The sequence below is a fragment of the Mixophyes fleayi genome, chromosome 2, assembly GCF_038048845.1.
Source record: "Mixophyes fleayi isolate aMixFle1 chromosome 2, aMixFle1.hap1, whole genome shotgun sequence".
Taxonomy (NCBI): Eukaryota; Metazoa; Chordata; class Amphibia; order Anura; family Limnodynastidae; genus Mixophyes; species Mixophyes fleayi.
Genome location: NC_134403.1, coordinates 177,101,772 through 177,227,919, shown reverse-complemented (window position 1 = coordinate 177,227,919; position 126,148 = coordinate 177,101,772). Strand labels below are relative to the sequence as shown.

Below are 126,148 nucleotides of genomic sequence, written 5' to 3'. Positions count from 1 at the left end.
ACAAGGGGGTCTGCTGCTGCATCCCTTAATTCAGCATGGAGGCCTTCCCCCCACACCATACATCTCAGGGGCAGCTGCTACTTAGAAAGGGAACCCACCACATCCCTTAATTCACTGCAGAGCCCCCCCCTCTAATACATATGTTTGGGCCTAGGGCTGGCAGATCCCCATATTGCTGGACTCCCTGTACCCAGGGCCATCTTAACAACATAATGGTCCCCTGGGCAAAGCAGTGCACTGGGGCAAATACCTACACAACCACTCACAGGAATAAAAATGTAAATTATCAATAAAATTAAGTTTATATTTATTGGTACCTGAAACAAAAATCAGTGTTTAAACATTAAAAAAACATGCTGTACAGCTGTACCTTGAAACATGGGTGAATAGATTTTTTTTCTATTGGGCCCTGCCTATGGGGCCCCTGTGCTCGTGGGGCCCCCGGGCAACTGCCCAGTGTGCCCAGGGGGAAAGACCCCCATGAAAGCAGCCCTAGCAGTGCTCAACTTCATTCTGATACTACCTGCATTCCTGAGCCAATTGAAGAGCGGTCCGTCCTATATCCTCAGGCTGTGTACACAAGAGCCGTTCTCTACTACTGCACATGTTTAGGAGACAGGCAGCGTGCATAATTCATTGTTACATTGAAACAAATTCTCCCGTTTAAACTAAAAATGTTAAGGTCGGGATTTAATTGGTTATTTTACACTTTGGGCCTCTGCTGACATTGAGGTGGGTGGTGAGTAAAGGGGACATTACATTGGAACGTTGGAGAGAGGACATCAAGCGATTGCTTGCAGCCTGGGGACATAGGAAAACCATTTTCCATGTATCATGAAATCACTGGCTATTTCTGTTATGCATTAATACATGCATTTAATATATACATAACAGAGTGCATAAATGAATGTATATGACCGGATATAGGAGAAACCACCAAGGTGCAGCGCTCAAAAGTATTGCACACAGGAAAACAGAGGCATCCAGAAGCATTAATTTCTTTATAAATAGAAAAAGAGCACAATTTATTCCAAAGTAACTTGGTTTTGTAAGATAGTAAATGTGACTTGTCTTTAAAACCCACAACCAATTTTACAAACTAAAGAGCCAAACTATCATGATGACAACCTATCATGATGACGCACGTGTTATAAAACATGTGTGACTAAAGTTCTTGTCATGTGTTACTTAGCTTACATATAGCATACCATACACTTCCTAGATATAAAGCAATATATGCCTCAATAAACATCAGACAACAATTAACATGGTGATCTGAAGGGCCCACCATAGTACTACATGTGCAGGACTTCTTGCAGAGCTAAAACAAATGATTGTACACACACACACACACACACACACACACACTAATTTAAATATGATAGAGTTAATATAACTGTTATCTGGTATTGAGAGATAAAAATGAGAAAATTAGACATTAGCTTTCTGAAAGATCATTAAGATGCAAGCACATCATTTTAGATATTTCATGTGTTGCATTAGCTTATTGAATACTATCACATTGCAAGAAAATATCATGTTTGTGTAACCTTAAGTTATAAGAACATTCAGTAATGAACATGGCCTACCATGGAAAGAAACTGTTAGGCGTGTGCTAGCAGAGCCGTAACTTAGAATTCTAGCGCCTGGGGTGAGAAAGACAAATGCCGCCCCCCTAGCCCTCAATTTTAACCAAATTAACCTAAAATATTGCTAAATTGCGCCCCCCTTCAGCTTTGCGCCCTGGGCGATCGCCCCTGTCACACAGCCCTAGTTACGGCCCTGTGTTCTAGTAAAATTGGTAAAACTCTGGGAAGGCTCCAGAAGGAAGCAGACATAATTGTGATGGTGGTGTATCTACAGAACAGTGCTATAACCAATTTTATATGAGGAGTAAGAAAATATATGCAATGTTTCAGAGGTCTAAGCACATATGACTTGAAAGAGTTGTTTTTTTTAGGCTCTGCACTCCTTTCAGCAATGTGATGTTTAGAACGCCAATCTTTACATGTGCTGTAGTCATTATTATTTATTGTATAAATCTGTGGCCCTCTGAGCTTTGATGAACTAGCTCAAGTGATGACAATGTGTGCTAGGAGCTTCTATACCTGATGAAAACATGTGTTTATCGTATGTATTCAATGAAAAAGTATATATGGATCTGCATACAGCTACAGCTGTTCAACAAAAAGGAAAAAAAGCAGGATAAAGCAAAGAAAATGTATATAACATCACAACCACCTGAAAGTGGCACATGCTACTACAACACTGTCCACTTGACCCAAGCATGTGTGACAACAAATAAGTGTAATGCCCAATAATAGCCTAATGGCATTGGTAAACTATTGGGCATGTCTGCAAAAGCAGATCTTATAAGTCACACACAGGCCCCATTGTGTTTCAGAAGTTATTCAGGTTTGCGATTTGCCAAAATGGATATTGGATCTCTTATGGCCAAAACGACACATTATATAAAAAGTGGAATTCTCAATTATAGGGACAAAGAGTGAATGAAGCTGCAATCAATAAATGGACCCAGGTCAATTTAAGAATAAAAGTGGTCACAATTTGACCCATCACGGAACACTTTCAAAATGAGCCATGTGACACAAGTGGCATCACTACTCTTCGAATGGAGAGATATATTTTAAATTATATTTTACATGTATTCATGTCATTTGTACATTAGAAATTAGATAGAGACATATAAAAAGGAAGAAAAAAACTAAATGAATATAGCTTTCCCTATAACCCCCCCCCCCCCAATAATATATTAGGGAGCAATTTATGCACTTTCTCTGTCCAATTCTATTGTGCCTTGTTAATCTGTAAGTATAACAACAAGAAAGATAAAACACAGTTAATGTACGGATAATATGGCATATGTAATGGGCATCCACATTACTATCAATTTTCTAGAAATATGTATATAAGTAGCAATAGTTTTTTAATTCTAACAAAATAACAATACAAAACTAATACATCAAAACACATCTCAATGGAAAACTAACACATCAAAACACATCTCAATGGTGGTACAATGGTATCAGCCCTTCCATCTGAGTCGTCCCCCCCCCCCCCCCCCCCACACACACACATCAGCCCTATCTCCACTTCTCTTCCACCTGCTGTACATCTCCCCCTCCCCCAATCCCCTTCTGCTCTAGAGTCCCCTCCTAGTTCTGTTTCTCGTCCCAATCCTACGCTCTCTCCCTGTTACACTCTTCATTAAAAATCCTGCTCACCCATGCAACCTAGCAACCTCATTCACACCTCTTCTCTATCCTCTCTCCCTCTAGCCTGTGGTCTCTGGAATGCCAGGTCAGTATGTAACAAACTGGCCTCCACCCATGATCTCCTTATATCTGGCTCCTTCAGCCTGCTTGCCATCACTGAAGCCTGGCTTTCTCCTGATGACACCACCTCTTCTGCTGCTCTATCTTTGGGGGCTTGTCCTTCTCCTACACACCAGGGTTAGATTAAGGCTTCGGAGCACTTTAGACAGTGGGAACCTATAGTATCCTATAGTATACAATTAACCCGTGGTCATCGGCGGTAGTCAGTTTCACAATACTGACTACCCAGACAGAGGACAGAACGACATGAGGAGTGAGATTACCTAGTACACTGACCTTCCAAAAAAACTACTGATCGCAATCCAGATGACTTCCTATTCAGATTGGCTGTGTTGTAGACTGCTGAAAATGACGTGATTAGAAACACCGACTTCCCTTAAAGCGGCGTTGGACGGACCCGCCTGTTATTTATTTCCTGTAAGTATTATACTTCCGCTTTAAGGGAAGTAGGTGGGTTACACATATTGAAGTCAGATAATTGGTTGAAGTAATTTCAAATAAATAAATACTACTGTTATAGTTTCCTGCACGATTGCGTAACAGCGTACTGTGGTTAATAACGCAATCGCATTGAAAAACAAAGTAAATACACTTACATTCACAGCTACATTTGTAAATAGTTCACTTTTAATAAAGTTTCCAACTCACATTCTTTTATTATTAATATAGAAGAACTTAAAGATTTATTACACAAAGGTAAACCTACATTAAAGATATTTAGGGTTTCCGGTTATACGAAATATATTGTGTTTGGTATTATATTAATCCACATTTCACCAGCAGGAATCCGGTAACAACAACTAAGCGATCGCACATTGCGATCGCTAGTTATGATTAGTAAAAGATTAGTACTCAACATGTTCAATAGGTTAGTTTAAACTGGATTTTGTCCGTTTTCTGAGGCAAGGCCAGGGCTGGACTGGGACTAAAAATCAGCCCTGGCATTTAAAGTACACAGGCCCACCTCAGGTCCAGAAGGAAAAAAATCGTGAGCCGTCGCGCAGCGGCGGCGCCAAAAAGGGCGTGACCAACATGGGGCATTGATACATACATTATAATAAAACATTACATTTATCATGCCCTCCCAGCCACATCACGCCATCCCCCCAGGCACATTATGACACCCCCAGCCCACTGTACTTATCTATGCTGCTGACATCCATCAGGGTGGGAACTTCCTGTAGAGTGAACAGGGAAGCTCTTTGTCTCACGAGATTACCAAATCTTGTGAGACCTAGAGCTCCTCGGCTTGCTCTGCAGGCTGTGTCCTGTCCAGGGACTGGGAGCAACTATCAGATTCCTCCTGCTAACCAGAGCTGGATTAACGCTCGGGGGGCCTGGGTTATTTAAGACAGGGGGCCCCTAATATGTAACATGGTTATCATATTAGACACAATGTTAGACAAATACACAAGCAATACTGTGTGCAATACTGTTAGGTGCCCGCAGCTTTGCCTTCACAAGCAGTACAGTGTGAAGTGGGACTTACCTCCCAACTGTCCTTGTAGTCTGATCAAATCTCACTAAACGAGACAGTCATCAAAATTCGGGACTTCCCCACCAGTGTTCTTGTCACTTACACCACCTGTGGCTGCTGGTGTCTTTAGTTGCTGCTTGTCTGGATCCTCGAATGCTGGAGGCCCTATTTGGAAAAAAAAAATGGGTACATGTAATTTAGAAACCTCCAACCAGCCCTGGTGTTTAATCAATGCAACCCATGTTTTATAATTAGGCCTCCCTCCAGCCTCAGCATTAAAATTGTAGTATTCACGTTTAATAAATAAACCTATATACCTCCCTCCAAACAACCCCAGCAATAAATTAAATCGCATTTACGTTTAAGAAATATACCTATTTTCCCCAACCATCAATGCCATTAAATAATTCCTATTCACATTTAATAAATAAATAGACGTTATTTTTTCCCCAAATGGCCCCACTTTTAATTAATAGCCCCCAAATCATATTATGCCACAATAGTGCCCCAGTTCGTACAATAGTGCCCCCAAATTATTTTATACCACAATACTGCCCCCGATTAATATTATACCTCAATAGTACCCCCAAATCATATTATGCCATACAGTAGTGCCCCCAAATCATATTATGCCATACAGTAGTGCCCCAAATCATATTATGCCACAAAGTAAACATATTAACAACACTAAATCACATTTGCATAAAATGTGAGGTTATATAAATATCCAGTAGGAATATACAGCCCCCCCCCCCCCCTCGTGTGGCATCCTCACTTTTCTCCCCCCCCCCCTGCTTTCTGTGTGCCATTCTCTTCCCCCTTTTCCAGCTTTCTGTGTGCCATTCTCTTCCCCCTTTTCATGCTTTCTGTGTGCCATTCTCTTCCCTCTTTTCCTGCTTTCTGTGCCATTATCTTCCCCCTTTTCCTGCTTTCTGTGTGCCATTCTCTCCCCCCTTTTCCTGCTTTCTGTGTGCCATTCTCTTCCCCCTTTTCCTGCTTTCTGTGTGCCATTCTCTTCCCCATTTTCCTGCTTTCTGTGTGCCATTCTCTTCCCCATTTTCCTGCTTTCTGTGTGCCATTCTCTTCCCCCTTTTCCTGCTTTCTGTGTGCCATTCTCTTCCCCCTTTTCCTGCTTTCTGTGTGCCATTCTCTTCCCCATTTTCCTGCTTTCTGTGTGCCATTCTCTTCCCCATTTTCCTGCTTTCTGTGTGCCATTCTCTTTCCCCTTTCCCTGCTTTCTGTGTGCCATTCTCTTCCCCCTTTTCCTGCTTTCTGTGTGCCATTCTCTTCCCCATTTTCCTGCTTTCTGTGTGCCATTCTCTTCCCCATTTTCCTGCTTTCTGTGTGCCATTCTCTTCCCCCTTTTCCTGCTTTCTGTGTGCCATTCTCTTCCCCCTTTTCCTGCTTTCTGTGCCATTATCTTCCCCCTTTTCCTGCTTTCTGTGTGCCATTCTCTTCCCCATTTTCCTGCTTTCTGTGTGCCATTCTCTTCCCCCTTTTCCTGCTTTCTGTGTGCCATTCTCTTCCCCCTTTTCCTGCTTTCTGTGTGCCATTCTCTTCCCCCTTTTCCTGCTTTCTGTGTGCCATTCTCTTCCCCATTTTCCTGCTTTCTGTGTGCCATTCTCTTCCCCCTTTTCCTGCTTTCTGTGTGCCATTCTCTTCCCCCTTTTCCTGCTTTCTGTGTGCCATTCTCTTCCTGCTTTCTGTGCCATTATCTTCCCCCTTTTCCTGCTTTCTGTGTGCCATTCTCTTCCCCATTTTCCTGCTTTCTGTGTGCCATTCTCTTCCCCCTTTTCCTGCTTTCTGTGTGCCATTCTCTTCCCCCTTTTCCTGCTTTCTGTGTGCCATTCTCTTCCCCCTTTTCCTGCTTTCTGTGTGCCATTCTCTTCCCCATTTTCCTGCTTTCTGTGTGCCATTCTCTTCCCCCTTTTCCTGCTTTCTGTGTGGCATCCGTCACCCGCTATCTCCCCCCCGTTTTACTGTACTTACCTTTTCATCTTCTTTTCTCCTCCTGTTTCTGTCTTCTTTCTTCTTCTGTTCCACGCTCCTCAGACCCGGCCGACTCGACAGTGCATCGCGCAGCGCTGCCCATGTGATCTGGTGGCTGGGGAGGAGCCAGCCACCAGGCTGTCAATGCACGCTGTGTGAGTGCACGGTGTACGCTGTCAGTACACCGTGCACCGACTGCCAGGGACCGGATCGGCCCATCTGCCCATCGGCCCTTCTGGCATTTGCCAGAAGTGCCAGATGGCCAGTCCGGCCCTGGGCAAGGCACATACGCAGCTGTTGGAGTGAGTTGGCCTCACCTTTGGAGACGTATCGTTTGAACTGACCTATGACCTGTATTGTACTGGACTGTCCTGAACCCTAATCCAATGAAGAATGATCTTACTGTTATCTTTGTGTACATTGTGACATAATCAGTTTTCTTTTACCCCAAACTGTATAAAAACAGGGCAATGGGCACAGTAACATTTTCTATGCCTACACAGACTTCAGGATTGATGAGCTGCTACAGGATCCAGTGCACACATGTATGTATCGGTTATACTTTATTATATCTTGCCATTCATTTTGTGCTGGAACCACATTGATCGTATCAGACAATCTTTATTGGTAACAATAGTTACCAATAAAGATAGTTGCCAATAATGTTACGGACATTACACACAATCAGACAATTGGTCAGGAACCTCAGTGAGAGATGCAGGTGTGTGACAACTTTTGAATTGTAGGGAGGGGGGGGGGGGGCTGAGGTCTAATATGGGACTCCTGGCGGCCAATTGTCGGGCAGGCCTGCAGAATTTTAAACTCCTTACCCTCACCTACAAAGCTCTCAGTCAATAATGCCCCCCCTGTACATCTCCAAACACATATCTACCTACACTCCTTGCCACCCCCCTCGGCTCTGGCAATGACCAAAGCCTCACTACTAACTACCACACTGATTGCTATTTACCCGGGCTGCTGTAAAATGATCTCCAATGCAGTATCACATTAACATTTACTCTCCAAGGCTTTGAGCCTCACTTCTTTATCCAAGCATATTAGCCCTCCTCCTAACTTCTTTGCCTCAGCTATCACCTTCACTCCCCTACTCGGTACTATCCTATTTGTGTCTTTCCCTTTCCATTAAGATGTAAGCTCTCACAAGCAGAACTTTCTTTCCTCATGTTCTCCTTCTACTATGCCATTACCCTCTATACCTCTAGGTCTGCTTCCATTGCCCTGTCTTCTTGAGCCCAGGCCTACTTCACATTGAACATTACCAATACTCTCACTCACTGTCCTGTAAATAACGTATCTGTGTAGAGCTTGTTTTATCGGTATGTTTTCAAGTAATGTTGTATGTATGTAATGTTTTATGGATCATATTGTATACTACTGTAAATGTCTTGTAAAGCGCTGTGGACCTTTTGTGGCGCCAAATAAATAAAATATAATAATATTAATCAATGTGAAATAATAAAATAAAACTGATTGAAAAGTTTGTTGGCAGTGTAATAGTATTGGCCCTTAAATATGCTTTAGTTAGCTAGAATATGGGCACACTATACTTACCAACCCTTTCAAAGACTTCACTTGGTAGTGGTTATAACTTTGCAGCTCACTTTTCAACTGTAATGAATCCTCTGATCATTCCCTCAGTGGTAGTCAGTTTTCCGGCCGTGAAAAACCAGACAGTAATTACCCCGGCAGGAGGAAACCGAAGAGCTGCTCGCCGACTCACTGAAATGGCTGACAGCTTCCAAGGTAGACTTTTGTCAATTGCGGCCCCTGAAGAAGCCAGCAGCGGTAGCTGACGTCACATTGAAAAGACAGGTAATAATTTAAGGAGGCAACACCTGTACAATGTTCATTACAATACCATGTACCTTGTACAGGCGTTGCCTCCTTAAATTATTTACTTGAACAAGTCGGATCACATTGAGTCTTCCAATGTTACCCAACCCCATTCCCTAGGGCTCTATTGCTCCCAGCTAAAATGCTGCAATAGCTTCAGTCTCATTGTCTGGCTAGACAGTTAAAGTTCAGTCTGTTTCTGATATGTGCCATGGGTGTACAAAGTTATAGTTATATACAATTGTGTTTCATTTTTGTAACTAGTTCTAAAAATAGCTAAGTCTGCTTTGGGGCACCCCCTGGTTCAATGAGTCCCTTTGGCACAGTCCTGTCCAAGGTGCACTAAGTACTGCTACTCCTAAGATCCGGGGCTATACATTAAGGTAAGCTGTCAGGTCCTACAGGAATATACGCAGTAAGCAGCAAAACGATTGTAAAGGGTTAAATCAAGGAGGGGGCCAATATACCCCCATCACAGACTGTTATACAACTGTTGTTTCCCCTCAGTCCCAATCTATTGTATGTGTCTCTTATCGGTTGATGTAGTAGAGTAACCACCAACTTGGGTCCAGGAATGAAATGGGGAGAGAACCAGGCCCTAACTGAGATCCTTGAGATTAAAGCCACCAATCAGGTGACTGGGGATGCTGGCCCAGCCTTGTAAACAGAGCGCATCTGCATGGGAGTATGAATCAAAGACCCTGGACGGGGATCAAGTGATCTGAAGGCAGGACAGACTGTTGTTCCTGGACTGTTGAGAAACACAGAATCTGAGAAATACAGAACTTGTTCCAGGCTCTATAGTATGGAAGGCCTCTCAGACTCTGTGCTGGGGTGATGCCTGGGCTGGAAAACTACATTGCCAGCAGTAAACAGATGACAAGCTACAAACTTCTAAAACTGTTCCTAATCTTTGTACTCCAAAGTTGGCTGTCATAGTTATATAATGCATCTCCCCTTCTTTGTTACAATTTCATTTTAAGATCAGATAATTAAAGAGCTATATGGTAGTATTATGGAGGAGTCATTCTCTGTAGCCTCTGTGAACCCTCTCAGTTCGTCTGCACAGATAAATAGATGACCCCAATCCCTCTCTCCTTGCCCCTCAAAAAAACAACCTGCATTGTTGTTACACTAGTTCCTGCAGTAGGGACAACAGTCTTAACTGTGGGGATGGCTGGACATTCCTCTCAAATTGGGACTGTCCTTTCTAAATCTGGAGAGTTTGGAGCTGTGCTACAGCCTGATATCCATATTTCACCAATTAGCTATGGGCATCTGTGCTTTATTTAGAAATAATTAGTTTAATCTCTTTAATGAATCATGAATCAGCATTTACAAGCACAGACAGTGGTTTCTATTTAATCAATTTTGCTAATTACGAAGGACAAATCAACTGCTGAGCTGCTCATTAGCCAAGCTGTTCTTGTGATATAGAAAGAGGCTACATTAACACGGTATTAAATCAAATGAACAGAGCACTTTAAAAATGAATGCACTTAAACTGCTACACAGATTAGGATTTGAGTGGGCTGCAAACAACCCTAATGTTTGCAGTTTGAATGTGGATATAATTTTGCACATCTGTGAATTGAAGGAAAGTTACTAATCAATTAGTAGTTCAAAGAATCTACCTGAGATGAGGGAATTTGGATAACTAGGGTGCAAAGCTAAAGCTGTAACTGAAGCTTTATCCAGCACGTTAGAAAGGGAATCTTAACAGGGAGTACACTTAGTATGAACGTCTTCCTCTATAACTAAATAGGTTTAAATTCTCTTCTTAAATACCTTCTTTAGGTGAGCAAAACTTAGCGTGCTATTTTGTTATATATGGGAGATATACATTTAACTTGATTTATGCAAGCCTGTGTAATTAAGATGTATGCCTTGTGGCTAATTATAAAGCGACGATCAACAGAAAGTGTGTATATTTTATTAGGAATACACTTTAAATTTAATATACAGTTCACTTCTTGGGAGACTTTTATAGTACTTGTACTTAATAGTAAAAAGCTAAGCTTTATTACCACTTTGATTACTCCTGGGTTCATACAGAGCTAACTGATTTGTTGTGAGGGCCCCACGTCTTTGTGTACTTGGAATTATAAAGTGTGCTATTTCCAAAGGCATGACATGTTAATGCTGTTTGAGCCAGTCCCTGTCTTTGCGTATAGTAACCCCTATAAACCATTCAAAACATTTATTTTTGCTATGTTAATGATCTGACTTTTGTTTGGTCAGTTGATATTTATATTTTTTTCTTTTTCTGAGCTTGTGGTTTATTTAAATTGTAAAGACTTTAATTTACATTATGTCTATAAATAAGATTTGACTAGAGCAAACCTGGCAATCTGTGGCTCTCCAGGCGTTGTGAAACTACAATCCCCAGCATGCTTTGGCTGTAGATAGCCAGCTGATATCTGTCAGAGCATGCAGCGATTTGTAGTTTCACAATACCTGGAAAGCGACAGTTTGACCTGGCCTGGACTACAATTTGTAGGTCTTTCCTTAAGGACATTTGCATCTCCATGTGAAGTTAATTGCAGCTTCACATGAAAAGCTTCTTTATGGTATAAAAGTTTTAAGTAAGTAAGTCCTCTGTAACATGTGGATATTTAATACTAAGCAGATTATTATTTCTTCCAAAAATGATGTTATATATTTCACCACTTGTCTGTGTTTTCATATCCAGTATGTGGGAAGAACAGTTTGTCCACTGCGAAAACCTTTGACATATAAAACACAATACATTTTGTCCTATCATTTCATAAAATATCATGCAGATTTATCTTTATACTCGTTTCAGTGTCTGTAGGATACAACATACCATTACAGGGACGGTGATAAAGCACACAGGTTAGGTAAGGCAGTGGCATACTCATGCCATATATTATGTACTAGGAAGCCACAAAGGTTGAGGCTGCTGGTGGCTGAAGTATCATACATTATGTAGGATTTACTACTCCTCCCTTGTATTTTGCTGTTTTGTTCTATGACTAATACACACATACATTTGTATATTACTTTATATGTTGCTTGCAAGTTGTAATTATGACAAATTCTTATTTTAATCAGCATCTGTGTATTTTTACATCACATTGTGGGCATTCTCCATGTTAGGAGGGTGGTTATGCTTTGCACATCATGGTGATTCACCTGACCCATCAGACTGGCTGGGATTCTTGCATCTACAGGTCAGTTTACCATTTAGATTATAATTCTGTTTTGATAATATATCTAAAACATGTGATCAGTGTGTGGTGGGGACTAGGAGTGGGCGGTATGGTATGAACTGTTCTGCAATTGGCAGCTTAACCATGTATCTGAAATGATGGATTGTTAAGGTTTACTTGTAAATTTATAAAACTTTGTTAAAATTACCTAATAAATAAATAAATAAATAAATAATAATAGCCTCATTTCTCACAGTAACAGTCACCCAACAGAAAATACGTAATATCAGGAACGTGTTATGTAGAAGACTGTATATAATTGTTTCTCCACCAGTAATTCTTGTCATGTATTTTTCAAACATAGCTGCCACTGCTGTTATATGGCTTTGGACACATATTAATAAAATAATTCACTCACAGTCAACTTGATGTGATAAGCAGATGAATGCAAATCGTAATACATTAACTGACCAAACTTAGAACAACCACCAATTCATTCAATAACTTCAAGATGTGAGTGTCCCTATACAGATTCAGTTCATATTGATTCCCTATCAAGGTGCACAGCTGTAAATAGAGGTTTGGGATTGTTATATAGTAAACTATTAAAAAACTTGTTACTTGATGTGAGAAGATTGCCTTCCTTTTGGACACAAAGTATGTTCCCTTGCAGGAGACGTGAATTACAATTGCACCATTTCACTAGAGCCAGCAGCTATCTTTTTACAAGAGTTATTTAACAATTTGCCAATTAGGCTGTTCTTCACAGGTCCTCTTTTCCATGTCCTGCTGGCCGGGAAAAGTCTTTGGCACAACGAAAGCTCAGGTTATCTGAAGCCGAGTCTGGTGTGTTGCCCATCCTGATAAATAATATAAAAAGGAGAAATAGGAAAATTTATTTATTGCAATGTAATTTACTTACAATTACGCTAAAAATACCATTAACTTTATGACTATCATCAATAATAAAAACACCAATTAAGACAATGAAAGCAAGTAAATTTGCATTTAAGACTGATTAGCCAGAATTTGCTGCCTCGCAAATCTTGCTTCAGTTTCCTCATCACAAAAAAGGCCTTGGGTGAAGGGTATACAAACATCCAAATTACAGACAGATACTTACCTGGTGGTCACTCGAGCTTTATGATTGGCTGATCCATCCTGGGTATCAATCCAAGAAGCTCCACGCAGAACATACATCTTCTGCCTACGCTGCATGGCCTCTCCAGGTGAACTGTATTCTGTAGATGTCCATTCCCATGTGTTTCCCAGTATATCATACAAGCCTGACATACAATATAAAATAGTTTGTTTACTACTGTTGCATTTTGAAGCAAAATCTGTACTAAACCATTGCAACCAATCAAAACCTGCTTTCATTGTCTAACTTGCACTGGACAGGTAAAAGCAGCCTCTAATATACTCTTTCCCTTATTTTTAGATAGAGCAGGCGGTTTTGTGTCGATTAACAATTTCACACCCACATATTACAGATGCTCAAATGGTTCAGATATTTGTAGACATGATTATTAAAACATAATTACAAGAACAACAAGGAAATAATGTATGCGTATGTAACCGAAGGAAGGTTGCGTAGAGGATCACTTACCATAGGCATTCTGTGCAGGATATGCAGCTACTGGAGATACGCCATGATAACCATCCTCAGCAGAGTCCATTGTAGGGAACTTCCCCTGCAGTGTCCAAGCATTTTGTCAAAATAATGAACTCCTCAGACAACACAAGTGTGCATGTTACAATAAATAATTAGGGTGCAGATATACACAGAAATACATGTGCGGTTACAATATGTAAGCACCTAAGCCAGGGAAGCCTTCAACATGAAAATTAAAAGCAAAAGCATTGTTTTTTTGGCTACTATGACTGCCTGAGTAACATTCAGCCGTCCACACAGACATAATCACAAGACTCTGCCTCCCACAAGATCAGCACACAAATATCCTGAAATACTAAGTGCTGCCTTACAATAGATGATTGGCTACAGGTTTTTCTTCATTCCCCCGCGCACTTCAAAACTGGGGACATCCTGGTTGAGCGGGAGATGAACATTGATAACAATAAGGTAATCAACACCTGGTAAAATTCACCTTAAAATGATTAAATTATAATAAGTATGTCTGCAAAGTGAAAACGACCTTGAGGTGAATGTAAGTTTAAGGTGCTGGCATCTTAGTTGTTAATGTGTCTTGAGCAGCTATTAAGAAAACTGTGTGTCTCATCGGTGCTTAGCTTGAGTTGAGTGTTTCAAATTTATTTCTCATTATTTGGATTGGCCACTGGAACAGAAACTGATAGATATATATATATATATATATATATATATCTCCACACACACACACATAGTATCTATTTATTATTTTATATCCTGTCTTTCCTGATTTAGAAAATAAATTATATCCACAAACTTCAACATATTTGTCTATTACTTTTTTAAATAGGGCAGGAGTTGACATTTGAGACTGAATAAGGGACAAATAGTGATAAATATCACTTTTCTGAATGAGACTGGTAACTGAGTAAATGGATTACTGTAAATGTAACGTATTACCTGCCAAAGATTGCATCTATTTTCCTGAAATGTGTTTCCCCATGGGTAGGTGTTCCCTGTGGGTATAGCATAATGTTGTTATGTTTCATTTTTATTTTACAGATATGGAAATTATGTTTCATTATGTTCCAGAAGTTATTATAAAATACAGATGAGCTTAATATGGTTTCTTATGTTTACAAATTAATATCACAAGAAAACATAGAAATGACAGATCCAATATAGATTACTTGCAGCAAAATGCATTTGAAAACATATCTCTGACATACCTTTCAGCCCCCCTCTGGCAGCAAATTCCCATTCCTCCTCTGTAGGCAGTCTTTTCCCCAGCCACTTACAGAAGGCCTGTGCATCATTCCAGCTAACCTGCAGCACTGGGAGATCCAACTTCTCCTTGACACCTGAACCTGGCCCAGATGGCTGGAAATACCAGTAAAGACATTAAGGATCCCATATGCCTCCTTTATAGTTATATATAGTTTTTACCGCAACCAATTTGTTGCAAATATATTACATAATTACATAATGGAATCATCTAAAGATGCTTTCAAGATCAAGTAGAATAAAAAAAAAAAGTCTTTTCAACTCCCCACAAAAATTCACTATGATATATGATAGACTAAGCAATTCAAAAATATAACCACTGTAATTGACACAGTCCAAAAATATTAAATCTAAGGTGAAAAATCAGTGCAGACCCCCCCCCCCCACCTTTCAAAAGGGTTACTCAATAAATAAACTATCCTAGGATGCACATTTATGTCAGTAAACAAGAAATGGTTCCTAGTTTTACATTTGTGAACAGATGCCTCATACATAGGAGCTTAAAGAAAAGTTGTAAATTTTGTCTAACTCAGCATTGAGTATCACATATGAAAACTTAAAGTGTATATATATATATATATATATATATTTATATTTATTTTCCTAAACTTCGCAATATGCCGTGTTGCATACATTTTTTAGGATTGGTGGTCTAAAGGAAATAATTGTTAATTTCCCTAAAGAATAGACAGGTTAAAGGTGTTCCACTCCCATTTTCATATTGAGCATACACAATATTAATATGACTAACAGGCATTGAAGTGAGAGGGCACCTTGCAGAGAAACAAAGCACATGATAAACTGTCACAAATTGTTACCTGACGCCAAAAGGCTCTTTCTATAGGAAGCCACCATGGTGCTGACTGTGCAAAAACAAAAAAAAACCAGAATAATGTAAATATCATTTGATCATAAATGTAGTTTATTAATTGTTTTGTAGTTGATAAAACAATAGTTGTTTGCAGTTAACAAACAGTAACTAATATCACTAAGTATTAATAGTATTAATAACAATTTTAAAATCAAAATCGTATTCTGCTGTCATTGGTCCTTCAAGACCAGGCACAGAGCACAGATTGTCCCCAATAAAACAGTTCTGATAATGATAAATAGATTGTAAGCTAGCCAGCAGGGCCTTCTCAACTCTTTGTTCGTTTTACCCAGTTTGTTTATTAGTTTACTATGTTTGTCCCCAATTGTAAAGCGCTATGGAATATGTTGGCGCTATATAAATAAATGATGATGATGATGGGTGACCAGGCAGTGCTGCCCCCCGCCCCTGCACTTTTCGCATATCCCGTAAAGCCACTGGCAAGCACCATTAGGGCCAACCCTAATATTGGTGTGACAGTAAAGACAAGCCCCCTGGCTACTTTTCCAAACCTTTCCAAAGTTCTTTAGACTTTTAGGAATCCATCAAGTCTGAGAGTGAACACTGACAAGTCCTAATTTCTTTACTGTAATGTGCTTTTCCAAACACATATGATGATTGCTCCTTTGGAACTGTCCATAGAACCCAGTATCTCACATTTTTAGATTTTTTTCAATTGCACCTTACATAACAACATTTTACAATCATAATTGCTTTACTTCCAGACATGACCAAATGGGTCTCACCGACAATATACTACTTCAACTTTGTGATTATATATAATCATCAAGTAAGAAAAAAAATTTGATAGTGAATGTAGGTGATAGCTGGCAGCTATAGTAAAAATGATGTGTGACATCACTCGCGGCTTCCAATTGGCTGAACAGTAATCAAACATTTTATTCCCGTAATGGTAATAAAATAATCTGCAACATATATAAATATTATATTACATACATACATATATATATATATATATTAATCACAAACACACACACACACACTGGTCAAAGTGGACTGGTATACGTTGGTATTCCATAACGCCACTTCTCTTTCTGCCTTCACTGTATCAACCTCACAACTATCAACCTCCATTCACTTACATTCCCTTACGATTTTCATTCCGCCTCCTATAAATTTCCACTTTGTGTATGTATATATACACACACACGTATATATGTATATATATAAATCCTAGGATAACTTCCCCTAATCTGTCCAGCTTCAAATGGGCCTTAAAAACCCACCTCTTCCTTAAAGCCCTTCCGTCCCCCACCCATTGACCTCCTCCCATTCTCCCCCTACCCCCCTCCCTCTCCTGTCCCCCTCCTACTTCCCTCCTTTTCATTCTCCTCTCCCCCCCCTCTCCGTCTCTGCCTCCGTTCTCCCCATTCCCTCCTCCTACCATTGTGTCTCTGTCTGTCCTACCCTCCCCTTAGATTGCACGCTCCTCCGAGCAGGGCCTCCTCTCCTTCTGTTCTCCACCACCTTAACTCTGCTCTCCAGCTCCTTGTCTCCTCCGTGAGGTCCTCCGGCCCCTGTCTCTACCCCGCTGGGGGCGCTCACCTCTAATCTAGCTGTTCATTGAGCTTCAGAGTTACTGTGATTTCTGTTAACTGTACTGTGCTGTCTCACCCTGTATCGTGTTTCTGTCTGTCCCTGTACGGCGCTACAGATACCTAGTGGCGCCCTATAAATAAAAATTAATAATAATAATAATAATAATATATATATATATATATTTATATTTGAAGTGGGCAAAGTAAAAATGTATATATAAGTGGTGGTATGACAAATGTACTGGTGGTATACACACACGCATACTATATATATATATATATATATATATATATATATATATATATATATATATATATATATATATATATATATATGTGTATGAATTTACTTTTGTATTTTGTTGAAATAATGCAGTTAGCATAACACTTGTATACTTATATGCTGCTTTTCAATCACAGACCAGTCAAATTTATGTAGATTATTTTTAATTGAAGTGACCATGTGCAGCATAAACTTGTTTTCCTCATATGATGATTTGCCAAATATGACTACTCGAGTAACACTTACCTCCAGCTTCTGTGATACTTTCTTTTTCAGTTCCTCTGATACAAAATCTTCAAACACAAAACTCCATCCAAACGTCTCCGCTTCTGACTTATATTTCTTTGCCCGTACAAATTCTCTGGATTTTTAAATGTGAAACTAATACATAATTATTGGATATCTGTCTTCCTAATAAAAATACATTGTTAGAAACAGGTAATAGAAAAGAGGTAGGTTTTCTAGCTCTATATAAGCTTGCGAGCAGGGGCATTTTACCTCTCTGTCTGCATGTATTACCCAACATTGTTTTATTACTGTGTTTGTTCCTAACTGTAAAGTGCTACGGAATTTGTTGGCACTATATAAATATTAATGAAAATGATGAATAAGATTAATTAATTAGTAATTATATATATATATATATATATATATATATATATATATATATATATATATATATATATATATTATGCACACTCACATAGGGTGGTCCATAAGTGTGGAAACACCCTGTTCAAATGGAAATGAGTAAGGAAATAGTAATCCAGTGACTACACATATGATCTGGGTATAATGGAAAACATTTTAGGGTGTGGCCAGTACGGCGGCCATCTTGAAGTAGGCCATATTGGATGCAACTCTAAAAAGTTTACAACCACACCTAGATCATATGTATAGACTTATGAACCACCCTGTATATATATATATATATATATATATATATATATATATTGATTTCGTACAAGTTATCCAGCAAATTCTATGGATTTCTAAAGATTCTATTCTACATTTTTACCCCAAAAATATTTTACAATTGCATAATGCATGCTCAAGCTGCTGTGCATTATAAAGTCAATTCTAAACAATTCTGTAGTCCACTAGTGACTTGAATATAAGAAAGTATTGGCTAGAGATAAGCAATTATTTATTTTTGTAGGTAATCACTGTCTGTCTACATGCTTCCAAATTGGTGTACAAGTCCACTTGTCTTATGGCTTTATATAACGTGAACGTCTGCAACAAGTGAAAGTTTCACCGGAAGTGGATCATATTTGGTGAAAGACATATGATGCCATATGTGACGAAATGTAGTACAGTATATCTAATGACTGATTGTTATTTTCTGTTAAATTTATGTATAACACTGTGAATATTTAATATAACCTTTCAAAGTGCATTTTGCTAACTGACCTTAGTCAGGCAAGTGTCAATGGTCTTGTGAAAGTAGGCAGGGCCAAAGACAGAAAATTTTCTGAGGAGTTTGTGTATGCAGAGGAGTTAGACTTAGCCAAGCCGAACGAAGGAGCAGAGGTGAGACTTCAAGGTCCTGTGGACATACCGATCTCGGCTCACTTCGAAAGCCCTGTGACATTTGGGAGATCAATCTGTCTTTACTGACAGCTAAATTCCGAAGGTGGGGGGTGAAGAGCTAACAAGAAATTATTTAAGATCTTCTGCCTTAGACATCAGCTTGTGCATTTCTTGAGGGGTCTATCGTGACTGAAATGTCCTATACTTTTCAATTGTGTTCCCTCACACACAGCCAGTCTACCTCATAAGTAGTACTCTGATTTTATTTCCTATTTTATTTTCTGAAACTCTTTTGTGCAACATATTGTATGTCTTTTTTTATTAATATTTGTAAATAAGCTTTGGAAATATTTTTCAGATTAAACATATTTAATCTAGAGTATTCTCTGTGATTCTTTGTGAAGTTATGAAGCCCAGGGAGGCTCATGCTACATGTGTATGTGATTTAAGTGTGGAACATTAGTAAGTGGTTCTGGTGAACGTAAGGACACCATAATAAATCCTTCGTGGTGGCAGAAAAGGTGTATTCATAGCTAAGTGACGCCAGTCACGGCCAGCTGCTCAGATTGCTGTATCTGGGACAGACACCAAACAATAAAGGTGATGGATTTCACAAGCTGGGTGCAGTCCGTGCAGTTGTCACATCAAATTGTGTTTACTTGAGTAGTCATCTTTTATGTCTGGATATATAGGATACAGTTTTATAGAGTAAAATATTACATTTAGATTTTTAAATTTGTAAACTGCTCATTCACACATAGACCAACTGAGTTCTGCATCCTTTACCCAGCACAAATGGAGGAGATATGACACTTGCAGCATAAATCCCTATGAAGAACGGATAACATATCATGGACTTAGTAATGCTTAATTACATCTATAGCTCATTATTCAAGTGTCTATATGTATACAAGACCTTACAGTGTGAGGAGTTAATTTTACTCTTCTTTCTTCTGTAAAATATAACATGTATGAAAACAACAAGCACTGTTTATAGCCTAACCTGAAATCCTTGTTGGTGACTGGATATTTGTCAATAACAAATGGCTTCACTGTCACCTGCTTGGCTGGACCTTCTCCATCTTTACCGTCAGGAGCATTTGTTCCGATGATGAACTTTCCCCCATCAAGTTGCACCATCAAATCATTTTGTTCATGTCCTGTAATAATATCGATAAAGCTCAGATCCTTCCAGACTCATACTTATGGCATCATAGAGAACACATTAGTCCTATGTCATCCACCACAATCTCCTCACATAACAAGTGTATAAATCAGTGGATAGGGCCATTGCCAGTGATAAGGAGGTTATTATTATCCTTTATTTATAGGGTGCCACAAGATTTCCGCAGAGGCGTACAGAATACAGGCAGTGGACCATACAGGAAAAACAGTACAGAACAATAAATAATACCAGGACTCCAAACAAAGCTAGTAAAGTGAAGTTGGAGCAGAAGAATAGGTAGAGAGACAGGTGGGAAGATGGTCCTGCTCGTAACAGCTTACATCCTAAAGAGAGGGCAAACAAAGGATGAGATGAAGTGCAAGAGGAGCGAGTACCGGGACAGGAGAAGAGTGAGGTGACGAAATCAAGCATAGGGAGAAGGTTAGGTACAGGGTCAGACTGGCCCGCCGCGGGACCGGGCTGTTCCCTATTAGGCCTCAACCCTGATCGCCCCCCTCTTCACTGGTGGGGGCAGCAGGAAACTTTAAAAAAAAAAAAAAAGGAATACTCTTGTGACTGCGGCGCTCACCGACTCCTCTCTGCTCCGTTCACACTGAATGCCAGGCGTGAGGTCATCAGTGAGGAGTGCCGCAGAGAGGAGTCGGGAAGAAAACAGAAGACAAGATGAGTAGAAAGAAGCCGATAGAAAGGTAAGTGAAGGAATGGAAGCAAGGGAGGAGTACGGCAGAGTGAAAGGGGAGCACGGCAGAGTGAAATGGGGGAGCATGGCAGAGTGAGAAAAGGGGGAGCAGAGACAGCATGGCAGAGTGTGAAAAGGGGGAGCAGAAACAGCATGGCAGAGTGTGAAAAAGGGGGGCCAAAGCAGCATGGCAGAGTGTGAAAGGGGGGCCAAAGCAGCATGGCAGAGTGTGAAAGGGGGGCCAAAGCAGCATGGCACAGGGTGAAGGGGGGCCAAAGCAGCATGGCACAGAGTGATGAAGGGGGGCCAGGAGAAGGGGTAGATAAAGCAGCATGGCATATGGTGATGAAGGAGGGCCAGGGCCAGGAGAAGGGGGGCAAAAGCAGCATGGAGGGCGCAGTGTGATCATAAGGAGGCACAGCACGGTGATGAAGGGGCATAGTAATGTGTGTGTGATGGCACAGCGGGCTTGTGTCAATGTAATGTGTGTGTGGTAGGTGGTGGCTAAATAATGGGTGCTATTTTATTTGTAGGATGAAGGTGGGGCAATTTAATTTTATAGTGGGGACTATTAATTTAAGATGGGGTGGTTTGGGGGCTATTAATTGAATGTAGGGCTGAGTTTGAGGAGCATGAGGTCTATTTATTAAATGTGAATATGAATTATTTAATGGCAGTGACGGTTGCAGGAAAGAAGTATATTTATTATACGTAAATACGATTAATTTATTGCAGGGGCTGTCTGGAGGGAGGGAAATAGGTTTATTAAATGAGAATACTATTACTTTAATATTGGGGCTGGAGGAAGGCCTAAGTATTAATTGTGGGTCCTATTGATTTATCGCCGGGGCTGGTTGGAATTTTTTAAATTTACCCATTATTTTTTCCAAATAGGGCCCCCAACATTCCAGGAGCCAGACAAGCCGCAACTACAGAAACCAGCAGCCACAGGTAGTAAAAGTGACAAGAACAGGTAGGACAGTCTGTCAAATGTTCTAAATCTAGTGCAGGCTTGGCTAACCTGTAGTGCTCCAGGTGTTGTGAAACTACAAGTCCCAGCACACCATTCCAGCAATAAGCTGCTATATATTGGCAAAGCATTTTCTCCAGAGACGTTTAGCAGCATGAGAGCATTTCTGAAGGAAGCAGGTAAATTTGGGCTGCCAAGGTCAGGGTATCGAGTGGGGAAGGGGGAAAGAAGAGGCAGAAGTAACAGCATCAAGGGCAGTGGTTGTAGAGAGATGTAGCCTGGTTATGTTGGAAGGATGTTCACATTTAACACGTTTTACTTTAGTCTCTTTTGACGTTAGGCAGATTATTGAGCAAAGGTGTTTAAATAGTTATTACTCCACCATCTTCTTTGTTATCCATCTTGGTATTCATATAACACTGCGATTGTATGGACTATATAGGGTAACAGCATATTTATAAGGTAGTATTAAAATTGTTTAAATGCAGCAGGCACATCTATCTTTCATCAAAGCACACCCAAAAAGTCACAATCTTCCATATGATTGTAAGTGTCATTTTCACTGTTATTTTTCTTTTAATTAACAGTATTCCAAGGTTCAACTGATTTTAACACAAAAAAATAAGTAACTAAAAACACAAAATAGTGAAGCAAACAGATCACAGATGAATTCTAATGGTCAAAACACTGTTTCACTCTGCACCTAAGAAATAACAGTCTAACTAGGTAATGGGAAACAAATATTAGAAACAGTGTAGCTTGTACCCTTTTGTTGTTACAATTTACAGAAAGCCGCTCTTTTGCCCAGGAGTTCAGTATACAATCACACAATAAACGATAGTGTGCTCTACTGAGGCTCTGCAATCATACATATGAACATTGCACGTCTTCTCTATGACACGTCAACAAGGGTCTCTCGGTGCAGATCTATACTTCACCACTCACCCTGTGAGACCCGCAGCCCCAGTACACACAGCAGCACCAGGACCGTGCTACTCATTCTCCAGATCACCTCTGCTCCTACATACACCAGCCCATACATACACCCGCCCTCTACACCCGGAAGCTGGACTCGGGCAGTCATGTAAGGAGGGTTGTACTGCCAGCGCCATCTTGTAGGAGCTGCAGGAGAAGTATCTTACTGGCTGCAGTCAGAGGACGGGTATAACATTCTATTACACTTCAGTAGGCAAAGGGTTTGCTTCAACAAACTAAATGGCATCGTTCTATTCACTGACCATGTTTGACTCCAATGGCTCCCTTCCAAATACCAAATCAGTAACTAAGACGAGGCTGAAGTTTAGTTTCTTATTCAGACAAACTATTTTTAAAGGATGAATCACTGCTTTTACATTATAGGAACTCTAAAGGGGCTACATTACACAAATTGCTATAGTATTTACCCTGACCAAACACTTTTGTCATTTTGAATGTTTTGCAAGGGTTGTTGGCCACAAATTTGATAGTGGGAATCATCACAGGGTGGGCAGATACATACAAACCCAACAGCGTTGTGCCAGGCAAAATGATAAGTTACACCCTGTATAGCATATGATGCATTGTAGAGAATCTGCATAAAGATGCTATCCTATGCACCGCTTTTGGAAAATTATATTCTTGTTGATATGGAGCTAATTTATAAATTTCTGTTTTGTTAATTAATAATTACATAATTAAAAAATATGAAAAAAAATATATATTATTTTCGATATTTCGGTACTCTTTTTCATACCATAGTAGTTATTAATATGCCCTCCCTACCCTTTGTTTTCATGTCTGCATTTATTTAGTCTAACTTGTATGTCCTGTTTTCCTGTCCATCGCTGTGGAGCATTGTGGTGCCTTACAAATCAAAGACGATCATAATGGTAATAATATTAGTTACCCAGTCCTTGTGCTACTACTGAAAGTGGCACATTTAGCACTGCGCTGCATCTGCACTGTGACATGTCACTCCAGTTTCCTTTAAAGGTTTAATGAATTTGAGGCATCTGGAGTACTAATAACCCGATCACTAATAGCTCCTGCCACAAAACACATTAAACATACATGTATCACACCTAGCAAAAATTGGGATGTCCCCTTGGCGCTCACAAAGTGGGATTGTCGTGATTCTATGTATGTTAAACCTTTTATTAGGTATCAAGAATCATAAACATATAAAACAGGTTGCAACCTTAAAATGGGTAAACAGGTAGATCTCTTATGCACACATATAGATGTAGATATAAACTGGGTGTACAAATGGGTGACTACCTTGGACAACTGTACATATACCCAACAAGCATAGAATTGCATATAAATGACTTGTACAAAAATGCAAATGTATAAATACAGGTGTATAGAGACTCTGACAAGTAGCCTCTTGATTGGAAGTAGCTGAATACACAGAGTCCAAACTAACGATGTAGTAATCCTGTAATACAGGGGTCAGTCTCTGAGCAGTTCAATAAAATTGTCCCAAACAATAATTGCACTGCTTTAAAGGTTCCCAAAGGGATCCAAGTCCTGCACAAGTGAACAAGAAAGCTCCGATGTGAGCCGTATCCAGCCGCACCAAGGCTAATATTGCCAAGGGAGAACAGAAGTCCAGAAATATAATAAGGACGGAGTCTTGCTTAATACGGGCAGACTCTACCCTAGACGGGCTAACCAGCATTGCTCCATTGTCCAGCTTGATGCCTCCTTATATAGATTGTGCCTAGGTCACGACAATCCCACTTTGTGAGCGCCAAGGGGACATCCCACTTTTTGCTACATCTATTTAAGGGTTGGAACTTTCCTTATTATCCACAGTCCCCCTAGGCAGCCTACTCCATCTTTCAAAGAGGGAGCTCTTACCACACCTCTACCCCTTTTGATGTATCACACCTAACTTGACACCAGCCACTTGTCCTATGAGTGATAGAAGCTCAGCCTTCTTATCCATCTCCATTGTATGCTCCTATGTTTCTTACCCTACTTCCCCACTTCTCTCATGTCAGCCTATTATTTTCTCCCCTGCCCCCTTTCCATATATATATATATATATATGACACTCCTTGAGATATATTTACTAAACTGTGCAACCAATCAGATTTTAGTTATTTGTTTAGTACATTCTACAAAATAACAGATGGAAAATGATTGGTTGCTTTAGGCAACATCTCCACTTTTTCAAACCCGCAGTTTAGTAAATATACGCCATTGTCTCATTATGTACATCTGTCTGCTCACCCCTTCCCATGCCCCTTCTTATCTCCCCTGCCTCATATCTGAGCTGTTTGTCTCCACTGCGTCTCCTCTGCCCAATTACCTCAACTTTGCTCGCCTCAGCCCTCCCCAATTGTTGCTTCACGTTTACCTCGTCTCTACCATGTCTTATCCACTGCTCTTCTTTTTGTCTGTGTTGCTACATTTGTTTCCTCAGTCCCTTGATTTTTGTTTGGCTCATTACTGCCTTCCTTACCTCCTCAATGTCCTCTGCTCACTGTCAACTTGCTTGGTCCTCAATAAAAAAAAAGTAAATATACAGCCCTTTGTCTTGTCACGCAATATATAGCCCCATCTGTCAGTACCTTGCTTTCACACCCGCTACTGGTGCAGCATTTGGAGGGGAATGTAGATATTGAAGGGGCAGGGGCTAGTGCTTTACAGCACTAGGCAGCCCTCTGGGGGAGAGGCCATGGCCCCACGTCTCATGACCATGTCTCCATTGTGATGTGGCCATGCCACCTGGGCAGTCAAAAATACATCAGTGTTCATGACAGATCTATTCTTAGGGCAGTGGTAAATTATAATAAGGATTCTCCACTCTCAACACTGTTTCTCCCAGTTTGGCGACCATTTCAGTAATGGGGAACTTAGGGGACAATTGCTACCTGCCTAACTTTCTAGCCCACTCCTGGTCACTTATTATCACTATCAGCGTCACTTATTGTGTATCTGTATGCTTTACAATTGCTAGAAGCAGTTAGACATTAATGAGGGTTTATACATACAGTGGATATAAAATGCCTACACACTATTATTGAAATTGCAGATGTTGGGGATATAAAACCTGAAATAAAGATAAATAGTGTAACCTTGCAGCCAAAAAAATTAAAGTGAAAAATAAAGACAATTTTCAGAAAAAATAAGTGAAAATAAAATAAAAACGACAGTACCCTGGTTGCACACCACTAAAAGAATACTTAGTGAAATCACCTTTTGCTTTTATAATAGCAGGGAGTATTTTTTTAAGTCTCTATCAACTTTGCACACCTGGACTTTGCAATTCTATCTCACACTTCCCTGCAGAAAAAAGTTCAAGGTCCATGAAATGTGCACAGCCAGCTATAAGTCATTCCACAGGTTTTCAATGGTATTGAGGTCTGGGCTCTAACTGGGACATTCCAAGACTTTGCATTTTCTTTTCCGAAGCCAATCCTTGGTTGACTTGGATGTGTGCTTCAGATGTTTATCGTGATGTAAGATAGAATTTTTCTTCACCTTCAGCTTTCTGACAGAGGAAAGCAGGTTTTGTGCCAAAATAGCTTCATATTTGTAGCTATTCATTGTGCCTTCTATCCTAACTAAAGCCCGGTTCTTAGCTGAAGATAAGCATGATGCTGCCACCACTATATACTTCACAGTAGGTATGAGTGATGAGTGGTTATCTAGTCTGGACACGAGCAGTATGCGGAGCTTGTGGTCACGTGCAGAGTGAGCCGTTCCTGCTGAAATTCCTGCAGCTTCTTTATTGTTTACCATAGGCCTCTTGATAGCCTCCCTGATAAGTTTTCTCCTTGCCCATGGCAATGTCCCTGTTGTGCCACAATTTGTACACTTATTGCTGATAGTGTTCACAGTGTTTCTTGGTGCATGCGATGCCTTTGAATTTTTTTTCACCCTTTTCCTGATTGGTACCTTATAACAATGAGATCATGTAGTTGTTTTGAAAGCTTCTTGCGGACCATGGCTATCCTAGTAGGACGTAACAAAGAAAACTACAAGTAATTTCTACATGAACAGATGATCTGTATTTGGGGTTAACAACAATTACTTTTATTGCTGGCAGGTATATGCGAATTGCCTTTGAACATTATTTTGAATGGTATTGTTTAACACTGAACACAGCTCCAGACCCATTATGTAAGGGTGTGCACACTTATACAACCGGGTATTGGTGGTTTTTTATTTTAATTTTTTTTCCCCCCTAACAATTTTTTTTTTTCAGTAATCAAGTATGTGGTAAGATAAATTATGTGGAGGATGAGTGTTTAGATTGGTTCTACAGTATCACGTGTCCAGGAGTCCACCGCGTTAGGTGTAAAAGTAGAAGCATAGATACTAATTTAAAGAAGGTCAAACTGGGCTTGTAAAGGGAAAGGCAGGGGTTCCAGATAGCATGAAATTTAATAGGTCGGTTATGCAATATGCCAGTTATAAACTCGAAGGGATAAATCTGCCAGTTTCTATTAATTACCACAGTGATAGTTGGGAATTCGGTTTGTTTCCAATTAGCAGCTACCACGTATTTTGCGGCATTAAGAATGTGCCTAATCAGAGCCCATGTATATTTATTTTTTACACTTTGTAGGCTAATTAATATAATATTACCTGTGGTAGATTATAAGCATATTTGAAAACAGGGCCATTTTAGATAAAGAGAGAACAAAGTGCAATAGGTAGCAATTTAGCAGAGAGAAGTGCACAGGGCAAAGAGGTAAAAGTGAATTCCGATGTACAGATAGGAAGGGAAGGAGAGTGGTGGGGGAGTAAATAAAGAGATGCGCCTGTGCCCAGTAGAGTGGGCAACATTTACAGGATCAGGGCAGAGGTGGAGAAGGAGGTACGGGAAAGAAGGAAAGGTGTGGGCAGGAGTCAAGGGGCGGAGGGCAGAAATCCTGTGGGGCGTTCTGTGGCCACTATACAGTCACACTGTTGCACCTTTTTTGCAGACAGAATTGGACACATTTCTGCAATAAAAAAAAAATGTGATTTCAGTTCCTACTGCAGGTTCCCTCAGTTCTTTTCAAAGCCTGCCTTGCTATATGTTTATTGAGCTAGAAGGAGAGAGCGGAGGGGTTTCCCCATGCTTTGTGGTGAATATCCAGCACAGGCTCCAGATCAGTTTGTAAATTGACACTTATAGGTAAAAAAAACCAAAAAACTGCAATATTTGGATGTCTACCACACCTTATCCTGAGGCACATTTAGATTTTTGGTTGAGACAGCGGTTCCCAAAGTGTGCGCCGCGGCTCCCAGGGGTGCCGCAGCGCTGTCACAGGGGTGCCGCAACCAGGAAAAAAAAAAGTTACCAATTTGGCAGTGAGCCCTCCTCGCTTCTCACTGAATGTCGGGCGTGACGTCATCACGCCCGACATATTCAGTGAGAAGCGCCAGGAGAGAGGAGGATGCTGGGTTGCGAGCGCCGCTGGATTGGTAAGAAGATAGAAGAAATAAGGTCAAGTATGGTAAGTAAAGAAACAGAGGGGAAGGTGAAAGGAAATAGCAATGGAGGGGCAAAAGAATTAAGGAGGTGGCAGACAGTGTGTGTTTATGAAGAGGGGCAGACAGTGTGTGTGGATGAAGAGGGGCACAGTGTGATGATCTCTGTACATGTTTTATTTTGTTTGATCTTATTCCTCTTAATATTAGCTGTAAATTATTCTTTGACAGAAATAGAATTGAAAAAAATATATAAAAACATTCTTTTCCCTTGGATTTATGTATATTAATTTTGCAAACAACTTACTAAGTATTTCTGTCCTGACCGAAATACTTACGTTATTTTGACCTAAAAAACGGGACGTGTGTATGTGTGTGTTCTATCTCCAGAACAGTAGAGGCCCAGTACATTGGATCCCCACTGTTAAGAACTACTTTTGTGGTGAGAACACTGGATGGCTACTGCAACTGCTCAGTCATATAAGATTTGTACCCAATACCCAGTACATGCTGTGATAGGTAATGAAAAAAGTCCCAAGTATTTTTTAAAGAACTTGTAGTAAAAGGCATAAAAAAAAACCATTGAACAATCACAGAGTTTGTAGGAATGCTTTATTAGTAACATTATCCAGAATAAAGAGAAAATTTAGATAATGAAGAAAAGAACAAAACAAAAAACAACTTATTACCCAAAGATTAAAAAACATTTGCAGGGTTGGATTGCCACTTGTGTGTTATTACCACCTATTCATAAAGTGCTAGATATATTCATCAATAGCCCAAAATGGCAGACATATGCGTATGTTTGTATTCATTTGTACGCAATTTATATATTATATATCTATTACAAATCATTACTGTACCCTTTTACAGTGGGTCAAACCAGTAAATGGGGCCCAGCACAAATGGATTTATTTTTAGTAGATATGTCAAATGTGTTAAACTTGATGCTTAATCCACACAAATGACATGTGGGAACCCCAACTGTTCAGGCTTCTATAGCTGAACATGTCACTGTATGTTCCCTTGCACTGCATTTAGACATTGGTATATACAGCTTTAACAGAGGTAAAAATATTGTTCATTGATCACTGTTACATGAAATGTCTATACTGTAATTTCATTAAACGGATGATAGATCAAAAGCTCCATTTGTAGTGTATATCCTGATTTCTACAGAAAAAAAAAAATAATATCTACAGACATTGGAGGATAATCATTGTAACCAACAGCAACTAACCAGATTTTTCTAGTGCAGCTTAGAAAACAAAAGCAAAATATTTGAATATTTTATTTAATATGCTCTGGGTTACAGCACCTTTATCTTGTGCACCAGTTTTCCTATCTAACTATTAGCGTTTAAAATAGGCATCAAGCACGTATGTATAATGTCTAGATTTCTTTTGGGATTGCTCTGCTCTCTCCATAGCAGGGGAGATTCCATACAGAGGCTCTAAGGCTTTCAATTAGGGGATCAGCAAACATCCCCACTATATGCAAGTACTGGGACCCTGCTAAATAGAACAAATGTAATATTTTTGAGAAAGGGAGAGAATAAATAAAAATTACAGACATCCTTTAACCTTAGTCAAGTGGAATTGCATGGTGATGAAAGGATTAAGATACAGGTTTCATATGGGATGTAGACAAGGGCTCATTCCTAGATGGGATATGGCATTCCCACATGTGGCCAACAACTTACATTCCTCCTTCCCTACAGTTCACGCCCCAGAGGTGGTTGCTGGGTCCATTCTATGAATACATCCCCAAGAAGAAGTACAAAACACAATATTTAAAAAAAAAAAAACACCATGTCTGCATACTAGTAACAACTGGTTACACTTGTAGTTATATGGGCACAAGAATGCAAATAATGGATAGTTTAGTTAGATTTGACAACATAGTATTGTTACTATCAATACTGACGACAATGTTTTACGTTACATATATTTGTAATATACACTAACACATACATAGTACCTAATTCTGTATATATGCCATTCTAACAAATGTCCTTCATTGCAGTAAAGATTAAGACATGAGATTGAGTATGGAGTACTTGCCAATCTACTCAGGATCACATTGCCAACCCTAGTTAATAGTATTTAGTAATGTAATCATATCATAACCCAGATGATTAGCAATGATCCATTCTTAACTGGAAAAAAATAAAACCAAATCACATTCAATTGATACACACTATAGCCATGAGTCTGCCTTATGAGACATTCCATCTCATTGCCACCTGGCAGGTCTGTTTCATGCTCAGCTGACAACATTAATGCAAATTTATTAAGTTGCTTCATTTAAAATACAATATCCTGAATTGGATATTTCAAACATTTTCCATTACTCTAATAAATAAGTTAGATATGACATGGTAAATTTAAACAATATTTGCTTTAAAGGCCAACCAAAGCAGATGTAGTGCCAAAATGAGCAACAATTCTGAGAGTGATCTAATGAGGATCAGTTGGCAGATCAGCACTATCAGCCTGTGTGTGCAGGTAGTGACCGCACTAACTGGACCCCATGTAATCAACCGAAACGCCTGATGGCAGATATGCCCAGTTTGGCTACCATGTGCTAGGCAGCATCTGCCCATCTGTGGTCAGCTTAATAATATACCTGTTTAATGGTAAACTTAAGTTTAATATACTGCCCAGCACATTCCCTCCTTTACCTTTCACAAAATATGTAGCCTTTTATTTCTAGTTCCTTCTGTGCATTTCAGTGTTGTATTTATTTCACCAGACAGTGTTATTTTTAGGATATAACCGCCCTGCTGTGTTCTCTGCATTAGCAACAATTGTATTCAGAGAACAGGTTTGTACAGTAACAGGAAAACAAAAACAACTCTGCACAGTGATATACATACATGGTTGGGAACCACAGAAAGAAAAATCTACTTATTTAGTAAAAGTTGTACAAGGACAGACAAGCCAATACATTAAATGCATGTTTTAATGTACTATGCTTTACTTCCTAGTTTTGTTTGTATGGTTATATTTTAACATTATGTTTTTTTTTAGCATTATCACATACTTGGAATATGTATGCTTTTTACTCTATCTGGAAAGCAAACAAACCACAGAATGAACTAAAATATAGCTTTACGTCAGAGGCATCAGCAGTAATTATTTCTTTAGGATTCTGAACAAAATTTCCATAATCATTTTCACTAAGTGGTTGAATGCATGAGTGAAATGACTGCAGGCCAGAGATATGAAGAGTTGGTGAACCATTGAGAACAAACAGTAGGATCTGCCACGTAAACTCTTTAGCTTTGCGTCATCTAAAAAGATACTTCTTAATCTTTAGGTTAAGATTAACTTTAAATAAGGATTAGCAATTGAAAAAAAACCTAAAACGTTAAAATAAACGCTGTTTGTACCCTATTTGTTCTAAAAATACAAAAACATAAAATGTCTAATGGCCCTTCATTTACAGAATAGGCTGTGCAACAAAGATTAAAATAGTATATTAAATGAGGCTTTGTTTCTACATAATATAAAATGGGAGCAAATATTTGCACACTAGTAAATTAGATCATTGTGGTTCATTTTGATACTATCACGGTCCAGTTCTCTGAGGAGCTCCTCAAAGTCTGTAATGTACCACTTGGCCTTTTCTTTTACTTGTTGTCTGATGACATTGCCTCCGAATCCGATAAAACCATCCTAATTTGTAAAAAAGAAAAAGGTTATTAAACACAAGAAACCCTAATGCACATTGGGTCTAATAAATGCTTGTTATCATGCATTCGTTAAACTGTTAAAACCACAGGTCAAATTGAAGAACACCACTCATTTAATATAGGACTAGTGCCAGTGGTTGGCAGAGCAGCTTTTGTACTGTGCAGTATAAAAATAAATGACAAAAGTGGCCAAAGTCAGTTCTTAAACATAACTAATGAGGCCTACTTACTAATGTAGGACAGAGGCTTAATACTGGATTTCTGTTTTTAACATAACCAATATGGTCATGTGCAAACTGAATTCCACATTTTCTATTGTTTAATTTAACAATCCATTAACAATTTAATTGTAATAATAATGTCACAAGCAATTACACATTTTTGTTTTAAATCTTTGAACTATCTGAATTTTTATACTGTTGATGAATGCTCTATCTTGCTTTTGTGATCAAACACATGGAGAACTAAACAAACAAAAGTGCATACACAAGGCTTCTCCTCCCCTTTACAGACATGGACCTTTGAGAAGACAACATCAAATCTTTCTCTCCTCTACCACCCCCTATCACTCATGGATCTACACAATGTTGGCATTCAACTCCGGACAAAGCTCCAATCGTGTGTTATTTGCACTAAATGCTGGGGGAGCAATTCAATTCCGGCGCTGCCAGCAAAAATTAGTGTAATTGTGCCTAAATCCAGGCTCATCGCAGGTCCTGGAATTGAATTGCTCCCCTGGCCCTCGGTACAGATAACGGGATTTATACTTACGATAAATCTTTTTCTCTGAGTCCATCTGGGGGACACTGCTTAACTATGGGGTTGAGTCGGGGGGAGGAGTCTGGCACCCAAAGAGTTAACTTTTTTCAGCTGACAGCATATCACCCCCGCCAATTCCCCACATACCTCAGTTTGATTACCAAAGCCCTAGGACGATAGGCCTATCAACCAAGACACCACTCAACAGAGGGGGGAGTGGAGATAAAAGAAAACAACGAAAAGACGGGGGGACCGCAGTGTCCCCCAGATGGACTCAGAGAAAAAGATTTATCGTAAGTATAAATCCCGTTTTCTCTTACATCCATCTGGGGGACCCTGCTTAACCATGGGGACTTACTAAAGCAATCCCTCTGAAGGGTGGGACCGCTCTTATCTCCTTGCACGTAGAACACTACGGCCAAAGGAGGCGTCCCCAGACGCAAATATATTAAATTGGTAGAATTTTGTAAAGGTATGGACCGAGGACCAGGTGGCTGCCCTGCACAGCTGGTCCTCCGTGGCTCCATTACGAGCCGCCCAAGATGCCCCAACCGACCGGGTAGAATGGGCAACAATACGCTTCGGCACAGGGAGATTAATACGGACATAAGCCTCCCCGGTAGTCAGGGTAAACCATCTGGCAATAGTTTGCTTAGATGCTGGCCATCCCCGCTTGGAAAAGTCAAATAATACAAATAGAGAATCTGTCTTACGTATCTTTGCAGATCTCTTAACATATATACGTAATGCCTTCACTACGTCCAAATATTTATTTGTCTTTATTCCAGGAGTCTGAGGCTCCTCTCTGAACACTGGAACAACTATATCCTGATTAATATGGAAACCTGAGACCACCTTAGGGAGAAAAGACGGAACAGTCCTTAAAACTGCTCTATCCTCATGAAAAACCAGATAAGGTTCTTTGTAGGATAAAGCTCCCAGCTCCGAGACCCTTCTGGCCGAGGCGATAGCAAGCAGGAAGACTGTCTTCCATGTCAAGAACCGCCACTCTGCTGAGAGTAGAGGTTCAAAGGGAGGCTCCTGCAACATGCTAAGGACCAGATTAAGATCCCAAGGCTCCGCAGGATGTACGTAGGGCGGCTGGATGTGAAGCACTCCCTGTAGAAAAGTCTTTACATCAGGAAGCTCCGCCAGCCGTCTGTGGAAATACACTGACAAAGCAGATACCTGAACTTTTAAGGTTCCAAGTTTAAGCCCCGCCTCTAAACCACACTGTAAGAAGGCGAGAAATCTAGCCAAACCAAAGGTTTTAGAATTGTAAGACTTCTTCTTACACCACATATATATATATATATATATATATCAGATACAGTGGTAAATTCTGGCTGAAACTGGCTTCCTGGCATTCAGGAGAGTGCCTATTACACCCCCCGAGAAACCTCTCGCTCTCCACAGACTGGATTCTAAGGCTCTGCCATTAAATTCAGCTGGTTCAGCCTCTGATGCAAGAACTGTCCCAGGGTCAGCAGATCTCTTCACAGCCTTACTGGCAGTACCAGAAAGACTGGACGATCCCCCGGACTGACCGGGACCCTGTGGGGCAGGTTTTACCTGCAGTCCCAAGCCCCAAGTGGATCCCTTGTTCTTGCGCAGAACTCTGGGACCTTCCTGTCTTTTGTTCGGTTTTTGTCCAGCAACCACCAGCTGAGGACTTGCCTCCTCCACTGGTACCTCGAACACGGGAATGCTCTTATGGGGTGGAACCCTGCACAGGGTAAGGTTGCGAAAGATGTCACCATCTTTCCCAGCAGTTTCAAAGACCTGGCTACTGACAGCCTCTTCTCTGACAGGATCCTGCCTGTCCACTCCATCTAGGACCTCAACTTGTCCTGTGGAGACAACATTCTGCTGCGTACTAAGTCCCTCACTAGTCTCAAGAAACTCATTCTTAGACAAGGGATTCTCTGTGACCCTTTCATACTCCAGAAGTTCGGTCATAGACTGAACGAGCTGTCTGGCCATAGCACCCCGAATGGGTGTGACTAAAACCTTTTCCCTCACTGGAAATTCTAAGCCTGTATAGCTTCGTTTAAACGAAGCAAATCGACAGTGATACTCAGCGGGGAAGATATGTGTCAACAGTGCACTTCTCTTCAAATGACTGCTGCAACTGTCCTCCTTTTGAACCTTGGCGCCAAAAGGGATCTTCCACGCGCTCACTCAGCGAGGGGGGGAAGCGGTGTTCCTCAAACACATTCCCCTTCCACTGGCTCTCCTTCTGTGTTATTTTCTTTAACAGCGTTTTGCCCTTTCTGTATCTTAGGGAAAAACCTGTTAGAATGTATTCCCCGCTAGCGCTATCATTAGCACGCCATCCTCAAGAATTCTCTGCCATCCCATGGGAGGAGGAACTTGGTATACTCCAGCTGGCTTCCGGGGAACCTCAGCAGTAAAGGCGCTTTCTGCCTAATGGCAGCGCCCGTCCTGCATCAGCGGGGAGAGTCTCTTGCCGACTGCTTCCCGCTGTGAGAAGCGTTTCACCTGCTCTGTCAGCGGGGCCGCCCCCCTGACAGGCGCTTCTCCCACGAGTCAGCTCCGTTGTACACGGAGCCTCTTGCTGCTATCAAAAGAAAAAAACTTGCAAAAGAAAAGGAAAAACCTATTACCAGTGAACCCTGTTCACTGTCTCTCTTGGAGCTCTTCAGGTGCGACCTTCTTCCAAGGGCACCCAATTCAAACTGCGGTATGTGGGGAATTGGCGGGGGTGATATGCTGTCAGCTGAAAAAAGTTAACTCTTTGGGTGCCAGACTCCTCCCCTCGACTCAACCCCCATGGTTAAGCAGGGTCCCCCAGATGGATGTAAGAGAAAATACACTTTGCTCAGAGTTGAATCTCCCCCAATGAATAATGGAGTCAGTCCAGGGATATACATGGCCGAGTATATTGATATGAAATTGTAATGGATTAAGGAATACTGTAGATTATTGACAGATATGCAATATTGTTATTCTGAGGCTGATGTGGTTTACTGGGACAGCAATGATACATATGGAGGACACAGTGTGGTTGATACATATGAGATACCGCGGTATACATTTAGTGAGGCTATGGAGACTTTCCTAAGATATACATGTGGATTGTTTGAGAGACGATATATAGAACATATGGAGTTTTGGGATTTTGGGAATTGATACACTGTGCATGGAATTACGAGCTTAGAAAAGCAAAGACTGATACATTGACCTCATTGTGTCAATGTTGAACTGTTATCTGTGTAAAATTAAATTATTGAAGGCATTGGGTAGGATCTCCCCTTTGTCCCCTGTACAGCCTGAATTCTTCATGCCATGGATTCAACAAGGTGCAAAACAGTTGCTGCAGATTTCTCAAATGTACATTCATCCTGTTTCACCCCATCTCAAAGGTGCTCTATTGGACTGACACCTGGTTACTGTGGAGGCCATTGGAGTACACAACTTATTATCAGGTTTGTGGAACAAGCTTGAGAAGACTTTTACTTTGTGACATGGTGTGTTATCCTGTTGGAAGAAGCCATTAGAAGATGAGTAAACTATGGCCATAAAGGGATGCACATGGTCAGCAACAATACTCCGGTACTCTTTGACATTTAAACAATGCTCAAATGGTATTAAGGAGCCATTACACCACCAATACCAGCATGCACTGTTGACACAAGGCAGGATGGATCCATGATGTTTATTCCACATTCTCTCCCTACCATCTGCATGTTGCAGCAGAAATGGACATTCGTCAGACCAAGCGACATTTTTCCAATCTTCAACTGTCCAGTTTTGGTAATCCTGTGCCCAGTTTAGCTTTAGTTTCGTGTTCTTAGCTGACAGGAGTGGAAACTAGGTGGTCTTCTGCTGATGTAGCCCATCCAATTCCAGGTTTGAAGATACGTGCATTCAGAGATGCTCTTCTGCATACTACTGTTGTAACGCATGGTTATTTGGGTTACTGTCACCTTCCGGTCAGCTTCTACCAGTTTGGTCATTCTCCTCTGACCTCTCCCAATAACAAGGTATTATCTACACAGAACTGCCACTCACTGGATGTTTTCTGTTTTGTCTTTAACAACAACTCTAGAATCTGTTGTCCATGAAAATCCCAGGAGATCAGCAGTTTATGAGATACTCAAACCACTTTGACTGGCACCAAGAGTCACTCCACTGTCAAAGTCACCTATTTCAAAATGCTCTCTCATTCTGGTGTTTGGTCTGAATAGCAGCTGCACCTCTTCAGCATGTCTGCATGCTTTTATGCATTGAGTAACTGCCACATGATTGGTTGGTTAGAGATTTACATTAATCAGCAAGGGCCTGATTCATTAAGGATCTTAACTTGAGAAACTTCTTATTTAAGTCTCCTGGACAAAACCATGTTACAATGCAAGGGGTGCAAATTAGTATTCTGTTTTGCACATAAGTTAAATACTGACTGTTTTTTCCATGTATACTGTGAAAAAAATATGCTACTAAAATTGTGACTGGACTACATCTCAAAGCTTATAAGGAAAGACTAAGGGATCTAAACAACAATACTTACAGCAGGAGGACATGCCTCCATGTCAGTAGCACCATCTCCAATCATTACTACATTTTGGAAGCCATATTTCTCCTTCAGTAGACCAATCACTTTTCCTTTACCACCAGACTCTGCTGTAAGCTTTGTCTCATCGAAACCAGCATATTCACCTGAAAGAAAAAAAGTTATATTAATGGTGTTGTCATCACAGGAATGCATAACTGTCAAAGTAGGTCACTTACGTGACTTGCATAAAACACGAAATAGCATTTGATAGTTGTACAATGAAAGCAGTAGGAGAAGCGATAGTACGGCATACCACTGTATACTGGACCTTCTTCAATGACTTGGTAGAACACTTGTGGTTTTGCAGTGGTTGCTGAATGAGTTTCAAACTTGTTTGCGTTTTACATTCTAAAGCAACGCCAAGGGGTACCAGATTTAACCACATTAATATGGAGTAACTGATCACTGCGTACATGTACATTGAGCTCCATGTGTAGGAGGCTCAGTTAGCAGAGGAGAATAATGAGACTCTACTAAATTAGTAGCAAAGGCCTTTCCACAAACAATGCCAACATATTAAGAAGGCCTTGAAAAACACTGCAACTGTTATTTTAACACAAAGGTGAATTATTGGAGTTACAATAATCTGCCAGCAGTCTATACCAATATCAAGAATAAATAATAATTGTTACTGCACACTTTACAAGCAGACACTTTAAAATGTGCATCTTGTTTCCATTTAAGGTGCATGGCTTACCATTGAAGAAGAACTTGAGCCTGTTTGCATACACATTAGTCAGTGGGATGTCTAGCTCTGTGGCTACGTGCTCCACAATGCTCTGAAACCCTCCAGATATAAGGAAGACCTGTACATTGCGCTGGTGCAGTCTGTGAACCAATTCCCTTAGAAAGAGAAAAGAAAGGTGACAATAATGACAAAAATGATCACCATCAAATATAGTTACCCAACAAGCTACCAAATAACTAAACCCATTTTCTAGTTTCTCAAACATTGCAAGCACTATGGAAATAAAACACAAAATGTAGCTAGTTAAGTTTTAGAGATGCTCAAACTGTCAATTTTTTGATTCTCCAAGCAGTTCAACAAATTTGAAAAGTCACTGGAATCTCTTGAATTTTAGAACAATTAAGAAAAGTAAAAAATTAATAAAAAATTGCTGAATAGGTTCATCCATGTTTGAGTCAGTTCATTCTCTTGAGAGCTCAATTTGAAATATCTTGGCTTTTTTTTTTTTGTTTATTATGGTGGATGGCAAACCTCAAACATGAACTTCAAAACACAGTAGTGTTCGCAGTTCGAATTATAAAAAAAAAAGTATATTATATGAGACATAGAGATAGATATACACACACACAATATTATTGCAAAATAGGATATTTAAAAAAGCATTAATTTTCCGCTACCCTGAACTATCATTACCAACCCGTAATATTTCCCTTCAGGTCCTCTCTAAACTTATTCCGGATATCAACCTCACCACCTGGCTCGCTAGGGGTGTGACTTCTCTTAAAGATCTTTATGCCCAGGACCTTTTCCTTCCTTTCTCCCTTATCCAAGAGCGTTTTAATATCCCTACCAGAGAATTTTTTAAATATGCCCAAATTAGTCACTGGATAAAGCTCGGCCTCCAAGACATCTCACTCCCTAGCCCTACCTCCCACCCCCATGGCGGACAGATTGTTGAAAAGCACTAAACAGAGGAGGTATAGCCTTTTGGTATCAATACCATCAGTCTCTTACAGTCCCCATCTCACCCAAATGGAAACTAGACCTTCACCTTAATCTTCCCCCTCCCCCCCCTCCCAACAGTGGGTAACTATTTACTCTACCTCACACCACATATCTAAGTGCATCAGCCATGTAGAGATGCACGTTAAATTGGTTAACAGATTGTACCTCACCCTGGCCAGGCTTCCTGTTATGTGGCCCTCCCAGACGATATTATGCTGGCGTCAATTCCATCAAACAGCTGATATATTTCAGGTCTTTTGGCCTTGCCCTGTCATACGCCCTCTCTGGCGAGAGGTCTTTGATTTTTGCCCTTCTGGTGGGCCCTATTGTCATGGATCCAGGTCTGGCACTACTTCATTTACAGCCCGCCTCCGTCCCTAAATATGACAGATACCTTCTTGGCCATATCTTGACAGCAACAAGAGCAGCGATAGCCCAAAATTGGAAGGTTGCTACACCTCCTACACAACCTAAAATCATCTCTAAATCCAGCAAAGTTTTGAGATGGAGACGATTGATACGCCCTACTCTACCTCCACTTCGGCCCCCATCATGAAGTGGCTAAAATGGCATATATGTTACAGAAGGAGACGGAGCGCCTGTTAGACCCCCTAAGCCCTCTCCTTCCCACTCACCACAAACTCGGTCTGAATCCCTACAGGTCGAGTAGTAGGTGAATGATTCCATTTTCTCTCCATGGAGGGTCTATACTTTTTCATTTGGATATGTTATGTCATTCCTGGATATGCAGGTTGAATATTGTTTTTTCTATATGATGGTTTATTATTATTACCATATTATGTTATGTTATAAGACTCATTGAGCAACTATTTCCCTCCCCTTCTGGAGGGGGGGGGGGGGGAACTCTTTGGATCCCTCCCCTGCCCTACCCCTCTTCATTGTTTATCTCCCTTTATTTTTTTCTGTACCCCATATCTATGCAACATTTTTCAATAAAACTTTATTGATAAAAAAAAAACAAAACATTAATTGTAATGCAACCCACAAACCTCGAATTTCAGTCTTACAGAATTGATGTCTGTTGACATGTATACAGTGAACAAAATTGGTTCAAAGTTTTCAAGCATCTCTAGTAAGAACAGAAGGAACAATTTCACTGACAGAGGGCTTATTGCACAGAAAAAGGAGAGTTTTGTAAGTATAATGGAAAATATTGTTCACTTGATAAAGTTTATCCATCAGTGGTCCAGGATACAGAGAAGTCCTGAATACAACCTGCATGTGCATGGCAAGGAATACTTCATGTTTCTCACTCGTAAGCACAATATAGAAGTTATACATTTCCTTTTATATTTATGCCTCTGGATCTGTGATGTCAATTCTTGAACATGGCGACATAACTATAACAAAGGAAGTGAATGAAGATTGTCCTAAGATTGAAGACTGAGACTCACCTTCTGCAATAAGCCCCTCCTAACAGTCAATATCTGTTCTGGATCAATTGTACAGTTTCCCCACATAAAAACAACAGACGCCATTTATCAAATCCATGCTCTCTCTTATATTGTTATGGAAGGTTAGTCTACATACACATAGTATAAGAGTATAACTCACCTTATCCCCTCGGTCAGCCTTGGAGGGTGTTCAGTTATCAGTGCTTGTACTTGTTCCCTTGACGGACAAATTAATGCAAGTCTCTCTGTAAGAGCAGCTTTGAATGTCAGAGATCCTCCCATGGCTTTACGAGTCCTATACAAGAGATGTTTATTAGGAACCATGCAAACAGTTTATTTTATTAATCACACTCTTATCCATACAAATATAATAAAACTTACAGTATTGCTCACCGTTTATACTAAGCTAAGCAGTATGAAAATTAAAGTGTAAAAAGCTTCATCTAAAGAGTACTTTACTCTAAAGGGCTGCATTGAGGATTTATGGTTCTGTATTTTCCTAACAAGTTGAGTGTGTTAATAGGATCACTTTCACGGAGATGAAACATACTTTGATGTGCATTTCTAAAATAAACAAAATCCCTTTAAAGAGAATGTGAACTTGTAGAGTGCCTCTCCCCAACTCTCCCTAGGACTGACACGGTTATCATAATATAGAAGCACGTGGACTGCATCTGGGGAGACATTGAAACCGCTAGGGACGGGAGATGAGTTTATATTGCTATAGTGTAATGGTATGGTAAATAGGACATATTTTGGTATAGCTCAATGTGGTTGTAAATATTATTACTCAACTGAACATGGTTGTTCACTAATGACTTAAGACTATTTATGAAAGCAGCTTACTTTCAGTATCCCCCATATATACTGTACACAGCACCCTCCACATTTCCACCATTACAAAGGCAGACCCAATGAAACATCTCCTGCTGTAAGCTTTTATTAACCCTTTCACACATTGGGCCCGATTCCTTAAACGTGCCATATTTTGTATTACATTGCACTGCGCATGCCCAGAAATGGACTATAAGCCAGTGAATGCAAGTACATCCGATTAATCTTTGAATGTAAAAAGACACTTCCGTCAGGATACGATTTCATGGGTGGAACGGGTAGGGGAGGGGCTTATGTATGTAGTCAATAGGCAGTAAGAATGTGCCAAGCTAGAGCGCACACAGCAGAGTCCCATTCAGGCTTTGAGCATCTCTAAGGTACGTGTTTTTCGGTCGTATCACTTGCATCAGATGCAAACAGGTATAAGTGGCAACTCATAGTGATGACGGATATGTATACATGCTAAACTTTTTTTAAAAATGTTTTCTTATTAATGACTATAACGACTATGAGCCTGATTCATTAAGGATGTTAAATTAAGAAGTTTCTTATTTAAGTCTCCTGGACAAGGCCATGTTACAATGCAAGGGGTGCAAATTAGTTTTCTGCACATAAGTTAAATACTGACTGTTTTTCATGTAGCACACAAATATCAACTTTAAATTTCAGTGTACAAATAAGCTATCAAGTATTTGCCTTGCTCACAAGCTTACAATCTATGGAACTTTCACTGTAAAGTTTCATCCGTCCCTGACACTCAGCAGCATATTTCTACTGTATGGGTTCCTCTGTGAGTGTGGGAAAAGAATGCAGTCACATGGCAACCATTGTGCCCATCACATGATTCGAAAAGTCTGGGCTAAAGCTCCAGAATGTTTGGCAGACTGCCCCATCTATGGTGCATGGAGTGTTGCCCACAGAAAATAGAGTGCACAATTGTTAGCTACTAAGGAACAGTGACATGTAAGAGATCTGCTATGGAAAAGTACTGACAGCTGTCTGTACAATAATATTAATGGGGGGTTATCAAGGACAAGTTAGCTAACCCTATGATGTGCACAGAAGGTTTAAAAATATGCAAACAGACTTCCCTGACAACCCTTTAGCTCTTCCCCACAGTTATTTTAAATCAGTGTTTTCTCACACAAGTGAGCAGTGAACAATGGAGTGTTTCTTAGCTGTTGTCTGTCATGTAGAGGGTAGGCTTCATTTATAACATTACCTATTGACAACTTCTGGCATGTTTTATATTTCAATTAAATATTTTAGTTACTATTCAGCCAACCCTAAATTACACGATAGAATAATTATACTCAGCAATGTAAATTTGTCAGAAATAAAACCCCAAAACGATATAAAAAACATGCTTATTCTTTAAAGTTTTGTGAAAGTAATTTATTATGGGGCTCATGGAGTTGGAGGTTTTATTTGCAGACAACAAGTAATTTCTTACCGCACATGCATACAAAAAAACACTATACGCATGCATCCAGGTGCAGCTTTGAGGCATCTTACAACTGGAAAGGCGGCAAGTGTAGGCAGAATACATTAAGGACGCATTCATGAGGTAGACCTGGATGCGGTGTATCTCTTGTGGGTGCTAGAGGGCTGGTGCAACAAGAGGCAAGAACGATGATGATTAGCAACACTTTCTAGCTGCTTCTGATTGGCCAATTGTGAAAATACTAAACGCAGTGTGGTTTCTTTACTATATGAAGTTACAACCAGTGGTTGAAGTGGAAATTTAGATGTGACAGTATGGAAAATGTAAGTGAATGGATTTTGATACTTTTACAATAAAGGCAGAAGGATGGCCATATACCAATCTATACCAGCCCACTTCAACCAGTGGTTACAGATGTCTATTCACATTACTTTATTGATATTTCCATTTGGACTGAGCCAGGAAATAAGATTCCAGGATGTAACATAATAGAAACAGAATCATGAAACAGAAAGAAAAAATAAGTAAATAAATAAAATGCACTCACATCTCTGCCACAGCATCGCCCACACCACAGAACTTGGCCAGCTCGTCTATACCCTCCTCTTTTATAACTGTGCTGTCCACATCAAAGCAAACAGCATCTGCCATGCGGAAGATTTCCTTCAACTGTGAGAGGGAAGACATTTTGTGGTACATCCTTCTGTCAGGAGAACAAACAGGAAAAGAGGTGTAAAGTCTTATGAAACTTAGTCCCCCCCCCCCCCCCCAAATAGATACAATATAAAGTAAATTAACAAATGTAGGGATGTAATTAAAACTAGTGCTGTAAAGCGCTGATGGCTAAAAGTAATCTCATGCTATCTCCAGTAGTTCTCACTCCAGGGTGAAAGGGACATATTAAAGAAGGTTGTTTGATGCAAAACTATGAACCTGCAACCAAAATCCTGTAACTACAGGGCCCTGCAAAAAAATGTTCAATCAGCATCTGCCGTGCCACAGCGAGAATTGGCAAATTCCAATTTTAATTCTACAATGGGGAGATAGATATGCTCTGAAAAATATTTTAAACCATTTCAGTATACATACTTGAGGGCATGAGCTTACAAGATGTCTCAAGGGCCCGTAAGTGGTTTTTTTTTTTTTGTGATATCACCATATAAAAAGGTCTTTAATTGTTAGGGAAGGGAAAATAGAGAGCCATCGACCCATTCCTGTGGTGGAGGAAGGGTGGTCAATAGGGGCGTGCAAGTAATTATAGTGTAAGGAGATAGCTTTATATTGAACCATTTATTGAGTTATTCCAGTCCAGATCAGAGAATGCCTTAATCACTGCACTGATGTAATGTTGGCCTTGCAGTAAAGCTAACGGGTAGGCCTCCACTACTGGGTATTTTGCTATTAACTTACTAAATGTCAAGGGGCTCCTGTCCATTTTATGTATCAGACATTCAATTGTCTTATTCTCTCCCCCCCCCTCCACTAACCAAATAGAGAAAGGGTAGGTTGCTTCACCACCTTGGAATTCAGGGTTCAATATCAGTGAGGGGGTATGTGTGTCATTATCATGAAGCCAGTCCCTAAAATAGCATAATAAAGCAGCATAATTATAGTTTCTAACATCAGGGAACATAATTCACCCATTGGATTTACTGTGTTGCAATCTAATCAGACTAATTCTCGGTCTCTACTCTGCCCATATAAAGTTCCTAAAAAGACAATGAATATGGAGGACATCATTATTAGAAAAGGGAGTGTTTGGAGAAGATAAATTAATTTGGGAGTGGAGACCATCTTTATTAGATCTGCTCTCCAAGTGTAGGACAATAAGAGATCCTTCCATCCCACCAATTCCCTTTCTAGGCCTCTAATATATGCAAAAATATTTAGGGAATACAAGTCAGATATATTTTACAGCAACTGTATGCCCAACGAAAATGTAAGTCTGAGCCCCAAGAGGGGACTCCCGCCTCCTTTCCCCAAGAAGAGCGCTACAGAAAAAAGTGATGTACTTAAGGCTTGAAAGTTTATCATTATACTTCATAATATAGACATGCGCACATAGAAGCCAAGTTGCAAATGCCACACTTCATTAGACTTCTAGTAGCTGAAATACTACTTACACTTTCCTGTCCAATCAGTTATCAGGGGGGGAAAAAAACCAAAAAAAAAAAAAACCACACCTGATCGGACAGGTCACTGAGATAAATTCAAGCTAGTATAAGTATTTAGAATAGTGCCTCCCCTCCTCCAATATTCAAAATAGGCTATCAACAATTTATGTCACTGGAGAACCTCACATGAAATGTGGTTGTGGTTAGGTTTAAATTTAGTTATACCTGCTGCGCATATGCAGGCCAATATAATTCAAATAATTTCATAAATAATATTTTATTGATAATACCTTATATGTGTACACATGGGTCAGACGTTCGTAACAAGGACTGTAAAAGAAAAAAAGAAAAATTAAAGGGGAAAAAACAAACAAACAAAAAAAAATCACAAACAAGTACAATTTCATCCCTTTTGTGTTTCAGTAATTTATTCTATGTAGTACTAGCAGTGTGACTAATTACTGAATACAGATCGTTGATCACTTTGGAACCAGTTGTCATAGCAACATTTTATTTACACAATCATCATCATTTGGCATTAATGTTATACTGAACATAGTAGCAGGAAAAGTTTGCATTAGAATATAAATAATGAAACTGAAAAACTTTTTCAGCATGTATCATTTCTACTTAACGCCTTTGAGCTGATGCTGTGAAATGCGTCATTAAGCCCCACCTCTGCAGGGAGGATGCCTACTATTCCAGGACGCCCTGAAATTCGGTAACATCCTGGAAATTGAGGGAGAGTAAGTTAGAAGCAACCCATGCCATTGCACTAGGAACAGTAAAATGCTCTACAAAAAGACTGGAGTATGGCTGCCAGGCACACAAATGTTTGGGCACAAGCCCTGTTTTGTTCTTAGAAGTTTTTTGTCTAAAACAGCTGCATTATATACATATTTTATTTATATATATATATATATATATATATATATATATGTATACACACGAGTGTCTGTGACATTCAATGTGCTATATTCATCATGCATTTTTTGTTTTATTTATTCATTTTTATTTGTTCATTATGGTGGCCTACATGCATATTTAATGGATTATTTACTTATTTATTTATTTTCACACATGGTTACGAGCACCACCTTGGAGTCACAGGTGCATTGATTGTTTAATTCAGAGAGACATTTTAAAACGACCTCTGTGCACATAGTGTCTTCTTGAAAAAGTCCAGATATATGGATGAAACGCGTTGGAGGTTACAGCATGGTTACACTATACCAGTGTTTGACAAGCTGTTCTTATTCAATTTTATGAAAGTGCATTTTTTATTATGGAATTAAAGGATAATTTTATAGTGTCACGATGATCTCCTTGATTCCCCCTTATTTCATACAATCATCCCCATTGAGTCTATCGGCATTCACATTACTTCACTGGAGGATATTGGGTCAGTTAATCAACCCACTTGGCAAGTCAGCTGAGCAGCGATGATACGAGCTGAGAATCGGAGACTGAACGATTGAGAGCTACAACACCTCTGTCAGAGAAACCAGTTACCACGCATATCATTTATGATATAAGGTAATTAGATCACCACACTGTATACAAGCGGCTGAATTATGGATTGATACCATCGGTCTGGTCATGCATTTAATTCACTATTGGACAGTTTAAACTGAACGTTTTGAAATTTTACCTCATTTGGAGTATTACACTCTATTTTACCTGCATCAGCTTATATATGTATGATTCTATCATCTTGTTGTATAGGATCATTTTTCTTTCTTTCTTTCCTCTATGCTGTCCCTCATGTTGATCACCTCCTGTATCTATTTTTCGTGAATCATATACATCATTTGCCCATTGGATTATAGTGTGCCATCAATTCCTTTCTTTTCGTATTCGTAAACACCTCTGATGCTCTCCACTAACCCTCATAGCCAGCTCTACTTAAACACATTATTTATCTTACCCATATCCTGGAACTTCTAGGTGTTCCAAGTACAGCTCGTGCAGCTGTTTACCAAGTTTACAACAGAGAGAGCTACACAGGAATTGAATGTCCTCATAACTTGCAGATGACAAGTGGTTGGTATTCTTATAAAGTAGGTGAACAGCACTGCATATAGGCTTGGACTGGGTCATACTACATAATGGTGCTATATATTGGCATGGATTACTATACTGCCAGCAGGCTTGAATATGTCATGTTCTAAGGAGGTGCGGATTAAAATAAAGCTGGACGACAACTACCACCTCTATATGTGCAGAAAATGTATATTCCATCTCACGTCAGACTTGCATTTGAAAATAGGGAACTTTATACTAGAGGGAAGCAGCTTTCAGACGTTTATAACTGCATCAGGACACCAACTGGGGTATCAGAATATGTATTTGGATATCCCCTGATTGTCAGATATTCAATACATGCTATTGCAAGTCACTTTTTACTGACACTTGGGGTTACAAAAACATGACAATGCTAAACCTCTAGAAAGTTATACTAATACTGGTTCACATCAGTTCACTATTTTCGCCTTTGCTGCAGGGGGCTGCCATTATAATGTCTATTCTACTGGGCAGTATTTGCATATATACTCAGCAAATAATTGTACTTTAATGGAATTAATGCTCAGGTTTTTTGTTTTTTACATATTTGTGTGAACAGATGTAAACAAACAATGGAGGTGGAGAGCAGCTATTGTGGCACACAGGTAGGTGACAAACAAATGGCCAGTATGTGCCATGTGACATTAAGTGTACCGCTGTCAGGAATTGTACAGGGGGATACACCAATTTTCCACAAGAAAGTCACTCAATGTACACCTGGTTGATGATTGGTTTGGTTGAGATCTGGTGACTGAAGAATGCAGTGACATGTATCTATCAGGGTCATGCACATCAAGCTCTTCTTCTGGGAACATTTGTTTTTGTTAAACTGGATGCTCGCATCACAGCTTGAAATTTGCAGTCAATCGATTTGCAGTTACTGGCCTATTGTACCTTGCATTTCAGATTAATACACCATTATAATCCTGGAGTGCGTGCTTCTACCCAAGCTGCTCTTTGCTGTAGATGTTTTTCCTGCAAATTTCCATGCTGACATCACCTTAGACACTGTTGTTCATGAGCAATCGGCAAGTTAATCTGTCTTGGTTACTGGAGCTTCTACGCACAAAGACTCCGAGGTCTCCTCTTGCAGTCATGCTACCAATAATTAAAGCCATCCAGGATGGGCCAGCATTTTTATACATGTCCCTGACTATGTTGGGCTGTTATACCCTTAATTACACATGAGACACCTGTGTGGAAGCCATTGCTTTCCATATGTTTGGCGTCTCTCATTTACCTGGCATTTTCCATTGTTTTGTCCACCACTTGTACCACAGTAGTCAATGACTAAAGATAATTGACAGAATGCACTGAGCAACTCTAAATTATACAAACAGCTGTTCTGTCCTCTAAGTATGAGAGTGGAGTTCCCACTCTACAACCTATCAACAGTTTTAGGGTTTGGCCCCACTATTTTACAGGAACTTCCCAGTATAACCTATACTTGACTCTCCCATGCCTCTGGTTTCACCTACACAGCAGTAAGCTAAGACCATGTGGGAAACCAGGCAGCAGACACAAGGAGTGCTTAATGTCAAAGCTCAACATTCATTCAGCCTGATTATCTTGTAAGGTCGGGGTTATGAGCCAGGTCCAGCATGAGTCCAGGCATGTGAATGATAAGCAGATGAGGCACATATTGAATACTGCCCCCCCCCCCACCCCCCAAAAAAAACAACAACTATGCATCAGTGCAAAATCATTAAATCCAGAAGGATAGAAAATACTATGTGAAGGTCTTAAAATGTACATATTCTATTCTTTTAATGTCCATTCAATGTACACAGTGATCCTAGATGATTAAAAACAGTTATTTTCCTAGATCCTAACAATCATTTTGTTTAACAAAGGAAACAAACAAGAGTTGTGTAATATCATTAATTAGCTTTTAAAAATTCTATATTTGTCAATAAATTCATTTGGGGACAACTGACTGAATGGAGCAAGCCACAAATGCAGTCATACATGAATGACTTTTTCCACTGTACTGTTAAATGTAATGTTCCGATACTCTAAATACGTGTTTTGCAAGTTATTTTACATATTATATAAGATAACCAGATGGAAATAGCTGGTGCAATATGCCATATGTGTTTGCTTTTCTTACAGTAGTTATGTTACATAAACCACTGAGCGATGTCGTAATCTGTTATTTTCCCATCAGGCAGCACAGTTACAAAGTTGAAAGTACAAAGGCTATGTAAAATATACATCTTTTTACTAGAATAATTCTAATACTGATCGAATAAACTAGCTCTTCTCTTCCAGCTAACCCAGAGCAGGAATGTAGTAGCATTGAAAGAGTATTTGATATAAACTCTTTACAGTGGCTACAAAGTGAACATTTAGATGCATTTTCCCAGATATTTTTCCAACACTTCAAGGATAATTCTTTGCCCAAGACTTTTCCCTAAAGCATAAAATGATGCCAGGAAGGGCCTAAGAAAAGCATTGGGGTGACCTGTGACCACATACAATTTTTCAATGTCTATAGATTAAAGTATAAAATTATACAGAGGAAATGACCGGTGTAATTTTGCAGCCTAGTTGCAACACAAACTGTTAGGCACTTTCTATGTTGCTTCATAAAACTTCATGCTGGTGTATTTTTTTATTGAAAAAATCATGACAAAGTAAAATATATTAAGGGTCATTTCTTACACGAGATTAGATTTCTCACATTTTATAACTTGGTGATGACTAGAATGTTAATTATATCTGGTTATGACAGATTTGAAACAAGGTGTGTACCTTCTTTTACAGATGACCGTACCTAAATATTATAATGACTGTTAGGTAAGGAGCAGAAAGTACTAGGTGTGGGACTTAAAGAAAGTCTTTATTTTAGAACACAAAATAATTAGCTACAAACAGTATATGCAGAGTCAAAGGGGGAAAAAAAAAAAAAAGAGAAATAATTATATATATATATATATATATATATATATATATAATAATATGCACGTTCAACTTCATATATATGTTCTTTAAAGACAAAAATGAAGTGGATCAGTATGATTTAATAATAATTATTATAAGGGGTACTATAATTATTTAATGATCAAATTCAGTACCTAGGGTTTCTTTTAAAACACTACACTTACATATTTTAAATATCATTTCGCTGACATCATCTTTTAAAATTTTGAACCAATAATAAAGATTTTTTTTAATCTATTTTGGATCGTGGAAATCGTATACAATGTGTCATTCATTTGAACAATGCTACTGCCAGTCATTTCCAGATATGTGCACTGCTGATATATACATACTTTTCTCTAAATATGTTAATTTATGTATTTTGGTAGCACCTCCTGAAGATACTTGATGAATATTGCATTTAACACATTGTTTTAAAAAAAGCAGCATCTGATTTAACCATTACTATCTCAATTTATTCATTCTGGTGTGACAGTTTCGCTTTTCTTTGTCCGTATTTGCAGAGTATCAGATGCAGGCTCTCAGGCACAAATACAGGATACAGAAAGTTCCAATATCAGAGCAGGACATTAATACAAATCAGCAAACATGGTACAAAGAAATATCACTGTGTACTTATCAGTAATCTGTAACAAAGTCCAGAATATTCAAAGACAGACCCAGAGTCCCCCTCAGAACAGCCGACCACAATAGCATGGAGCTGCACAACTGACGGTCAGGATGCAGGCTGGAATGGATGTAGAGTAGCAGAACACAAGATGGCAGCAAACGGAATGAGTTGTATAAAGAGTAATGGTACAGTTTTTACGTTTTTCTCGGGAGACAACTCCACCACCTCAGCCAGGAATGAAGCGCTGAGTATTTGGCAGTCAAGCAGGTAACAGGAACACGAATGGTCAGATGTAGCCAGGAATTAAAACCAGAAAGCGGACACAGGATAGCACTACACAGGAACTAGGACACTACCACTAGACGCAAATGCCATCACTGGCAAAGATGGAGCGTTAGGACAGACCTTAAATAGTGCAGGCAACCAATCAGGATAATGTAGATAACACACATGCTATGCAGCTCAGCCTAATTGAAAGCAGAGAGCTCTCATACACAGCAGAACCTCACATCTGACAACAGAATCCTAACACATGCAGGTAGCACACCTGCAAGTAATTGAAAGCAAACAGTTCTCACACACAGGGAAACAGTAAAAGAAACAGATAACCGAAGAAGAATCCTTACAATGACTTTGAAATTACTATAACAGTGGTGGGGCACAGGTGGCCCGCCGATCATTTACCTGTGGTCCCCAGTCTGCTGCAATATCAGAATTAAGCTCGGTACACACTAATGATAAATACTTTAGATGCGATTTCTGTAACGACTAAGTCCTGATGATCATGCATATTTATGTGTACAGTACACAATGTACCTTCACATCTGTGATCTTCAATGCTCAACCATCTGCTGAAAAGATTGAGGCAACACGGTGGCTAAGTGGTTAGCACTACTGCCTCACAGCCCTGTGTGGAGTTTGTATGTTCTCTCTGTGTTTGCGTGGGTTTCCTCCGGGTGCTCCGGTTTTCTCCCACACTCGAAAAACATACTAGTAGGTTAATTGGCTGCTATCAAATTGACCCTAGTCTCTCTATCTGTCTGTCTGTGTCTATATTAGGGAATTTAGATTGTAAGCTCCAATGGGACAGGGACTGATGTGAATGAGTTCTCTGTACAGCGCTGTGGAATTAGTGGCGCTATATAAATAAATGGTGATGATGATGACCCTGTACACCTCACAGATATTACCTACACTGCTAGTCATGAGTGCGTACACATTTCCACATTTGCTCGACATCATTCCATTTTAGGAAGTTTATAAAACCAAATCAAGATACAATGGACTGTGGTACAATAAAACAAGATTGTATGAGCGTACACACTGTTGCAATATCTGACCTTATGGTAATTTATATTGTGATCTGCATCATAATTGCACCAGTGTGTACCCAGTCTAAGAGTTAATGGGAGCAGTTGGCTTCCTCGTCATGTCACCAGCTCTGTACACTGCAGGGAGGTTGCACAGCACAGATAACCTCAGCATTGCATAATGTGATGTTCATGTAACAGGGAAGGCACCCGTCTCAGTTTCAGCATAGTAATAGGAGATATTATTAAAGACTACACAAATTGCTGATTTCTAAGATGCTGGAACAACGCTTACCATTTGATTTGAAGTAATTGTAAAAAATGTCTATTGGAGTTTCAGTGATAGGGGATTTTGCTGGCAGGGTTCTATTTGCCAGGAACATCTTCCAAGCTTTATCTTTATCTTCAGTGAAGCCCTAAAAGACTGTGCAATTTTATCATGCATCTCAGTTATGAGCAACCCTAAAGCAGATGTGGGTACCCCGACATCTAGGTTATATCTTGTAAAGAACCCTCCATTGTTACTCTTTCTTCTCTCAGCATTTCCCAGCCTCTTCCTATTCCTTGTTGTATATTAGAATAGCAAGATCCATGTCATCTGGTTTAAGCAATGAATTTTTCCCAGTCTCCTTGCCATCAGCCTCCAGACAGGGCAGAAAGTTAAGATCTGTATCCCCAATCTATAATGGTGCAGTAAGTAGAAGGTACCACAGACTTCTCAAACGAAATGGCTGCTGCACATGCACCTTACCACAGATCCAGTTTTATCAAGTTTAACTTTTTCCCTTTTATTTTGAATGTAATATCTACTGGGATAAATAACCTATACAACAGTTATGCATGCTACTTGTTCCATGTTTTGCATCTTTAAGGAGTTTGTGCAAAACAAATAAAAATGGACAAGGGACTACATAATAAAAACAAACAAAAACATTCTAAGCAGTAATATCCAGTTTCCACATAAGCTTTTTTTCCCCCATGTTTTCTAGGAAATTTGACCCTGATCAGGATGACTAAAAAAATCACCCTAGAACACGTTAAGGTTTCCTGGGAGGGGAGGGGAATGGTGTTGGACACTGTACCTTATTTGTAGACTGAAATAAAGGAAATAACACAGGGACCTTAGTTTTGTTAGTTTTCATGTTAAATGTAGCATTTTATGTATGTACAACTTTTAAATAAACATTTTCACAGGAAAATTTTAGCTTTTTACCAGAAAATCTGGAATTTGAAAAGTGGAAGCACTGGTTATGTCCCTTAAAAGCACCCATGTTGTAACTGTCAATTTGCTAAGAGATGTAGATATTGCTGCTTGTAATATAGGCAATAATCACACACTGATCAAAACTGCAATGGAATCTCACAGTAACACTGTAATTTATCCTTGCTTCATATATATATATATATATATATATATATATATATATATATATATATATATATATATTGGAGATGTTCGGACTCGATTTTTTGAAAACCGAACCCACCCGAACTTAGGGGATCCGAGTAGGCCTGCGAGCCGGCTCAGTAATTTTGCGCATCCTCGAATCTGAATCGAGGCAAAAAGTCATTGTTGCGTTGTCGGATCTCGCGGGTTTTGGATTCCATAAGTACCTCCCTCCCCAGGAGATCCAACGCCATTGCTCATACAGAAACAGGGGTAGCAGTGTTCTTGTCACTTGGCAAAAATTGACTGGCAATGACTGGAAATTAATGTTATTGAAGTTAATAATAATGTAGGAACAAAAAAATAAAAAGAGCCAAATTATGTGATTTTAGCAAAACCAAATAGGGATCCAAAACACGAAGTTAATCCAGATCCAAAACCAAAACACGAGGGTCAGAGTGAACATCTCTAATACATACACATTATATATATATATATATATATATATATATATATATATATATATATACACATACACACACATATACACACACGCACAAACATTGGCAACCGATGTGGCAAGCAGAATTCGTACAGCAATGTCAGACAAAAAGATTGTCCCGATCTATGATTGTACATTTGTAAAGGAATCCTATGTACTGAAAACATGCATGTCTCTCTGAAATTTTACCTATATTTTAATTGGCAATGCCATAGAAAGCACCAAAACCCTACCAATACAACATTTATACTTCCAGCTAAGCAAGTGTAATATATATCTATACAGCTTTATGGATACAGTATTTGGGGACTAGCCTCCCTGAACACAGCGAAAACATAATTCATCAGAACTATGCTGGGCAAGCTGATTAGCAAAGTTTTTGCTTCATCTGGGGAATCTGTTAATATCTTTGCTGAAGTGAGCATGAATTCTGAAACAAATTGAGTTTCAAACCATTACACAACTACTTTGCCTTGTATGAAACTATAAATTGAATAAACTTGGTGTTATAAAAAATCCATTTAATCTGGACATATGTTTGGAAAATTCAATTAGCACTAAAAAGAGGTTCTGAATCAGTTGCAGCTTTTATATACACAATAACTGCTGATCTGGAGTCTTTAGAGCTGCTTCTAATCCAAGCAGCAAATAATATAGGAGCATAAGGACTACAAGAGTGGTAAAAAAAAATAAAACAAAATAAAATAAAAAGATACAGATAACAAAAATTGGGTGTTTTTTTTAATCTTCCATTATTTACAGAAAAGGCAAAACATCAGTCAAATGTGCATTTCTCCCTCTGAAACTCTCCAATTAATCTTTAAACTGGTGGAGTAGGCTTTATACAGTGCTCAGTACATTTCAATTGGATGCTATAATTTTCGAATTACTGCTAATTGGCAGCCTAGTTTGTTAGCAACAAAGGGTGATTTATCTGTACATCATGCATGCAACTAAATTAAAAATAAATGTCTATTACCTTTATCTATTTATTCGCAACAAGTACTCTATTACTCAAAAAAGAGAATCAAGTCTTGTCAGAGTTACCTAACAAGTTCCTAGTTAGGCTGCAGACAATGACTGTGCTAAAATCACTTAGTAAAGGTAAATCAAACCAGTTTTATTGGACGAAAACGTGAATAAAATAATTTCATCACAATTATTGTAGGGCATCAAAGCTCAGCGCCGGTTGGATTGACAGATGATGACTGCACTGCTTGTGATTGCATCAGCTCCTGTATCCTAGCGCTGCACATACAAGATACATCCCGATCCCCCCGGTAAACATCAGAATCAGAGAAATTAGATAGTATTGCAGGGTATGTCGACCGTGATGCCCTCCTTCCTCTTACCCTCTGCATTGAATCGTTATGCCCGTTAAGTGCAATGAGTGAAAGCTGATCTCATTACAATGAATGACTTACAGTATGAGCCGGCTCCTGCAGTTGCTGCTGCTCCCTCTCTGCTGCTCTTGCAGTGTCAACGTCTCAGTACAATGTGCACAGACCTTTGCCTCTGAGCTTGTCAGTGAATTTCTGCTTAACAACTAACTCCACTAATCTGCCTACTTCAGCTCTATATTATGTGCAAGGATTTGATGCAGGCTGCTGAGTAAGCTCTAATTTGGGGTGGAGGTGAACATTAAACAGCTCAATCTTGCTGGGCATCAAATTACGCTGGTCTACCTTAAAACTAGTGACGTCACAGGAGCATGGGAATGAGCCGTGGTCATGTGATAGTGAAGCTTGCGGCGGCCATGTTGGGAACGGAGCTGGACGTAAACTCCTGGTACAAAATAGCTGGTAATGTTGTATTGTAACCAATTAGTAAAATAACAATAATGCCCACTACGTGTGCAGCCTTTGGGTGTAGCAACAACTCTAAAAGAGACGACCGGGTTACTTTTCATAGGTAGGTAAAGTATATGATTCACGAATTGAGTTTACTATAAGATGAAACATATTCTATAAAATATGCATATGAAGAGTCCATTATATGACCAGTCAGTGCAAACAGCTCAACTTCGATAACACCCTAATAAAAAAAATAGCAATACAATAAATCAAGATTATCGCCTCTTTTGGTGATCTGGATAATGTGACACCTCAGAGTGATGAGGTAGGTCACCTTAACATATGTACTATTTTCTTATCAGATCTGATAAGAAAATAGCGCTTCAGCAAAGGTATTAACAGATTACCCAGATAAAGCAAAAACTTTGCTAATTGCCCAGCATAGTTCTGATGAATTATGTTTTCTCTGTGTACTGTATCCATAAAGCTGTATAGATATATATTACACTTGCTTAGCTGAATGTATACATGTTGTATTGGTAGGGTGTCAGTGCTTTCTATGGCATTAGCAAATAAAATATAGGTAAAATGTCAGAGAGACATGCATGTTTTCAGTACATATGATTTCTTTACAAATGTATAATCATATAACGGGACAATCTTTTATATCTGAAATTGCTGTACAAATTCTGCTTGCCACATTGGTTGCAACTGGGCAAAACAAATGTTTGTGTGTATATATATATATGTGTGTGTATATATATATATATATATATATATATTATATTATATATGAGATGTTCATTGACTCTTGTGTTCTGGATCTGGATTAACTTCATGTTCTGGTTTTAGATCCCTATTTTTTTGCTAAAATCACATAATTTGGTTTATTAGGGACACCTGATCTTCCAGTGTAATTGATAGCTCAATCAGTGCCAGTATTATACAGTGCCTTGGAGAAGTAATTGGCTGCTGTCTGATAATTAGAATTAGCTGTTTGAAAACCTTAATTAGTAACAAATCATCCCTTATTTAACATTTTGACTATTACCATCAGAGTAATGTTGTCAGCATACAGATTTTAAAGACGTAAAATGCCATCATCCAAAGTTGTTGACGTCTATCCCCCTGGAAAAGCTTACAAAGCCATTTATAAGGGTCTGAGGCTCCACCAAACCACAATCAGAATTGTAGTCAAACTGAGGAACATTTGAGTCAGAAGGTTCCACTAGTGGGCATTCTGTCTAAATCTCTTCAACAGAATTGTATAAAGAGTCCATGAGGTCAGAAAACAAAAACCTATTTCATCATCTAAGAATCTGCTGGCCTTTCTTGCCTCATCCAAGGTCATTGTTCATAACTCCACCAACAGAAAGTCATTTGACAAAATGAGATCTATGGGAGTGCAGCAAGGTGGAAATCACTGGTCAGTAGTAAGAATATGAATGTTTACGATGATCCTCAAGAATACTAGACTATTGAGAGTGTATCAAAATGGAAATTTGTGGTCAACCTTGGCCCAGTTATGTCTATAGAAAAGCTAATACTGTAGTGCACTGTAAAACCTGTGTGATAGAGCTATGATTTGGGCATGCTTAGCTGTGCAAGAACCTTCCCAAGTTACCATTATAGAAGGAACTATGAATCCTACTTTATAATAGAGAATCTACAGGAGAATGTCCGAACCTCCTTTCATGAGCTTAAGTGTATCAGAGTCTTGGATCCAGGCAATGACCTTAAAAAACTGAGAGATTAATATCACACCAGGTGGACCTAATATCTCCTATATACTTGATATATCTCAAATGAAGGGATAATATCCATTATTTCAAACTTACAATAGGAGTGGTCCTCCCACACATCTAAAGTATAATGTGAAAGTAAGTATGGGGGGAAGGGAAGAGATGTGTACTTAGGGCACTCAAGGACCGAAAAAAAATATAATATATACTTTATTGATATGCATTAAAATGAGAATAATAGTCTATATAACTTAAACAACATTAGCGAATTGTAAACCTTGAATATATTATGAAACACCAAAAAATGAAAAAATGACTGATAAAACTAGCAGATATATTACTGCTAGATGTGCCGTAAGCTCTTGTTGAAATCAGTACATATAACTATCAACTAATATTATCACTGGAAAACATAAATTTATGGATCAAATGTTGTTAAAGTTTAACGATTAAATCCTGCCGGTATATGTAACCAGAAGATATTGACTACCCTAGTTTTAACAGTAATTTCTTAATTTTTTGGTGTTTCATAATATATGCAATGACCTTAAAGAGCCTACATCTGAATGGTTGGCAAGCACTCATGGATAGAGTGTGTATGCATGATTCAGAAGAAGAATGTACAGGAGACTCAGGGCAATGTAATTGCAGCCAATTAACCTACCAGTATGTTTTTGGAGTGTGGGAGGAAACCAGAGAACCCGGAGGCAACACATACAAACTCCACACAGATAAGCCCATGGTTGGGAATCAAACTTATGACCCGTGTTGTGAGGCAGAAGTTAGTCTCTCTCAGTCTGTGTGTGTGTGTATGTTAGGGGATTTAGACTGTAAGCTCAAATGGGGGAGGGACTGATGTGAAAGGGTTCTCTGTACAGCGTGGCGCTATATAAATAAATAGATGATGATGATGATGAAGATGATAATCAAGTCAGATAAGGAGCATGAGTTTATCAAGCACTGTAACATTGTTGGGGATTTTGTGCAAGACAGTGTGACAGGTGTAGTGAGAATGGACCACCATCCCAATAAAATCCAGGGGATGACAGTACTTTGGCCAGGAAGAGACAATTGAAAAGTAGTTATTTGTACAGAGAAACTACTACCTACAGCCCATCAACTAACATAATACAGCTCTGTTGCTAAAATATGCCATATGAGAACACACAACTTGTTGTACCTTGTCAGCATTAGAGTATAGATAGTGTAGCTGCCATTCCTAATCATGTTCCGCTTTTGTGAGCAAAAACAAGAAGGTGTGTTAAAATATCACTGGAAACCACCGTATGCTCCAATTCCTTGATCATGATCTTTCTTGCTGTTGGGCAGAGTAGCATATGCGAAACCTGCATGAGTAAATTGATCTGTCCTACTAATTATGAACATCCAGTCATGTTTTCCTCGCACACATTGTATCCCTTGATGCAAATAGAACCCCTTTTACATACACATGACACCTGAACATTGTTCCACATCCCATTAACAGAGTCTGAAATAATGTTAAATGATCCAAACTGTATGCACACTGGTATTGTTGGAAAGCAGATCAAGGATCATGTACAAGTAAATTAGGCAATATTTTCAAAATGATTCAATTATCTCCATTTCAAGGTGTTTTAATTACAGATCCAATAAGAATAATGTAAAACCTTTCAGCGTTGGGTATGTTTAGTAGTTAAGGGCCCCCGGGCACAGGGGACCTGCACTCCCCAAACAAAAACTTAAATAATATATGTGCTATACAACAGCACACAAGAACTTACAAAAAAAACAGTAATAGATCCATGGATAATACATTTTTGATTTCACAAAGTAATTATTGTGCGCTGTTATATACCACATATTGTATATTACTTGTATTAATTACAGACTCATAGTAAAGGAAATGCAACCAAACTTAAAAAGATGCTCTATCTATGGAGTGGTTAACTTTATTTGTTCTTATTTAGTACATTTTAAATGTTGGATCGAGTGAAAGTCTCCAAACCTGTACCATTCTCAGATTTTCCATAGCTATATTATCACAAGAATTCCTAATAATTTGAAAATAGCTAATCTTCCAAGCAATAAGATTTAGTACAAGTCAAATTTTAAATCTGCTATTGAGATCCTGATGTTTGCTAGTTTATATTAAAAATATTAATTGTATTGTGTACTTCTTCCCTCTTTTTTCCCCAACAGATTTCCATCAAATCCAGAAAGGAGAAAACAATGGGTTAACCTCTGTAACAGAGAAAACTTCTTCCCAGGCTTGCACACCTTTTTATGTGCTAAACATTTTGAAGAATCGTGTTTTGACAGAACAGGACAAACTGTGCGTTTAAGAGCAAATGCTGTGCCCACAATATTTATATATCCTGACCATATGCTGGAAAAGGTAAGTGGCACATTTGAATTCATTGCACTGATATCTCCCCCTTATGATTCATTATGTCTATGTGAGCTTCAGTCACTTCTCTATTCACCTGTCAAAAACCTAATAGAGAAGAGCTGGATTTAATTAGCAGCTCTGCTTTAGAGCCATCGTCCCAGCTGAAAATGGGTGTGAGGACCAATAAGAAGCTGCAATTTTTCTTTGGGAAAAGTGGTGTCAAGGGGAGATTCTGACAATAATTCAAGCATAGAACTATTCGCTGAATTAATTTATTTTTAAATCATTTAAAGGTTAATTTATCTCACTGGGATATTGCTTAAATAAAAGTGACATTGTGATATTCAGCTAACCTATAAAAGAAATGCTCTTCAAGGAATGTTTTAAAGACTAAAGATTGAAGCATAATGTTTCTCTAAATCTGCTGAGTGTTATAAAATGAAATTTATCTATTAAAATGCAAGATACTAGTTTTGACATTTTTATAATTTTAACACATTTCATACTCCAACCTAATTAAAATCCACTAATTATCTAATCTTGAAATACATCACCCACAGCGTTAGTTTTCAACTCTGGGAATTTTATAGCTCTTGTAGTCTGGAAACACATGTTATTTTGTACATGATACAGATATTATGGGCCTTTCTAGAGAAGTCACATTGCAATATACATGTCTAATTGTCTTTGAGCACACTCCATTAGGCTTGCATATATCCATAATAAAACTGATGTTTATCATACCACTCGTCTGTAAGACATAACTCCATCTGTAATTTGTTATGTGAGAAGGCTGATTATGCACACACATGACTAGATCATTGCCTGTGTTTTTATATTCACACTGCAGATAGATTTTATGAAGAAAACTGCCATGACCAAGTCAGTGGAGGAAGCGTCACCTCAGTGTATTGCAGCCACAGACAAACAGACAGACAGTCCTTGTGATCACAGTTATTGTCTTCCTAGCCCCGTTGAGATCAAAAGAAAAATCTGGGCGCTTGAAAAGAAACTGGAAATTGCTCACAAGAAAATAAAAATATATCAGCAAAGAGAAAGAAGAGTGAAAAGAAATCACTTGTCAGAAAACGTTCTAGTTTCCCTTGACAGACCAGACATATATTCCCAGGAGATATTAGTCCACTACAGTGAAGATACAGAGCCGGATCCAGAGACGCACAATATAGCCAAGGGGGCAACATGAGTTACTATTCCTTTCATAATAGCTCAGTGTGCTTGCTGTCTTGTGTAGTTGTTCCATGTACAGGAAACCAGCAAGTGCTAAAAACTCCTCAACAATTGTAAAATCAGGACAATTTCTATCAGGTTTTGTTTTTTTTTAGGATACGGAAGTCTGAAAGTTTGATAGAGGTAGAGTCTAAATAAAATAATTTGGCTGCATCCAGATTTAAACAGATGTGAAAATGAAAGTCAATGTTTTTACGTAGTTATTACAAATTAAGGCATTCAAATGTGTATGTAGATCAACAAATAAAAATAGATCTAAAAATATCAAAATGCATTATCTTAATTTAAAAGTGTGTGTATAGTCACCATTTATAGCACCAATTCTGCAGTGCTGTACAAGGCATATTTTTGTCATTCACATCAGTCCCTCCCCTGTTGGATCTTAGTCTAAATTCCCTAACACACAAACTAGGGTTAATTTTGTCAGCAGCTAATTAACCTACCAGTGTGTTTTTGGAGTGCAAGCGGAAACCAGAGCACCCTGAGGATACCCAAACACACACAGGGAGAACATACAAACTCCACACCCTGGTCAAGAATTAAACTTATGACCCCAGCAAGGTTGGGCAGAAGTGCTAACCACTGAGTTGCACATGTATATATTTGAGACTAAAAAGAGTTAGGAAAGTTAAAGAAAAAAAAAAAATGTACCTCCAACGACTGTAAAGATTCATATAGATCATCTTTACCGCTTAGCACGGGCTTTATTAGATTCATAGCAACATTGTCAAGTCCCCTCACCAGATAGCTTCCCATGTGGATAAATGAGAAGCTTTTCCACCCAAAGCTAAAATGTTTAAAATAGGTTTTTATCTGCTCTAAAGTGGCGAGTTCTTGGTTTTTTTAGTCACCAGATTTCAGAAAACAATTAATCTGTGGGATTTGTTTAATCTCCATATCACCATCACTGTGATTTAGAGGCAAGTGGCAACAATCCTGCATTTATCATGGGCAATCAGTGAAATGAGGGATGTGCCAAATCCATATTCTGACAATATCAGGATTCCTTTTGTCAAAGACTAAGGATTCAGCCAAATCCTAGACTAGAGCCAAATTAAGACCCCAGTGGGCTCCTCCCTGGGCAAGATACTGGTTTGAGGCTCCCACTCATATCCATCCATGCCAAAATGTATTTCACATGGCATTGACACCTTTGCCAGTCTGTTTACACTACTCTTCCTATACTTGCTACCAACACAATCTATGAGAGATATATATATATTCTTTATTTCTATCACTATCTATAGCACCTCAACTACTTCCCCACATCCTAGTCTGCACCAGTGAAGTTTTTTTTCCTGCACCCAGACTTAAACCACCCCCCCCAAATCTATGCACACCCCCTTTCTAGCCCTGCTCCTCATGGCTGCTGGCGACAAGTCACCAAACTGTAGCTCTCTCGCGCCACCATCATCTCTCACTTCATTCCACCCCCAAAATTTCCCATCCACCTCCTACTGACACTCTCCAACCTTATCCACCACATCTCTGCACTACCCTCCCTCCTTCCTGTGTATTATGGCACAAGAGATAGTTTTGCAACAAATTTGACATGTTAATTTAAAAATCCCTTTACATCCTTGCAGTTAGAGAAAAGCTGGTTTACCCAATCTGGCACATATGGAATTCAATGAGCCACAGGACATCACAATGCCTGGCTGCACTGTCATCACCACAATTTCCTTGGTCTCCACACTGCTTTGGTGTCATACTCTACCCTCAGCTTTATGTATTAAAGCCAGTTTATTCTACCTTCTATAATGATTTTATTCTCAATTCTTTTAAATACATATTACAGATGAAGGGTGCCATCTTGGTTACATAGTGCACAGTACACACCATAAAATTACATGGTTGAAGGCCTTCTACATAACCATGTCTTTGATAACGGACCAGTATCGCTTTATCATAGAAATGACAACGTCCTCTAGATGTGCATATGGCTGGTGCTGGTGGCGTCAATATGGCAGATCACAATGCAGAAGGTCCGAGTGCAGTGCGTTTACACCAGAGCTCCATGTATTATATTGCCTGGTTATGTAACCCCAGGGAGTTTTTGCAAATAAGGCCAGGCAAATGATTGAGATGTATGGAGAGTTTTAATTTTTAGCCTTTCCCAAGCAAAAAAATAATTTTTATATCATAGAAAATCTGAAGCTTGTTATCAGGGTGCTGTAAAGCAAAATGAGCTGTGAAAAGTAATGTGGAAATAAAGTCAGCTGCTGAATAATTTCACAATTCCCACATTAATACATTTAACCTTAGTAATTAAAATCAAGATAACCATTTGTTACTGTGTGGCAGTCAATGGCTTTTCTGCTACCCACTCCACCCACATTTCTTACTTAAATTATTAATCTAGTGTTTGAGAAACCCCTTTGTATTGGCATGTGCGTTAATAAGCACTAAAAGCATACAAGTAGTGAAGATTATATGTATTTTTATTGAGTACAAAGACTGGAGAACCAACTCGTACACTTTAGTGCCATAAAAAAAAAATGAAATAAATACATTTTAAACGTTGGATGAAATAAATCATTAGGTGCTATTGTTTTTTGTTTATTTTGTTCACTGGAACCAGTGGTTGAGCAAATCAAATACAGCATCTGTAGAATGCATTAAAGATTTGAGTAAATGCATAAGCCATCTTTCATGTTGGAAGATACTAAATTCATCCTTTCAGAGAAGACATTCCTGCTCTCATAATCTCATCCACTAGGAGGATATTGCTTGCAATAACCGTGCTGGGGGGAGAAAAAAAAAAAAGCCATTAAAAAATAAAATCTTAAGTTAGTCAGTTTCAGAAGCGCTAAGCTACACAGGCAAATATTACCATCGACATATACAGAGTTTAATCTCACAAGTCATTGCTGGTTTTGTAGCTTTTGTTCCTATATGCTCACTACACAAACTTTTTAGATGCTTTGTAGTGCGATGATCTCCCCAAATGCTGTAATTTAGTTGCCCGGAATGAATTGAGGATTAATCCTTTCATAGGAGTTTAAAATAAGCAATGATTTGCTCATTCCAGAGAGCTTCGGCACCTCTGGTCAGGATACGCTCACGGAAAGAAACAATTGAAATTCATTTATACAGAATGAGGAGAGAACAGAAAAAAAAAACAAAAAACAACAAAAACACCTTTCCAGCGCCAGCCTAAGCTTCTGAAATAATTATTTATTAGTACTACAAGAAAAAAATGATGTTTCTTAAATATGCCTAATACTGAGTGAATATGCTCTATTACATAACTGGATGAATCTTATTTTCCGATGCTTCAGATCTAGCCTCAATCCCACCCCGACGTATTGAGGTATATCACACCTGATTAAGGCTGACTGTAGGGACTGGGATGAGCATAAAAGGATTATAGGAGCACTGTATGTATCTGCTTGAAAGCTTAGGATAGTACAAGGTTTGAAAAACTTTTACCATTTGCATAAAACACACACAAGCAAAAGGAAAATACAGGGATCAGTGTTTAAGGTGAGTTATATAGAATTACCAGGAATGAAGAAGCTGCTTCTTAACACAATAGTTGTCCCAGACTCCTGCCTCTGAAGAGACCATCGGTTCACCTTGAGAAAAAACAAAACAAAAACACGCTATTAAAAGTTGTCATTTCGCAAAACATATTAGACTATTTGATAAAAGATATTTCATTTACAAAATAGCAGTCACAATATTGTTTTCAGAATCAGCCTTTATTTATACTGGATTGTAAAATGTGTAGAATACATCTTGAATATAAATAAAACTACCTCTTTACAGAGAACTATGCACACAACTGCTCGGGAGACCAAAAAGTACTTTAGGTAAAGTACTTTATTTTGGTCATCAAATTAAAAAAAAAAATTGTTGCAGTAAGTTGTGCACAGTACTGTGTGTGTAAAAGAACAGTATCTCGAAAAAATAAGACCCCTTTATATAGCACATTAAGGGGGGGAAGTGAGCCAAAAAGATAAAAAGTTAAAAATAATTTTTGGGTTGAGGGTGGCATTTTTGATCCACAAGACCAATAATGCAAATGCCATATGAGTGTATCAATGATGACGTCCTATACGTGTGGCACAGGTATCGCCATAAGCAATGGCACTGCAGAGTTGTGTTTAGAAACACATTAAAAATAAGATCATTAAATTCTTCAGAATTTGTATTACTTGTGAAGTGTTGTGAGCAAATAAGCTATACTTCTCTCAAATAGAGCTTCAACTTAAAAATGAAATGTTACCTGTATTTAAGTCTACACCAATGAGCTGGCCCGTTTCTGCATACTCTGTTTGAAGTTTCACTAGAGTCTCTTGGGGGTCATATCCAGAGTTCTGAGCAAGAACCTATATGATGAACACAAGTTAAAATAAAAAGGTTGGGAACAATTTGATACAGATAAAAAAAAGCTAGACCAAAATATTTGTTGCTAAGAGGCATCTACCTTTTTTCCTCCCAATTATCTATATTCAAACTTGCACTTTGACGTATCTCTTCCTAAGTTTGCTGTTGTGTCAAAGATTAAGTGTGATAAATTAAAATCAATTACCTTTTTCTCTTTCCTACCACTGGGGGACACTGCGAGACATTGGGGTATAGTACTGGGTGTGGGAGTTCAGGCACTATTAACTTCTATGATTTCTACTCCCCTCCTCTCCCGTGGAAACCTCAGGGGTTTTTTTTAGTGCTATATGCGAATTACCTCTTTCCACTTAAGAGCCTCAAAAAACTACTTCCTCCTCCTGCTTCAGCTTTCTCTGTCTGCTAAATAAGTCGCTAGAAGTCTCCTAATAATTAAGAACAGTTAAAGTGCTCTACTGAGCATTTGAACCAATTGGGAGGTGGAACCAACTTCTGCATGCATCAGTGTTTTTGTATCAGAAGAACAATCAGCAGCCACTGCAGTGTTATCCTGGATACAAGTAGTGAATAATCTGTCCCTCAGTTACTGCAGTTATTACTCCTCGACTCAAGTCACTGGTGTTGGTGAACCATGGCAAGTTAGGGAAAGGAGGAAGAGTGTGGGAGAGGGTGCAGTGAAAGTGTCAAAGATTTTATCTGCACATTCATGTTATTCATAGTCCTTCTTCTGTGCTGGGTAAACTGATAGACAGGTTTTGAGGGCAATGAAAGGGTCATGGCTGTGACTTAATTCAATCCTACCATAAGATAAATGTAGGTGTGCATTAGGACATTTACATTTGGGACTGTCCCTTCCATTTCAATCTAGACGATTAGGAGTAAAGAGCTAAACAAACTGTAAAATGGGTACATATCCAAGGTACATTGCATTAATGGTAAATCTTTGAAGATGGGGCGATAGGTGGAATATTTTTTAAAAGAACAAAAAACTCTAGACTTATATGTTCACCGTTACAACAAATACATCAATACCTTGGGAATGATGAGGAGAGCATCAGCAAATGCCTGCACACCCAGCTGGGCACGACCTTTAACATTAGGTTTGTGTTTGACCAGAGCATCTGCTATTGCCACTTCTAATGCACCTGCACCCGGCACAACAGACCCTGTTCACAGAAAGAAAAAGATAACCATCTTGACAAATTGTTAAGCTCAGAAAGCGTACAAGTAAAACTTATCTTATTGCAGCATCGTGTAACTTACATTTAACTGCATCATTAAAATTTTAAAAAATATTTGTCAGTAGATCCAAGACACAACTTACCATCATCAATGGAATTTTTAACTGCGCGTAGCCCATCCCTAATGGCATCTTTAATTTGTGTTAGTGTGTGCTTATTCGGCCCTTTGACCAGCAGGGTGACAGAGCGTGGATTTTCACACTGTTCTATGAAAGTGAACTTCTCTTCTCCCTGGGGGAAAAAAAAAAATACAGCTATATAATAAATAAAATTCATGTACGTCAGAAGTTATGAGAGGCCAATGTAAAGAAGAAAAAGAATAAAAAAAAAATAGATCAGACAAACCACAACTTACCATTGTGTATTCATAGACAAGACCAGCATATCCCAAGCACTCAGGGGTGAGATCATCCACTGAATTCATAGCACTGCCGCCACAAGCCAAAGTTAGCCTAGTAGAAAGAAAACAATGTCTATCTAGTCTTCCGACATAAAAACAGCGTAAAACAAGACCACCTTCCACTCACCTCTCCATATTTCTTCTCTTTGCTCTACGGAGGGCTACAATCCCTTCTTTAGCGAGGGCATCCAAGGAAAATGGGTCAATTCCCTAAAAGAAAGGGCTACAGTTAAATAGTGCAACAGCCTTTAAGATTCTCAAGACTACAGATTACCACCACACAATACCAGAACACCTATCAACTATATAGCTCAACTGAAATACATTGGAAGAGATGAGAATGTGAAAATAAACTTATTAAAAACTGAGCAAATATTAAAAAACCACATTAAGGAATATCTCTCTACTTTTTGGTATATACATAAAAGTATAACATACAGAAACACACACTAAAATGGAACATTAACATATGCACAAGGTACAACAGAACACATGATAAACCTGCCAGAGTCTGCACTCATTCACCAGTCACACTCCTATCCCCTCCCAGCATGTTTGTAAGTGTTGATGCTCTTCCCATTTACATCCCTTTCAGACATTGTTAGCTGCTCAGTTTGTTTCAAACAGGCTAAATAGAAAGATAATGGGATGTGACATGATACAGGCACCAAGCAAACCATGTGGAGAATAAAAGTAAAAATATTAGTTTTTAGGTTGGTCTTTTCAGACGAGTGGTGTAAGATTGCAGTAAGATCCACTTTATTTGGTCATTAAAGTAGTACCAACAATATAGTACATTCTGTAAACTCTGTCCAAAATTTACTTTACTATACACCACACCTACAGAATTAGTCATCGTTCCCCCCCCCCCCAAAAATGAACCCCATTTTCCCTACAAAATTTAGAGGCAGTGGTTAAACTCGAATACACAAACAAACTACATTTCTGTATACAAGGTATTGAAATGTGAGTGCACATCTACATGTACTGTCCTTATGAATACATGCAGGTGAATGAGCATTCTCACCAGATGCAGAGGAAAAGGACAGTCCTCAATCTAGCACAGATTAAAAGCCAAGGATGCCACAAAAGTCACACTTGGGTGTTCTCTGTGCATGTCTCGGGTATAAAATCTAAAGACTTTGTATTATCTTACCTTTTGATTAATCACAATGAAACCTTTGCTAGAATCCCCACACACCTTCTGCTTGAGGGCTATGATTTTATTTACCCTATCTTCAATAAACTTCCTCTCTGCTTTAACTAGTTTTTCACGTTCATCTGCGCTTTTGTAGAAGAAACCAGAATTCACTTCCCTGCAATACAAAAATATTTTTTATAAATCAAAAGAACATAGCAAGTGGTTTTAAGTTTTCATGCAAAATAACTGATCTATTGCAATTTATACACAAACACAGCTGTATGCAGCATAAAAGAACTGTACATACAAAGCTCGATCATTGATAGGAAACCAGATTTATTGTCAGATGTGTGTTATAGCTTAACATTTTTAAAATACCTGCCGATATGTTCTTACAGATAGGGGTCTCTGAATAAATCTATTGTTTTAATTTATTGCAGAGATGATGGTGTGCGGCCACTCAGAGGATCGTCAAGCAGCCCCTGAGGTGCCTCAGTTTGCCTATCACTACTAAAGCTGTGGTCCAGGAAGCGGCATTTCCAATTTGGATTCTTGATGGGGGTAGGCACACAATAGTAAAATGTTACAGTAGGTGGTGAAGCAAATTTAACAAAAGTTTTCCCTACTTAAGTAGCAGAGAACAAAAGATATATCCCCATTCTATTAGACTCTTTAGCACAAAAGGACATACACAGGCTATGTAAAAAGGGCAAGACAAACAAGAGGAAAAAAACCCAAAAAACATTCTCCCCAAACATAACAGAGACAAATCAGCCTAATAGGGTGGGAGCAGAGCGACACCCAAAAGGACACCTTTTATATATAGCTTTTCAAACTGAGGAATGGAGAGAAGGAATACTTCTTCATAGAAGCCTCTTCCACTTCAAGCTACCAGTCAGCTTTCCGCTCTGAGGTAAAGGCTGCTATGGAGGGGGTGTAATGAACCTGGGGATGCACCTCTCCCCGTGGTCCAGCTATGGCTCCTGTAAATAACAGATCTCAGCCAAGCTGCTCCTAGTGTGAGAAACCTTTCCTATCAGGGTCTGACGCCTGAACTATTCAATAGAGCAGAATTGATAGACTGGGACCAACTGCAATAACCACTTTGATCCCTATAGGGATCAGAAGGAGCCGAAGGTAAAAGCGTCTACCAGGGCAAACAGAATCCAGTGACTGTCCCCTCACCAAGTTAGGGTGTTATCAAGACCGACACCCCATTCGCCTGCCTCAGTCACCTGTTAGTTATTTTTCCTGTCTGGGAGACTAATATTGCATAACTGCTACAAGAAGATTAAACTATATATTTTTAATATTAGCTGCCACAGACAGAAGTGCAATAAAGCAGCCAAACTGCAGAGCACTTTGTTTAAACTGAACAACAGTTGGTGAGGGGGGAAGATTTTTGTTTAGTGTTATTAACGCCAGTGTCCAGCTTCAGCATTGGCCTCTATATCCCCACGGTCTTTGTGTCCCCAAAAGTGGATGTAAAAAAATACATTCGACTACTTTTCAAGTACCATAGGTCTTTCATACAAGGCCATTTGTTATTTTACAAGCGCTGACTCCAGAAACAAAAAAGTACATACGTTTTCTCATACTCCAGTGACACATTGCAAGTAAGAATAAATGCATCTTCAACTCTCTTTCTCATGTCTGGATGACGAGCCCCATGATCAAGCACAAGTCCTCTTATTAACCTAGGAAAAGAAAATAAAGTTTTCAGGAACACCGTATGTTTAAGGATCATTGTATTGTAAATTAACTTATAATCTGCTGCCCACAGGTTACATACATGGGGTCCAGCATTCAGGATATCTGGGAGTCCCCAACATCTACTGTACACTCACACCATCTGTCTAAAGCAAGACTGGGTTCGGAAGCAAACACTGCGCTCTCTTTGTCCCTGCCAAGTGTTATTTTTTCAGGGGCAGCGTATTGTTTCCCAAACATACACTACCTGCAGGATTGAAAGGAGCAACTTCAGTGTGCCCACCAGATATCATGAATGCCAGACCAGAGGTACATAAACTATAGTTAAGATATTACCCTTAACACCAAGTTCTCAATTTTAAGTGCAATTCTACTTAGTGATTAACACTTCTTCCACTGTAATCATTAAAACTGTACTCATTTGTGCCTACACGCTACCATCAGAGAAAGCGTCAAAGAAAAGCATAAATGAGTTTTAATTTAGCATGGTGTCTGACTGCGAAGACCACAGCAAGGTAATGCAGAATTCATCCATGCCAGCAACATAGTGTCACATAGCACTGTACAACAAGGTTTGCTTTTACACATTAGATTGTAATATCCACTAGTGCATGGACTAATTTCCCCATGGACACAAAAATGCATAAATACTAGAGCAAGTTATCAGTGTTTGGCTGTGGGTAGAAGCCATGCACCTGGAGAAAAGCCATAGTAGACAGAAATGATACCCACTTGCATGCTGGAGCCATTTGTACAAAAACAAACATTTATTGGCCAATTGTCACTTGAGAAAGATTTGCCAGTAATAAATAATTACATTCCATGTAATGGAATGTCCATGGACTAGTGTCTGTGGACAAACATCAATAAATATGATTGTGCAGTAAAACACACTAGTGATACTCACGTTGTGTCACTTTCAGTTTTATGTTTCATCTCCATAATTTCAACCATGTGCAAGTCAATCGATTCATTTGCTTGTCTTATGGCTAAAACAGAATCCACAACAGCCTGAAAATCAAAATACATGCAAGTGCTGATTAATCCATTTAAGAGTTAAAATCAACACACAACATAACTTTCTTCAGTAGTACACTTATACAAGCCCTAGCCTTCTTTTCCTCTTCAGCTATGCATATGAAATTTAAGTGGACACATCAGATGCCTACACTAAAGGACTCATTTTGCTAATTTTATGCATGGGCATAGTCTTAGATAAGAGGTGTCATACAAAATGGAGCTAATTTTAGGACATCAAAAGTGAATGTTTCACATGACTGAGAAAACAGCTTGCACACCAACGGCAGGTACTGTCTGTTTCTTTCAGGAACTGTTTCACCAGAATATAGTCCTCAACAGACTAATCCCAAATAGTTCTACACCCAGCTGGTTCTTTATCAATGTGAATTATTATTCTATTGGGTGCAGTATGATGGGACAACGCAGAAAAGTCCCTGTAAAACTAGTCCATGTACCTCCTTTCCTGAAATTTGATTTCACAGTTATACTTCTTGGATAAAAACATGTTACTTCTTTGAATGGTTTATAAGCAAACTTTTGTATAGAATGCTTTTTATATGTTCCTTTTCCTATCTGCACCTTTTGAAAGCTGTTAGTATAACCATATGTTCGGTGTGCCAGATTCATTCCCCTACAAAAATATAAATCATCAGTTTTGGTCATGCACACATTGAGAATATTTACCTCAGTTAATACATCAGCAAGCTCTGCATGAACTTTGGTGCGAAGTGAAGTCCTGGCCACATTAATAAGAGTCTCTCTGTCCATTTCTTTGGACACTTTCACCTCATCCAAAACTTTAAGTGCTTTCACTTTTGCCTCGTCAAACCCTTCTGTGACAATTCTTGGGTGAAGTCCCTTAAACACAAAGAAACATTTATAAAAACAAAATACCAACTTGGACATTTCTACTCATAAAAATACAAATCCAAATAAAGAAAAAACATGTTCCCTATTTATTAAACTATATTACAGCAAAGAATTAGCCACAAACATGTTGCAAGGGCTTATGGTAAAGCCATACACACTTTGTTAACCCTTTTCAGTTTAAGGTGGTGTTCCAGAAGCTATAATCAGAGTATGATTTACCATGGAGTTCAGTTTTTGCCTGCTTGGGACAGCAATCGACAATATAATTATAGTCTTATCATGAGCAAAGAGAATAGCAACAGACTGCACCAGTCTTTACAGGCCCCGTCTCATTGCATGGAAAGCCAAACCTCAAGTAATATTCTATAAATTCCAAATTTAGGTAACATTCCCATAAAAGGGGAAATATGGACTAAAACTGACAATTTTAATTGCTGTTCCTTTAACTTTCCATGCTCTACAGTCAGCCAATTGAGATGGGAGATACAGTCCACCTGAGGTTAACAGCAAGGATATGCTATAACTTTTTGTATTTAAACACTAACTTTTTATTTATTTTTTAAATATTTTGTTCTTTAACTGGCACTAATACTTCTGTTTAGATTTTTGCATACCTCAGAGATGTAACGATCAGCTTGCTTTAACAGTTCCCCAATTATCAGCACATTTGAGGTGGTTCCATCTCCAGTAATGTCATCCTGGGCAGTGGCTACTTTAGCAATCAGAGAGGCTGTCGGATGTTGAATTTGCTAAAGGTTAGAAAAACAAATGCAATCATTTTAAAACACCTTTTCACTAGTATCTTAGACTATCCATTCATTTGTTTGAAATGCTTAATCTTCCAAAGTAAAATGTTTTATACGTGCTCCACAACCAAACTGGACCACATAATACAAGACATAGTTATTAGGTTTAATTTATAAGGTGCCACAAATGGCCCGCAGCACCGTTTAAGAGTTATTTGGGTGGCATTAAGAAAAAGAACACATTACTTTCATGTACGCCATCAATACAGCAGGTACCCAATGCATCCCCACTGTGTCTCGCAAACCCCTCACCTGTGTCCACACCACCAGAGTTGCGAAGGTACCAGCCTTAACTTTCCTGTCATAAAAGTGAAAGCTTATAGGGTCAGGGCTATACTGCTCAGGCAGACCTTGCCTGAGGCATTCGGAGTGCACAGCCTGCTGGGACCAGTAGGCACACTGGAAAACCTGCCAAATCGCTGCAACACTTAATATCACCCAAAGCTGATAATTTTTTATTATTCACAGACATGACCTTAACATGAGAGGAAATTGTAAATGTAGGCCAAGCAGGGAATTTTAATTAGTCTAAGTCACCTTAAGTACTTCAATGAAGATAAAGTAATTTGGTAAGGACTTTGTAAGCAAAAGTCAGCCACTGACATTTTCCATCATAATTTATCACTATAACAAAAAGTTAGAAGTCAAAATAATTGCAGTAATTTTGGTGGGTTCCACTGACTGCAACAAGGGGCAAAACTATGGCAAAGTGCATTTTTTCACCAATTCTTTATAGTAATGTGCAAATTAAAGTTACAATTCTTCCAATATGAAAAAAAAAGTGTGATTTTGGTAGACTATGGAGTAGATTTACTAATACTTCCAAAATGGAAGTGAAGGTATTGCCAATAGCAACTAATCAGATCATAGCCATCATTTGCCATGTTTTAGTAAGTCTACCACCTTAACATTAAATAATAAAAGTTCCTTGATTAAATCAACTAAGTAGAAAACGTGAAAATTGGCACTCGTGGGTGAAAACACTGGTGGTTCTGAAGGGGTTGAAAAACAAGTGTTATCCATTCTCAGAACAGTGCAGAAAATGCTCACGGACTACAACTCAGCCAGTGTGTAGTTAGAGGTGACTGGATGGCTAACATTGCCATTTTATCGCATTCATATATTTTTTTTTTTATTTTTTTTAACATCTCCGTTTTATTCTGTTTTCTTGACTCTTATACTTGGATGTGCGCAAGTGTATTTAAAATGATATCACACCAATATATCATTTAAGTACAATTGTGCTTTACTTTAGCATGGTGTCTGACTGCACTATCAACAGCATGATAATGCAGAATTCTTCCATGCATCAGGGTACCACCCCCGTGATAAAATATATTCTACAAATTATGGTGCTTATATAAACAATTTTATTTTGTTATATATAAAGAAACCAGTGAGATATAAGATAAATATACAGGTATGTTATCTGAAATTACATATCCACCATCATAATGGGTGGAGGCCTTTCAAACTTACAACTTAACTATGGACACTGGGATGATGTCTGCCACTACCTATTCACATTGGTCATTCAGGCATCACAAAAGTCAGAGTACCAGCATAAACATGCAGTACTGGAAGTGTAAATCCAGTCACTAATGTTGCATGGGCAGTCGTGTTGTGGTCCAGCCAAACTAAACAGGCAGAAAACAGTCACAAATATCTATTCAAACATCAGCAATATCTCGATATATAACGCAATCTATGGGGCAGATTCAATTCTGTGCAAGGCGACAAAATCTCTGCTCATTCCCCCCCATGTCCCATAGAGGTGTGCAGAAAAATGAGCAGAGATTTCTTACCGTAATAGCAGGCACTATGCACATCAAGGCGGAGTTCAGTCGCACCTCACGCGGAATCTGTCCCTATATTTCAATACACTGGGGGCTGCTTATAAAATGACAATGGGAAATAAAAATTTCTCTGGTGCACCAGATTTAAAATCATTTTTCTACTGCAGTTTAGAACGTGCAGGCCAAGGAGTAACACTGCCACCTTTTTGCTGTGCACTAATTTTTATAAACTTCCAAACTTGTTTATTCATAGAACTTCAAAGTAAAAGTAGAATTAGGTCAGAAATTGCTAGGACAGACAAGCGTCTATGGAGCAGAGATTTGTGGAGAATGATTGGGCTTTTTAAGTGTTTTCCATAGGTGGGCAGTGGCACAGACAGTCTTAGAGGTGGCAGTAGAATGTGGTTATCAAAGGACATGAGGAGATGCTCGCAGGCCAAGCGATTAGTGTTGACAGGCGGGAAGGAGTGTGGAGGGATATGAGATCAGAGATGAAGGTGGTTGGATGTGGCGTTTGAATTTGATATTTAATGAGTAAATATATCACAAGAAAAGTTGTTGAAACAATAATTATGTTTATTTTTCTATTTCCTTACACAGTAAACTACAGCTTGAAACACCAAGCAAGGTTGTTGCCATGGACCAAGCCACCTCACACAGTGTCCAAGAACACTCACCATTTCATGCAGTAAGACATTGCCATCTTTGGTAAGCTTGATATCCCCAGCACCAGAGACCAACCTGTTTTAAAGATACACACATTACAGGACAAGTTGATTCAAACAATACATACTCTCCTTGTTGGATCTAATCATGCAGGAAACTACATTGGAGACATAAGGGTGGTGCTCTGTGCTGAAAATTGTCTGTCAGGAGCCCATTCTAATCATTCTTGGCACAGTCATTATGTGCAGGGTACAAGCTCACTTTCGTAGCCGAGTACTGTCTGATGCTTTTGTGTGTGGCCACAGGCAAATTTAATCATCATGAGTCGGTACACGCTGATGAAGTGAATCTACTATGTTGGGCCATTTAATAATTTAAGCAATTTGCTAATCATTAGAAAGTAGGAAGCTCTCATCTGCCAATGACCATAACATCCCTAATAAAGGTTGTATGTGTGCATCGCACCCTCCAAACAAAAACACCACAACGTCACCACAGTAAGCTCTCATGGCAATCTATTAACTTCAGACTGCTAGTAGAATGACAAGAGACTGTGCAGAAAGGGAATGGAGGAAAGGAGAACATTGGGTGGCGGGGGTGTGTTTTTTTCATCAGTAGGATGAAGATGACATACAGAAGGATAAACCATTACATTTAGAGTAGTAAATACCACAAACCCACATTCTGCATTTACTACACCAAACTTCATTATCTATTCCTTCTAATCAGCTACCAAAAGAAAAAGTTCTCCAGTCATGAAATGTTTAAATAAAAACATATGTAAACTATATGAATGACATCTTATGGACAATCTCGTCCAGTGTGTATGCTGGGAGGTAATAACATGGATTCTAAACTCACTTTAGTGTTAGAAAATAAAAGAAATGTAACCACTGTGGATGAGAATTGTAAAGAAATTATGTGAGACTAAAGATATGATGGAGACAATTGTGTACAGATTAAAAAGTAGTAATGTGGGCGGCTATACGGGTCTTTACTACCAAATAAGGAAGCGCCGACTAGCGCCGCGGACCCTCGTGTATGAATGGGCGCTCTCCGCCTGGCCCTAGGTGTCCTGTGTAATGATCTAGGCCTACGTGCCGTGTACATGGATATCGGGATAGTTGTACAACAGATATACAGCGCAGGACGTGCTGCTCTTACATCTTCATGGTTCCTTTAGGCCCGAGATTGGTCCTCAGGACATCCTGGAGCCCGCGGGCAGCGCTGATGTTGACGGCGAGAGCAGCCTGGGCACGAGCTACCTCGGCTTTGGGGTTGAGGGCTTTAATGGCAGACATTGCGGTGCTCGGCAGAGGCCCAGGAGAACGCGTGTGCGGATGACAATGAACAAGCCCTGCACGCCGCGATCACAAGAGGATGGGGCCGGCTCTTCCAGAACAATCTAGCGTGCTCTGCCGGCACTCAACGCCCAGCACCCCGGCTGATTGGCTGAGCAACAGGTTCTCTCGTGTGATTGGAGGCCTTAATCACATGTCTTACGTTATCTCGCGAGATACGTGAGACCTTTCTAACTGCCAAACGGAAATGACAGTTATTTGTACGTTGTTAGTGCTGCTACGTAGGTGGGATCCTGTGTGCTCTGATCTTCTCACAACTGTCCTTATTACAATATACAATTTTGAAGTCACAATTTTTTTTCTACTATAATTTAAATTGTATGGAACAGATTGTAGGGCCTGAGCAAACCAGATCACATGGGTTTCATTTGAAAATTCTGGAATGCTAAACGAGTGTTAGTTGAGCCAGGATGTATTACGGTAATACATATTGTCTCATGGATGTTAAGGGGCTTATTGGCTGAAATTTTCCTTACCGTTCATTGTCATAGTTTAGGGCAACAATAAGGGATGGTATACCACAGCCATGTATACCACACTCATGCTGGGACAGCGCATGCTAATAGGCTGTTCTGGCAATGATTTTACTATACTAACAACTCTGGGATCTGACCCCAAGTCTTTACAGGATTTATCGGAGAGGAGAGCACAAAGCCAGCTAGAGGTGTATCCGAAGATCCCTCTACAGCAGTGTTGGCTAACCTGTGATACTCCAGGAGGCATATTCCATTAGGATTCTGGTCCGCGGTAATGAACCTGCGCAGTATTGCCGGTAATACGGTACCGCAAAAACGCAGATTTTCATACGCAACCCTATGGGGTGCGAATGAAAATCCACGTTATTGCAGTACCGTGGATTAACTTCGCGATCCCGTGGACCGGAAATGTAATTGAATATGCCCCCAGGTGTTGTGAAACTACAAGTCCCAGCATGCTTTGCCAATATATAGCAGCTTATTGCTGGAAGGGTATGCTGGGACTTGTAGTTTCACAACACCTGGAGTGTCATAGGTTAGCCAACACTGCTCTACAGTGATGCTATCTCCATAGGGCAGAATGGCATGGCGTTAACCATTGGGGTCAAGCACTGAAAAGCTAAGCTTTTTGGAGATTTATCAATTTGCCCAGGCTGCAGTCCCCATTGAGTATCATGGGGACTGTGCTATTGTGCAGTACTTTGCCTTATGCAGAAGATATTTCTGCTATCAACTGCATTAGACTTTTGTTAAATTGACACTGTACTTAAATACATAAAACATGCAGAAAAAACAGTTTCTGCATTGTTTAAGGCTTGATAAATAGGCCCTTTAGCATCATATTAGGATTAATCATGTTACATGTTTGGAATGGAAATAATGTACCGCCTACTGTAAAATATAAGGATATTAGAAGCAACAAAGTTGTTTTGCAATTTAAAAGCACAATGGCACAGACTGGCTTACCTAGATAATTGAACAACAAGGTGTAGTCTAATATACTTTTTACTTCATAGTAAAGAGGTACATTATTTAATAATAATAATGGTAATACTTAATAATACTTTAATAGTAATACTTACTTATGTTTCAATTTGAAGCAAAACGAAAATCCTTCTATGAGGTGAAGCTCCTACCTGATGTGTTTTAGGTACTTGATAATTATATGGGTGCGACTTTCTCACAAGGACTGTGTGACCTGCTGTTTCAAATATCCCAGAGGGAACTTGGTTCCTGTAGCTGGTTCAATGTCATCTTTATAATTAACAAGCACTGTGTTGTACCTTTATTGCTCATACTCACCAACGTATCAGTGAACACACCGGGGCCATGTGGTGCTGCCGGACATTGACTCGATGCGTACCTTGCCAGCTAGTACGTTTCAGAAATCTCTGCTTATTTTTTGCTCACATGTCTATTGGGACGCGTTGGAAAATGAGCTGACATTTCTGTAAAAGCGCTGATACTATGTGTCTCCATGGACTTGAATCTGCTGTATCATGTTTGTTTTTTTGCGTTTACCACACTTTAACACATTTGCGAAGCCTATAGTGCGATAAACACTATTAAAAACTGTAGTAACATTCTTGACAGAAGCATTTGTGTTTGACATGATTTATTTTTTACTAGCATTAAAATACAAATTAAACCCAAAGCAAGTTGGTATGTGGCCTTTTTGATTAGGCATGACTGAAGTGAAAACACTACTTTTCAAACAAGTTGATATACACCAATCTGCCACAATATTAAAACCACCGACAAGTGAATAACATTGCCTATTTCGTTACAATGGCACCTGTCAAAGTGCAAGATATTTTATGCAGCAAGTAAATAGTAAGTTCTTGAAGTTGATGTATGGGAAGCAGAAAAATGGGCAAACGTAAAGATCTGAGCAACTTTGGCACGGGCCAAATTGTGATAGCTAGATGACTAGTTCAGAGCATCTCCAAAATGGCAGGTCTTTTGGGGTGTTCCCGGTATGCAGTGGTTAGAACCTACCAAAAGTGGTCCAAGGAAGGACAACTGGTGACCAACGACAGGTTGATGGGCTCCCTAAGATCACTGATGCATGTGGGGAGAGGCTAAACCCATCTGGTCCAATCTCACAGAAGAGCTGAAAAAGTTAATGCTGGCTATGATAGAAAGATGTCAGAACACACAGGTCGTCTGCGTAGCAGCAGACCAGTTAGAGTGCCCATGCTGACCCCTGCTTAATGCTGAAAGCACCTACAATGGGTACGTGAGCGGCAGAACTAAACCATGGAGCAATGGAAGAACGTGGCCTGGTCTGATTATTCACGTTCTCTTTTACATCATATGGACGGCCAGGTGGTGTGCATAGTTTACCTGGGGTAGAGATGGCACCAGAATTCACTATGGGAAGAAGGCAAGCCGGCATAGAGGCAGTGTGATGCTCTGGGCAATGTTCTGATGGTAAACCTCGGGTCCTGGTATTCATGTTGAAGTTACTTTTATACATAACACCTAACTTAACATTGTTGCAGACCAAGTACACTGCCACACTGCAAAATTTGTTCAGGAATGGTTTGAGGAACATGACTAAGGGCTAGATTTACTAAGCTGCGGGTTTGAAAAAGGGGCTGTTGCCTATAGCAACCAATCAGATTCTAGCTTTCATTTATTTAGTACTTTCTACAAAATGATAGCTAGAATCTGATTGGTTGCTATAGGCAACATCCCCACTTTTTCAAACCCGCAGCTTAGTAAATCTAGCCCTAAGTGTTCAAGGTGTTGACTTAGCCTCCAAATTCCCCAGATCTCAATCCGATCGAGCATCTGTGGGATGTGCTGGAAAAACAAGTCCAAGTTATGGAGACGCCACCTCGCAACTTACAGGACTCAAGGGATCTGCTGTTAACGTTTTGGTGCCAGATACTACAGGACACCTTCAGAGGTCTTGTGGAGTCCATGCCTCAAAGAGCCAGAGCTGTTTTGGTGGCACGAGGAGAACCTACACAATATTAAGCAGGTGGTTTTAATGTTGTGGCTTATTGGTGTATAAACATTGATGGTGTTCATATTCACAAAAGACCACATTTAGGGTTTGGAGCAAAGCAAGTCTGCTTCTGGACAAACCACGTTGTAATGCAAGTGGTGCAAATGCATTTATTTACTTTGCATGCAGTGGAAATATTGGCTGCTTTTACATGTAGCGCACAAATACTGGACAGGTTTTTTTTTAAACTGAAATTTAGAGTTGAGCTAGAATACACCCTCTCCCAATTCTAAATCTGTCTGCACTTTTAAATTTGCCTCCTGCGTGGTTACACATACTGTACATTTCTCTTTCATCCTCTTGGGGGATACCGGACCACGATGTATAGAGGCTCCATTAGGACTTTGATACTTTAAATAGTCAATATGTGTTTGGTCCTCTCTACTCTATGTGCTCAGGATGCAGGGCACCCAGATTTTTAGAGTGCCCACAGTGCTTTTTTTGTTCTGCTGCTGCACAAAGTTCATTAAGGTTTTTTTTTTCTTCACTACGTGACGGGTTTTGGATCATGGATGAATCATCAATCTACTCAGGGCACTTTCCAATGTTTTTTTTTCAGAACTGGTCTGTGGATAAAGTAAAGTACCCAGACTTACTAGAAGCCATTCGTATATTATTCACTGCAGGTGTGATAATCTCGGTACCAGTAGAACAGAGAGTTTCTATTCCGTTTCTGGTTCAAAAACCAACTGGGCCTTTCTGGCCCATTTTGACTCAAAATCAATACTTCCACAGATTCAAGATTGAATTATTGAGGTCTGTCATCAATGGCATGGAACAGGAAAGCTCTTGGTATCCAAGTATGTCAAGGATGCTTACTTGTATGTTCCAATTTGGGAAGGTCACCAATGCCTTCTCAGATTGGCGGTTTGGGCCCACCATTTCCAGATTTGTGCTCTGCCTTTTGGCCTGGCAACAACTCCACGTATCTATACAAAGATTATGGCTGTCATTCCCGCTCTAAGGTTCAGGTGTGTGATGACTGTCTTACGTGAAGTTCTACGGTTGGATTATCAACTACCAAAAATCCAACCTGGTTCCTACTGTTAGGACTCTGTCCTTATTTTGAATTAGACCTGCAGTGCCTCTCTGCTACCAGAGGTGCTGTTGTTGTACCTGGACAGTTTCTCTTTGCTTGCAAGGGGTTAAGCCCTCATCATCTGATCAGGATCATGATCACCAGGGGCTTGCCTTTTTAAGACTTTTCCAACAAGTCAGTGCCAATTTGTTTGTCTTTGCTGCTGCATTCTGTGATACTCCAGTTTAGATTCTGACATTCTCCCTGGCATTTAACTCCTGCTAAGTTACTCTGTTTTGCACATCATCTTGTGACCCAGACCCTGGCTACATTTGACCGTGCTCCTGTCTACTCCCTGGCTTTGCTGTGGATATTCTGACTTCTGACCCCTGGCTTGCCTGACCCTCCTTTTGCCTGATACTCCCATGGATCATCTAGTGGCTTGTGCCTCCTGACTAACCTCTGCCTCCTGACTGACCTGGTAATCCAGTCTCCTGGTGTTTGCAGTTCACCTATCGTGCTTGGTATCCATCTCATCTGATTATCTTGGTAGCCAGCAGTATTAAATACTTGTGTTACTGTTTGCAAATATATCTTACTAGCATTGCCAAGTGCTTTGTTCCTGTCTGCAAATATATTACCCGCATTACCTGTTGAACTTATGGACTTATGATAGCTGTATTACCATTGAATGCATTTGATTATAACCTCTGTGACTGGTGTTCTAAATAAAGACACTCTGTTTGCATTTACAAGTATTGTCTGGGGTTTTCACACTGGGAATCCTTAACACCTACCCAGAGGCTTGTTTTTCTGCATATGCTGTTCAGTGTTCGATAGTAGAGAGTGTTTCTTCGAGTGAACAAGATAGACTCGTTACACAAACTAGTAATTATTATTGGACAGTCCCACCATGTGTGTGAAAGTCTTTGGGCAGATTATTATCAACATTCAAAGCCATGCAGTTTGCACAGTGCCAATAGATGGTGTTCCAAATCGAGCTCATCTAGAGGTTGGACAAGTTGCATTATAACTTAAGCAACACATCAGTACTACTCCAAGAACACGATGGTCACTCTTCTGGTGGCTGAGGGATTGCATTTTTGTCATAAGGAATTAGATAGATGTGACAACGGACACCAGCCGTCGGGGCAGGGGGCAATCTTGCTTCATTGCCAGTTACCGTCTGTGTACCCCAGCAGAAGCCAAGAAATAACCAATAAGGGTTCAGTGAGACAACACCATTGTGGTGGTGTACATCAACTATCACGGAGGCACTAAAAGCTCCATCGCTATGAAGGAGACCAGCAGAATCATACACTAATCAAGACAAAATGTTCTGGCAAGATTGGTTGTGTATACCAGGGTAGGAAATTTGGGAAGCCATTTACCTCAGCAGCAAAGCCTGCACCTAGGAGAGCGGTCCGCCAAACAGGACATCTTTTAACAAATTGTGTTGAGATGGGGTTAACATGATGGCATCCCAGGTGAACCACAAGCTGGATTGTTCTTCCTCAAAAAACTGTGATCCACAAGAATTCCTTATTGATGCTATGATAGTCCTGCTTGATTTCCACCTAATTTATCTGTTTCCTCCAGTAGCAATGCTTCCATGTATTCTTATGGGGCAGCCCGGTGGCTAAGTGGTTAGCACTTCTGCCTTACAGCACTGGGGTCATGAGTTTGATTCCCGATCATGGCCATATCTGTGAGGAGTTTGTATGTTCTCCCCGTGTTTGCGTGGGTTTCCTCCCACACTCCAAAAACAGTAGGTTTACTTTTTTTTTTTTTTTTTACAAGGCACAAATGTGAAAAACAATAAGTGAATGGATGCATAGGTACAGGAACATTTCACAGTCATAAAAATGTCAATAACACAAGGTCAGAGGGCCAAAATAGTGTCTAAGCAGAGGAAATGAACTCATGCATACTGAGGGGTATATATATGTCATATTCTTCCAGGGGATTACATACAATGGGGCGGAGGATGGGGGAAGAGACAGGGACGAGGGGGTGGGAAAGTTATTTAGGCAAAATGTGAGAGTGGGAGAATGTTGTCGGCCAGCAATGAATCACTAATGTGGTGAGGGTGGGTGGTGAGAGTTTAGTAAGTTGGAATATGTTGTGGTTAAAGGAGGGACATCTCCGTAGTGATTGGTCCATGGTAACCAAACAGCCTGGAAAGCAGAGGTGGTATTATGAAGTGTGGTTTTTATGCTTGCCATACAATATGTGGCTAGGTACAGAGATATTCTACAGATGGCATTAGGCCTGTCATGGCAGCTTCTTCAGATATAAGACCTATTATTTCAGGGACCATTTTTCCATCAACACATCTGGCTTGAATGGTGTTGCAGTGGAAGCCATGATTCTTATGAAAAAGGGGTGCTCTGACAGTGTGGTAAAGTCCATGCAAATGGCTGGAAAGCCTGTTTTGGCAAGAAATTATCATAGGGTTTGGATACCTGTGTCGTTGGTGTGTGAAAAGGAAGTTTCAAACCACTTTGTTCTAGTTAACCTCCTATTTTTTGCAGGATAGCTTGGATAATGGATTAAAACTTAGATCTTTTAAAGTTTCAGAATTTTGCCCTCTCTGTCTTCTTCTAAAAGCGGGTCACACTCTTACCTGATGTGCTGACGTTTTTGCAGTTTGTGACTACCATAGTCTTTCAATAGTCCCATTGGACTTAAATTTTGCTTTGACAGCATTACAAAAACCTCCTTTTAAACCACTTGATTCAGTGGCGGTGAAGGTTCTCAAATGGAACATGTTTTTTCTCCAGGCTATTTGCACAGCTCAGGTGTCAAAGGCTATGTGTATCAAAACTCCTCTCTGATTTCCCATGAGGATAAGACTGTTCCACCTTTCAAACTTAATGTGGCTTTTAAGTTTCATTTAAATCAGGATACTGCGTGTCATGATCGCCGAGCCTGTGCCAGAGACAGCAATCTGAACAGCTGGCCGTTACTGGCGTCACCTTAGTCACTTAGCAATGAATACGTTTTTTCTGCCACCACAAAGGATTTATTATGGTATCCTTACGTTCACCAAAACCACTTGTTAATGTTTCACACTTAAATCACATACACATGTAGCATGAACCTCCCTGGGCTTCGTAAGTTCACAAAGAATCACGGAGAATACACTAGATTAAATTTATTTCATCTGAAAAATATTTCCAAGGCTCATTTACAAAAATTTATAACAAGACATACAATAAATTTGCAGAAATAAGTTTCATGAAATAAAACAGGAAATAAAATCATCATTACTACTTACTAGTTAAGACCTGGTGCATGAGGGAACACAATTGAGGAAAATGTGACAGTCTTGATAGACTTCCTCATGAAAATGCACAATTTGATGTCTAAAGCATAAGATTTTAAACCTTTTTTCCACATAGCCCTCACTCCCAACCTTTGGAGTTTAGCTGTCAATAAAGACAGATTGACCTCCCAAATGTCACAGGGCTATCGAAGTGACCTAGGGATGTCCTGAGATCGAAATGTTCACAGGGACTTGAGTTCTCACCTCTGCTCCTTCTGCTTGGCTAGATGGTTTACAACTTTGGGCTTCAAACTCCTCCAACATCCTTATCTTTCTTGGTCTGGCTAATTTCAACAGATATTGGCACTTGCATAGGTTTCAGACTCATGTCATGTAGCAAAGCACACGCTGAGATTACATTACAAGGTTACATAAAATATTCACATTGTCATACTTGAATTCAACAGAAAATAAAAATTAGTCATTAGATATACTACATAATAGTCACACTCTGGCACAAGGTCGAAATTCACCTATGATGGAAAATCTCTTTCCTCAATGGGCATTGTTAGGACTTTGAAGATTTATGTCAAAAGGACACACGGTTATTGATGAACTTTTGGTTCTTTTTGATGCCTACAAAAGAGGTTAGCCTGCATCAAAAGAAACGATAGCTAGATGAATAAGAACTGTAATTCGTCAATTTTACATTCAGGCGGGAAAACCTGTTCCTTACACTGTGAAAACACATTCTACCAGATCGTGGGTAGTGTCGAAGTCAGCAAATTGGATAAAGTCATTTCAATTAAAGTCTAGCAAACTTGGTTGTCTTTGTCTGAAAAGATGCGTACGGTACGCTATGACGTACAAGGGCACGCTACGGCGTGAAAGGGCGTGCGCATCCACTACACGTGGCAGCAACAGTAATCGGTCTTTTACCATACATTCGCACAAACACGCATACTTATAAAATAGTACACATTAATGGTAATTGCAACACATAGTCAGTTATGTCGAAATATAGTAGTATTTATATGTTATATCAGAGTTACATGCATATTAGTGAAATACACGGAATGGGTTAAAGGAATAACATCATGAGTGGTATCATAATGAACCTTATTACATATCCTACTGTTTGGTTCACTCTGCGAGGGAATCGCAGAGTGCATACGCAAGTTATGAATGATAGGGAATTATGAACTACTTAAGACTAAGGAATCCGGGCGGGAAGAGCAGAGCATACCCCCTGCAGAGATGACCCCCTCCTTTGGATTCCTTAGGATGAACCAGCCAATGATTGACGACCCCTTGGACATTCCTGAGACCCGGACCAATAGATGCAAGCTATACCATCTTCATTGTATTACTGTATTTGATTGTGTATATAAGCAGCAGCTTGTGATCCAGAGTGCAGACTTCTTGTCCCCAGACTTCAGGATTGAATGACTGCACTGGATCCAGAGCGCCTGCGATAAGTAACGGCTGTATTTACTATTACTTCGCTTGAGCATATTTTTCCACTTATTGCGAATAAATCTTTGTGCTTTGGAAACACAAATCGAGGTTCGACAATCGTTATTGGTTAGCGACGATACGCACATAACAATTGGGGGCTCGTGAGCTTTGGAGGTTTCGTTGCCGATGATACGCAAGACCAACGGATTTCGGTTCCTCAACAAAGGGTGGAGACGCGTCATAAACGGGTAAGAACGCATGGTGTTCAAAACCTGAATTTTACTCTGTGTTGCGAAACCGAATGTCTGTTTTGCATTATCTAGGGCACGCTAACTAGAACCTAGGGACAAAAGAGAAAACTGTTTCTTTTTTCTGTCATTGTGCGTTTTAACTGTATTGCATTGTTTAGCGTATGTGTACTTCCTGCTGTGCGTACGCGAACTTCCGGTAAACTTGCCACGTGGTTAAACAATCGTTTTGATAGTTATTATACATGCATAGTATAATTACTTGTGAAAGCCTCTGAGACATTATTACTATTGTTGGGAACTTTTGATTTTCTGCGCAGAAAAGGTGTATAGTGTGTGATGTTGTAACGTAGATACACTGTTTTATTGTTGAGGTGCTCAGTTGCTGTCTGACGAGGCGGATTGCCCAACTGAAGGACGGTATACAGGGCAGGTATACCGAATGCGAAAACTGGGTTTTCGCAAAGCGCTACCAATAGATCGCAAGGTTTGCTAATAATTAGTATTGGTAGGCAGTGCGATCCGGTCGCACCGTTAGTGCGAATTGGTGAAGCAGCTAGGAGGAATTATACTGGAAAGGCAGGTTGATTGTATCGACTTTGCGCTCCCAGCGATAATAAACTCAGCAGATTTTTGTGGTTGAGCCAGGGTATCGAGGAGCTGATAGCCCTTGGGGCCCACAGTGATATTTCTGTATTAGGGACCCTCGCCAGGGGCGAGAAAAGCGAGTGAGCGCGGCTAAAGGAAATACGTTCACCGAGCATTATAGATCTCTAGCGGTGAGTATAGCAACAGAAATGAAATTATTAGGTGGAAAGAACAGAGCATTGCGGTGTGTCTGTATTTCACATTTGGCCGGAAGGAACAGAGCATTGCGGTGTGTCTGTGTTCCGGGTAGAAGGTATATTGTTCAACATGGGTGCTAAGCATACGCTAGAGATGGTCAGTGTACTGCCTAAGGAAGGCCCTATTGGTTCAGCGAGGTTTCTCATGTGTAAGAAATATGGTGCATATGCAACTGTGTATTGTGACACGTGGGTCGGGATGACCAAAGCTTGTGATAGGCCTTTCCCAACAATAGGGAGTTTTAATGCAGAGGTACTAAATACTGTAAAAGATAAAATATGGTTGATCAAGTCAAGGAAAAAGAGAAATAGACATAATGATTGTTTAAAATTGTGGCAAATGGAAGGTAACACGTGGCAGAGCAGCGAATGCAAACCGGAAATAGGCGTGGCGAAAAGCGCGCGCGAGGCGGATTTAACCATTGAGAAGCGTGGCGAACTCAGCGCAAGCGCGCCCCCGCCACCTTATGTGGCGGGAGGGGTAAGTACAGCCATTGTTAAAACTGAAAATAGAAAAATTACTAAGTTGTACCCTGTTTTAAATCAGTTTCAATCAAGTGTATCTGAAAATGAAGATGAACCCACTGTGATTTCGGCCATTGCCCATGCTGTTAATGTACTAGAGGCTCAGCGCAAGTATGAGAAAATGGCTGAGATAGGTGAGAGTAGCGTGATCACTAGGAGTGAAAATGTTCTAAATCTAGGGCCTGTAAATCCTGTAGCGTCCCCTGAAGTTAGTGTACCAGAGGGTATGTTCCCGGTCCGCACAATATCGGTTCCTAATGGGAAACCAGATAAGGATGGTGTAGTTCCTTTAAGAAATGTTACAATGCATTGTCCCTGGACTAGATCAGAATTACGTTCCATTATGACCGAATTCCCGGACCCTAGAAAGGAGTTAGCTAAATGTCAGAAATTTGTTAAAGACTTAGGGAATGCTCACGAACCAACCAGTAAGGATTGGCGGGTAGTGTTGAGGGCGTGTCTTCCTCCCAATACTAACATACAAAAATTTATTGGAGATTGTTTGTTGGAGGAAGATGACACCTTGACTGATGAGATTAACCAACGGAATATAGAACAAATTGTCAAACACTTAGCCATCTGTTTTCCAGTAGTGGTAAATTGGAGTAAGATTTTCACCATTAAACAAAAGGATAGTGAAACTGCCTCAGATTACTTTGCTAGAGCTATAACAGCGATCACACGATTTACTGGGATATCCAACATAAGTGAGGACCCACATCACAGAGAGGTAGCTGTAGGGGTACTGATGGATGGCCTTAGGGAAAATTTAAAGACGAGAGTACAAACCACATTACCTAATTGGAGAGGCGTCACGGTAGACTTCCTTAGGGAGTCTGCTGTGGAGCAAGACAAGAACCTTTTCAGAAAAAGGGAAGAGAAAAGTGATAAGTTAATGACGGTAAGTATACAGGCTCTAGAAGGGGTGCACACACGACCACCAGCATACAACCCATATAACAGGAAAGCTAAAGTGATCAGGTGTTTCAACTGTAATGAGGAAGGACATTACAGGAGAGATTGTAATAAAGAAAGACTCAATACACATAGGGGTGGGTCACATAGATATCCTCCAAGAAAGGATTCACATAGACTAGAAGACTCACATCTACCCGCGCATATTACGGCAGCAAATGCTGCGCGGGAAATCAATAGTCAGCGCTAGGGGTCAGGTCATACCTGTAGTCTACAGCCAGTGAGGTTAACTGAGAGTCAGAGTGAAGAACCAACAATGATAGTTGACATAGCTGGCAGGAAACAAACTTTTCTTGTAGATACAGGGGCGGCCCGATCTGTGATAACCTCTCCTTTCAATCTACAGGTGACCAGCAAAACTATTCCAGCTATGGGGGTGACGGGAAAAGTGTTACATTATCCTCTAACTAAACCCGCCGAAGTTACTATCGGGCCTCTGCATACTAAGCATTCGTTTCTCTTGGCTGCAGCGGCTCCTACTAACTTGCTAGGGAGAGACTTGTTATGTAAAATGGGATATGTCATATACTGTACTTCAGATGGTGTGTTCCTAGATATACCCGAGAAGGTTGCACATGAGGTACAGGACATATTGGACACCCCTCAAAGGTTAATGTTACACTCTCCTGTTATAGAACAAAGTCCATCTCAAGTAAAGGGGATGTTGCTGGAAATACCAGGTTCCCTATGGACCAGAGATGGACAGGACACTGGACTGATGGCAAACGTAGCCCCTGTCATGGTCAATCTAAAAAGTGGTAGGATAGCTCCAAAAATCCCACAGTATCCATTAAAACCGGAGGTGGAACTAGGGGTATATCCTGTTATTGAGAGGCTGTTACAACAAGGGATTTTAATTCGTACAGCCAGTACAGCAAATAGTCCCATTTTCCCTGTGAAGAAGAGTGGGGGGAGGGGCTATAGATTAGTCCAGGACTTAAGGGGAATTAACAAAGTTGTTGAGAGCCGATTCCCCGTAGTGCCGAATCCAGCTGTCATCCTCATGCAGATTTCACCGTCTGCCAGTCATTTTACTGTCATTGATCTATGTTCTGCTTTCTTCTCAGTCCCTCTTCACCCTGACTGCCAATACCTTTTTGCATTCTCCTACAGGGGAGTGCAATACACATGGACCAGACTACCCCAGGGGTTCATTGACAGCCCCAGTATTTTCTCCCAAGCCTTACATGACTGTTTGCAATCCTTTCAACCCCACAATGGGTCTGTTCTAATTCAATATGTGGACGATTTGTTGTTGTGCTCTGATTCTTTTATGTCATGTTTACATGATACTAAATTGTTGTTGCTTCATCTTTCACAAACAGGGCACAAGGTGGCAAAGGATAAATTACAGCCATGTCAGACTAAGGTCAAATACTTAGGACACTGCCTCACTAAGGGGCTAAGACACCTGACAACCGACAGAATTGAGGCCATACAACACATGACCCTGCCACAGAGCCAGAAGCAGATTCGTACTTTCTTGGGGATGTGTGGATACTGTAGGTCATGGATCCCAGGTTTTTCTATTCTGGCATTACCATTGCAGGAGCTAGTCTCTTCCTCAAAACCAGAACGTGTCGTACACACAGAAGAGTCAGAGCAAGCGTTCTTTAACCTTAAAGATATTCTGACAAGAGCACCTGCATTGGGAATACCTGATTATGAAAAGCCTTTTGAGCTATTTTGTACAGAAGCTGATGGCTGTGCAGCAGGTGTCCTTGCACAGAAACATGGTGACGCTAGCAGACCGGTAGCATACTACAGTGCACAATTAGACAATGTGGCAAGGTCACTCCCAACATGTCTCAGAAGTGTAGCAGCAACGGCCCTTCTAGTAAGTAAGAGCGAGGATGTAGTATTAGGAAATAATTCAACCATCTATACACCCCATGCTGTATCAGCTGTTAAATTCAGCCCAAACCAGACATGTTTCTTCAGCTAGATTCACAAAGTGGGAACTAGCCCTGATGGCACCCTCAAACATCACCATCAAACGATGTAGCACCCTAAATCCAGCTACATACCTTCCGTATGTGTCTCAAGAGACACAAAGGGTGGGAGGTGAGGAGACCCTGGTTGATGATGAGTTAGGCAAGAATACTGACACGCATGACTGTATGGAACACCTGAATCAGACCTTTACTGCAAGGCCCGACATACGTGACACCCCCTTAGAAAATGTAGATTTTACGTTTTATACAGACGGAAGTTGCCATAGACAGACAGAGACAGGAGAGCTATGTACTGGTTACACTGTTGTAGACGATCAGGATGTGGTAGAAGCTGAACCCCTTGGTCCACCTCACTCAGCCCAGGTGGCGGAACTAGTAGCACTAAAGAGAGCGTGTGAACTGGCAGAGGGTAAATCAGCCAATATATATACTGACTCTAGGTACGCCTTCGGGGTAGTGCACGATTTTGGGGCCCTTTGGCGTCTTAGAAACTTTACGACAGCAGCCAGGTACACCAGTGGCACACTCACAACACATAAAAGGACTTCTGACAGCGATACAGTTACCCAGAACAGTAGCCGTCATAAAGTGCAAAGCCCATACCTATGAAGAAGACCCAGTGTCATTGGGCAACAACAGGGCAGACGAAGCTGCTAAATGGGCAGCAGGGCAACCTATGACTGTATCGACCGAGACTATGATGGTTTTTCAGACATTAGACATGCAGAAATTAATTGAAATGCAAGATTTGTGTTCCCTGCAGGAAAAGGCGGTCTGGAAGGCGAAGGGATGTGGTCAAGAGTCCTCAGGACTCTGGAGGGATGGACAAGGTAAGCCTGTAGCTCCCTGAACATACTATCCAAGCCTGGCTGAAGCAGCACACGGCCTGACTCACCTGGGTAAAGAAGGTATGCGCAAACTGGTGAGAGCATACTGGTGTGCTCCCGGATTTTCCTCTCAGGCTGGTAAGAAAGCAATGTCATGTCTTATTTGTTTGAGGAAAAATGTTGGGAAAACTATTCCAACTGAGCCATCCCACATCCCTCCTACAGACGGACCTTTTCAGGTAATACAAATTGACTATATCCAATTACCACCGTGCAGGAATCTAAAGTATGTGTTAGTGTGTATTGATGTGTTTTCCGGTTGGGTAGAAGCATATCCGGCAGCCACTAATACTGCTGTGTTCACTGCAAAGAAAATCGTACAAGACTTTGTGTGTAGGTTCGGTATCCCTAGAATCATTGAAAGTGATAGGGGTACCCATTTTACTGGTGATGTCTTCCAAAATATGTGTAAACTGATGGGAATCAGTAGCAGACTTCACACCCCTTACCGACCACAAGCCAGTGGTAAGGTGGAGAGAGTAAACGGTACTATCAAGAACAAACTAGGTAAGATAATGGCTGAAACTGGGTTGGCATGGCCTGAGGCTTTGCCGTTGGTCCTCCACAGCATTCGAACCACTCCTAGACCTCCTCTTAATCTGTCCCCCTTTGAGATACTGTTCGGACGACAACCTCATTTGATCGTGAGTCCACAAGACGACTTAAAGTGTAATAATGAAGTGACTGTACAATATCTTATAAGAATGAGTAGACAGCTGAAACAACAACAACAAAAACTAAAAATGCTGTCACCTGGTATGCCAGAAACGAACTGTCATGATGTTGAACCTGGAGACTATGTTATGATCCGCAATTTCTTACGTTCAGGTTGTTTAACAGACCGTTGGGAAGGCCCGTACCAAGTGCTGCTGACCAGTACTACATCACTGAAGGTTGCAGAGAGAGACACTTGGGTCCATTCCACCCACTGCAGGAGAGTCCATAATCCGGAGAAAGTGCAAGACAAGACTCAGACCGACGACATAGAACTGTCACTTGTGAACCTGTTCCGGGAGACCTAAAGCCTGCAGTTGAGACACCTGAACCAGAGACGTTGCCTCAGAACTATCTTTCCAGCGATGGAGTGGCGGTTTTTGTTTTTCTTTTGTTCCAGGATTTTCCTTGTTTTTACTTTTTCTAGGACATTCTATTTTTGAGAAGGAGAATGGAGGACGGAGGAGAGTTCTGGGAGTGATACGGATGAAATGGAGGCCGAAGAAAAGTTAATAGGATATCCTGAGCAGCCCATTATCAAACTTGGTCCAGGGGTTATGAAAAGGTCTGCTAGCTCAGGAACTCGGAGGCAGTGTGAGGGGCTATTGTCTGATGAGTATTGTATCTGCAAGTTCTGCAACTCCCTAGTTGAAGAGAGATGCATCCAACGATGCCAGTCCCCCAGTACTCTGAATATAGGCGGGCATCCTTTGGAGGATTATCACTCCCTGGTGGGTAAGGTACTAAACCAAACCGAGTGTTGGGTGTGCTCTCATGTGCCTCAAGGGCAGCATAACATAGGACTAGTGCCATTCCCTTTAAACATATCCGAAGTACTCGCATTAAGGGGTGGGAGGCCCATAGAAGGGAGGTACAATAACACTAGGTCCCCTAGTCTGACGCTTCGACAATACTCCATAGGCAGATCTTTGCTGTGCCTAAACATATCTCATGCAAAGCGCCTGGAGAATTGGGAGGCTGACCTATCAGATCAGACAATGGCTCGCCACACTCATTTTAGAGAGAGACTCACAAGGTCACTACTAGGCAGGAATGCTGATGGAAGTCACAAGTTAGGGCGTATAACCAAACATAAGAAGGTATCTATTGGAAAAGTCTCTACAGATAAATGTGAAAATGTCATTAATGCCGACACATGTCTAGAGCAGATGGAGACACTAGGCATGGGTAGTTTTATCAAAACTCTGTGTGACATAATTCATGGGCATACCGTCCCTTATGTTCTCCCTGAGGATGTGTATTTTGTTTGTGGAAGAAAAGCTTATTCTTGGGTGACTCCGAGTTCCAAGGGCTTGTGTTTCTTAGCTAAACTGGTTCCTGAAATCATGACTATTACTCATGAAGAAATGGTAGATATTCACAAGACTACATCACCACCATACATACACACACAGTATGAACACCGTGGCAAGAGAAATATGATTACTGGTGAGGAACCCATAGCTACAAAATTGATTAGTGAAACTGCTGGTTTCCAAGTTATGGTTGCTCTAGATCTCACCAGGACCGCTCGGGGAACATTAAACTTTAAATATATCCAAGACCTAGCTAAATTAATAGATAATATCACCGAGATGTATGATGACACTTTCAGGTATACTGGAAGGGAGCTACAAGCGTACAAGAAGGAGTTGGTGCAACATAGACTGGTACTAAATTATCTCACCTCTATTACTGGTGGGTACTGTGTGACACTGGCCACCCAGTTCGGTGTCAAATGTTGCACGTACATTACTAATAATACTGAAGACCCTAAAGAGGTTATAGACCGGAAGATGGATGAAATTTTGCAGCTGAAATGGGAATTTCGAAAGAGCCATAATTCTTCGTTATATGAGGTCGGGGAAAAGGTGGTGGGTTGGTTTTCATGGTTGAACCCAGCAAAATGGTTCTCCGGTCTGGGAGAGTGGGTACAGGAAATGATTGCGAGTGTAGGTAAGCTCCTTCTCCTTATACTGGGTGTCATCTTAGCAATTGGTTTAGTTGTCAAATGTGTTCCTACTGTGTTGAAGTGTGGAAAACGGTCTCATGGGAGTAACACTGAGAAAGAGACTGAAAGGGTGGTACCAGATACTGAGATCATGGTCTGTGAAGAAGTATTGTATAATCCTGAACTTGAAACGGTGATTGGGTGATAGTTTATTACACTATCAAAGGGTGGAACTGTCGAAGTCAGCAAATTGGATAAAGTCATTTCAATTAAAGTCTAGCAAACTTGGTTGTCTTTGTCTGAAAAGATGCGTACGGTACGCTATGACGTACAAGGGCACGCTACGGCGTGAAAGGGCGTGCGCATCCACTACACGTGGCAGCAACAGTAATCGGTCTTTTACCATACATTCGCACAAACACGCATACTTATAAAATAGTACACATTAATGGTATTTGCAACACAGTCAGTTATGTCGAAATATAGTAGTATTTATATGTTATATCAGTGTTACATGCATATTAGTGAAATACACGGAATGGGTTAAAGGAATAACATCATGAGTGGTATCATAATGAACCTTATTACATATCCTACTGTTTGGTTCACTCTGCGAGGGAATCGCAGAGTGCATACGCAAGTTATGAATGATAGGGAATTATGAACTACTTAAGACTAAGGAATCCGGGCGGGAAGAGCAGAGCATACCCCCTGCAGAGATGACCCCCTCCTTTGGATTCCTTAGGATGAACCAGCCAATGATTGACGACCCCTTGGACATTCCTGAGACCCGGACCAATAGATGCAAGCTATACCATCTTCATTGTATTACTGTATTTGATTGTGTATATAAGCAGCAGCTTGTGATCCAGAGTGCAGACTTCTTGTCCCCAGACTTCAGGATTGAATGACTGCACTGGATCCAGAGCGCCTGCGATAAGTAACGGCTGTATTTACTATTACTTCGCTTGAGCATATTTTTCCACTTATTGCGAATAAATCTTTGTGCTTTGGAAACACAAATCGAGGTTCGACAATCGTTATTGGTTAGCGACGATACGCACATAACAGTAGCCACATGGTCTTGGTGCAACTTATTACAACATTTTATAGATTTAATGATTTTGTGCCAAAAGACACCAGTTTTGGCCAGAAGGTGCTGCACATAGCAATTCTGCAAGTGTACCCACCCCAAGCTTGGGATGTCACCCAATGTCCAGTGTCTCCCTAAAGGATTAAAGAGAAAAAAGTATTTTTATACTTCCATTAAATCCTTTTCTCTGAAACTACTGGGGGACACTGAGCACTCATATGACGCTCTAATTCTCCTGTTAACAGTTTACCAAACTTAATTGTTGTTTCTCTCCTGATGATTCAACACAAAGTCTTCAGCAATTGAGCAATAGATGACAACGCAGTAGACTTAGGTCTCAAAGTAAATGTTATATCTCTGATGAAATCGCACTTGATGAGATGAAACGCATCAGGTCTGTTTCTGTGGCTATGTGGATCTCTATATAGAGTGTACGGTCTACATTTTTTACCCATATCATTGAACGCTATAACATTTACTTCGAGACCTAAGCCTGCTGCGGTGTCATCTACTGCTTAAATGCTGAGAAGTTTGTGTGAGTTGGTAATACAGGCCCGAAGCGGCAGGCCAGGAGGCTGAGCAGAAGGCAGCGGATACAGACGGTAGCCGAGGTCAAGGGTCACAGACAAGCAGAGTAGTCAGTAATCAGATTGGACTGCTGAAGATTGGGGTAGTCATTTTCTCTGATGAATCCCCTTTCAGATTGTTTGGGGCATCTGGAAAAACGCTTGTCCCGTGAAGGAAAAGTGAGCGCTACCATCAGTCCTGTGTCATGCCAACAGTAAAGCATCCGGAGACCAATCATGTGTGGAGTTGCTTCTTAGCCAAGGGAGTGGGCTCACTCACAATTTTGACTAACAACACAGCTATGAATAAAGAATGGTACCAAAACATCCTCCAAGAGCAACTTCTCCCAACTAACCAAGAACAGTTTGGTGCCAAACAATGCCTTTTCCAGCATGATGGAGCACCTTGCCATAAGGCAAAAGTGGCTCGGGGATCAAAACATAGAAATTTTGGGTCCATGGTCAGGAAACTCCCCAGATCTTAATCCCATTGAGAACTTGTGTTCAATCCTCAAGAGCCGGGTGGACAAACAAAAATCCACAAATTCTGACAAACTGCAAGCATTGATTAGGGAAGAATGGGCGGCCATCAGTCAGTATGTGGCCCAGAAATTGATTGACAGCATGTCAGGGTGAATTGCAGAGGTCTTCAAAAAGAAGGGTCAACACTGCAAATATGACTCTTTGCATAAATGTAATGTAATTGTCAATAAAAGCCTTTGACATTTATGAAATGCTTGTACTTTGACTTCAGTATACCATAGAAACATCTGACAAAAAGGTCTAAAAACACAAGCAGCAAACTTTGTGAAAACCAATACTTGTGTCATTCCCAAAACTTTTGGCCATGACTGTAGACAGATGACTTACTACAGCTGGCTCAATGAAGATGGCAGGTGCCTCAGTGGTAGAGGTTATATATTATACACACTCTACTTGAGAGTGTATACAGAAAATGCTTAGAAATAGGATAGGAATAATATCTGCAAAATATACAAATAGATTTAACACCTAAAAAATAAACAATGGAGATCAATCTTTAAGTGGATTCTTGTAGATCACACCTGTGAGGTGATATGATTGGTTGCAAGCTGCTGGCCCTACACTTGAAGACATAACATATCTATGATTTATTCCTTAGACAAAAAGTCTGAAATCACCATGAGAATGGAGACTGATCATTGATATGGATAAGCAAATCCGAGACCACCAATAACTACCCACTGCCATCATTTAGGGTCATTTACGAAGCTACAGAAATTTGCATTTTATGAATGTGTCTATTTCAAAGGAAACACATGGAAAAATGTGTCAAGATTGTGGCAAGTGCAAAGGGTGCAAGTTTGCTTCTAATGGGAGCAGCTCAGGAATCATGGTATTCCTTGCCGAATAGGGGCACCATAATATATGTATGCGGAAGAGCTTTTAAAATGAGCTTTGAGGAGTGGAGTTTGGGCATTTTGGTAGGGGATGTTTTCAAGTTAATGGGAGGCCAAAGAACTCATTTTCTTTTTAAAAGATTACCAGGCTGTTTAATGAAATATGGGTCTGCATATTCTACCTTTTTCTACCGTAGCAATATTTTAGATGCCCAGTCATACAAGTAAATAAATATCATCCGAAATTAAAACCCCTCTTCATTTGCACAGCTTTGCAGTCATATGAAGTTACAAGTATCTGACTGACCAAGGTGTACAGCTGCATGACAATTAATGATCACACGAAAACAGGAAGGGGTTCTAAACATGTATTTGTGGTGTAAATCCTTGTTTTATTTTTTTATTCTCAGTCACCAAATCTTACTGTTAAAGCTGAATTTTCCACAACATATATGAACAAAATATACACAAGATCATTTCAAATAAAATGTTTTTATTACGATTGTTTAGAAGAAAAATCAGTTAGCATTATTCACATGATGACCTATTATATTGTAACAATGTACAAATGTATTTTAGAGAATTTGTTTCTCTTAACATAGAGGGACACACTTTTTTTTTTTAACAGTATCTCCACACAATGGTAGTATACAGTAATATACCATAGTGCTGTTAACTTATGGAAATCACTGGTAATATAGTATTTCTGCAGCAAAAATTGGACATAAACCAGTATTTAATGAGAAACCATACAGTATAGTTCCCATAAACATGTAAGGCATGACCTGTACACAAATTAAAGCACACACTGAAAAAATATTTCAATATGGGTTTGTAACGTTTCTCCAACAATACCTCACCATTTGGAAATGGTAAATATATTGGTATACAAGGTGATACTTTTTTATTCAAACATTTATATGCTGGCCAACTGTAACATTCTAATATCAGACTTGCAATAACATGGGCTAAAAAATGTTTAGAAATCACTTGTGAAAATATAAACTGGTCTGTGACCATGTATGAAGTGCGGAGAGACCTGCTGTGTAATGCTGTGACACATGTGGTGACAATCTGCGTAGGGTGGAGCAGTTGAAAGTTCCTGAAATAATTTTGTAAGTTGAAGGTCCAAGTGATAATAACAAAATAAATATCAACTATGGATCACGAGTCATGTTTAGGTCAGTAAGAGTAATGAGCTACTTGGATATTGCGCTGGTCTACTAACACGGTGCAAGCACTTATGGGGCGTAGTCCTTGACTGATGTCAGGATAACTAGAACACTGACTGTCGAAGAACAGAAATCACATAGAAACCAATCATTAGTCTGGGAGACATCAAATAAAAACAATAACTGCATCACTAGCTATAAAAAGAATTGCAACTAAGTGTTTGCACCACTTCTGTACATACTTTAGTGTTTTGTGTAATCAATGTCATTCTTTAATTTGTGTTTTGTTTTAGTATGACATGAATTACTGATGTAGTAGTGGAAAAAGTACTAGAAACATTTCTTCAAACTTGTCCACAGGCTTCATATTTTGTGAATCTCAGTCGAACAGATAAATACTATATATCAGGTCGGTTACAGCAATATTAATCACTTGTGCTCCTGAAAGAAGAGCCACCCTCCCCCCCAAAAAAAATCATCTCTGTTGGTGAAGCCTGAGGACAGTTTTGAGAGTGATGTACATATCATTTTACAAAACATGACGACCAAGTGATTGAGTTTCTATATTTTCTATGCTTCTCCATGTATGCCCCAAACCATGGTGATAGTGATGGTTTCCATTGCAGAGGAAAGTTGACTCAGCACCAGTGCTAGTATAACAGTGGACAGTGTTATGCAATGCACAGCAGGCCTTCATCTTTCCAGTGGTTATTACTAGATCAGTGTTCTTAGGGAGCTTACAATGATCTGGGGGAACTGGCCAGTTATACTAATTAACATCTGAAGAATTATGTACTATACTAAGGATTGGCTGAAACTCTTGTCTTGGGAGACTGCATGTGTTCGTTCATTTTCAAAGTAATCCACAGAAAAGTCGCCACGTTTTCGGCTGAGGCACAAGTAGGACATAAAGCGCTTTACTGGAGAGGAGAACTCTTCAATGGGATCATGATTCTGGATTCCATCTCCTGAATAAGGGGAACTAAGAGGCACACAGTGATTAGTGAGATTACAACTGCTTACATTTAAAGTACACACTGGTTAAGACAGCGATGCAGGATTCCTACTTATACACTTATTTAGATTTAAATATGTGGATATTTTTATCGCAGGCAACACTAAATAAATATATATTGGATATTATTAATTCATATTTTGTCCATCACGTTTAAAAATGTCCAACTATAAGTTAAAATCAGTACCAATGGTAACATATCTACAGCTTCTGAGTCACCTTCTGTTTAACAACCTGCACAGTTTCCGTTTCATGCTGTTATGCCCAACTAAGCAACAGATACAGATGTTGGGGAGGGATAGTGTATTCTGGGCATATGATAACCGGCGGCCTAATAAATAGGGGAGGAGACTTACTTGGAGTTCCCTTTTGATTATCACTACAGATCTAAATTATTATAATGGTCATGGTAATGGTCCTCGTGAATCACTACACCACTAACCAGCAACAAGAATGTCCTCACTATGTGAGCAATTTGGTATTGTTGCCAAATACCTGAAGTTCACCCTGCTTTTACATGTACGCATTTAGAGTAATTGGGCAGGAGTCTTGCAATTTATTTTCGGAACTGAATTTCTGTTCTTTGTGATCTCTTACCTGTATAGTACACACATTCATCCCAGCCGTCTTTATGCCAGGCTGAATTCCTAATGTCATCCCTGGTCTGCAAGTCAGTGTAAGCTATAAAGAAATTATAAATAGAATGAACAAAACACCTACTTTTGCATCAGTGCAATAAACCAATTAATAAATGCAGGCATGTGATCTATTATCCAAAATTCTTGAAGTGTAGGGTTTTTCAGACAAGACCTGTTCCTCCAATTCATGGGAAAAAAACCTTCAGTATACTTACAGTTAAAAAATATTCTGCCCCAGACTGCTTTTGGCATTTCCTTCCTCATTAAATTGTTTAGTGCTCCTCACAGTGGAGGAACTTAAAGATTGTGACTCATAATGGCTTAAAATTTGCATTACTTTGGTTTTATTTTCCTTTTGCTATGTTTTCTGTTTTGTAACTTTCAGTTCATGCAGTTTTGCTTGTTTACTGTTTTATTGTCTTTTATGTGATTTTCATATTAATACTTTCTCTTACACTGTAACTGGACAGGACTTATACCAATGATATTTCTCTGCATGACTGTATACAAGCATAATAACAAAATGGATATTTTTTTTTACTACTTTTAGTAGGATATCAATGAATAGCAGCAATTACATACATTTTTCCTTTCTGGTTTTTGAAACCTCCTGGATAATGGGTTTCGGTACAGAAATCCCATATCTATAATAATCAGTTATTTCTTCTAATGAAGAAGCTATGTTGAGTTTGTATGTGTAAGCCAGTTTAACATTTATACTACAGTAACCATATTGTTTCACTTGCCCACTATACAGTCCAATATCATCTTCTACATATTTTAAAGATAGTTTTTTTTTATAACAGCACCATAAAAGGCCTTAGAATTTTAATATTTCACAAACCTTAATAATAGAATAATGATGATGATAGTAATGGCGAGGGAGGGGAGAAAATATTCTAAATACAAATAACAAAACTGATTTACCCCACAAATGATGGACCATGTACAACTGTCCAATCTGTGAGAAAAAGCCAGCCACAGCTTCACCACTGTCTTGCCGATACCTAATGGCACGTGCCCTAAGACACAGAAAAACAAACACAGGTATACAAGATTACTTGAAAGAACCTATTAAACTGCATCAAAACAGAGGACAGAGCATTATTAAGTTAAACATTGAAATGTTTTCTACAAAACAAATATATCATAATCATAAAGGAATTAAACAGTTGGATTAATGAACTTCATTTTATATAGTTATGTATTTCATGCATATTTGGATGCAGTTTCAGCTACAGGTATTTATTTGCTTTTGTATTGTTGACATTATAGGATTTTAATTGCCCACAGGATGGTTCTAGTCTACGTTCTAATGAACGGATTGTCTACTGATCGATTCAACAATCAAGGTTGCTTCCACAATGAAAAAAAAAAAAAAAAAAGTTGAGCACAATGTACTTCAGTAAAAATTTTGTAAGAATAATTAAAACAGAGAAAACCGTTTCACTGAGTAGAGGTAGTCTGTACCTTAATGATTGAAACAATCTTTACATATTGTGCTGTATCAGTGTCACTTGGTAGCATATTGAAATTAAATATTTTATGGACATTTAATATAAGGGCAAATAAAAAAACAAAACATTTTCACTGAACTGTTCCCATTTTATACAGTTAGTGCGACCTAAGAATATTACTCAAATATGTGATCACCTAATTCACCCAAATATGGAGGATACCATATACTTTTCTCAAATTTGAGGTATATAGGGCCAGAAGCAATGGTATGATTTTTTACAAGCAGAAGTTCCTAACACTTTTGCATTTAACACATAGGGGTATATTTACCAAACTGCGAGTTTGAAAAAGTGGAGATGTTGCCTATAGCAATCAATCAGATTCTAGGTGTCACTTTGCAGTATGTATTAAATAAATAACTAGAATCTGATTGGTTGCTCTAGACATCTCCACTTTTTCGAACCTGCCGTTTAGTAAATATAGCCCATAATGGCGGATGCCGGGTGAGTACAACCCCAGTTTGCGTAGCGTATCTTGCGGGAAATCATTCTGGCATAACCAGAAGAGAGGTCGCATACATATGCACCTATACAAATGTGCACGATTCTGGCATGTAAGACTGCTTGCTTCTCAAGATTGGGGAGGGAAGAGCGTGTTTGCGCAACTACGAACAGATGCAGAACGGGACATAGATGCATATATACTTGTCCAAGCCGTATTATTTGCAGGTGGACTGGGACAGGTGCAAATATCATATAATAATCCTGAGGGTCACCAGCAACAGCAAACTGCTTATGATTGGCTGTTTGCGAATGCTCGTCTGATGCCTATAGGTGCTCCCCCCCACCCATACGTGAGATGGGAGTTTTTTAACCCTGCATTGGAGAGGTTTTTGCAGCGCTACTGATGCCTAGTAGCAAATACGTATTTAAAATATAAAAATAAAAAATGGTTATAAACATTGGCGCAAGAGTAAACTGGGCACATATGGTACTGGTTCAGATCTGCAAGTATCTTGCAATAAGGTGCAACTTTGCATATGCGTCTTAGTAATCGCAATTTGCGCCCCAGAGATTTTGGGTGCTATTGTAACCAACTCTGCATCAGTCCCATAGAGTCAACTTTGAATGCCATGTGAAATGATGGGGCCCAGGTATGGGTGCAACTTGCACTGAGCCTCATAGCGTTGTGTTTTGTGGGGAGGGGGGAGGGGGGCGGGGCCTGTACCTGCACAGTGGAGCTCCGCCTAAGCTTTAAGTTCCACTATGCTCAGAAAACAAAGGAAAGGAGAAGTAGATAGACACAGACGGCGGGCCGCTGTTGTAGTACTTACACCTCTGAGGGCAGGTTGTTATAGCAATGTGCAACCGCCATTGTTTGGTGCTGCTTTTATACAACACCAGGGTGTTAGGCCCACATCCACACACACACACATCTAGTGGACATGAATGCAGTAAACACCATAAAACACAATAGGCAGATTAGATGGGCAAGTTTATTTCTTTACGTCATCAAAGTCTAGGTTATGTTTTTAAAATTAAATTGGTATTCTGCTAAATTCTGTTCTCCAGCATGTCAACACAAACTACCATATTGACAAATAATAAGTATTTATATCATATTCTCCATCTTCTACACTGAAGTCCAGGAAGACTTGAGTCAAGGAAGGGTCAATTATATATATCAATAAGGAAAATATGATGCAGTCAAACATTTATGTATTTGCCCAGAATAGCATCAACAATTCTTCTACAGTGACTTTTTCGCATGAGTAAAACCAGTCACATTATTAATTGAATAATCTTGGCTGATCCTAAAAGGAAAAGGTTCTTACAACTTCTTCAAAAGTAAGCTTTAGGTCTAATGGGTTGTGTGCTTACCAGTGGTTTCCCCATTCAATCATGGTTCCAGGCTGGAAGAGAAAAAAAGTATGTCCCATGTAGAAAAATGGAAAGTTTTTGTAGGGCAGAACTAATAATTTAACCTAAGTGAAACTAATGTTTGTCATTTACAAAAATAAAATTAAAAAAAATGATTAGCAGTTAAACATGGCATCACATGCTTAGAGCAACACGGAGGAGCACAGATGTCAAATCAGCAGTACTATTCCCAGTCTGTGCACATCACCCACAGTGCACTCTAGTGGACACACAATCTTTAATTGTATTGTATTTGAAATAATCTACTTTCAAGAAATATTGCCTTATATGGCACACTGAATAAGAAAAGATACTGAGAATTGCATGCAAATCACGAGAAGTGGTATGTTTAACAAACAAAAACATTGATATTAACAGTGAGAAAAACCATCCACGGACCAATCTTTAAAGCATGTGACTGTCCCTTTACACGGAAGTTATTAGTAATATTAAAACATTTGAAAGAGCCACTGAAATAATACTATGATTTAAATATACTCATGAGACACAGGTTTAGACACAAAAATATGGATAAGCTTTAACTTTAACATACTTTAGTGGCAGTGCACGATATGATTAGTTACATATTCCATGCCAGAATTAAATTTATTTGTATTGACATACAGATATATTTCTACGTTATTTCATGGGGTCCTTAACTTGTTGTCCGATGTAACAGAGCATAAAGCAACATATTTAGTAATATACTAGATTATCATTCTTTGTATGTTGGTAGTGTTGTCCATGCCACCACTACATAATTCTATATTCATAGAAATAACAAACATAAGGCCATATATGTACACTGACATGATGATAAAAAATAAAAAAAATTCTCACCCTCAGCTGGTAGGACCTCAGTTCATAAATATTGGGTCCTTTTCTTGGGACAGGTTCATTCCAGAAGCTGAATTCCAAAAGAAGTTGATTTTTACGGGAGATCAACATATTGCTCCGTTCTTTGCGAAACTCAGCGAACGCCTATCCATAAAAATGAAATAAAGGAGGATGCAAATTACATAAATGCAAGTTATGCTCAACAACGATATCGGAGATAATGCATCTCTTGCTGCAAATGACAATGTTTGTAAATCGCATATAAACAGGACCATTGCGTCTAGTCTTTGCATATCCAGTGCAGTGGGCTTGCAGTTGTGTTTTTTGGAATGCTACTTGTTCCATTTATGCATTTAAATGTGCCAGAATGCCTACAAATGCCAGTAAACACACAAGTAGAAAATGAAATGCAACAATTTTGCATTTGAAATTAAAAAGCATTAAAAACACAAATGCTAGAGCTTTTTCAGCTATGAAAACACTTATTTCAAGTTTTAATCGCTATTGATGAAGGGCTGTTCTTTTAAAATCAGATCCTTTCACACATTGCTTAAAGCGCTCTATGTGACAGGATTCCTATTAAATAGCATTTGACATAAGTGCTTTTTACACTTTTTTTATTTTTTGTTGCAGTCATTCAATATTTAAGAAGCTGCTCTCGCACTAAAGTTGCTTATGCGACGCCCTGTGGCTGATGCAGAGTTGGATGAAAAACAGGAATAACTTACTCTTAAATGAATAAAAAAAAAAAAAAAAAAAAAAGCACGAGAAAAAAAAAAAAAAAAAAAAAAAAAAAAAGCATTTTCTCATCCATATGCAGAGCAGTACGTATCTGGATATATCATTGAGAGTTCCTAGATCCCCCTAGGCTAATACACTCATGGTGTCACTGTAGTTAAAAAAAAAAAAAAAAAATTGTCTTCATTTTAAAATTGGGCCTCCTTCACTCCCCATCAATCTTTAGGTTTCCATGTTTTTCAAAACTCTGCTCCAATTGGTTATTTAAAAAGGTGACGACAATCTGTGTAATCTTTACACAATTAATTTTCCTTACAATCAGAACTGTATAACAAAAGGTTGGCATGAAAGAGCACTACTAAGCGTGAAGATGTAAAGGTGGCCGGGACTGTCACCATCCTTGTCTCTCTTATTCGACTATACTCAAGCATCTGCCCAAAGATGAATCAATGTCTTCAGATATTAATATGGAAATACATCAAGATCAAAATCTTACTACATTTTCCTTTCAAGCTTTATTTTGGGGAACAACTAGTCCCTTATATTTTAAAAATAGGATTTTTATACTTATGGAAAATCCATTTCTCTTAGTCTATTGGGGACACCAAGGATGTTGGGGTATAGAGTGAGGGCGATCTGCCACTTTAAAACTTCAATTAACTAAGCCCTAGCTCCTCTCCATATCCTCTATACCCCACTTCCTGTTTAGCCAGTTTATGTTTAACCAAGCCCACAGAAAACGGAGATAGAGAGAAAACAGGAACAGAGAAAAACAACAGTCTCTCAAAAAGAATAAAACATGTTAAACAGTAGGAGAAACCAGACAGTTAAGGGTGGGCGCCATGTGTCCTCCAACGGACTAAGAGAAACGGATTTTACATAAGTATAACAATTCTATTTTCTCTAACATCCTTTGGGGGACACTGGGGACATTGGGGGCATCCCAAAGCCGCATCACGGAAGGGAATGCTCAGAAGAAACTGCACGAAGCACCTTTCTTCCAAAACTTGCATCCTTGTGTTGAAGTCGTATAATTGGATGAACGAAAGTATATTTGTTTAATATTGGTTTGCCGTGCGTGTTGCGAAGCGTACGCCACGTAACACGTGGCGTGATGCGATCGCACGGTAAAATACGCACGCACACACTCGCATTACAACATTTAGTTATTTATACAATTCATATTGGTTCCGTTACACTGTAATTTATGAGCAGATAGCATTTGGTTTATTATTAGTTTATATAATATGATTATATGTACATTTTAGTGTTATTAAAGGTTTAGGTTATAGGAAATCATTTTGATATCATATTGAAGCCCTAATCATCAGCAGCTGTCCGGTGCAGTCGGCGAAGAGATCGCACATTGCATACTTTAGTTATTGATATTAGGGAATAAACCTTTGTATGATGCTGGCTATGAAAGGAGCAGACCCCCTCCTTTGGATTCCTTAGATTGAATCAGCCTATGAACGGTTTACCCTAAAGCCACCCTGTGCCTGGACCTATGGAAGCAAGCTACGTCATCTCTATTGTTCACAATGAAACACTGACTGAATGAAACCACTTTTGGGAGGAAAGAAGTCTTGGTCCGAAGAACTGCCCTATCCTCATGAAAAACAAGTAGAGGAGATTTGCAAGATAAAGCAGCAAGCTCTGCAACTCTTCTTGCCGTAGAGATGGCCAAAAGAAAGACAGTCTTCCAGGTTAGAAATGTAAAATCTACCGTATCCAAGGGTTTAAAATGTGGATGCTGTAAAGCATTCAACACCAAATTTAAATCCCATGGTGCTACCGGAGGAACATATGGAGGTTGAACATGGAGCACCCCTTGAATGAAAGTTTGCACATCCGGCATCACAGCGAGTCTTTTCTGAAAGAAGGCCGAAAGGGCCGACACCTGACTTTTAGGAGAACTAAGGCACAACCTTGCTTCCAGGCTGTTCTGCAAGAACATAAGCAACCTGGACAATCAAAAAGAAGAGGTAGGATACCCCTTTTTTTTTTAATCACACTAGGCAATATATGCTCTCAAGACTCAATGATAAATTTTGGCTGAGCCCGAAACATGGTTAATCGGGCTGTGCGTAGCAGCAGACGCCACGATAACTTCTGCCATGGAGAGCACGTCTGTGTGCCAGGCCCTCTGAGGCCAATAGAAGAACTGGAACGCCCTCTCTCGACACCAAGACGCCATCATGTCGACATCCAGCTGACCCCCACCTGGCCACCAACTGGCGAAACACCTCCGGATGGAGGGACCATTCGCCCGGATGCAGAGTCTGCTTTCCTAGGAAATCAGCTTCCCAATCCTCTACTCCCGAAATAAAGATGGCCATGATCGCTGAAATGGGAGCTTTGGCCCACTGAAAGATCTTGTGCATCTCTCACATGGCTAAGGGACTCTTGGAGCCGCCCTGGAGATTGAGGTATGCCAGCGCAATGCCCGACTGAATCTTCACCGCCCTTCCCTGCAGCAAATGTTGCACGCTTATTAAAGCGCGGAACACTGCCCGCAGTAACAATACATTGATTGGAAGCTTGGAATCCTTCAGAGTCCAAAGACCCTTAAAGAGCATGTGAAGACAGACGGCACCCCAACCCCGAAGGTTGGCATCCGTTGTGATCAAGGTCCAATCCCAGAATGAGAATGGACGACCCCTGCAGAGATTTTGTTTGTGCAACCACCGAAAAAACGATTGACACACATGCGGAGACAGGCGGAATACCTGGCCCAATAGATTCAGATGGGATTTGTTTTATTTCGACAAAAGTTCCAACTGGAACTCCCGTGCATGAAACTGAGCAAACTGGACCGCCTCGAAAGTCAATACCATCTTGCCCAGAACGCTCATGCTGAAATGCACAGAGGTCTGTTTTGTCCCCAACAGAGATGTTATCTTTTGCAAGGCCAGATTCTTGTCCGAAGGCAAGAACACCTGCTGTTGTCGGGTGTCGAATAAAAGTCCCAAAAAGATCATCCGCTGAGATGGGATCAACTTGGACTTTTTGAAATTAAGAATCCACTTGTGGGATTCTAGAGTCTAGATCATTACTTGAATACAAGACTGAAGTATCTCTGTGGACTCTGCCTTTAAACGAAGATCGTCCAGGTAAGGGATGATCGGAATCCACTTGGACCTTAGCAGAGCCTCCATGATCTTGGTTAAGATCCGCAGGGCCATGGCCAGACTAAAGGGAAGAGACTGAAATCAGAAGTGCTCTAACCGAACCGCAAACCTCAAGAGGGACTGATGACCCTCCCAGATGGGAACATGGAGATAGACATCCTTGATGTCTAGAGCCACTATGAACTCTCCCTGTTCCATGCCGTGGATGACCGACCGCAAAGACTATATCTTGAACCTGGGCACTCTGACCTTGGTGTTGAGTGATTTTAGATTCAGAATGGGTCTGAATAAGCTGCCTGGTTATGGCACCAGACCACCACCTGGGAGTGGGGAGGAGGGGTGGCGACTGAACTCTGGAGCACTGGCCCGAGGAATATTGACCCAGACACCTCCCTGAAGATCGAAAGGACCTGGACATTCTTTGCTTGGGAGCATTAACAGGAAGAAAAGTGCTCTTTCCTCCCGAAGCTTGACTGATAATGGAGTCAAGCTGAGAGCAAAACAAAACAACCCCCGGAAAAAGGAATTGTCTCAAGTGCCTTTCCAGACTGTAACTTTATATTACAGGCAGCACAGGTGAACTTCAACAAAGAAGTTACCACAGCCCTAACCCGTATGGATTTTCCCCTGACATGTTGACACATGGGACAAAACACACAGATAAAACAGTCAAATAAACAGTGAAAATAAACACAATATATAAGATAAGCAGCAGACAAATCTAGTACATAAAGTGGGCCTGCAATACAGCCCCACAGTCTAAATGACAAAACCCTGGGAAACAACCATCCCCAACCCGTTACCTTACATAACAGGACAGAAAAAGGGAGAAGCTGGAGCTGTAAAATCAGTGCGTAGCAGGTCTCTATCTTAGTGACCCTAGCCTGACCCAGTCTCCTAAGCATAGTTTTCTTTTTTTTTTTCTAGTAAGAGGCAGCCTAGCCTACTTAGCGGGCACACTGTGATTTTCTACTCCAACCCCTCACCCAGCATTGTGCTGGGTGAGAGTGCACTTACCTGCTGCCATCCCTCCTCACGCAGTTGCTGCGGCTTGTGCTTAACAATGGAGGACAGGCACAGCCTGTGGCGGCTGTGCACGGCTCCTTGGAGGGCTACAACCATATTGGGAGGGGGAGCCTGGCATTGGAGGCACCTCCATGGCATCTCCTTTCCCCCTCTGAAGACAGCACACAGTGGTCCATGTACATATACTAGCAGAAACTGACATCCGCGGCTGTGGCTCTGTATGCCAGCGGCTGTCACATGATCAGAGACAGAAGTCTCCGATTTAAAAATAAATGAAAATTATTTAAAATACTGAAAATAAACTAAATAGGGCTGCAGTACAGCCCACACACAGCTCGATATCCAGGTACTTAAATTAAACTGGCTAAACAAGAAGTGGGGTGTAGAGAGGGAGGAGCTAGGGCTTAGTTAACTGAAGTTTTAAAGTGCCAGATCGCCCTGCCCCTACTCTATTCCCCAATGTCCCCCAAAACATAACTGAGGCAGACTATTGTATAATCAGGCCCTGGATGTGTCCACCTCTGGATTAGCAGCATATGCTCCTGAATTATGAGAACTCATCATTGTCAATATATACTTTCACCTGTCCTATAGCAGGCACAAAACTTATACTCTTAGCAGGCATATATGCACGTTTCGGCAGATCTGCATGAGCCCATTTGTGTTTACACCCCTTTGGCGTACTGAGCCTGCGTCAGCACGCCCCTTACCTCCCCCGTCCTCTCTCCAGACGCAGGTAGGTGCAAGTGCCAGAATCACATAAATCTGAATGGGCGCATACTCTTCGCAAACTGGCCCACTCTGAATCAGCCCCTCTGTTATTTATGTAGAGGTTTTGAAGTGCTTACACACGGTTTTTAAGACAGCATAAAAAGCATCCATGTGACACCACCCTGAATATAGAAACATACTAATGCCACATGCTTTACAGCTGCACTGCCTGAATAATAAAAATTGCATGCATCTGGTAACCCTAACTGTGGCCATAACACAGTACACAGCTAAAACGGATTATTATGCACATGAAAGCATTCAAACTTTTGTAGTGCAAAAGTAAGTTTGTGACTTACTTGGTTTTTCCTAAGTTTATTCATCACTTCTGTCAATGCTGGATATCCTCCCTCGTACCGCCACAAATGAACTGAAATATAGCAAAGAGTAGTCCAACATACGCTACAAGAGTTCAGCAATGCCATTTTAGAAAGTATAACATTATAGCATTAGCATGGCAGGGAAACCATGAAGCAGTGAATAATCCGCCCAGCAGCGTGCATAGCTAGCAGTGTAACTCTCATGTCAAGTTCCCTTATTTGCCACAAACGGGGGTATTCAATTGTTAGCGTTAACCGGAAAAAACGAGCGCTCAAAAAATATTACCGTTTATACGGTAATATTGCGCTCGAAAAGCGTTAATACGGTAGTTTACTCGCGGAATTTCAGCTCGCCGCTCAAGGGGCTGCGAGCTGAAATTTCGCAAGTAATTACCGTATTAATGCTAAGATTTTTTGAGCGCTCGTTTTTTCCGGTTAACGCTAACAATTGAATACCCCCCAGAGCGCGCTGTTTTTTCTGTGCCGTCTACCAAGCACAAAGATCAAAAGAAAAATGCCCTTATAGATTTGTATTTTGTGCACACTTCCATAGCGTACTTGGTACTATGACAATTTAGTGTAGAAAGGTGCAGGTTCTCTTTAGTGTCTATCAAGATAAGCAGCACAAAAGCTGCACACACTTGAATAGTTCCTACTTCAAAAATATTGAATTACAATATCAATATGAAAGTAGACAACACTAGCATATGTGAATAACCAACATAGAAGGTAATTAATTTTATTAGTATGCTGAGTTTTTAACTTGTTATTACTAGAAGAAAGATGTTTGAGTGTACTCAATGTCAAAATATGACAACATTGTGCCATCTTTAAGGCACGTACCTGCCTGATCCTGTTCTCCATACCACGTATTCCAAGTTCCCACCAGTGTACATGGGTAATCCTCTTCTGCATAGATCTTTGGCAGCACCTCTTCACTTAAAAACAATGTAAGAATAATGTTGTAATACAGTATTGAGAATTGTTTTAACTTATATTTATGTCTGGATGAAATTATCAATGTATGTTTAAGACACAACCGATCATTTAGAACAGGGTTTCCTAAGCTCTAATATATGTATCTCCAGGATACTTCAGACACTTTCATTTTGTATTTACATTTAATTCAAAATAATATGTATCTGTAATAGTAGAAAACAAAAAAAATGATACTGTAGAAATAATCTGGTAACCAATATTATAATAGAAATAGAGTTATCTGGTAAACATTTATAGACAGACACACAGGGGTACTTGATAAGAAAAGTGCTGAGAAACGCTGAACTAGCAACAAGTGGGAAATATTATACAAGATTAAGATATTGACACAGATATCTGTTGCACACTATCAATCACTAATTATATTAAGGATATTAGAAGTCACTTAGGTGTTTTAGGACCATATAAAAACATGGGACTGCAGTGCTTACATACAGGTCATGGAAAAACCAAGGTGATGTAATATACTCAGTAACTTAAAATTAGGATGTGCCAATGTGCCTGCACTATTCAGGTATGAAAGGGGTGAACAATTATTTTTTTCAAATAGCTATCAAATGTATAATTATCCTTCAACTGTCCCACACCTTCTCAAAAATTCTGATTCATTAACAGAGATATCCAGTTTGTATTTTTGTCTGTTTAGCAAAAACATCCTCACTACGTTTACACTAACACAACTCTACCCTGGGGCCAGAAAAGTAGCAGCCTAATTAGATGACCTGCCCTATTCTGAAAATTGTTAAAGAATGTTCAGGCAGCTGTATTTTGGTAACATCACCTGCTATCCAGGGACAGGGGAACGACCTTGACATTTACTGGTGAAGACATCATAGTTTCTTACAAGTAAACAGCAGCATGCCATAAGACTTGCAAGAAGGTGGCGTCTTTAAATTTACTGAAAAAAGCTGTGTTAAACATAACCCAGTTACTCTGTTGCAGATTAATTTCCTCTCAACCATGTAAGACTTCTACTTATTCATGTTATCTGTCACTTATTTACAAGTCTACTTACAGAGGCGATTTATTGTGGAGCATGTGTTGATCACCAGTCACAAAGCTTTTGATTAATCTACTGCGTGGTGCCCTCTGCGATATGCTGACTGGTTCTGTGGCTTACTACAATTCGATGAGGAACTATGGCACTATGGTTATATGAGACCCGGCACCGCTTGAAGATTGGCCATAGGAGCTTACTTGCTAGATAACACTTTTCTTCTGTGCAAGACAATTAGGGGCATATTCAATTATTGGCGGTTTCCGCCGTGGAAAAACTATTACCGGTATTACGGTAATAGTAAGCCGGATTTCAGCTTGCGGCTCCATGAGCCACAAGCTGAAATCCAGCGAGAAAAGTAGCGTAATACCGGTATTTACGCGCACTATTACCGTTATGAAAGAAATAAAAAAGAAAGATGTGCCACAGTATTTATGGAGAATAGATACAAAGTCCATTCTATATTCAATAGATGGGGAACCAGACATTACCCTATTTGAGGTCTTACAAAGTTATGCGAGAATGACTAATCCACTTATATAGTAAGCAACTTACCACAGCTTGTTGTAAGAATTCAGACATTCCGGCTTTACATTATGAACTGCAACAATGGAAGACAAACAAATCAAAGTGAAACAAATCACGTTCCTTTAATTTGTTAAAATGTGTGAAATGCACCATCTGACATAAAGACATTTATTTTTATTTCCACTTTAGTTTTTTTCTGTCACATTACATTTTTTAGTCAATTTTATTTTTTTAGCCACATAATCATAACAATATTTTAGTCCTATTACATCAATATTATTATGCAAACAATAATATTAATTTATGTTTAGGATAGAGATAGGCGACATATCCCCCATTTGTCACTATAGCAATGTTACTTTATTATTGAAATCAAAACTATACATTAGGTTTCATTTTATTTTTACTGGTGGTCACTATACATAGGGCTTTAATAGTGACAAAAGAATCCGCTCCTATATTGTTATTGCAACAAGGTAGCTACTTGTCCATAAATGTCATGTAACCCATTGCAAACAACCAATCTTTTTCTAACCCAGTGATGAGCAACATGTGGCCCTTCCAGCCTCCACCTGTGGCCCCCAGCTCCTTCCTGCTTTATCGGCAGATTCGTTTGTCATAGCTTCCAACATTTGTTTAAAATGACTTCTGATATGTTATTACACGAGTCTCTTGCTTTGATTAAATATATCGTTATAAATAGCTGATGATGATGATTGTTTTAACTTATCACTGAGATGAAAAGTAATGTGTGGCCCATCTGAAGGTTAGAGGGCCGCACCATGCGGACCTTAAAGTGTTTTGGGTTGCCCATCACTGTTTTGCCCTATATAAGGGAATTGAATCAGAATCTGGCTAGTTGCTATAAGTGCACATTTGTTCACATTTCATCAATATAATTGAAGCTCTTTCTTTCTCTAACACAGAGGGTGCTCTAGATTTTAGGATGGGCTGTATACATAATTTAGGGGCATACTCATGGATGAAATGTCTTTACACAGTACTGTTTTACTTTAAAGGAATTATCAGGGATGACCTAAAGAGACTCACATCACATAGAATAAAGGTAAAGCTGACAATAATTACATTGTATTTTGTAGAGGTTACTGGTCTCTCTTTTAGCCAACAGGTTTGAATGAGCATCTTTACGAGGGTCAACTTTACGCACAAAGAGGGTTCTTAGCCAGCTGTCTTCTTTGGCTTTCTTACTGGATGAGGCGAGGCCCCTGTAGAGAGATTACATACATAATTCATCCACATGCACCAGCTCTCAGTCCTTATACTCCAAGTAGACCTACTAAAACAGAAGTTGCACTATGCAAAATATCTTCTAACAACTTTCACAACAGTAACATTTTCATGAGCCTATAAGAACATTAGATATTTGAGATCATTGGCAAGAGACGAAACATGTGACCGCGCTGCTCCCCCATACTATGGTGTTGTACCCCTTTACACTTCCTAACCTGGTGCTGCTGCAAAAAGTAGTTATGTGGAACCCAGCAACCAATACCCAGCTAAATGAATGAGAAGCAAATGTAACACTAGTAGCAAATGACAGCACTGGATACTAGCAGCTCCTGTGCCTGCACTCTGCAGGGGGTAAATGTATGAAGCTCCGGGTTCTTCAACAAACTTCCCTTTACAAGGCAGCGCCGCTTTAAATTTAAGCGTTGAAGACGCCGAACTCGCGGTTGTTGAAGAACCCGGAGCTTCATACATTTACCCCCAGAAGGGAGAGAGTAGGACTTAGTTTGTAAAGGACTTTTAAGTAGAGATGTTCACTGACCCCCTTGTTCTGGTTTTGGATCTAGATTAACTTCGTGTTTTGCTAAGACCGCCCTTGCGTGTTTTGGTTTTTGATCCCGATTGCTTTCTAAAAATCCCTATTTATTTTTGCTAAAATCACATATTTTTGCTTTCCCCCCCCCCTACATTATTAACCCCAATAAGACTAATTTCAAGTCATTTGCAGTCAATTTTGACCACCTCACAGGTCATATTATTTTCATACACTTTTAAACAAAGACTGCAGATTTAGAAGACCAAGGCTGCCCTATTATTTCTATTTCAGCAATGACAATTAACAACGGAGCTCTCCTGAATGTCACTGTAGACTTTGAAGAACACTGGTAACCCTCCTCTTTCTATTCTACCTATGATGCTGCCCAACTGCTCTACAGTCTGTGCTACCCCTTCTGTTTCCCTCTGTGAAATGGCGCTGGATCGCCGTGGAGGGCAGTACCTATGGAATCCAAAACTCACGAGATCCGAGACGTAACAATGACATTTTGCCTCGTTTTCAATTCTGAGGGCATGCAAAAGTGGCTCGGTACTCGGATCTGCTAAGTTTGGGTGTGTTCGGTTCTCGGGGAATCGAGTCTGAATAGCTCTACTTTTAAGGTGGTATTGTTAATTGGGTATTTGTGCAACATGCCAGTCACCGTAGCTATATAATATGTTGATTTGGGCTATAAAATAAATTAGGGTGGTAAGGGAGAGTCACAGCAGAGGTCCAGGACCCTTTCTTCATCATTTATTTGTAAATCTCAGGACAGACAGTGGGAATAACAAATACACAATAACAGAACAAGTACATACAAGGTTTAAGGAGGTGCAGACATAAAAAGAGGGAGCCTCCCATTGTACAGAGCCTGTATGTAGCACTGCTTTAGACATCATCGGGGTGTTTTTCCTATGTACACTATAGTACCTACCTGTAAACAATATACAAATCCAAGACAAAAGTTGACTGAAAGTGCCAAAAGTTAGGGAGCTGCACATTCTGGTAATACGAACATTTTACAATTTCACAATAATGTCATAGGATTATTTACTATACTGTACACATGGTCACCAAGTAAAATATTTACTATGGCTTTATTATTCCTCTTTCACAAATATCCATTCAAAAGGAACCATACGCGCAATGCACAGAATACATTAATAGCGTATTACTACCAGCAAAGTCCAGCATAACATGCTCAGCCAGGATACTATTCACACCTACTGTCAGCATATTCTGTCCAGCCCATAATGAATATTAGCTTCTGACCAACATGAACATTAGATTTTGCTAATACCAATCAACATATTGTACCCACAAATATCAATATATCCTACAAAAGCATAAACCGCAGCGGTGGCACAGTGCTTAACATTGCTACCTCAGTATCCTGGAGTCACAAGCTTGATTCCAGCCCAACTTGTGTGGCGTTTGTATGTTCATCTTGAGTTTGCATGGGTTTCCTCCCAGAATCCAATAAGATATTGGTAGATTCATTGGTCTAATAAACTATATCTTGGATTGGAGTACATCATATGAAATATCTAAATCTTTAAAAAAGGTGTAGATGTCACACAAGATACATGTTGACATTCCCATTACAGTAAATCCCTGAAGGATTTATAGAGAACAGCTATAAATAAAGTTCTAAAACAGTAACTGCAATGGATGGAGGACTTTGCATACATACATACTTTTCATTATTTTGTTGAATTTATTTCAACACTGCAGCTACAAGTATATGAGTTACTGTATAAATTACATATAGTGTGAAAAGCAAAATGGGACTAATTGGTGTGGTCCTCTTGGCTGCTAAACATATGCCAGATTTCTGAGGAACATACATATGTGATGAGCATGCTGTTTACAGTACATGTACCTAATCTAAAACCAACTCTCTGGATGTCACAGGAAGAAGCTGCTCGATAGCATTTGGTTGCCTAGCTGGTTCTTTGTTCAATAGAAGCAAAGTACCCAGGGAGATGAACACAAATAGAACAGAGAGGAGAAGACATTATATCATTCACTATCACAGAACAAATACTACAGAAAGGCGGCATTAGAGACTGGTAGATGCACAATAAACAATACAATAGTACATTCTGTCTGTCACATGTCTATTTTAAAATCAAATTCACTGTTACATTTTAATAGAGGTAAGGGTACTTTATAAATACATAGGCTTTTTGTATTTTTTTTATTGCTTATGATTTTTAAAGTAATAGTGTTATTTCCCATTTTAAAACATGCTTGGAAATTTAATATCAAGCTGACAAAGTGTGTAAAACTTAAACATAGAATTTTATATAAATTCAGAGGTATTTATTTAAAAAAAACATTTGCCAGAACACCTTTCAGAATTGAGCATACATTTTTCAAAAAGTCCTATGAAAGTCCCATATTGGTCCAACAGTGCCCCCAATCTTATGTTATCCCATATAAAACACGTGACACTTTCTGTATACCTGGCTGTGTAGAGAGATATATATATATATATATATATATATATATACACACACACACACACACACACACAAGCCACTCTGTGTGCACTAGTTTGGCCGGTTGGCCAAGTAGAACAGCATAGATTAATAGACCTCTGCAACCCCCACAGTGGTATAGTTAATAAAGCAATAGAACGGCACATAATCCATGTACATTGCATAAAGTCAATTTAAATAACAGTTCCTTAAAGATAAAAATACAATTTAGTCAAACTGGCTATTAGGATACTAAAATGGCCCATAAACTTATTACCCAAACTTTGGCCTTAACTGTGTGTTGTGTGAGTGATGGTCATATTTTTTCTATAGGTTTATTGCACCTAGGATTCTGAATAAAACCAAATACCATAATAAATGAAATGTAAAGCTAACAGGGCGAGATTGGGACTTGAGGTGTTTAATGAAATAATTATATATGTATTTTCTACCTGATGTATTTCTTATGAGCTTATATTGATGTCAGTAGAACAGCGAAACTGATGCATTTGTAAATTATTCATTTTAAAGTCAAAACATGTTTTAAGTATACTGTTCTTTATTGTTAGTAATAAAAGAAACAGCACTCACTTGTTAAGTGCAATAACACAGTCTTATAAATTAACAGGCATTACACTTGAGTACAGTTATTATTGCATACACTGGTCCATATGTAAGGAATCTCAGCTATTGTGAAGTGTGCATCAACATAAAATATTGGAGATCCCTTTAAGACTGCAAACAGTATAGTATGGTATCTGAGTACTAAAGGAAAGTGTGTAACAAGTGGGACACGGATTAGTGTGTGGTGGTGTTTCTGAGCTGCACCTTGAATCCAAAAACAGGACAGTGACCTTGAGCAGAGCTGGTTGCAGCTGTCATGAACCCATGCATGGCAAGAAAAAAAAAATAGAAAAAAGTGCAGGATACATTTGCAATGCAGACAAAATGCACAAAACAACGACAGACCAGCCACACACAACTTCGCAAAGTGACCTGTGCTCCTTTCCATGAGCATTGTTTGTCAATGTGTGATCAAATCTTTTGGAAGACTGCTATAAACACACAAGGACCGGCGATCTGACGTTATTACATTTAAATAAGAAATGTTTAGTCACTGTCGATTCTCACCTGGCCAGCATTAAACTAGGCCCGCAGGCCTGGATCCCGTTCGCCCTACTCAAAGCCACGGCCATGGCTCTGCTCGCCATCTTGCACAATCTGCTGCACTGCCAGATAACGTCAGAGAGCGGAGGAGGAGCTGTGCTGCAGTACCGAAGTAAACCACCAGGTGGGGAACTGCCGTCCACAGGGAGAGCTGTAAAATTAGACACAGCCACTAGTGGGACGTCACAAGTTGTTACAGTATTGGCTTTATTTGGAAAATGGAAAGTACTCTATACAATGTGAGTTAGGATAGGATGGTTTTTAGATTATTAAATGTTATCTCCAGAAATGTTTTATTTATCTATCTATCGAACACTGATCTTTTTTTTTTTTAAATCACTTTTTCTAGTGTCCTAAGCTTGATGCTCTGAAGTCCCAGACATAAAGATATACTAACATTATTTTTCACAATTCCCTTTGTATAATACAAATAATCAGTCAACCCCCTCCCCCTTTCCTTTTACATTTTTCAAGGGGACAGGAAAAGGTGTTGTACAATCCAGGAAATAGAAAAATGAGATAAAAGTCTAAAAATACACAAACTTCAAATAAAATAAAGGTTAAAAAGCACACAAGGCAATGTATAGTTGGCCACACTGTATTTTTTTTAAATCATATAAACATGGTGATTATTCCCTGAAAAAACATATATGCAAAATGAAACAGTTAAAGCTAACTTATTTTTATGCGAACAACCATATTCTGTGAAATTATACACACACACACACACACACACACACACACACACACACACACACACACACACACACACACACACACACACACACACACACACAGTGTTTCAATGAGACCCATTGCCAGAGATGTATAAAATCAAGCACCTAGCCATGCAGTCTCCATTTGCAAACATTTGTGAAACAAAATGGGTTGTTCTGAAGAGCTAAGTGACTTCAAGCGTAGTACTGTGATAGGGTGCCACCTTTGCAGTAAGAAGGTTTGTGAAATTTCAACCCTGCAGGATATTCCACAGTAAACTGTATGTGATATTATTAGAAAGAGAAAGAGAAGTGGCACAACAGCAACTCACCCACGAAGCAGAAGATCATGTAAAATCACAGAGAGGAGTCAACGACTGCTAAGGCGCATAAGGTGCGTAAAAGTCACCAATGCTCTGCTGATTGCATAGATGAAGAGTTCCGAACTTCCACTGCCATTAATGTAAGCACAAGAAGTGTGCGGCGGGAGCTTAATAGAATGGGCTTCCATGGCTGATCAGCTGTATGCAAGCCTCACATCACCAAGACCAATGCCAAGTGTCGGAGTGGTGTAAAGCACACAGACACTGGACTGGGGAGCAGTGGAAACGTGTTCTGTGGAGTAACGAATCTCGCTTCTCTGTTTGGCAGTCAGATGGGCGAGTCTGGGTTTAGCAGATGCCAGGAGAACGTTTCCTGACTGACTGCATTATGCCAAATATGAAGTTTGGTGGAGGAGGGATAATGGCATGGGGCTGTTTTTCATGGTTTGGGCTAGACCCCTTATCTCCAGTGAAGGGCAATGTTAATGCTTCAGCATACCAAGCATTCTGTACAATGCTATGCCTCCAACTTTGTGGCATCTATTCCAACATGACCGTGCCCCAGTGCACAAAGCAAGGACTACAAAGACATCGTTTGATGAGTTTGGTGTGGAAGAACTGGACTGACTCATACAGAGCCCTGACCTCAACCCCATTGAACACCTTTGGGATGAACTGGAACGGAGATTGCGAGCCAGGTCTTCTCATCCAACATCAGCACCTGACCTCATAAAAGCTCTCCAGAATGAATGGGCACAAATTCCCACAAAAACACTCCAACATCTTGTGGAAAGCCTTCCAAGAAGAGTGGAAGCTGTCATCGCTGCAAAAGGGGAACCAACTTCATATTAAAGTATATGTAATTGAACACAATGTTATTACAGTCCCTTTTGGTGTAATGGTCAAGCATCCGAATAATTTTATCCATATAGTGTGAGAGACATATATATATATATATATATATATATATATATATATATATATATATATATATATATATATATGTATATGTGTGTTTGTGACTTAAAATACAGGAAAACATAGTGTTAGTTGACTTGGTGAATTGTATTAAGGAATGGAAGGGTAATGAAAAAGTAGATTCCTGGGAATTGTAAATCAGGTCATTTCAAATGTGCATTTGATTGTGACAGTGTCATTTTCCTTTTGCTATTCACCTAGATTCTCAATATGTTTTACTAAGTCTTCTTTCTAAGTTTAGTTGTAAATCTAATTCACATGTGATAATCCTCTGATAATACAAAATTGTGGTAGCATAGCCTGATGACAGGGGCAGGTTATTGGGCCATGGTCTAATGTATTTGGGCACATGACTAGATCCAAAATGTCAAAAATGAAGCAGACACAACTTGTATAGATAATATGAAAGTATATTGATTACATAAAGTCCCAAGTACGAAGTACAATCCAGTAAATCATTTTATGAAGTAAGAGTGTCGTTAAAGTAAACCTGTCAGCACACAAAATGGCTGCTTTAGCCCACAACTTGGCTACTTCAACTGTAATTAATTTATAGGCAGACTAACATATTCAAATATACTGCATTGTTCTCCTCCCAGGAGGCTTGAATAAACTCTATTGGCGAGTTCCACTGATGCTCAGAGATTATGGAGACACTGAACGGATATTTTACTATTAATTGCACTGATATTTCTTTGTCCTCTCCTTCGGATGCTCACAAAGTCACCATCAGAGGTAAACTAGTAAATTAGTATTTCAGCAACTACATGAAAGGTAGAACATGAGCTGATCCAAACTCTATAGTCCCAAGTCCAAGCGACCCAGGCTCAGCATCAGGTTACCGGTACTTCCTCAGAGAAATCTCTTAGACTCCCGACAATGTTGCAGGATCATATTAATGCGATACTCAAAAAAGTAGCTGGGACTCTCAAGTGACTGAACCAAAAGTCTTATAGCCTCATAGTGTAGTAAATATAGGTATTTGATCCTATATTAAAGTAAATAATACTGCATACCAAATATTTCTAATGATCAGGCGTATCAAAAAATGTATAGATGGTATTCACACCAAATGGTCAGTTGTTGCCAAACACATCGAAGGTTGGATCAGAAGTTAGATGCTCACTCTCTCACTCAGGGGGCCATCCAGGATCCCAGCATCATATGTCAAAGGAAGCATATATGGAAACCAGCAATAGTGTGTTACCTCTTTATGTGTAAATACCCTTACACCATACACCCAGTGGTGAATATTAAAAATTCACACTAAAAGTGCTTAAGAGTACCAGATATAAAATATAGCAGACATCTTAAAATTAAATTAAAGACTTTATCAGGAGAATTTAGTTATTCAAAGACGAAACGCATTGAGACTGCGTTTATTGTACTACTTGTATTATTGGCTGGAATCCTGGACTTTAGGACCATTATCTTCCATATTGGACCTGCCGATATCTGATGCGGACATATGGATGGCTGTTTCCTATCAGATTCCAGATAAGCCTGTTTTGTATTCTTTTTTTGTAAGCACATTTACCATTTACTTATGTGTTCATTAAAAGGGACCTTACAGATAAGTCTGTTATATTTTTGGTGTGAAGACCATCTATACATTTTTTGATACGCCGGATCATTAGAAATATCTGGCATGCAGTATTATTCAATTTATTATAGGATCAAATACCTATATTTACTACTATGAGGCGCCCTGCTTTGTCCTTTTTCTAGATATGTTCCTGGACTTATTGCACTGTGGCTATCGCTTGAAAACAAGAGAGTGTCTTTGAAAGCTGGAGTTTTATTATGTATATGTATATATATATATATATATATATATATATATATATATATATATATATATATATATTACCTGCATTTTAGGGTAGCATTGTTAACAGTGACACCTTTTTTAGAGAGACTCCAATGTTTATCCACTGCTTTGCATAAACATATGTTGAGATGACTTATTTTGCTTTATGGAAGGTGATTAAACAATTAGTAATTAGTAATGCTATAAGTAGTTTCTCTTCCCTTTCTCCGTCTTTACTTTGACCATACCCTCCATCTTCCCTGTTTCCCATTTCTTCATATTTATGTCAAGTTCCTCTTTTTGTGCTATATGTCCATTTATTTATACCAATGACAACTTATCTTGTGTTATTTTGAGTGTGTTACACTTGCCTGTCAATGTAAACAGATGTTGGTGTATTTTGCCCCATAAGATAAACTGCTGCATATTTTTTGTAGCATACATTAGCCTATGAAATGTATTCATTACTTGTGCCATGAATGTGTCAACTTAAACGTCTGCTTACATTCATCTTTGTCAAAGATAGCTGCAAATGTTTGGTAAAAATAGCAAATTAGAGTGAGCATTTAGCTTTCGGAAGACAAATTAAAAATGGTAACATTGTTTCATCCTAGCTATAACTTAGAATAATAATGAAGAAAGAGCGATACCACATAACGTATCTGAATTTTATGTTCATAATCAATTACACTACTTAGTCATAAAATGTCACAGCTTGCTTTCTGGTTCCTGGAACAACTTAAAAAAAAGGAAAAACTGGTATCCATGTGATTAAACAGGGATTTACTGTAATAATTAGAAATAAGTACATTTTCAGTTGCACATACTGGAATTAACCATAATACCTTACACAGTTATACTTCACTATAACAGTGTATCTGTCAATACAAGAAGTGATATGTGTATTGGTTTAATGTTACTGAAGCATGGTGGCTAAGTGGTTAGCACTTCTGCCTCACAGCGCTGTGGTCATGAGTTTAATTCCCAACCATGGTCTTATCTGTGTGGAGTTTGTATGTTCTCCCCGTGTTTGCGATGGTTTCCTCCCACACTCCAAATAACATACTAGTAGGTTAATTGACTGCTATCAAAAATTGACCCTAGTCTCTCTCACTCTCTGTCTGTCTGTGTGTGTGTGTTAGGGAATTTAGACTGTAAGCTCCAGTGGGGCAGGGACCGATGTGAGTGAGTTCCCTGTACAGCGCTGCGGTATTAGTGGCGCTATATAAATAAATGATGATGATGATATTGGTTCAGGGACTGTTTTTTTAAAGCCTTTTTTATTTATGTATTCTAAACTATATATCTATGTATTCCATTTTATGCGTTGGAATTTCTACTGATGATTCTTCCCTTCATTCATCTATTGTCACGAACTTACCTTACTCGCTCCCCCACCGCTCCGTCGGTCCTGGAAGCCAAACTTCCGGGTTCGGCGGTCACATGACCGCAACTAGGGGCGGGGAGTTTGAATCTCGGCTCCTATTTAAAACCCACTCTGACACTCGGTGGGTGTCAGAGCAACTTACCTGGTTCCTGGCTCCTGTTCTTTTGCATATTCCTTGTGCCTGCTCCCTGTGAAGTGTCTCATGTGTACCAGTCCCTGCTAGTCCCACCTTCCTGGATCTCCTGCTCTCGTGTACCGACCTCGCTTGCTGACCATTCTGTTTGCCTGTGATCCTGACCTGGATTGTCTGACGCCTCTTTGCCTCCACTTGTACATCTGCTGCCACTCTATGTACCGAACCTGGATTCCTCCACACTGCACCTACCCGACTATCGGATTCTACGTGTACCGGCACCAGCTGTCGTCCTACATCACCTCCACTCACTGCTCCATCCGCAATACTACATCTTGAGGCAAACCTGAGGACCGCGACCAGCGTCTTCCGGCAGCTAAGTCCATCCCGCCTTGCGGCGGTTCTTGGTGAACACCGGGGAGTTCGTTAGACTCCGCACCTCAGGTAAGCCAGTGCTAATCAAGATTAGTTCCGAATCCAGCTAATCCGTTACATCTATTCAACAGGATCCCTACTTCTCTCCTTTGTAAATTTCAATTAAATAATTGCCATGTAGGGTGGACTTGAACAAAATGCAAAGGATAAATATAATTCTAAATATAATGAAAAGCACACACTAAAACAAAAAAGGAATTAAAATGTGGAGACTAGATTGATAAATGTACATTCTCAACAACCATTAAACTCTCATAATAAGAATTGTAGCTCTACATGTAGATTTTTCCAAAAGTGGGGCAGCAATTACCTGTACACGTTGATGATGTCTAAAATGTATATTCTAAGGGTCATGTACAAGCTTGCTTGTAGAACATCCAGGCACACACTGCTTCTTCATTAGCACAAGTGCGTCTATTTGTCAGGCAAGCAATGTTCACACCAATTTCCTGGTCTTTGGAACATCCCCATAAAAACAGTGATGCACCTACATTTATATTGTTGTAAAAACGCAAGGAAATTTGCATGGTCGAAACAGTAAAATGTCACTACAAAGACCAACTTTCTACCATTTTAGGACCAACCTGTTTGTTCATTTCAATTATTTTTCTTCAAAATTTTCTCCTAAAATATTGCTTAATGTCGCCTCATTTATATCTTAGATTAATGACATCATAACATGTGTCACTTTTGTGTGCTTGAGGATTTTTATTACTTTGGCCAAAGAGCACTTAGAAGTGCGTCCAACTAAAAGTATATAGACTAGGTTTCCAGGCCCTTAAACCAGCTAGACTCTTGTGCGGGGTGGTTGTGTACAAGCTGGGGAACGTTAAATTTAACTTTTTCACCTTACCAGCTCATTTAAATAATCCCGTACAGCAAAATTAGGTACCCTAGGTACAAAAGTATCTACCCTCGTGCATCCAATTGTACATTGGTTCCAGCTTGGATACATTTTAAATGACACAGTAATGGTCATTTTTGCACTGTGAATGTGTGGACGCATTTAGCGTTCTATCTCCTACACAACAAGGAGCCTTCCAATATTCTGGTTATTGGAATTGCCCCATTAAAAATGCTCTGTGTGACCTTTTTTGGGTGTGAAGAATAAAAATTAAAGTACAAACTTCTGTCATCTTAGACCTACCCCCTTTGTTTAACCAAATATTGCTTGCTTGTTGTTTCAAATTTTTACAACCATGCTTTCCGTCAGGTCAGTAACTAGGGAGGTGCGACCGGTGCTCCTATCCAAGGCACAAGGCCAGGGGAGTGCCAAGGCTGCCCTCTATTTGCTCCAGTAATACTTAGTTTCTATGGGAACCCAGACATTGATGAGCTTCCTGGTGGAAGTGAATGTGCAGAGCGGATCAATCTGATCCATTACTTTGCTCTGTCTCCCCACTCCCTACTTAGTTGACCGCCTTCAATCTGTTCCCTCTGTAATTGGCAGCCCCTTTGTGTCAACCCTCCATCCACATGTGACTGCTTCCTCTTGTCTCCCCACCTTCTTCCAATCAGCATGTGACAGATTCCCCCAGAGCCTGTGACAGTCTCCCTCTGTCTCCTCAGGCTGTGACAGTGCTCCGGCTCTCCCCACAGCCTGTGACAGACACATCGTCTGTGAGAGACAGGTCCCCATCCCTCTTTCCCTTTAGGATGTGACAGCCTGGTCCCCTTTTCTCCCCTCAGCATGTTACAGCCTCCAACCTTCTCAGTAAGTCACACATGGGACCACGCATTTTCTGAGTGCATCGTCCCACATGTGCAGGCAGCAAGGGAGGCAGACAGTATGTCTTCTACACTACAGCATACGGCTCAGGGGTTTGGATAGAAGAAGGTGTGGCTGGGGTCTTAATGTAATGTGGATGCTATTTGTTGGTGGGTGGATGGTCTGTTAATTTAATGGTGGGGTAAGTGTGGATGCTATGAATTTAATGGTGGGTAAGAGCTATTCTTTTATTGTTGTTCATTCATTCATTAAATGGTGGGGTGAATGTGGTGACGGAAGTTATTTAATGGTGGGGCAATAGGATTAATAATTTAGTGCTGGTGTAATTTGGAAGATATTAATTGAATGGTGGGCTAAGTTGGGGGAGAAAAGAGCTATTTATTTAATGTTTTTATTACTACTGTAATGTCAGGGCTGTATGGGGGAATAGGCCTATTTATAAAATGTGAATGCTATTAATTTCATTTTAGGGCTAAAGGTGTTCTAGTCTTTACACACTGCTTTGCATACCAGGAGATGAATAGTAATCATCTCATTTCCAAACAGGGCCACAACATTCCAGGTTCCAACCAAGCTGAAACTAAGACACCAGCAGTACCACCAGCTAGTCAGAGCTGCAAGAAAAAGTAGCAGAGTGCAGCACAATGTTGAAGAATAGTCTAACTTTTGTTAAGGGCATCTACTCACACCAAGATATGGGGGGACGGGGGACAGTGTCCTCTGTCGCCCAGGGCGCTAAAATGTCTAGTTGGGTTGGGTACAATCTGTCAATCCAAACCTGTCGACAGTCAGAAATGTCAACAGGTTCAGTGTGTCTACATGGTTAATATGGCGACTACCTGTGACTGACGACAGGTAGTAAAGTCAGAATGTCGACATTTAATGGGCAATACAGCCGCTGGATATGCCGGCACAAACATAAAGAAAATAATTATTCCAGGACAAAATCAGCCACTGGAAACTTCTCTGCATATCTCGACTTTGCCCATCTAGACAAAACCTTAAAATATTTTGGCATGGGGGCGTGGTTTGGGCACCATGCGAGCTGGCTGCGTTTCGTGAGGGCTCCCTTTCCCGAGTTGGCTATCTGGCAAATATTCCAGGGAATTGCACCTCCTTCCGCGATTTAACCTGCCTATAATTGGGGACGGGTCGCCACGCTGGCAATAACTTCGGGCTGTGCC

At 39.8% G+C, this 126,148-nt stretch overlaps 5 protein-coding genes and 3 non-coding genes across 8 annotated transcripts; 1 reads left to right on the top strand and 7 right to left on the bottom strand.

The window, feature by feature from the left end:
- Nucleotides 1-12,144: 12,144 nt before the first annotated feature.
- SUMF2 (sulfatase modifying factor 2) lies at nt 12,145-22,886 on the bottom strand. The gene is made up of 9 exons (XM_075195017.1): nt 22,769-22,886; nt 19,992-20,148; nt 17,702-17,816; nt 15,561-15,605; nt 14,688-14,838; nt 14,419-14,474; nt 13,459-13,543; nt 12,973-13,135; nt 12,145-12,709 (listed from the first exon to the last, which is right to left on the bottom strand). Exons 1-9 carry the CDS (start codon nt 22,863-22,865, stop codon nt 12,613-12,615), a joined length of 966 nt encoding a protein of 321 aa, XP_075051118.1. The 5' UTR covers nt 22,866-22,886; the 3' UTR covers nt 12,145-12,612.
- Nucleotides 22,887-29,413: 6,527 nt separating this feature from the next.
- PSPH (phosphoserine phosphatase) lies at nt 29,414-55,216 on the bottom strand. Its single transcript, XM_075195014.1, has 7 exons — nt 55,007-55,216; nt 45,057-45,096; nt 43,200-43,355; nt 40,535-40,669; nt 37,964-38,109; nt 37,222-37,370; nt 29,414-31,914 (listed from the first exon to the last, which is right to left on the bottom strand). The coding sequence occupies exons 2-7, from the start codon at nt 45,071-45,073 to the stop codon at nt 31,771-31,773; spliced, it is 747 nt and encodes a 248-aa protein (XP_075051115.1). The 5' UTR covers nt 45,074-45,096; nt 55,007-55,216; the 3' UTR covers nt 29,414-31,770.
- A 30-nt stretch (nt 55,217-55,246) lies between these two features.
- Nucleotides 55,247-61,006, top strand: LOC142138376 (THAP domain-containing protein 2-like). Its single transcript, XM_075195016.1, has 3 exons — nt 55,247-55,493; nt 59,299-59,494; nt 60,339-61,006. The coding sequence occupies exons 1-3, from the start codon at nt 55,423-55,425 to the stop codon at nt 60,690-60,692; spliced, it is 621 nt and encodes a 206-aa protein (XP_075051117.1). The 5' UTR covers nt 55,247-55,422; the 3' UTR covers nt 60,693-61,006.
- A 2,153-nt stretch (nt 61,007-63,159) lies between these two features.
- CCT6A (chaperonin containing TCP1 subunit 6A) lies at nt 63,160-76,167 on the bottom strand. The gene is made up of 14 exons (XM_075195013.1): nt 75,901-76,167; nt 74,748-74,811; nt 72,083-72,217; nt 71,283-71,456; nt 70,486-70,589; nt 69,455-69,565; nt 67,884-68,043; nt 66,855-66,937; nt 66,683-66,779; nt 66,411-66,558; nt 66,119-66,252; nt 64,968-65,070; nt 64,242-64,314; nt 63,160-63,480 (listed from the first exon to the last, which is right to left on the bottom strand). Exons 1-14 carry the CDS (start codon nt 76,035-76,037, stop codon nt 63,408-63,410), a joined length of 1,596 nt encoding a protein of 531 aa, XP_075051114.1. The 5' UTR covers nt 76,038-76,167; the 3' UTR covers nt 63,160-63,407.
- On the bottom strand, nt 67,708-67,844 carry LOC142141874 (small nucleolar RNA SNORA22). Its single transcript, XR_012688907.1, has one exon. It is a non-coding gene; the product is annotated as a small nucleolar RNA SNORA22 (small nucleolar RNA).
- On the bottom strand, nt 69,988-70,115 carry LOC142141867 (small nucleolar RNA SNORA15). The gene has a single exon (XR_012688901.1). It is a non-coding gene; the product is annotated as a small nucleolar RNA SNORA15 (small nucleolar RNA).
- On the bottom strand, nt 73,460-73,582 carry LOC142141866 (small nucleolar RNA SNORA15). Its single transcript, XR_012688900.1, has one exon. It is a non-coding gene; the product is annotated as a small nucleolar RNA SNORA15 (small nucleolar RNA).
- A 22,049-nt stretch (nt 76,168-98,216) lies between the features above and the next one.
- NIPSNAP2 (nipsnap homolog 2) lies at nt 98,217-117,544 on the bottom strand. Its single transcript, XM_075195012.1, has 10 exons — nt 117,418-117,544; nt 113,107-113,246; nt 112,048-112,093; nt 110,340-110,434; nt 109,476-109,546; nt 103,514-103,654; nt 102,635-102,666; nt 100,224-100,318; nt 99,256-99,339; nt 98,217-98,625 (listed from the first exon to the last, which is right to left on the bottom strand). The coding sequence occupies exons 1-10, from the start codon at nt 117,495-117,497 to the stop codon at nt 98,561-98,563; spliced, it is 849 nt and encodes a 282-aa protein (XP_075051113.1). The 5' UTR covers nt 117,498-117,544; the 3' UTR covers nt 98,217-98,560.
- Between the last annotated feature and the right edge of the window lie 8,604 nt (nt 117,545-126,148).

Bases quoted from the DNA above. Each gene is read 5' to 3' on its own strand.
- LOC142138376 (XM_075195016.1), top strand. From the start codon at position 55,423: ATGCCCACTACGTGTGCAGCCTTTGGGTGTAGCAACAACTCTAAAAGA. The intron at 55,494-59,298 runs GTAGGTAAAGTA...TTTCCCCAACAG, and splicing joins GACCGGGTTACTTTTCATAG to ATTTCCATCAAATCCAGAAA. The intron at 59,495-60,338 runs GTAAGTGGCACA...TTCACACTGCAG, and splicing joins CTGACCATATGCTGGAAAAG to ATAGATTTTATGAAGAAAAC.
- CCT6A (XM_075195013.1), bottom strand. From the start codon at position 76,037: ATGTCTGCCATTAAAGCCCTCAACCCCAAAGCCGAGGTAGCTCGTGCC. The intron at 70,590-71,282 runs GTAAATATTCTC...TTTGATTTTCAG, and splicing joins TTGCTGATGTATTAACTGAG to GCTGTTGTGGATTCTGTTTT. The intron at 66,253-66,410 runs GTAAGTTGTGTC...TTCTGTGAACAG, and splicing joins TAAAAATTCCATTGATGATG to GGTCTGTTGTGCCGGGTGCA.
- SUMF2 (XM_075195017.1), bottom strand. From the start codon at position 22,865: ATGTATGGGCTGGTGTATGTAGGAGCAGAGGTGATCTGGAGAATGAGT. The intron at 20,149-22,768 runs GTGAGTGGTGAA...ATATTATTACAG, and splicing joins GGGGCTGCGGGTCTCACAGG to GACATGAACAAAATGATTTG. The intron at 13,544-14,418 runs GTAATACGTTAC...TGGACACTGCAG, and splicing joins ATAGATGCAATCTTTGGCAG to GGGAAGTTCCCTACAATGGA.
- PSPH (XM_075195014.1), bottom strand. The intron at 40,670-43,199 runs GTGAGTGCATTT...TCTCTTGTATAG, and splicing joins GGCGATGCTGTGGCAGAGAT to GACTCGTAAAGCCATGGGAG. The intron at 37,371-37,963 runs GTAAGCCATGCA...TTTTTCTTTCAG, and splicing joins GCTCAAGTTCTTCTTCAATG to GTGAATATGCTGGTTTCGAT.
- NIPSNAP2 (XM_075195012.1), bottom strand. From the start codon at position 117,497: ATGGCGAGCAGAGCCATGGCCGTGGCTTTGAGTAGGGCGAACGGGATC. The intron at 113,247-117,417 runs GTGAGAATCGAC...ATCTCTCTACAG, and splicing joins CCTAGTTTAATGCTGGCCAG to GGGCCTCGCCTCATCCAGTA. The intron at 112,094-113,106 runs GTAATTATTGTC...CCATTGTTGCAG, and splicing joins TAACCTCTACAAAATACAAT to TTCATAATGTAAAGCCGGAA.